Genomic DNA, 144,179 nt, shown 5'->3' on the forward strand with positions numbered 1-144,179 from the left:
AAAGTGAATCCCAACTGATTGTCAGTGATAGTGAATACTGTATGTTTCCACCAATTACAATACCGTACACAGTCCCCCTCAGAGTTAATCAAAACTGGCATTGTAAACCTGTCCGGAGATTGGACGAGCCGCCCAGCTCGGTTGCCATGTCATTGGATGGAGGAACCACAGGTGTGTTAACGCGCTCAGAGCTGTGTTGTGACGGCGGGGCATGGTAGCAGACTCTTCAACATCTTGGTGGGCCAGTTTAAGGCCTTCTACTGAAATACGTCCAAGTTTATCTGTCTTACTAATGAAAGTATTTTCTCTCTGTTCCAAAATGTGGAATGGGCCATCGTAAGGGGGCCTCAGCAGATGTTGGTGTGCATAATGGAGGACAAAAACAAATGAGATGAAATGCAGGTCAACAGGAATCCAAGAGTGCTGGACACCATGAGGGGAGGACGGAATAGGAACAAAGGGATTGAATCTACTGAGGAGGGTGGAATGCTGTTGAGAGGATGGCCAGGCAGTCACGGTGTCAGGAATAAAATCACCTGGCACTTGTAATGGCTGCCCATATACCAATTCAGCTGGGGACGACTGAAACTTCTCTTTGAGGGCTGTTCTGAACCCCAGCAGGACCCACGGGAGATGATCAGCCCAACACTCATCCACTGGGGAAGCCCTCAGAGCAGCCTTTGAGGAGTGGTGAAACTGCTCGGAAAGGCCATTGGACTGCATGTGATTCACCAGAGTGTGATGTACCTGATGCACCATCAATAACTCACACTGAGACGTAAGGCGAGATATCGGCTTTTATTGACTGGAAGAAGGAACCAGGAGTGAGTGTCCATCATACTATGTCCTGGAGACTGAGGCCGAGCGTCAGGCCTCAGATCGCCTTTATACAGGGGCCTGTGGGAGGAGCCACAGGAGCAGTCAGCAGGGGGCGTGTCCAGACAGGCACATATTTCACCACAGTACCCTCACCCCGAGATTCTGGGTCATTGCAGCCCAGTGGTTTGATCTGAATTTGGGACAGAGGTCAGAGGAATTGTCAGACGGTGTACCAAACCGAGCTGACAAAAGCCTGAGCCACATCAGTGGCCGCTGTCGATGCTGGAGAGACGACCCCTGTCTGCCTCGTGGTACGATCCACCATGATAAGGAGGGATGTAAAACCACGGGATGGGGAAAGAGGACCAACAAGGTCCACATTGACATGGTCAAATGTTGCTCAGGAAAATCAGATGATGCCAATGGCAATTGAACATGACGGTTAATTTTTGCCCACTGGCATTCCCTACAAGCTGCAGTCATGTACGTCATTCCTAATGTCATGCCACACAAACGTCAGTGCAACCAGTTTCTGTGAGGCCCTCCAGCCCGTACACCAGAGGCCATGTAGGGAGTCAAAAACAGTTTGTCTCTAGTTTGTGGGCACAGTGGGGCGAGGGTGACTGGTTGAGATATTGCACAGGAGAGAAACCCCAGTTTCTCCGAACCTAAGGTCAGCAAACCGCAGGCCTGTGACTAATATTCGGTAAGTCTGGGCCTCTGGGAGAGTAGTTTGGTTGGCTGCCATGCTGGCATAGTCAACCCCTATGTGTATGGCCTCTGTGGCTGGCCGCGAGAGGCAATCAGCCATGGCATTAATTTTCCCGTCGATACGTGGTACATCAGTTGTGAACTGTGAGATGTAGTCCAGTTGGTGTTGCTGACTTGCAGACCAAGAGTCTAACATTTTGGCCATTGCATCCACGAGGGGTTTGTGGTGCATAAACGCTGTGAAATGGCGACCCTCTAGAAGAAAATGAAGATGGCAGACAGCCAGATGGAGCCTGAGAGGCTCATGGTCAAACATCCTGTAATTCCTTTCGGGCGGGAAGGAGATGCTGACTGAAGAAGGGGAGCGGCTGCCACACGCCTCCGCCCAACTGTTCGCGTCCAGCACACACAGCATAGTCTGAATTGGAGTGGGGAAACCCATGGGGACACTGTACAGATAGCATTGAATTGAACTCTGAACTCTGACACCCCGACCTGTGATAGTGTTGTGTTACTGTGGCACCCCACTCCAATCCAACACTGCAAAAGTTGTTGATCATTGCAATTCCTCAGCATCAGGAAACAGCAACGAGAATCAGTTCCTCAAACCTGATCCAGCATCCATGGGATCACATCGGATTTGATTTTAACTGGAACTCTACAAGTGGCATAACTGGGGCAGAAAGCACAAAACCATTTCCCCACGGTGGAGGTGTCCACCACTACGGATCACACACACAGTGGCCATTTAATTTGCTACACTTGTATACCTGCTCCTTAATGTAAATATCTAATCCACCAATCATGTGACAGCAACTCAATGCATAAAAGCTTGCAGACACGGTCAAAAGGTTCAGAAGAGCATCTCCAAATGCACAACACATTGAATGTGAAGTGGGTCTGCTACAGCAGCAGAAGACCGTGAACATACATTTCGTGGCCACTCTATTGTGTACAGGAGGTAACTCATAAAGTGGCCACTGAGTGTAGGTGATCGGACAAAAAAATATAAACAAGATGGATCCAACACAACATCACCCCTTGCTGTCCCCGGAGGCAAAATGCAGGCAGCAAATTTTCTCCACCACCCCCACCCCCACACATGGATGTTGATGCATATCGGTAGTTTCCTGCGCGATAAAGAACTTTTAGCAGCTAACAGTGTGAGAGTGGCACCTCTGGGCCCGGATGCAGTCATTTTCCAGCCAGCCCTCCCAGCAGCAGCTCTTTGAAGGGTAGGAGCAGTCAGCAGGAGATGTGGGTGGTGTTAAAGTGGTTTTCACAGTACTCTAATGCTCTCTCTCCCAATTCACACTGCATCCTGTGTTCTCACTGCCCAGGGCTGGTCTAAACATCAGCCCAAGCCTTGAGCACAATTTCTGTAAATTTCTTGCTTATCTCTTCAACGTCCTTCTCACAATGGTTTTAGAGTAGCAGAGACAAAATTAATGTTTACTGTATGTTGTTTGGACTGGGTGGTGACCATAACCTTCATTTGTTGAAGGATGTTAATTGTGTTTTCTTGATAAGCCCTCAGTGTTATGGTCACTATAACTGCAGAGGACCAAATGTCAGTGAAACAAATAAAACTCATTCAGGACTTCCATCTGGAAGCTCCTCCCACAGTCTGAATCGTTCCAGCAGCTGGAACTCATGACTGAAACCCAGCAGGTCACGTATGATCTATGGAGGGGAATAGACAGTCGATATTTTGAATTGAGACCCTCTTCTGGACAGGAAAGCAAAGGGGCATCCGCAAGAAGTGGGGGATGGGAGGGGAAGAGAAACAAGCTGGCAGGTGATAGGTGAGACCAGGTGAAGGGGAAGGTGAGTAGGTGGGATGAAGTAAGAAGGTGGGTGGGGGAATAGATGGAAGAGTTAAAGGACTGAAGAAGATGAAGGAATCTGATTGGAAAGGTCAGAGGACCATGGAAGAAAGGGATGGACAGAGGGGGATGAGAGGGAAATGACGGGGAGTCGAGAAGAAAATGGGTAAGAGGGTAACCATTTCTACAGATGTACTGTGGAAAGTATTTTAACTGGGTTCATCCCCATCTAGTATGGGGGTGGGGTAGCTATTGCACAGGATCAAAATAAGCTGCAGGAAGTTTTAAACTCAGTCAGCCCCAACATGAACAATGGCTGCCATGACATCTTCCAGGAGAGATGCCTCAAAAAGGTGGCATCCATCATCATGGTCCCAGGGTCATGCCTTGTTCTCATTGCTACCATCAGGAAGTAGGCACACACTCAACAATTCAGTCATACCCTCTGTCATCTGATTTCTGAATGGCCATTGAACCATGAACATTACCTCACTACTATTTTATTTTTATTTTTGCACTACTTGTTTAAATTAACTATTCAATTATATATACATATATACTTACTGTAATTCATGTTTTATTCTATTACTGTTGTAACACATTGTTCTGCTGCGGCAAAGACAACAAATTTCACGACATATGCCGGTGATATTAAACCTGATTCTGATTTGAAACATCAGCTGTTTAATCCCGTGCAATATGCTGCCTGATTTTCTAAATTCCTCCAGCATGCTTTGTGTCTTTGCTCAAGATATCCAGCATTTGCTGAATCTCTTGTGTTTACTTGTTCTCACTTGTTCCGCTAAGGTGAACCTCCACCCTTGAGTGACAGATACATTCCTGTGGCTGCTAATTAATGAGTCCACCCTGCTCACACTGATTTATTCACTGGGACAGAGAGAGTTGACTTGGTGCACAGATCCTGTACAGGTATTTGGAATTGATTGATATTTGGGTCACAAATCCACGATGCCCAACTTCACACAAGAGATTGTGCAGATGCTGAAAATGCAGTCAAACACACAGAAATTGCAGGAGAAACTCAGCATCTTTGGAGGGTAGTAAGGAGTTAACATTTTGGGCTGAGACTTTCATCAGGATTCTTGCCTTTAGTCGTTTTCAGGAAGGGAGTTTCATTTCCTTCTCCATTGCGGAGTCAGTGTGATGGTGAGATTATACAGAGTATAAAACCCAGAGCTCACAGTGACAGCTGACACTAGAAAGGGCAAGTCGTGCAGAGAATGGGTCTCGGCAACATGAGCAGCTGCCTGCCTCTTCTGGGTAAGTGTTCATTCTGCAATTTTTCTCTTTCTGTCCCTGGTCTACTTTTTTCCCTCCCCTCTACACTCCTCTCCCTCCCTGCCTTCCCCTCCCCATTAACTTTCCTCATCATATTTCTGTTGCTTCTCTATTCCTTTCCATGTCGAATTCTACAACACTACCCCCTTTTTTCAGCATGGTTGCAAAAATCTATCCAACCTTCTCTTAAATATATTTACTGAGGTAATCACTGCTTCATTGGGCAGAGAATTCCCCCCTCTGGGAAAAGCATTTCTTCTCATCTCCATCCTAAATCTACTCCCTTAAAACTTGAGGCTACGTACCCTAGTGCTAGTCCCACCTATAAGTGGAAACATCTCTCCTGCCTCTATTTCATCTATACTTTAAAAATTTTATATGTTTCTATGGGATCTCCTCTCATTCTTCTGAATTCCAGTGAGTATAGGCCCAGGCGATTCGAGTGGATACAAAGTTGACTTGTTCATAGGAGACAGAAAGTAGTGGTAGAGGGCTGTTATTCTGACTGGAGGTCTGTGACAGGTGGTATTCCACAGGGATCAATGCTTGGTGCTCAGCTGTTTGTGATATATAGAAATGACTTTAAAGAAAATGTGGATGAGTGGGTTCGTAATTTTGCAGATCATTCTAAAAAAGATTGGTGTTGTTATGGACAGTATACAAGATTGCCAAAGACTACAGCAGAATATAAATGAAAGTTCAAATTTAAATCCAAATAAAATTTATTATAGATGTACATAAATGTTACCATAAACAACCCTGAGATTATTTTCTTATGGGCATTAGCAGTAAATACAAAGAAACACAATACTATCGGTGAAAAAATGCATAAACAAGACAGATAAACAACCAATGTGCAAAAGCCAACAGATTGTTAATCAGCAGCAGATATGGACAGGATGATGTCAGGTGCAGTTTAATCCGGCCAAGTGTGAGGTATTGCATGTTGGCACAATCAAAGATAGAGAGACAGTACACAGTTAATGACAGAACCCGTAACAATGCTGATATTCAGAAGGATCTTGGGGTCCAAGTCCATTGTTCCCTGAAAGAGTCTGCACAAGTTAATGGGGTGGTAATGAAGGCAAATGGCATACTTGCCTTGCCTTTGAGGAATTGAGTTTAAGATTAAGGAAATTATAACATGGAGTCTTGATCTGACAAACAACCTAATTTGACCTTGTGCTTTCTTGTCTGCTGGCCAGTGCATGATATTTTTTAACTTTATTCTGCAGTCTGTTGTTGTTTTCCTTCCTACTACCTCAGTGCACCGTCGAAATGAAATGATCTGTGGGGATGACATACATAACAAAGTTTTTTTTGTTGGATCTCAATGTAACATTAATAAATCAACTGGTCAGTTTACCAGCTTTATAAAGTTCTGGTTAGGCGGCAACTGGAGTATTGCATTCAGTTCTTGCCGCTCTAGTCTGGGACTGATATGAGGCTTTGGAGAGGGTGCTGAAGAGATTTTCTGTGCTGCTGCCTGGAATGGAGGGATTGTATGGCAGGGAGAGGGTGCACAAACTCTGGTTATTTTCTTTGGAGTGGCAGAGGCTGAGGGAAGGACAGATAGAAATTGCTAAGGTTAGCAGGCCATAGATAGAGCAGACAGCTGGTACGTTTCTCCAGGGTTGAAATGTCTGATACTGGAGAGTGTGATTTTAATGGGGTGCTGCATTGAAATGAGATGTCCGAGGCATGTTTATAAGACAAAGTAGGTGGTTACCTGGAATATCGTAGGTATATGAATAAGCAGAGGTGGATACGGGCATTGTTTTGGCAGAAAGGAAGAGTTTAGTTTAGTTACTGGTTTCATTAGTTCAGTAGAATACTGAAGGGCCTGTTCTCTGGTCCTTGGACAATTGAATGAGTCCAGAGTCCAGTAAAGGTGCTCTTGGCCCACCCTTTGAGCATCTTCTCCTGGTTGAAGTGGGAGAGGAAATCAGTGGACCAACTCTCTGAGGATGTTGGACCAGATCTCAGACAAAATGGATGTTACCCTGAATGGACCAGCCATGAATTCACAGTATTGTTGCGGGTGGATCACACGGGCCAGCACATGGCCCAGTGGGTGAATGATCTCTGGGCAAAGATGCTGCCATTGGTGCTGAGGGAGGAGACTAGATTCGAGCTTCTGGGGAAGTGAGAGTCAACAGACCCAGGTTCAGTATTGACCTCAGGTACTGCCTGTGGACTTCACAATGTTCTTCCTGGAAATGTTCCTCTGGGTGCTCCAGTTGCCTCTGACATCCCAAGGATATTCAGGGTTAATTCTCACTAGAAACAGTGTAGGTAAAGAGCAAAATAACCAAAGGGGAGCTGATGGGCATTTGAGGGAGAATGTTGCCAGGAAACAGGGAAATAAGAAGGGAAACAGGACAGATGGGATTGCTGTGCTGGAGCTGGTATGGAATAGATGGGCTGAATGGTTTTGGGTGCCACACAAGTCACTAACATGGCAATAACCACCATGTGTCACGAGAGGGGCATCCACCCAGTCACCTGGTTTACCCAAGTGCTTGCTTCCTGAAAGCCCCAAGGATCTCAGTTCATCCTGTCCTGCCCTGGAGACTGACTTCTTGAAAGCTGACAATTGTCAATTCCACCAATGTTAGAGAGTATCTGAGCCAATGTTTGCAAGGTTGTCCCACAAACTGTGTGTGAATCCTGGCTGGATTGATTAGGCGAGAACATTTCTGTTAAAGGTACAGGCCAAGTCTCCTATTCCCTCTGGATCCTTGACTGTGGACAGGGCAGGAAAATGGTCAGAGATGGACGACCAGCTATAATTATCATACTGACAGCACAGGCTTGAAGGGTTGAATGGTCTCATCCTATCTTCTGTGCTTCTATGTGGAGGAGGGGCTGTCATTGAGTATATCTTCATGATCTGGTGATGAAGCCTCCACCATTTCCCCACCAGTTAGTAGCACGAGTCTCAGTTCAAATTATCTGGGACCTTGCATATGAGTCTTAGTGCATTATGAGCTGCAGGTCTGTCAGTGGACTCTTCAAACCTCAGTACTTTTGTCCCGGGACAGGCTCATTCACAGCTTGAGTCCGAGTCTCAATCAGTGCCCCGGTCCAGGAATTCCACGCCAGGCCTCAGCCTCGCGTCTGCCATCTGACATCCATTTGATTAGATGTGGTGGAGATAGCTTTACTCTGAATGTAGCTCATGTTGTCTCTACCCGCAATATATTTATGGGACAATGTGAAGGGAGCTTCATTCTGTATTTACCCCATGTTGCCCCTGCCTCAGATGTGCTTGTGGTACATTGCAGAGGGAGATTTACCATGTATTTAACCCATGATGTCCCTGCTCAGGAAATGTGTTACTCTGTATTTAACCCACATAGTCACTGCTCTGGAAGTATTCGATGGGATAGTGTTGAGCAGTGGTTCCTAACCCTTTTTTATGTCATGGAACCTGATCTTTTACCGAGGGATCCATGGACCCCAGGTTGTGAACTCCTGGTATAGAGAGATATTTAAATTGTATTTAACCCTCTCCTCCCCTGTCTCTCTGTATTTGCTTTGTGACACGGAGTGGATGAGCAAATCCCCGCCCTCAATTAGTTGGAGTTTCTCAGCAAATCCATTTGATCCTTAATCTGAGTAAAAGTCAGGAATGAGTATTGTTCCAACTCTAACAATTGCTGGGTGAGTGGAATGTGCTGCAGCGGTGCTGGTTCAAAACTGATAGTACATTTATTATCAAAGTATGTAGACATTATAGAACCTTGAGATTTATCTCTAACAGGCAGCCACGAAACAAAGAAACCCAAGAACAAACAACACACACACACACACACACACACACACACACACATATATATATATATATATATAAAATATAAAAAGACTGTCTAACACCAATATGCAGAAAATAAAAACCACGTCATGCCCATAAAAAATAAAAGCATAAAATCACCCATAAAGAGAAGACAATGTGCAATGAAAAACAGACATCATACAGACAGTGACCACAAGCTAATAGCGTTTCTGAACTGAAAGAGAGTCCCAGAGTCCAGCGCAGAGCTGAGTAAACGTTGTAGAGCAGCAATCAGAACCGGCTCATACCTCGCTTCAGGCCTGAGCTTTTCAATCTGTCCCGGTGCTGAAGTCTCCGTCCGAACAAGTTCTGCCATACGGTTACACAGACCTTGCCATCTTGATTAAGCCTGTAAATCTGCATCCGCACATCGTGTTCAATGGTGATGATATGTTCTGGTGCCTGAAACCCCGTGGCTTCGATTCGGCCTATTCCCGACCTTTCACACTCTTCCACTCTCTTGTTGACGGGTCCGCCACCTCGCCTCTCCTCAGTTCTGCCACATCGAGTTGCCTCCAATTCCAAAGGGAAATGATAGACAATTACTCGAGATGATTGTAGTATGTGTCATCATAACTCCCTTGGAATTCATTTTCTTGCAGCCATTTTCTGCAACATAAACAAATGTGATAAAATTTATGAACAACTATAAATAACAAAGAATGACGAAGAACTGAGTGCAAAGGAATTCAAATCATGCAAATAACAAAAAAGTAAATACATAATACAGAGAACATGAGATGTAGAGTTCCTGAAAGTGAGTCAATAGGTTGTGGAATCCGTTCATCATTAAGTTAAGTTATCCCTGGTAGTGTCGTGGTTTCTTGTGCCACACAAATGATTAGGAGATGCATAAGATTCTTCAAGAAGGGTTAAACTTTAATTTTCAAATCAAAGCTGAGACAGTCATTGAGCTAGTCGCTGATTGCCCACCAATCCCTGGCCACAGCATTTTTTATATCAATCTCCTGGTCCAGTTTCACACGTACCACATGTCCCATTGATTTAATCATGTTCTAATCTACCTCTTAGCTACCTCTCATTAACATTCTTAATATTTCATTCTCCTGCTAAATTGGGTACATGCTTAGCAAATAGCAAGTTTCAAAGCTGACTACATCTCTTTAGCTACCTTTAACACACCATTGTCTTCTACATTCCTAGGATTTCATTTTGGATACATGCAAGCAAGCTGACTACATAGTTTTGTTTACACAGCAAAAATACAAATTTTATACTCCATAATATTTTTATACTCAAATATTATCTCCCTTTGAGACCCAGAGGGACTCACACAGAGAAAGAAGACTAAGAGTCCATGCACAAAAGCCCCAATAAACTCAAGCACTTATTTCCAAATCTTGGGTTAAACTATAATTTTCTGCGCCAAGATCTCAAAGCATTCTCTCCCTGTTACCCTGGGCCGCTGAGCCAAAAACCTGTCCCTCTGTACCTGAGACAGGGAAAAAGACTCAGAAGCCCTTACAATCTACTCCCACACTGTCGTTTTGCTCTTGTTCATCCTGCAGGTGTGTCAGCTGTAACGATACATTTTCGGTGTTTCTTTCTCCACTAAGCGTGCTTCAGTAATTGCCACGAGCATCGGAAATTGTTTGGTTGCAGCACGCACTACAAGAGATTTGAGACAAGGAAGAAAACAGCACAGCACAAGCGCACAGCTCAACAATACAATACTGACAGTTATTGCTATTTTAGTCAGCCATGCTCCCCATCCTCCAAGTCTACTTTCTAACCAATCAAAAAACTGATGTCCGAACCCTGCATTCTGTTTGACCTCCGTTCGCAGATTCTTTAATTTATTCATTGCTCTGGTGAAAGACCCTTCTGGGCTAGTATTGTTCGGTATGAAAGTACAGCATTGTTCTCCAAACATTACACACACACCCCCTTTTTCTGCCAAAAGCCAATCCAGTACCTGTCTGTTTTGCCACGCTACCCGGCTAGTTGCCTCTAGCTGTTGCCCTAAGGCCTCCAGTGCATCATCGGTGTAGTTGATGAACCTCTGTTGATTGTAGTATATATAGTTTATCCATTCAACATTTTTGCTTACCCCTATCACAGGTATGTTAGCTTCCCAGCGAGCATCTCATGCGGTGTCAGGCATGTTATTCAATTAGTTTGCATGCGGTAACTCATCAATGCTAACGGTAAAGCATCAACCCAATTAAGCTTAGTGTCTGCTCAAATTTTGTTTAGTTTGGCTTTCAGGGTTTCATTAATTCTCTCTACCATGCCCTGCGACTGAGGGTGGTATACACATCCAAATCTTTGCTTTATCCTCAACGCTTGTAGTACCAGTTTGACCACTTTCTGGATAAAAGCTGAACCATTGTCTGAGCTAACTTCTGTAGGTATTCCAAATCTTGGGATCACTTCATTTGTCAGAAATTTTACCACTGTCTTTGCCCCTTGATCTCTTGAAGGTACCACCTCCACCCATCTGCTAAATCGATCAATTACTACCAGCATGTATCTTTTCCCTCTCACTGTCTTTATCATGTCTACGTAATCGATCACTAGATGTTTAAATGGTCCTTCAGGTACAGGAATGTGACCTATTGGGGTTGTAATTCCCTTTCGAACATTATTCTGTGCGCATACCTCGCACTGTGACAAGACAAAGTCCACTGAAGCCTGTAAATAAGGTGACCAAAAACCATCCTTCTTTATTTTCTTTATCACTTCCCCCCTTGCACAATGCTCCATCCCATGCGCTTCTGAAATCAGAATCGTCAGTAGAGGGGTGGGCGCTACCAACAAACTGTCTTCCGTGCTCCACAAGCCTTCCGGGTTCTGCTTGGCCCCCCTTTTTCTCCACATTGTTTGTTCTTCCAAAGTTGCCTTACCTTGTATTTCAATTAGGAGGTTTCATTATGGCTTTTATTAAGTCTAGAATTTGCTGACAATGTTGTATGGGATCTCCATAACTTTTTTAAAAACCTCTCTGCTTCCACACTGCCCCGAACAAATGGCGTACTCCATGAGCATATGCCGAATCAGTATAGATGTCTACTTTCTCACCTTCCATCATTTCACACGCAGCTGTCAGGGCTTTGATTTCTGCTAGTTGGGCGGAACATGGTTGGGGACAGGACTCCATCCTAATACTCTTATAGCTCGACTGATCCTGCTGTACTACTGAGAACCCTGCATGATTTCCATCATAGTCCCTAAAACAAGAGCCATCTATGGACAGAACCTTTTTATCTGCATCCTCTAGTGGTTCTGACCGTAAATCTGCTCTCAATTTGGCAAATGCCATCGTCTTCCCTACACAATCATGGGGTTCTCCTTCATAGTCTAAAGGGACAAAATCGGCTATATTACTGGTAGTGCATCTCTGTATAGTTATATCGCCCTCCTTTGGATATCATCAGCCCTGGTTATGTTCAGTATTGGGGTGTTGTTTTCCAGGAGAGAAGGAGTAAAAATGATGGAACAAAAGTGTAACTTCTTCATTTCCTTTCTTCTAGTTATCTTGTGCTGTGGTTTGCTCCGAGGCATTCTGTCCCAAGTTCACATGTGTCAACCAGGTTATCGATTTGATCCATCACGAAACAAATGTTTGGGTGAGTTTTAAATCCCCTCAGGTGACTGAGTTTGGTTGAGGTTTAAGTTGATGATACAGTCCAATTAATGGTGTCAATGAATGTACACTCAGTGCCCACTTTATTAGGTACACATGTACACCTGCTCATTAATGCAAATGTCCAATCGACCAATCATGTGGCAGCGACTCAATGCACAAATGCATGCAGACACGGTCAAAGGGTTCAACTGTTGTTCAGACCAAATGTCAGGATGGGGTAGAAATGTGATGTAAGTGACTTCGGCAGTGGAATGATTGTTGGTGCCAGACGGGGTGGTTTGAGTATCTCAGAAACTGCTGATCTCCCGGGATTTTCACACACAAGACTCTAGAGCATCCAGTGAATGGCAGTTCTGTGAACGAAAACACCTTGTAATGAGAAAGTGTTATGTTTTGTAACTCTGAAACATTAAACTAATTGAAAGCAAAACCACAGACACAGCCAGGGATAATTCATGTACATTTTGTTTCATTTAAAAGAACCAGAACACTTAATCAAAGAACATATTTCAATATTACTCAAATTACTCAGAACCATGGGTAACTCATGAATTTTGATTTTACTTTAGTGAGACATGCAAATATGATGTGGTAGCATGATGACGTATGCCATTCACATTAATTTTTAAAAATAACCCAGAATTAATTATTTAAGTGAACAAAAATACAATCAAAGAATATATTTACAAAAATCTCAAATATTTCTGAGATATTAAATACACATCAGAAAGATCAGAAATAAATTTATTTTCCACTCTATATCTCTGAATAAAATATTTATTTATTTCGAGATATCGAGTGGAACAGGCCCTTCTGGTCCAATGAGCCACACTGCAGCAACCCACCTATTTAACCCTAGCCTGATCACAGGACATTTTACAATAACCAATTAGCCTACCAACCAGTACGACTTTGGACATTGGGAGGAAACCACAACACTTGGAGGAAATCCACACACTCCTGGGGAGAATGTACAAGCTCCTCCCAGACAGTGTCGTAATTGATCTCTGAACTTCGGAATGCCCTGAATTGTAATAACGTTGGGCTAAGCGCTGGCTACCGTGGCACCTCGATGTTATTTTCAAAATTCCATCAACTACAGATAGAATCCACTTGTAATGGAGAAAAATGTTTACGATTGTAAAGAATTTTCCCTCTTTACACAGATATCAATGAATGTGAAACGACTCCATGTGGACTTCGCAAAAAGTGTTGGAACATAATTGGTTCTTACAGGTGTCAATGCAAGGATGGGTACAATACAATCAATCAGGACTGTGAAGGTGAGGCCTTTAAGTAACTATGAAATCAAGAATACATTTCAAGACCTGAATTACTAGTTGTGAATGTGTTAGAGACTATGAATTAAACAAAATTATGCGAGGTATATTGTAGATAGGAAAAATGTGAACAGGCTTTTTCCATAGAGGTTGGGTCTATCTACAGCTAGAGATCATGGGCTAAAGGTGAAAGGTGAAAAGTTTCAGGGAACATGAGGGGAAACTTCTTCACTCAGAGGGTTGTGAGAGTGTGGAATGAGCTGTCAGCACAAGAGGTGCATATGAACCGGATTTCAACATTTAAGAGTAGTTTGGATAGGTAAATGGAAGGTACGGGGTTGGAGGGCTATGGGCCCAGGTACCGGTCGTTGGGAGTAGGCCATTTAAAAGGTTTGGCACCTAGTAGATGGGTCGAAGGGCACCCTTCTGTGCTGTACAGTTTGGGGTGTCAGAGTTTGGAGTCAAATTCCAGTGCCCTCTATAAGGAGTTTGTACAGAAGTCTGGGCAAGGTAGTGGAGATGAAATTTAACTCTGATAAGCATAAGTAGTCGGACCCTAGAGAGTATTGAAGGGTGAAGGTGTAATATTAAGAATTTAGCATCTCGCAGGCCGCTTGTGACCCTGGCTATTTTTTAAAGGTCATAGTAGCTATGATCTTGAGAAAAAGAGTATAAATGCACAAATGCTTGATAAGCATAAATAGTAAGACCCGAGAGAGTATTGAAGGGTGAAGTGACCTTAATGTGTAGTCGAGCAATCCCTGAAGTGTTTCTCTGTCAGTGCAGATATCGACGAATGTAATTCCTCTCCGTGTGCCCGTGAAGCAACTTGTCAGAACACAGATGGTTCATTCCAGTGCATCTGCAGCACCGGTTTTCAGTCGACTGAGAAGGCTGGCTCCAATGGAAGGAGGAGCTGTGAAGGTAAGGACCATAAATAACCGTGACATAGAATAAAGATCAAATTGGCAATCTCCAGGATGGCCAAGGTCAAAGTCAAAGTTCAGTTTATTGTAATACGCACAAATGTGTGTATGCACTAGTGCAATGTCAAACTTACTGAATGGCCTAATTCTGCTCCTATGTCTTTTGATCTTTTGGTTTTCCCGCAGCAGCATCACAGGCACATAGCATCTTATAAACATCATTCACAACTCTCTGATTAATTGGTGCATTGGCTAATCGGAGAGCTGCTTCTTTGGGAGAACTCTGAAAGAACAAAAACTAATTGTGAACATTGCCAGTATTCCCTCTGGTTACCTGGGACACTATATGCCATTTAATTGGGGCAGGACACAGACATGGCTCCAGCAGATTCAAAATCAAATTCCAGCTGACTGTCACTGACATATGTCATGAAATTTGTACAGTACAGTGCAATGTGTAAAATATAAGTTGAAGTCAGAAATATATATTAGAAAATTAAATATACTTGAGCAATAGTAGCGAGGTAACATTCATGGGTTCATTGTCTGTTCAGAAATCTGATGGCAGAGAGGAAGAAGGTATTCCTAAAAAGTTGAATGTTGTCTTCAGGCTTCTGTACCTCCTGAATGATGACAGTAGGAGAAGAGGCATGTCCTGGGTGACCTGGTTCCTTAATGATGGATGCCACCTTTTTGAAGCTGCACATTTTCAAGATGTCCTACATGGTATTGAGGTTAAAGCCCACTAGAACCGGCTGCATTTCAAACACTTGGCATGTTTGTCTGGGGCTGTGCAGTGGCCCCTCCATACTTGATGGTGATGCAGCCAGTCAGAATGCTCTCACTCGTACATCTGTAGCATTCTAACTGTTAGCTCCATCCACGTGTCTTTCTACCACAATCCTCAAGGCTTCATGTCAGAAAAAAATCAATGAAATATTTGTTCTGACAAAGGTTGGCTCAGTACTAAACAACATGCCTGTCTTTTGCTCCATCCAGACCCTCCGAGTCCACTTGTAACATAGAGAAAATAGTGCTTAGCATTGTGGGGATTTTGTCTGTTCACACAGATATTGACGAGTGTGAATCCTCACCCTGTGACAAACATGCAACTTGTAACAACACAGTGGGTTCGTACCAGTGTCACTGCATTGCAGGGTTTCAGGCAACTCCTGTGACCGTCAACCTTGCATCAGGAAAAGTTTGTGAAGGGAAAGACTTAATATAACCATGAAATAGAGAATCAATGCCAAGTAGGGGTTGTCATTGACAATCCTACACATTACTGGGGGTGAAGAGGAATATCACAGGCACTGCTCTGTACAAGTCCCTCAGTAGAATTATTGTGATGGCTGTGGAGTTCACGACCTGCTGAGTTCCTCCAACGTTTTATGGGTGTCTGCCATTTTGTTCTGTTTGCTTTGACAGTTCTGATAATCAGTGTTTGTGAAATGAATTTATTGACCAGTCACGTTCCTTTCCAAAAAGCTGATGGTGTAATGCATTGTCAGGGAGCAAGTCTGTTCAGAGTTGGCATCTGTAGCAAACATGGTGGTTACGACCTCAGTCCTGGATCCCAGACTCTCACATGGACCAACAACACCCCATCAGAGCTGGTTCAGTGAGGAGCTGAGAAATCCATGGGGACATGACTATGATCGTGAGATGGAGGAAAAATTCAGAGATGGACCATGTAAAGATGAGAACAACTTTGAAATTGGCAGCGAATATGATAAACTTTGTTTGTTCTTTATGGGCATTGAAAGCAGCATTAATGCAGTCCCTGACAGACTGGAGAAAGTGTTGAGGGAGGTTGTCTTGTCTGGACTGAAGTAAGGTCTCTTCCTCATGTCCCACCAAAGGTCCAGGATTCCTTCAATGACCACAGTGACACCTTTTTCCTGGAGGAAGTGAAACACGATGAAGAGCGAGCAAATGATGTTTATGATTGTGAAGTACTTTGTCTGTTCACATAGATATCGATGAGTGTGAATCCTCTCCGTGTCACCATCATGCATCTTGTCACAACACAATGGGTTCCTACCAGTGCAACTGTGTTGCAGGGTTTAAGGCATCTAATGCGACTGCCAGCCTCACTGCAGGGAAGGTTTGTGAAGGTATGGAATTTCTGTCACTGTCAAAATTGAGAATAAATCAAAATGAAGTGTTGGTGTCAAATTGTCAGGGTCCAGTCTGGAACCGCGTTCCGGGTTTTGATCAGGTCCAGGGGCTCCGGACTCCGGATTCTGCAGTTGTCCCTCCCGTCACCCGTGATCTAGTTGGGACCCTCCTGGCTCAAGGAGACACACCTGTAACTCAATGAGCTGCAGGTGTTTATAAGGGGCCTTGGGACTGGGACCAGGTGGGTGGTCGTTTTGTTCTGTTTCCTGTTTTTCCACCAGCTCTGAACTCGTCTCTGCATTCTGTTATCCTGCCCGGGCTCAGACCTATTCTTCATCATGCTTCTCTGCCCAGACCAGTACTGCCAGGTTGGTCTGCTCTCCCACCTTTCTTCCCATGCGCTGGTCCCGCTTCTCCGCTTGGTTTTGTTTTTTTGCGCAGTCGCGCTGTCTGCCGGTCGTTTCCGAATTTCCCATTGTCATGGCTGTTGTGTTGGTCAACCTGGACCTATGCCCGTTCCTACCCCTTTCCCCAGTCGGGCAGGTCTGGCCGACCTGCCTCAGCCCAGCAGTGGTTCTGCCAGCTCCTACCCCTTGCCTCCGTCGGGCGGCTCCGGCCGATGGGCCGTGGCCAGGCGGGCATTCTGCCCGTTCCTATCCCTTGCCTCCGTCAGGTGCGTTTGGCCGACCCACCATGGCCCGGTGGGAGTTCTGCCCGTTCCTATCCCTTGCCTCTGTCAGGTGCGTTTGGCCAACCCACCGTGGCCCGGCGGGAGTTCTGCCCGTTCCTATCCCTTGCCTCCTTCGGGCAGATCCGTCCGACCCACAGTGGTCCGGCGGGGGTTTTGCCCACTCCTTCTCCTCTGCCCGAACTCTGGGATAGTGCCCTGCACCCGCGTAGGGGTCCGCGTCGTGCCCAGGCCTCCAGAGTTTCCGCCTGGGAGGCGGCCCTACCCGGGGTACATGCGGCCCGCCAAGGGAGGGCTCTCCGCCAGCCTATCACCACCTAGACCTGCCTGAACCCCGAGGACCTGCCTGCCTGAACCCCAAGGACCTGCCTGTCTGCCTGAACCCCGGGGACCTGCCTGTCTGCCTGAACCCGGGGACCTGTCTGTCTGCCTGAACCCCGGGGACCTGTCTGCCTGAACCCAGGGACCTGTCTGCCTGAACCCGGGGACCTGTCTGTCCGCCTGAATCCCGGGGACCTGTCTGCCTGAACCCCGGGGACCTGTCTGCCTGAACCCGGGGACCTGTCTGCCTGAACCCTGGGGACCTGTCTGCCTGAACCTCGGGGATCTGTCTGCCTGAACCCTGGGGACCTGTCTGCCTGAACCCGGGGACCTGTCTCTCTGCCTGAACCCCGGGGACTTGCCTGCCTGAACCCCGGGGACCTGTCTGCCTGAACCCGGGGACCTGTCTGCCTGACTGGAGCTTCAGGAGCCCGCTCCGCTCTGCCTGTCTGAACACCGGGGACCTGTCTGCCTGACTGGAGCTTCGGGAGCCCGCTCCGCTCTGCCTGTCTGAACCCGGGGACCTGTCTGTCTGCCTGAACCTCGGGGACCTGCCTGTCTGCCTGAACCCGGGGACCTGTCTGTCTGCCTGAACCCCGAGGACCTGTCTGCCTGAACCCGGGGACCTGTCTGCCTGCCTGAACCCCGAGAACCTGTCTGCCTGAACCCGGGGACCTGTCTGCCTGAACCCCGGGGACCTGTCTGCCTGAACCCGGGGACCTGTCTGCCTGCCTGAACCCCGAGGACCTGCCTGTCTGAACCCGGGGACCTGTCTGCCTGAACCCGGGGACCTGTCTGCCTGCCTGAACCCGGGGACCTGTCTGCCTGAACCTCGGGGATCTGTCTGCCTGAACCCCGGGGACCTGCCTGTCTGAACCCGGGGAACTGTCTGTCTGCCTGAACCTTGGGGATCTGTCTGCCTGAACCCCGGGGACCTGTCTGTCAGCCTGAACCCCGGGGACCTGTCTGCCTGAACCAGGGGACCTGTCTGTCTGAACCCAGGGACCTGTCTGTCTGCCTGAACCCCGGGGACCTGCCTGTCTGCCTGAACCCCGGGGACCTGTCTGCCTGAACCCGGGGACCTGTCTGCCTGAACCAGGGGACCTGTCTGTCTGAACCCAGGGACCTGTCTGTCTGCCTGAACCCCGGGGACCTGCCTGTCTGCCTGAACCCCGGGGACCTGTCTGCCTGACTGGAGCTTCAGGAGCCCACTCCGCTCTGCCTGTCTGAACCCGGGGACCTGTCTGTCTGCCTGAACCCAGGGACTTGCCTGCCTGAACCCCAGGACCTGTCTGTCTGCCTGAACCCGGGGACCTGTCTGCCTGAACCCCAAGGACCTGTCTGCCTGAAACCCGGGGACCTGTCTGCCTGAACCCGGGGACCTGTCTGCCTGAACCCGGGTACCTGTCTGCCTGCCTGAACCCGGGGACCTGTCTGTCTTCCTGAACCCAGGGGACCTGCCTGCCTGAACCCCGGGGACCTGTCTGTCTGCCTGAACCCGGGGACCTGCCTGTCTGCCTGAACCCGGGGACCTGTCTGTCTGCCTGAACCCCGGGGACCTGTCTGCCTGAACCTGAACACCGGGGACCTGTCTGCCTGACTGGAGCTTCGGGAGCACGCTCCGCTCTGCCTGCCTGAACCCGGGGACCTGTCTGTCTGCCTGAACCTCGGGGACCTGCCTGTCTACCTGAACCCCGGGGACCTGACTGTCTGAACCTGAACACCGGGGACCTGTCTGTCTGCCTGAACCCCGGGGACCTGTCTGCCTGAACCTGAACACCGGGGACCTGTCTGCCTGACTGGAGCTTCGGGAGCACGCTCCGCTCTGCCTGCCTGAACCCGGGGACCTGTCTGTCTGCCTGAACCTCGGGGACCTGCCTGTCTGCCTGAACCCGGGGACCTGTCTGTCTGCCTGAACCCCGAGGACCTGTCTGCCTGAACCCGGGGACCTGTCTGCCTGAACCCGGGGACCTGTCTGCCTGAACCCGGGGACCTGTCTGCCTGCCTGAACCCCGAGGACCTGTCTGTCTGAACCCGGGGACCTGTCTGCCTGAACCCGGGGACCTGTCTGCCTGCCTGAACCCCGAGGACCTGCCTGTCTGAACCCTGGGGACCTGCCTGCCTGAACCCGGGGACCTGTCTGCCTGAACCCCGGGGACCTCTGTCTGCCTGAACCCCGGGGACCTGTCTGTCTGCCTGAACCCCGGGGACCTGTCTGCCTGCCTGTACCCCGGGGACCTGTCTGCCTGCCTGAACCCGGGGACCTGTCTGCCTGATCCTCGGGGATCTGTCTGCCTGAACCCCGGGGACCTGTCTGTCTGCCTGAACCCCGGGGAACTGTCTGCCTGAACCAGGGGACCTGTCTGTCTGAACACAGGGACCTGTCTGTCTGCCTGAACCCCGGGGACCTGCCTGTCTGCCTGAACCCCGGGGACCTGTCTGCCTGAACCCGGGGACCTGTCTGTCTGCCTGAACCCCGGGGACCTGTCTGTCTAAACCCCGGGGACCTGCCTGCCTGAACCCGGGGACCTGCCTGCCTGAACCCCGGGGACCTGTCTGCCTGAACCCGGGGACCTGTCTGCCTGAACCCTGGGGACCTGTCTGCCTGAACCCCGGGGACCTGTCTGTCTGCCTGAAACCCGGGGACCTGTCTGTCTGCCTGAACCACGGGGACCTGTCTGCCTGAACCCTGGGGACCTGTCTGCCTGAACCCCGGGGACTTGTCTGCCTGCCTGAACCCGGGGACCTGTCTGCCTGAACCCCGGGGACCTGTCTGTCTGAACCCCAAAGACCTGTCTGCCTGAACCCGGGGACCTGTCTGCCTGAACCCTGGGGACCTGTCTGTCTGCCTGAACCCCGGGGACCTGTCTGCCTGAACCCCGGGGACCTGTCTGCCTGAACCCCGGGGACCTGTCTGCCTGCCTGAACCCGGGGACCTGTCTGCCTGAACCCGGGGACCTGTCTGTCTGCCTGAACCCCGGGGACCTGCCTGCCTGAACCCCGGGGACCTGTCTGCCTGAACCCCGGGGACATTTCTTGCCTGAACCCCGGGGACCTGTCTGCCTGCCTGAACCCGGGGACCTGTCTGCCTGAACCCCGGGACCTGTCTGTCTGTCTGAACCCTGGGGACCTGTCTGCCTGAACCCCAGGGACCTGTCTGTCTGCCTGAACCCCGGGGACCTGTCTGTCTGCCTGAACCCCAGGGACCTGCCTGTCTGCCTGAACCCCGGGGACCTGCCTGCCTGAACCCCGGGGACCTGTCTGCCTGAACCCGGGGACCTGCCTGCCAGAACCCGGGGACCTGTCTGCCTGCCTGAACCCCGGGGACCTGTCTGCCTGAACCCGGGGACCTGCCTGCCTGAACCCGGGGACCTGTCTGCCTGCCTGAACCCCGGGGACCTGTCTGCCTGAACCCGGGGACCTGTCTGCCTGAACCCGGGGACCTGTCTGTCTGCCTGAACCCCGGGGACCTGTCTGCCTGAACCCGGGGACCTGCCTGCCTGAACCCGGGGACCTGTCTGTCTGCCTGAACCCCGGGGACCTGTCTGCCTGAACCCCGGGGACCTGACTGCCTGAACCCGGGGACCTGTCTGTCTGCCTGAACCCCGAGGACCTGCCTGTCTGAACCCGGGGACCTGTCTGTCTGCCTGAACCCCGAGGACCTGCCTGCTTGAACCCAGGGACCTGTCTGCCTGCCTGAACCCCGAGGACCTGCCTGTCTAAACCCTGGGGACCTGCCTGCCTGAACCCGAGGACCTGTCTGCCTGAACGCCGGGGACCTATCTGTCTGCCTGAACCCCGGGGACCTGTCTGTCTGCCTGAACCCCGGGGACCTGTCTGCCTGCCTGTACCCCGGGGACCTGTCTGCCTGCCTGAACCCGGGGACCTGTCTGCCTGATCCTCGGGGATCTGTCTGACTGAACCCCGGGGACCTGTCTGTCTGCCTGAACCCCGGGGAACTGTCTGCCTGAACCAGGGGACCTGTCTGTCTGAACACAGGGACCTGTCTGTCTGCCTGAACACCGGGGACCTGCCTGTCTGCCTGAACCCCGGGGACCTGTCTGCCTGAACCCGGGGACCTGTCTGCCTGAACCCCGGGGACCTGCCTGTCTGCCTGAACCCCGGGAACCTGTCTGCCTGACTGGAGCTTCGGGAGCCCGCTCCGCTCTGCCTGCCTGAACACGGGAACCTGTCTGCCTGCCTGAACCCCGGGACCTGTCTGTCTGCCTGAACCCCGGGGACCTGTCTGTCTGCCTGAACCCCGAGGACCTGTCTGCCTGAACCAGGGGACCTGTCTGCCTGAACCACGGGACCTGTCTGTCTGCCTGAACCCGGAGACCTGTCTGCCTGAACTCCGGGACCTGTCTGTCTGCCTGAACCCCAGGGACCTGCCTGTCTGCCTGAACCCCGGGGACCTGCCTGCCTGAACCCCGGGGACCTGTCTGCCTGAACCCCAGGGACCTGTCTGTCTGCCTGAACCCCGGGGACCTGTCTGTCTGCCTGAACCCCAGGGACCTGCCTGTCTGCCTGAACCCCGGGGACCTGCCTGCCTGAACCCCGGGGACCTGTCTGCCTGAACCCGGGGACCTGCCTGCCTGAACCCGGGGACCTGTCTGCCTGCCTGAACCCCGGGGACCTGTCTGCCTGAACCCGGGGACCTGCCTGCCTGAACCCGGGGACCTGTCTGCCTGCCTGAACCCCGGGGACCTGTCTGCCTGAACCCGGGGACCTGTCTGCCTGAACCCGGGGACCTGTCTGTCTGCCTGAACCCCGGGGACCTGTCTGCCTGAACCCGGGGACCTGCCTGCCTGAACCCGGGGACCTGTCTGTCTGCCTGAACCCCGGGGACCTGTCTGCCTGAACCCCGGGGACCTGACTGCCTGAACCCGGGGACCTGTCTGTCTGCCTGAACCCCGAGGACCTGCCTGTCTGAACCCGGGGACCTGTCTGTCTGCCTGAACCCCGAGGACCTGCCTGCTTGAACCCAGGGACCTGTCTGCCTGCCTGAACCCCGAGGACCTGCCTGTCTAAACCCTGGGGACCTGCCTGCCTGAACCCGAGGACCTGTCTGCCTGAACGCCGGGGACCTATCTGTCTGCCTGAACCCCGGGGACCTGTCTGTCTGCCTGAACCCCGGGGACCTGTCTGCCTGCCTGTACCCCGGGGACCTGTCTGCCTGCCTGAACCCGGGGACCTGTCTGCCTGATCCTCGGGGATCTGTCTGACTGAACCCCAAAGACCTGTCTGCCTGAACCCGGGGACCTGTCTGCCTGAACCCTGGGGACCTGTCTGTCTGCCTGAACCCCGGGGACCTGTCTGCCTGAACCCCGGGGACCTGTCTGCCTGAACCCCGGGGACCTGTCTGCCTGCCTGAACCCGGGGACCTGTCTGCCTGAACCCGGGGACCTGTCTGCCTGCCTGAACCCCGGGGACCTGTCTGCCTGAACCCGGGGACCTGTCTGCCTGAACCCGGGGACCTGTCTGTCTGCCTGAACCCCGGGGACCTGTCTGCCTGAACCCGGGGACCTGCCTGCCTGAACCCGGGGACCTGTCTGTCTACCTGAACCCCGGGGACCTGTCTGCCTGAACCCCGGGGACCTGACTGCCTGAACCCGGGGACCTGTCTGTCTGCCTGAACCCCGAGGACCTGCCTGTCTGAACCCGGGGACCTGTCTGTCTGCCTGAACCCCGAGGACCTGCCTGCTTGAACCCAGGGACCTGTCTGCCTGCCTGAACCCCGAGGACCTGCCTGTCTAAACCCTGGGGACCTGCCTGCCTGAACCCGAGGACCTGTCTGCCTGAACGCCGGGGACCTATCTGTCTGCCTGAACCCCGGGGACCTGTCTGTCTGCCTGAACCCCGGGGACCTGTCTGCCTGCCTGTACCCCGGGGACCTGTCTGCCTGCCTGAACCCGGGGACCTGTCTGCCTGATCCTCGGGGATCTGTCTGACTGAACCCCGGGGACCTGTCTGTCTGCCTGAACCCCGGGGAACTGTCTGCCTGAACCAGGGGACCTGTCTGTCTGAACACAGGGACCTGTCTGTCTGCCTGAACACCGGGGACCTGCCTGTCTGCCTGAACCCCGGGGACCTGTCTGCCTGAACCCGGGGACCTGTCTGCCTGAACCCCGGGGACCTGCCTGTCTGCCTGAACCCCGGGAACCTGTCTGCCTGACTGGAGCTTCGGGAGCCCGCTCCGCTCTGCCTGCCTGAACACGGGAACCTGTCTGCCTGCCTGAACCCCGGGACCTGTCTGTCTGCCTGAACCCCGGGGACCTGTCTGTCTGCCTGAACCCCGAGGACCTGTCTGCCTGAACCAGGGGACCTGTCTGCCTGAACCACGGGACCTGTCTGTCTGCCTGAACCCGGAGACCTGTCTGCCTGAACTCCGGGACCTGTCTGTCTGCCTGAACCCCAGGGACCTGCCTGTCTGCCTGAACCCCGGGGACCTGCCTGCCTGAACCCCGGGGACCTGTCTGCCTGAACCCCAGGGACCTGTCTGTCTGCCTGAACCCCGGGGACCTGTCTGTCTGCCTGAACCCCAGGGACCTGCCTGTCTGCCTGAACCCCGGGGACCTGCCTGCCTGAACCCCGGGGACCTGTCTGCCTGAACCCGGGGACCTGCCTGCCTGAACCCGGGGACCTGTCTGCCTGCCTGAACCCCGGGGACCTGTCTGCCTGAACCCGGGGACCTGCCTGCCTGAACCCGGGGACCTGTCTGCCTGCCTGAACCCCGGGGACCTGTCTGCCTGAACCCGGGGACCTGTCTGCCTGAACCCGGGGACCTGTCTGTCTGCCTGAACCCCGGGGACCTGTCTGCCTGAACCCGGGGACCTGCCTGCCTGAACCCGGGGACCTGTCTGTCTGCCTGAACCCCGGGGACCTGTCTGCCTGAACCCCGGGGACCTGACTGCCTGAACCCGGGGACCTGTCTGTCTGCCTGAACCCCGAGGACCTGCCTGTCTGAACCCGGGGACCTGTCTGTCTGCCTGAACCCCGAGGACCTGCCTGCTTGAACCCAGGGACCTGTCTGCCTGCCTGAACCCCGAGGACCTGCCTGTCTAAACCCTGGGGACCTGCCTGCCTGAACCCGAGGACCTGTCTGCCTGAACGCCGGGGACCTATCTGTCTGCCTGAACCCCGGGGACCTGTCTGTCTGCCTGAACCCCGGGGACCTGTCTGCCTGCCTGTACCCCGGGGACCTGTCTGCCTGCCTGAACCCGGGGACCTGTCTGCCTGATCCTCGGGGATCTGTCTGACTGAACCCCAAAGACCTGTCTGCCTGAACCCGGGGACCTGTCTGCCTGAACCCTGGGGACCTGTCTGTCTGCCTGAACCCCGGGGACCTGTCTGCCTGAACCCCGGGGACCTGTCTGCCTGAACCCCGGGGACCTGTCTGCCTGCCTGAACCCGGGGACCTGTCTGCCTGAACCCGGGGACCTGTCTGCCTGCCTGAACCCCGGGGACCTGTCTGCCTGAACCCGGGGACCTGTCTGCCTGAACCCGGGGACCTGTCTGTCTGCCTGAACCCCGGGGACCTGTCTGCCTGAACCCGGGGACCTGCCTGCCTGAACCCGGGGACCTGTCTGTCTACCTGAACCCCGGGGACCTGTCTGCCTGAACCCCGGGGACCTGACTGCCTGAACCCGGGGACCTGTCTGTCTGCCTGAACCCCGAGGACCTGCCTGTCTGAACCCGGGGACCTGTCTGTCTGCCTGAACCCCGAGGACCTGCCTGCTTGAACCCAGGGACCTGTCTGCCTGCCTGAACCCCGAGGACCTGCCTGTCTAAACCCTGGGGACCTGCCTGCCTGAACCCGAGGACCTGTCTGCCTGAACGCCGGGGACCTATCTGTCTGCCTGAACCCCGGGGACCTGTCTGTCTGCCTGAACCCCGGGGACCTGTCTGCCTGCCTGTACCCCGGGGACCTGTCTGCCTGCCTGAACCCGGGGACCTGTCTGCCTGATCCTCGGGGATCTGTCTGACTGAACCCCGGGGACCTGTCTGTCTGCCTGAACCCCGGGGAACTGTCTGCCTGAACCAGGGGACCTGTCTGTCTGAACACAGGGACCTGTCTGTCTGCCTGAACCCCGGGGACCTGCCTGTCTGCCTGAACCCCGGGGACCTGTCTGCCTGAACCCGGGGACCTGTCTGCCTGAACCCCGGGGACCTGCCTGTCTGCCTGAACCCCGGGAACCTGTCTGCCTGACTGGAGCTTCGGGAGCCCGCTCCGCTCTGCCTGCCTGAACACGGGAACCTGTCTGCCTGCCTGAACCCCGGGACCTGTCTGTCTGCCTGAACCCCGGGGACCTGTCTGTCTGCCTGAACCCCGAGGACCTGTCTGCCTGAACCAGGGGACCTGTCTGCCTGAACCACGGGACCTGTCTGTCTGCCTGAACCCGGAGACCTGTCTGCCTGAACTCCGGGACCTGTCTGTCTGCCTGAACCCCGGGGACCTGTCTGCCTGAACCCCGGGGACCTGCCTGTCTGCCTGAACCCCGGGGACCTGCCTGTGTGCCTGAACCCCGGGGACCTGTCTGCCTGAACCCTGGGGACCTGTCTGTCTGCCTGAACCCCGGGGACCTGTCTGCCTGAACCCTGGGACCTGTCTGCCTGAACCCCGGGGACCTGTCTGTCTGCCTGAACTTCGGGGACCTGCCTGTCTGCCTGAACCCGGGGACCTGTCTGTCTGCCTGAACCCCGAGGACCTGTCTGCCTGAACCCGGGGACCTGTCTGCCTGCCTGAACCCCGAGAACCTGTCTGCCTGAACCCGGGGACCTGTCTGCCTGAACCCCGGGGACCTGTCTGCCTGAACCCGGGGACCTGTCTGCCTGCCTGAACCCCGAGGACCTGCCTGTCTGAACCCGGGGACCTGTCTGCCTGAACCCGGGGACCTGTCTGCCTGCCTGAACCCGGGGACCTGTCTGCCTGAACCTCGGGGATCTGTCTGCCTGAACCCCGGGGACCTGCCTGTCTGAACCCGGGGAACTGTCTGTCTGCCTGAACCTTGGGGATCTGTCTGCCTGAACCCCGGGGACCTGTCTGTCAGCCTGAACCCCGGGGACCTGTCTGCCTGAACCAGGGGACCTGTCTGTCTGAACCCAGGGACCTGTCTGTCTGCCTGAACCCCGGGGACCTGCCTGTCTGCCTGAACCCCGGGGACCTGTCTGCCTGAACCCGGGGACCTGTCCGCCTGAACCAGGGGACCTGTCTGTCTGAACCCAGGGACCTGTCTGTCTGCCTGAACCCCGGGGACCTGCCTGTCTGCCTGAACCCCGGGGACCTGTCTGCCTGACTGGAGCTTCAGGAGCCCACTCCGCTCTGCCTGTCTGAACCCGGGGACCTGTCTGTCTGCCTGAACCCAGGGACTTGCCTGCCTGAACCCCAGGACCTGTCTGTCTGCCTGAACCCGGGGACCTGTCTGCCTGAACCCCAAGGACCTGTCTGCCTGAAACCCGGGGACCTGTCTGCCTGAACCCGGGGACCTGTCTGCCTGAACCCGGGTACCTGTCTGCCTGCCTGAACCCGGGGACCTGTCTGTCTTCCTGAACCCAGGGGACCTGCCTGCCTGAACCCCGGGGACCTGTCTGTCTGCCTGAACCCGGGGACCTGCCTGTCTGCCTGAACCCGGGGACCTGTCTGTCTGCCTGAACCCCGGGGACCTGTCTGCCTGAACCTGAACACCGGGGACCTGTCTGCCTGACTGGAGCTTCGGGAGCACGCTCCGCTCTGCCTGCCTGAACCCGGGGACCTGTCTGTCTGCCTGAACCTCGGGGACCTGCCTGTCTACCTGAACCCCGGGGACCTGACTGTCTGAACCTGAACACCGGGGACCTGTCTGTCTGCCTGAACCCCGGGGACCTGTCTGCCTGAACCTGAACACCGGGGACCTGTCTGCCTGACTGGAGCTTCGGGAGCACGCTCCGCTCTGCCTGCCTGAACCCGGGGACCTGTCTGTCTGCCTGAACCTCGGGGACCTGCCTGTCTGCCTGAACCCGGGGACCTGTCTGTCTGCCTGAACCCCGAGGACCTGTCTGCCTGAACCCGGGGACCTGTCTGCCTGAACCCGGGGACCTGTCTGCCTGAACCCGGGGACCTGTCTGCCTGCCTGAACCCCGAGGACCTGTCTGTCTGAACCCGGGGACCTGTCTGCCTGAACCCGGGGACCTGTCTGCCTGCCTGAACCCCGAGGACCTGCCTGTCTGAACCCTGGGGACCTGCCTGCCTGAACCCGGGGACCTGTCTGCCTGAACCCCGGGGACCTCTGTCTGCCTGAACCCCGGGGACCTGTCTGTCTGCCTGAACCCCGGGGACCTGTCTGCCTGCCTGTACCCCGGGGACCTGTCTGCCTGCCTGAACCCGGGGACCTGTCTGCCTGATCCTCGGGGATCTGTCTGCCTGAACCCCGGGGACCTGTCTGTCTGCCTGAACCCCGGGGAACTGTCTGCCTGAACCAGGGGACCTGTCTGTCTGAACACAGGGACCTGTCTGTCTGCCTGAACCCCGGGGACCTGCCTGTCTGCCTGAACCCCGGGGACCTGTCTGCCTGAACCCGGGGACCTGTCTGTCTGCCTGAACCCCGGGGACCTGTCTGTCTAAACCCCGGGGACCTGCCTGCCTGAACCCGGGGACCTGTCTGCCTGAACCCCGGGGACCTGTCTGCCTGAACCCGGGGACCTGTCTGCCTGAACCCTGGGGACCTGTCTGCCTGAACCCCGGGGACCTGTCTGTCTGCCTGAACCCCGGGGACCTGTCTGTCTGCCTGAACCACGGGGACCTGTCTGCCTGAACCCTGGGGACCTGTCTGCCTGAACCCCGGGGACTTGTCTGCCTGCCTGAACCCGGGGACCTGTCTGCCTGAACCCCGGGGACCTGTCTGTCTGAACCCCAAAGACCTGTCTGCCTGAACCCGGGGACCTGTCTGCCTGAACCCTGGGGACCTGTCTGTCTGCCTGAACCCCGGGGACCTGTCTGCCTGAACCCCGGGGACCTGTCTGCCTGAACCCCGGGGACCTGTCTGCCTGCCTGAACCCGGGGACCTGTCTGCCTGAACCCGGGGACCTGTCTGTCTGCCTGAACCCCGGGGACCTGCCTGCCTGAACCCCGGGGACCTGTCTGCCTGAACCCCGGGGACATTTCTTGCCTGAACCCCGGGGACCTGTCTGCCTGCCTGAACCCGGGGACCTGTCTGCCTGAACCCCGGGACCTGTCTGTCTGTCTGAACCCTGGGGACCTGTCTGCCTGAACCCCAGGGACCTGTCTGTCTGCCTGAACCCCGGGGACCTGTCTGTCTGCCTGAACCCCAGGGACCTGCCTGTCTGCCTGAACCCCGGGGACCTGCCTGCCTGAACCCCGGGGACCTGTCTGCCTGAACCCGGGGACCTGCCTGCCTGAACCCGGGGACCTGTCTGCCTGCCTGAACCCCGGGGACCTGTCTGCCTGAACCCGGGGACCTGCCTGCCTGAACCCGGGGACCTGTCTGCCTGCCTGAACCCCGGGGACCTGTCTGCCTGAACCCGGGGACCTGTCTGCCTGAACCCGGGGACCTGTCTGTCTGCCTGAACCCCGGGGACCTGTCTGCCTGAACCCGGGGACCTGCCTGCCTGAACCCGGGGACCTGTCTGTCTACCTGAACCCCGGGGACCTGTCTGCCTGAACCCCGGGGACCTGACTGCCTGAACCCGGGGACCTGTCTGTCTGCCTGAACCCCGAGGACCTGCCTGTCTGAACCCGGGGACCTGTCTGTCTGCCTGAACCCCGAGGACCTGCCTGCTTGAACCCAGGGACCTGTCTGCCTGCCTGAACCCCGAGGACCTGCCTGTCTAAACCCTGGGGACCTGCCTGCCTGAACCCGAGGACCTGTCTGCCTGAACGCCGGGGACCTATCTGTCTGCCTGAACCCCGGGGACCTGTCTGTCTGCCTGAACCCCGGGGACCTGTCTGCCTGCCTGTACCCCGGGGACCTGTCTGCCTGCCTGAACCCGGGGACCTGTCTGCCTGATCCTCGGGGATCTGTCTGACTGAACCCCGGGGACCTGTCTGTCTGCCTGAACCCCGGGGAACTGTCTGCCTGAACCAGGGGACCTGTCTGTCTGAACACAGGGACCTGTCTGTCTGCCTGAACACCGGGGACCTGCCTGTCTGCCTGAACCCCGGGGACCTGTCTGCCTGAACCCGGGGACCTGTCTGCCTGAACCCCGGGGACCTGCCTGTCTGCCTGAACCCCGGGAACCTGTCTGCCTGACTGGAGCTTCGGGAGCCCGCTCCGCTCTGCCTGCCTGAACACGGGAACCTGTCTGCCTGCCTGAACCCCGGGACCTGTCTGTCTGCCTGAACCCCGGGGACCTGTCTGTCTGCCTGAACCCCGAGGACCTGTCTGCCTGAACCAGGGGACCTGTCTGCCTGAACCACGGGACCTGTCTGTCTGCCTGAACCCGGAGACCTGTCTGCCTGAACTCCGGGACCTGTCTGTCTGCCTGAACCCCGGGGACCTGTCTGCCTGAACCCCGGGGACCTGCCTGTCTGCCTGAACCCCGGGGACCTGCCTGTGTGCCTGAACCCCGGGGACCTGTCTGCCTGAACCCTGGGGACCTGTCTGTCTGCCTGAACCCCGGGGACCTGTCTGCCTGAACCCTGGGACCTGTCTGCCTGAACCCCGGGGACCTGTCTGTCTGCCTGAACCACGAGGACCTGTCTGCCTGAACCCAGAGGACCTGTCTGCCTGAACCCCAAGGACCTGTCTGCCTGAACCCGGGGACCTGTCTGCTTGAACACTGGGGACCTGTCTGCCTGCCTGAACCCGGGGACCTGTCTGCCTGAACCCCGGGGACCTGTCTGCCTGAACCCTGGGGACCGGTCTGCCTGAACCCCGGGGACCTGTCTGTCTGCTTGAACCCCGGAGACCTGTCTGCCTGAACCCTGTGGACCTATCTGCCTGAACCCCGGGGACCTGTCTGCCTGCCAGAACCCGGGGACCTGTCTGCCTGAACCCCGAGGACCTGTCTGCCTGAACCCCAAGGACCTGTCTGCCTGAACCCCAAGGACCTGTCTGCCTGAACCCGGGGACTTGTCTGCCTGAACCCTGGGGACCTGTCTGCCTGCCTGAACCTGGGGACCTGTCTGCCTGCCTGAACCCCGGGGACCTGTCTGCCTGAACCCGGGGACCTGCCTGCCTGAACCCGGGGACCTGTCTGCCTGAACCCGGGGACCTGTCTGCCTGCCTGAACCCCGAGGACCTGTCTGTCTGAACCCGGGGACCTGTCTGCCTGAACCCGGGGACCTGTCTGCCTGCCTGAACCCCGAGGACCTGCCTGTCTGAACCCTGGGGACCTGCCTGCCTGAACCCGGGGACCTGTCTGCCTGAACCCCGGGGACCTCTGTCTGCCTGAACCCCGGGGACCTGTCTGTCTGCCTGAACCCCGGGGACCTGTCTGCCTGCCTGTACCCCGGGGACCTGTCTGCCTGCCTGAACCCGGGGACCTGTCTGCCTGATCCTCGGGGATCTGTCTGCCTGAACCCCGGGGACCTGTCTGTCTGCCTGAACCCCGGGGAACTGTCTGCCTGAACCAGGGGACCTGTCTGTCTGAACACAGGGACCTGTCTGTCTGCCTGAACCCCGGGGACCTGCCTGTCTGCCTGAACCCCGGGGACCTGTCTGCCTGAACCCGGGGACCTGTCTGTCTGATCCTCGGGGATCTGTCTGACTGAACCCCGGGGACCTGTCTGTCTGCCTGAACCCCGGGGAACTGTCTGCCTGAACCAGGGGACCTGTCTGTCTGAACACAGGGACCTGTCTGTCTGCCTGAACCCCGGGGACCTGCCTGTCTGCCTGAACCCCGGGGACCTGTCTGCCTGAACCACGGGACCTGTCTGTCTGCCTGAACCCGGAGACCTGTCTGCCTGAACTCCGGGACCTGTCTGTCTGCCTGAACCCCGGGGACCTGTCTGCCTGAACCCCGGGGACCTGCCTGTCTGCCTGAACCCCGGGGACCTGCCTGTGTGCCTGAACCCCGGGGACCTGTCTGCCTGAACCCTGGGGACCTGTCTGTCTGCCTGAACCCCGGGGACCTGTCTGCCTGAACCCTGGGACCTGTCTGCCTTAACCCCGGGGACCTGTCTGTCTGCCTGAACCACGAGGACCTGTCTGCCTGAACCCAGAGGACCTGTCTGCCTGAACCCCAAGGACCTGTCTGCCTGAACCCGGGGACCTGTCTGCTTGAACACTGGGGACCTGTCTGCCTGCCTGAACCCGGGGACCTGTCTGCCTGAACCCCGGGGACCTGTCTGCCTGAACCCTGGGGACCGGTCTGCCTGAACCCCGGGGACCTGTCTGTCTGCCTGAACCCCGGAGACCTGTCTGCCTGAACCCTGGGGACCTATCTGCCTGAACCCCGGGGACCTGTCTGCCTGCCAGAACCCGGGGACCTGTCTGCCTGAACCCCGAGGACCTGTCTGCCTGAACCCCAAGGACCTGTCTGCCTGAACCCCAAGGACCTGTCTGCCTGAACCCAGGGACTTGTCTGCCTGAACCCTGGGGACCTGTCTGCCTGCCTGAACCTGGGGACCTGTCTGCCTGAACCCCGGGACCTGTCTGTCTGCCTGAACCCCGGGGACCTGTCTGCCTGAACCCCGGGGACCTGCCTGTCTGCCTGAACCCCGGGGACCTGTCTGCCTGAACCCTGGGACCTGTCTGCCTGAACCCCGGGGACCTGTCTGTCTGCCTGAACCCCGAGGACCTGTCTGCCTGAACACCGAGGACCTGTCTGCCTGAACCCCAAGGACCTGTCTGCCTGAACCCGGGGACCTGTCTGCCTGAACCCTGGGGACCTGTCTGCCTGAACCCTTGGGACCTGTCTGCCTGAACCCCGGGGACTTGTCTGTCTGCCTGAACCCCGGGGACCTGTCTGCCTGAACCCTGGGGACCTGTCTGCCTGAACCCCGGGGACCTGTCTGCCTGCCTGAACCCGGGGACCTGTCTGCCTGAACCCCGAGGACCTGTCTGCCTGAACCCCAAGGACCTGTCTGCCTGAACCCGGGGACCTGCCTGCCTGAACCCAGGGACCTGTCTGACTGAACCCCGGGACCTGTCTGTCTGCCTGAACCCCGGGGACCTGTCTGCCTGAACCCTGGGGACCTGCCTGTCAGCCTGAACCCCGGGGACGTGTCTGCCTGAACCCTGGGGACTTGTCTGCCTGCCTGAACCCGGGGACCTGTCTGCCTGAACCCCGGCGACCTGTGTGCCTGAACCCTGGGGACCTGTCTGCCTGAACCCCGGGGACCTGTCTGTCTGCCTGAACCCCGGGGACCTGTCTGCCTGAACCCTGGGGACCTGTCTGCCTGCCTGAACCTGGGGACCTGTCTGCCTGAACCCCGGGGACCTGTCTGCCTGAACCCCGGGGACCTGCCTCGCTGCCTGAACCCCGGGGACCTGTCTGCCTATACCCTGGGACCTGTCTGCCTGAACCCCGGGGACCTGTATGCCTGAACCCCGGGGACCTGTCTGTATGCCTGAACCCCGGGGACCTGTCTGCCTGAACCCTGGGACCTGTCTGCCTGAACCCCGGGGACCTGTCTGTATGCCTGAACCCCGGGGACCTGTCTGCCTGAACCCTGGGACCTGTCTGCCTGAACCCCGGGGACCTGTCTGTCTGCCTGAACCCCGAGGACCTGTCTGCCTGAATCCCGAGGACCTGTCTGCCTGAAACCCAAGGACCTGTCTGCCTGAACCCGGGGACCTGTCTGCCTGAACCCTGGGGACCTGTCTGCCTGCCTGAACCCGGGGACCTGTCTGCCTGAACCAGGGGACCTGTCTGCCTGAACCCTGGGGACCTGTCTGCCTGAACCCCGGGGACCTGTCTGTCTGCCTGAAACCCGGGGACCTGTCTGCCTGAACCCTGGGGACCTGTCTGCCTGAACCCCGGGGACCTGTCTGCCTGCCTGAACCCGGGGACCTGTCTGCCTGAACCCCGAGGACCTGTCTGCCTGAACCCCAAAGACCTGTCTGCCTGAACCCGGGGACCTGCCTGCCTGAACCCAGGGACCTGTCTGCCTGAACCCCGGGACCTGTCTGTCTGCCTGAACCCCGGGGACCTGTCTGCCTGAACCCCGGGGACCTGCCTGTCTGCCTGAACCCCGGGGACCTGCCAGTCAGCCTGAACCCCGGGGACCTGTCTGCCTGAACCCTGGGGACCTGTCTGCCTGAACCCCGGGGACCTGTCTGTCTGCCTGAACCCCGAGGACCTGTCTGCCTGAACCAGGGGACCTGCCTGCCTGAACCCCGGGACCTTTCTGTCTGCCTGAACCCCGGGACCTGTCTGTCTGCCTGAACCCCGAGGACCTGTCTGCCTGAACCAGGGGACCTGTCTGCCTGAACCCCGGGGACCTGTCTGCCTGAACCCTGGGGACCTGTCTGCCTGAACCCCGGGGACCTGTCTGTCTGCCTGAACCCCGGGGGCCTGTCTGCCTGAACCCTGGGGACCTGTCTGCCTGAACCCCGGGGACCTGTCTGCCTGCCTGAACCCGGGGACCTGTCTGCCTGAACCCCGAGGACCTGTCTGCCTGAACCCCGGGGGCCTGTCTGCCTGAACCCTGGGGACCTGTCTGCCTGAACCCCGGGGACCTGTCTGCCTGCCTGAACCCGGGGACCTGTCTGCCTGAACCCCGAGGACCTGTCTGCCTGAACCCGGGGGACCTGTCTGCCTGAACCCGGGGACCTGCCTGCCTGAACCCAGGGACCTGTCTGCCTGAACCCCGGGACCTGTCTGTCTGCCTGAACCCCGGGGACCTGCCTGTCTGCCTGAACCCCGGGGATCTGCCTGTCAGCCTGAACCCCGGGGACCTGTCTGCCTGAACCCCGGGGACCTGTCTGTCTGCCTGAACCCCGAGGACCTGTCTGCCTGAACCAGGGGACCTGCCTGCCTGAACCCCGGGACCTTTCTGTCTGCCTGAACCCCGGGGACCTGTCTGTCTGCCTGAACCCCGAGGACCTGTCTGCCTGAACCAGGGGACCTGTCTGCCTGAACCCCGGGGACCTGTCTGCCTGAACCCTGGGGACCTGTCCGCCTGAACCCCGGGGACCTGTCTGTCTGCCTGAACCCCGGGGGCCTGTCTGCCTGAACCCTGGGGACCTGTCTGCCTGAACCCCGGGGACCTGTCTGCCTGCCTGAACCCGGGGACCTGTTGGCCTGAACCCCGAGGACCTGTCTGCCTGAACCCCAAGGACCTGTCTGCCTGAACCCGAGGACCTGTCTGCCTGAACCCCGGGGACCTGTCTGTCTGCCTGAACCCCGGGGAACTGTCTGCCTGAACCAGGGGACCTGTCTGTCTGAACACAGGGACCTGTTTGTCTGCCTGAACCCCGGGGACCTGCCTGTCTGCCTGAACGCCGGGGACCTGTCTGCCTGAACCCGGGGACCTGTCTGCCTGAACCCCGGGCACCTGCCTGTCTGCCTGAACCCCGGGGACCTGTCTGCCTGAACCCTTGGGACCTGTCTGCCTGAACCCCGGGGACCTGTCTGTCTGCCTGAACCCCTGGGGCCTGTCTGCCTGAACCCTGGGGACCTGTCTGCCTGAACCCCGGGGACCTGTCTGCCTGAACCCGGGGGACCTGTCTGCCTGAACCCGGGGACCTGCCTGCCTGAACCCAGGGACCTGTCTGCCTGAACCCCGGGACCTGTCTGTCTGCCTGAACCCCGGGGACCTGCCTGTCTGCCTGAACCCCGGGGATCTGCCTGTCAGCCTGAACCCCGGGGACCTGTCTGCCTGAACCCCGGGGACCTGTCTGTCTGCCTGAACCCCGAGGACCTGTCTGCCTGAACCAGGGGACCTGCCTGCCTGAACCCCGGGACCTTTCTGTCTGCCTGAACCCCGGGGACCTGTCTGTCTGCCTGAACCCCGAGGACCTGTCTGCCTGAACCAGGGGACCTGTCTGCCTGAACCCCGGGGACCTGTCTGCCTGAACCCTGGGGACCTGTCCGCCTGAACCCCGGGGACCTGTCTGTCTGCCTGAACCCCGGGGGCCTGTCTGCCTGAACCCTGGGGACCTGTCTGCCTGAACCCCGGGGACCTGTCTGCCTGCCTGAACCCGGGGACCTGTTGGCCTGAACCCCGAGGACCTGTCTGCCTGAACCCCAAGGACCTGTCTGCCTGAACCCGAGGACCTGTCTGCCTGAACCCCGGGGACCTGTCTGTCTGCCTGAACCCCGGGGAACTGTCTGCCTGAACCAGGGGACCTGTCTGTCTGAACACAGGGACCTGTTTGTCTGCCTGAACCCCGGGGACCTGCCTGTCTGCCTGAACGCCGGGGACCTGTCTGCCTGAACCCGGGGACCTGTCTGCCTGAACCCCGGGCACCTGCCTGTCTGCCTGAACCCCGGGGACCTGTCTGCCTGAACCCTTGGGACCTGTCTGCCTGAACCCCGGGGACCTGTCTGTCTGCCTGAACCCCTGGGGCCTGTCTGCCTGAACCCTGGGGACCTGTCTGCCTGAACCCCGGGGACCTGTCTGCCTGCCTGAACCCGGGGACCTGTTGGCCTGAACCCCGAGGACCTGTCTGCCTGAACCCCAAGGACCTGTCTGCCTGAACCCGAGGACCTGTCTGCCTGAACCCCGGGGACCTGTCTGTCTGCCTGAACCCCGGGGAACTGTCTGCCTGAACCAGGGGACCTGTCTGTCTGAACACAGGGACCTGTCTGTCTGCCTGAACCCCGGGGACCTGCCTGTCTGCCTGAACCCCGGGGACCTGTCTGCCTGAACCCGGGGACCTGTCTGCCTGAACCCCGGGCACCTGCCTGTCTGCCTGAACCCCGGGAACCTGTCTGCCTGACTGGAGCTTCAGGAGCCCGCTCCGCTCTGCCTGCCTGAACATGGGAACCTGTCTGCCTGCCTGAACCCAGGGACCTGTCTGTCTGCCTGAACCCAGGGACTTGCCTGCCTGAACCCCGGGACCTGTCTGTCTGCCTGAACCCCGGGGACCTGTCTGTCTAAACCCCGGGGACCTGCCTGCCTGAACCCGGGGACCTGTCTGCCTGAACCCCGGGGACCTGTCTGCCTGAACTCGGGGACCTGTCTGTCTGCCTGAACCCCGGGGACCTGTCTGTCTGCCTGAACCACGGGGACCTGTCTGCCTGAACCCTGGGGACCTGTCTGCCTGAACCCCGGGGACTTGTCTGCCTGCCTGAACCCGGGGACCTGTCTGCCTGAACCCCGGGGACCTGTCTGTCTGAACCCCAAAGACCTGTCTGCCTGAACCCGGGGACCTGTCTGCCTGAACCCCAGGGACCTGTCTGTCTGCCTGAACCCCGGGGACCTGTCTGTCTGAACCCCGGGGACCTGTCTGCCTGCCTGAACCCGGGGACCTGTCTGCCTGAACCCGGGGACCTGTCTGTCTGCCTGAACCCCGGGGACCTGCCTGCCTGAACCCCGGGGACCTGTCTGCCTGAACCCCGGGGACCTTTCTTGCCTGAACCCCGGGGACCTGTCTGCCTGCCTGAACCCCGGGGACCTGTCTGCCTGAACCCCGGGGACCTGTCTGCCTGAACCCCGGGGACCTGTCTGCCTGCCTGAACCCGGGGACCTGTCTGCCTGAACCCGGGGACCTGTCTGTCTGCCTGAACCCCGGGGACCTGCCTGCCTGAACCCCGGGGACCTGTCTGCCTGAACCCCGGGGACCTTTCTTGCCTGAACCCCGGGGACCTGTCTGCCTGCCTGAACCCGGGGACCTGTCTGCCTGAACCCCGGGACCTGTCTGTCTGTGTGAACCCTGGAGACCTGTCTGCCTAAACCCCAGGGACCTGTCTGTCTGCCTGAACCCCGGGGACCTGTCTGTCTGCCTGAACCCCAGGGACCTGCCTGTCTGCCTGAACCCCGGGGACCTGCCTGCCTGAACCCCGGGGACCTGTCTGCCTGAACCCGGGGACCTGCCTGCCTGAATCCGGGGACCTGTCTGCCTGCCTGAACCCCGGGGACCTGTCTGCCTGAACCCGGGGACCTGCCTGCCTGAACCCGGGGACCTGTCTGCCTGCCTGAACCCCGGGGACCTGTCTGCCTGAACCCGGGACCTGTCTGCCTGAACCTGGGGACCTGTCTGTCTGCCTGAACCCCGGGGACCTGTCTGCCTGAACCCGGGGACCTGCCTGCCTGAACCCGGGGACCTGTCTGTCTGCCTGAACCCCGGGGACCTGTCTGCCTGAACCCCGGGGACCTGTCTACCTGAACCCGGGGACCTGCCTGCCAGAACCCGGGGACCTGTCTGCCTGAACCCCGGGGACCTGTCTGTCTGCCTGAACCACGGGGAACTGTCTGCCTGAACCAGGGGACCTGTCTGTCTGAACACAGGGACCTGTTTGTCTGCCTGAACCCCGGGGACCTGCCTGTCTGCCTGAACGCCGGGGACCTGTCTGCCTGAACCCGGGGACCTGTCTGCCTGAACCCCGGGCACCTGCCTGTCTGCCTGAACCCCGGGGACCTGTCTGCCTGAACCCTTGGGACCTGTCTGCCTGAACCCCGGGGACCTGTCTGTCTGCCTGAACCCCTGGGGCCTGTCTGCCTGAACCCTGGGGACCTGTCTGCCTGAACCCCGGGGACCTGTCTGTCTGAACACAGGGACCTGTTTGTCTGCCTGAACCCCGGGGACCTGCCTGTCTGCCTGAACGCCGGGGACCTGTCTGCCTGAACCCGGGGACCTGTCTGCCTGAACCCCGGGCACCTGCCTGTCTGCCTGAACCCCGGGGACCTGTCTGCCTGAACCCTTGGGACCTGTCTGCCTGAACCCCGGGGACCTGTCTGTCTGCCTGAACCCCTGGGGCCTGTCTGCCTGAACCCTGGGGACCTGTCTGCCTGAACCCCGGGGACCTGTCTGCCTGCCTGAACCCGGGGACCTGTTGGCCTGAACCCCGAGGACCTGTCTGCCTGAACCCCAAGGACCTGTCTGCCTGAACCCGAGGACCTGTCTGCCTGAACCCCGGGGACCTGTCTGTCTGCCTGAACCCCGGGGAACTGTCTGCCTGAACCAGGGGACCTGTCTGTCTGAACACAGGGACCTGTCTGTCTGCCTGAACCCCGGGGACCTGCCTGTCTGCCTGAACCCCGGGGACCTGTCTGCCTGAACCCGGGGACCTGTCTGCCTGAACCCCGGGCACCTGCCTGTCTGCCTGAACCCCGGGAACCTGTCTGCCTGACTGGAGCTTCAGGAGCCCGCTCCGCTCTGCCTGCCTGAACATGGGAACCTGTCTGCCTGCCTGAACCCAGGGACCTGTCTGTCTGCCTGAACCCAGGGACTTGCCTGCCTGAACCCCGGGACCTGTCTGTCTGCCTGAACCCCGGGGACCTGTCTGTCTAAACCCCGGGGACCTGCCTGCCTGAACCCGGGGACCTGTCTGCCTGAACCCCGGGGACCTGTCTGCCTGAACTCGGGGACCTGTCTGTCTGCCTGAACCCCGGGGACCTGTCTGTCTGCCTGAACCACGGGGACCTGTCTGCCTGAACCCTGGGGACCTGTCTGCCTGAACCCCGGGGACTTGTCTGCCTGCCTGAACCCGGGGACCTGTCTGCCTGAACCCCGGGGACCTGTCTGTCTGAACCCCAAAGACCTGTCTGCCTGAACCCGGGGACCTGTCTGCCTGAACCCCAGGGACCTGTCTGTCTGCCTGAACCCCGGGGACCTGTCTGTCTGAACCCCGGGGACCTGTCTGCCTGCCTGAACCCGGGGACCTGTCTGCCTGAACCCGGGGACCTGTCTGTCTGCCTGAACCCCGGGGACCTGCCTGCCTGAACCCCGGGGACCTGTCTGCCTGAACCCCGGGGACCTTTCTTGCCTGAACCCCGGGGACCTGTCTGCCTGCCTGAACCCCGGGGACCTGTCTGCCTGAACCCCGGGGACCTGTCTGCCTGAACCCCGGGGACCTGTCTGCCTGCCTGAACCCGGGGACCTGTCTGCCTGAACCCGGGGACCTGTCTGTCTGCCTGAACCCCGGGGACCTGCCTGCCTGAACCCCGGGGACCTGTCTGCCTGAACCCCGGGGACCTTTCTTGCCTGAACCCCGGGGACCTGTCTGCCTGCCTGAACCCGGGGACCTGTCTGCCTGAACCCCGGGACCTGTCTGTCTGTGTGAACCCTGGAGACCTGTCTGCCTGAACCCCAGGGACCTGTCTGTCTGCCTGAACCCCGGGGACCTGTCTGTCTGCCTGAACCCCAGGGACCTGCCTGTCTGCCTGAACCCCGGGGACCTGCCTGCCTGAACCCCGGGGACCTGTCTGCCTGAACCCGGGGACCTGCCTGCCTGAATCCGGGGACCTGTCTGCCTGCCTGAACCCCGGGGACCTGTCTGCCTGAACCCGGGGACCTGCCTGCCTGAACCCGGGGACCTGTCTGCCTGCCTGAACCCCGGGGACCTGTCTGCCTGAACCCGGGACCTGTCTGCCTGAACCTGGGGACCTGTCTGTCTGCCTGAACCCCGGGGACCTGTCTGCCTGAACCCGGGGACCTGCCTGCCTGAACCCGGGGACCTGTCTGTCTGCCTGAACCCCGGGGACCTGTCTGCCTGAACCCCGGGGACCTGTCTACCTGAACCCGGGGACCTGTCTGTCTGCCTGAACCCCGAGGACCTGCCTGTCTGAACCCGGGGACCTGTCTGTCTGCCTGAACCCCGAGGACCTGCCTGCTTGAACCCAGGGACCTGTCTGCCTGCCTGAACCCCGAGGACCTGCCTGTCTAAACCCCGGGGACCTGCCTGCCTGAACCCGAGGACCTGTCTGCCTGAACGCCGGGGACCTATCTGTCTGCCTGAACCCCGGGGACCTGTCTGTCTGCCTGAACCCCGGGGACCTGTCTGCCTGCCTGTACCCCGGGGACCTGTCTGCCTGCCTGAACCCGGGGACCTGTCTGCCTGATCCTCGGGGATCTGTCTGCCTGAACCCCGGGGACCTGTCTGTCTGCCTGAACCCCGGGGAACTGTCTGCCTGAACCAGGGGACCTGTCTGTCTGAACACAGGGACCTGTCTATCTGCCTGAACCCCGGGGACCTGCCTGTCTGCCTGAACCCCGGGGACCTGTCTGCCTGAACCCGGGGACCTGTCTGCCTGAACCCCGGGGACCTGCCTGTCTGCCTGAACCCCGGGAACCTGTCTGCCTGACTGGAGCTTCGGGAGCCCGCTCCGCTCTGCCTGCCTGAACACGGGAACCTGTCTGCCTGCCTGAACCCCGGGACCTGTCTGTCTGCCTGAACCCCGGGGACCTGTCTGTCTGCCTGAACCCCGAGGACCTGTCTGCCTGAACCAGGGGACCTGTCTGCCTGAACCACAGGACCTGTCTGTCTGCCTGAACCCTGGGGACCTGTCTGCCTGAACCCTGGGGACCTGTCTGCCTGAACTTCGGGGACCTGTCTGTCTGCCTGAACCCCGGGGACCTGTCTGCCTGAACCCTGGGGACCTGTCTGCCTGAACCCCGAGGACCTGTCTGCCTGAACCCCAAGGACCTGTCTGCCTGAACCCGGAGACCTGTCTGCCTGAACCCTGGGGACCTGTCTGCCTGCCTGAACCCGGAGACCTGTCTGCCTGAACCCCGGGACCTGTCTGTCTGCCTGAACCCCGGGGACCTGTCTGCCTGAACCCCGGGGACCTGCCTGTCTGCCTGAACCCCGGGGACCTGCCTGTGTGCCTGAACCCCGGGGACCTGTCTGCCTGAACCCTGGGGACCTGTCTGCCTGAACCCCGGGGACCTGTCTGTCTGCCTGAACCCCGGGGACCTGTCTGCCTGAACCCTGGGACCTGTCTGCCTGAACCCCGGGGACCTGTCTGTCTGCCTGAACCACGAGGACCTGTCTGCCTGAACCCCGAGGACCTGTCTGCCTGAACCCCAAGGACCTGTCTGCCTGAACCCGGGGACCTGTCTGCCTGAACACTGGGGACCTGTCTGCCTGCCTGAACCCGGGGACCTGTCTGCCTGAACCCCGGGGACCTGTCTGCCTGAACCCTGGGGACCTGTCTGCCTGAACCCCGGGGACCTGTCTGTCTGCCTGAACCCCGGGGACCTGTCTGCCTGAACCCTGGGGACCTGTCTGCCTGAACCCCGGGGTCCTGTCTGCCTGCCAGAACCCGGGGACCTGTCTGCCTGAACCCCGAGGACCTGTCTGCCTGAACCCCAAGGACCTGTCTGCCTGAACCCGGGGACTTGTCTGCCTGAACCCTGGGGACCTGTCTGCCTGCCTGAACCTGGGGACCTGTCTGCCTGAACCCGGGGACTTGTCTGCCTGAACCCTGGGGACCTGTCTGCCTGCCTGAACCTGGGGACCTGTCTGCCTGAACCCCGGGACCTGTCTGTCTGCCTGAACCCCGGGGACCTGTCTGCCTGAACCCCGGGGACCTGCCTGTCTGCCTGAACCCCGGGGACCTGTCTGCCTGAACCCTGGGACCTGTCTGCCTGAACCCCGGGGACCTGTCTGTCTGCCTGAACCCCGAGGACCTGTCTGCCTGAACCCCGAGGACCTGTCTGCCTGAACCCCAAGGACCTGTCTGCCTGAACCCGGGGACCTGTCTGCCTGAACCCTGGGGACCTGTCTGCCTGCCTGAACCCGGGGACCTGTCTGCCTGAACCCTGGGGACCTGTCTGCCTGAACCCTTGGGACCTGTCTGCCTAAACCCCGGGGACCTGTCTGTCTGCCTGAACCCCGGGGACCTGTCTGCCTGAACCCTGGGGACCTGTCTGCCTGAACCCCGGGGACCTGTCTGCCTGCCTGAACCCGGGGACCTGTCTGCCTGAACCCCGAGGACCTGTCTGCCTGAACCCCGAGGACCTGTCTGCCTGAACCCCAAGGACCTGTCTGCCTGAACCCGGGGACCTGCCTGCCTGAACCCAGGGACCTGTCTGCCTGAACCCCGGGACCTGTCTGTCTGCCTGAACCCCGGGGACCTGTCTGCCTGAACCCCGGGGACCTGCCTGTCAGCCTGAACCCCGGGGACGTGTCTGCCTGAACCCTGGGGACCTGTCTGCCTGCCTGAACCCGGGGACCTGTCTGCCTGAACCCCGGCGACCTGTGTGCCTGAACCCTGGGGACCTGTCTGCCTGAACCCCGGGGACCTGTCTGTCTGCCTGAACCCCGGGGACCTGTCTGCCTGAACCCTGGGGACCTGTCTGCCTGCCTGAACCTGGGGACCTGTCTGCCTGAACCCCGGGACCTGTCTGTCTGCCTGAACCCCGAGGACCTGTCTGCCTGAACCCCGGGGACCTGCCTGTCTGCCCGAAACCCGGGGACCTGCCTCTCTGCCTGAACCCCGGGGACCTGTCTGCCTGAACACTGGGGACCTGTATGCCTGAACCCCGGGGACATGTCTGTCTGCCTAAACCCCGGGGACCTGTCTGCCTGTACCCTGGGACCTGTCTGCCAGAACCCCGGGGACCTGTATGCCTGAACCCCGGGGACCTGTCTGTATGCCTGAACCCAGGGGACCTGTCTGCCTGAACCCTGGGACCTGTCTGCCTGAACCCCGGGGACCTGTCTGTCTGCCTGAACCCTGAGGACCTGTCTGCCTGAACCTCAAGGACCTGTCTGCCTGAACCCGGGGACCTGTCTGCCTGAACCCTGGGGACCTGTCTGCCTGCCTGAACCCGGGGACCTGTCTGCCTGAACCAGGGGACCTGTCTGCCTGAACCCTGGGGACCTGTCTGCCTGAACCCCGGGGACCTGTCTGTCTGCCTGAACCCCGGGGACCTGTCTGCCTGAACCCTGGGGACCTGTCTGCCTGAACCCCGGGGACCTGTCTGCCTGCCTGAACCCGGGGACCTGTCTGCCTGAACCCCGAGGACCTGTCTGCCTGAACCCCAAGGACCTGTCTGCCTGAACCCGGGGACCTGCCTGCCTGAACCCAGGGACCTGTCTGCCTGAACCCCGGGACCTGTCTGTCTGCCTGAACCCCGGGGACCTGTCTGCCTGAACCCCGGGGACCTGCCTGTCTGCCTGAACCCCGGGGACCTGCCTGTCAGCCTGAACCCCGGGGACCTGTCTGCCTGAACCCCGGGACCTGTCTGTCTGCCTGAACCCCGGGGACCTGTCTGCCTGAACCCTGGGGACCTGTATGCCTGAACCCCGGGGACCTGTCTGTCTGCCTGAACCCCGTGGACCTGTCTGCCTGTACCCTGGGACCTGTCTGCCTGAACCCCGGGGACCTGTATGCCTGAACCCCGGGGACCTGTCTGTATGCCTGAACCCCGGGGACCTGTCTGCCTGAACCCTGGGACCTGTCTGCCTGAACCCCGGGGACCTGTCTGTCTGCCTGAACCCCGAGGACCTGTCTGCCTGAATCCCGAGGACCTGTCTGCCTGAACCCCAAGGACCTGTCTGCCTGAACCCCAAGGACCTGTCTGCCTGAACCCGGGGACCTGTCTGCCTGAACCCTGGGGACCTGTCTGCCTGCCTGAACCCGGGGACCTGTCTGCCTGAACCAGGGGACCTGTCTGCCTGAACCCTGGGGACCTGTCTGCCTGAACCCCGGGGACCTGTCTGTCTGCCTGAACCCCGGGGACCTGTCTGTCTGCCTGAACCCCGGGGACCTGTCTGCCTGAACCCTGGGGACCTGTCTGCCTGAACCCGGGGATCTGTCTGCCTGAACCCCGAGGACCTGTCTGCCTGAACCCCAAGGACCTGTCTGCCTGAACCCGGGGACCTGCCTGCCTGAACCCAGGGACCTGTCTGCCTGAACCCCGGGACCTGTCTGTCTGCCTGAACCCCGGGGACCTGTCTGCCTGAACCCCGGGGACCTGCCTGTCTGCCTGAACCCTGGGGACCTGTCTGCCTGCCTGAACCCGGGGACCTGTCTGCCTGAACCAGGGGACCTGTCTGCCTGAACCCTGGGGACCTGTCTGCCTGAACCACGGGGACCTGTCTGTCTGCCTGAACCCCGGGGACCTGTCTGCCTGAACCCTGGGGACCTGTCTGCCTGAACCCCGGGGACCTGTCTGCCTGCCTGAACCCGGGGACCTGTCTGCCTGAACCCCGAGGACCTGTCTGCCTGAACCCCAAGGACCTGTCTGCCTGAACCCGGGGACCTGCCTGCCTGAACCCAGGGACCTGTCTGCCTGAACCCCGGGACCTGTCTGTCTGCCTGAACCCCGGGGACCTGTCTGCCTGAACCCCGGGGACCTGCCTGTCTGCCTGAACCCCGGGGACCTGCCTGTCAGCCTGAACCCCGGGGACCTGTCTGCCTGAACCCCGGGACCTGTCTGTCTGCCTGAACCCGGGGGACCTGTCTGCCTGAACCCCGGGGACCTGCCTGTCTGCCTGAAACCCGCGGACCTGCCTCTCTGCCTGAACCCCGGGGACCTGTCTGCCTGAACCCTGGGGACCTGTATGCCTGAACCCCGGGGACCTGTCTGTCTGCCTGAACCCCGTGGACCTGTCTGCCTGTACCCTGGGACCTGTCTGCCTGAACCCCGGGGACCTGTATGCCTGAACCCCGGGGACCTGTCTGTATGCCTGAACCCCGGGGACCTGTCTGCCTGAACCCTGGGACCTGTCTGCCTGAACCCCGGGGACCTGTCTGTCTGCCTGAACCCCGAGGACCTGTCTGCCTGAATCCCGAGGACCTGTCTGCCTGAACCCCAAGGACCTGTCTGCCTGAACCCGGGGACCTGTCTGCCTGAACCCTGGGGACCTGTCTGCCTGCCTGAACCCGGGGACCTGTCTGCCTGAACCAGGGGACCTGTCTGCCTGAACCCTGGGGACCTGTCTGCCTGAACCCCGGGGACCTGTCTGTCTGCCTGAACCCCGGGGACCTGTCTGTCTGCCTGAACCCCGGGGACCTGTCTGCCTGAACCCTGGGGACCTGTCTGCCTGAACCCGGGGACCTGTCTGCCTGAACCCCGAGGACCTGTCTGCCTGAACCCCAAGGACCTGTCTGCCTGAACCCGGGGACCTGCCTGCCTGAACCCAGGGACCTGTCTGCCTGAACCCCGGGACCTGTCTGTCTGCCTGAACCCCGGGGACCTGTCTGCCTGAACCCCGGGGACCTGTCTGCCTGAACCCCGGGGACCTGTCTGTCTGCCTGAACCCCGAGTACCTGTCTGCCTGAACCAGGGGACCTGCCTGCCTGAACCCCGGGACCATTCTGTCTGCCTGAACCCCGGGGACCTGTCTGTCTGCCTGAACCCCGAGGACCTGTCTGCCTGAACCCCAAAGACCTGTCTGCCTGAACCCGGGGACCTGCCTGCCTGAACCCAGGGACCTGTCTGCCTGAACCCCGGGACCTGTCTGTCTGCCTGAACCCCGGGGACCTGTCTGCCTGAACCCCGGGGACCTGCCTGTCTGCCTGAACCCCGGGGACCTGCCAGTCAGCCTGAACCCCGGGGACCTGTCTGCCTGAACCCTGGGGACCTGTCTGCCTGAACCCCGGGGACCTGTCTGTCTGCCTGAACCCCGAGGACCTGTCTGCCTGAACCAGGGGACCTGCCTGCCTGAACCCCGGGACCTTTCTGTCTGCCTGAACCTCGGGACCTGTCTGTCTGCCTGAACCCCGAGGACCTGTCTGCCTGAACCAGGGGACCTGTCTGCCTGAACCCCGGGGACCTGTCTGCCTGAACCCTGGGGACCTGTCTGCCTGAACCCCGGGGACCTGTCTGTCTGCCTGAACCCCGGGGGCCTGTCTGCCTGAACCCTGGGGACCTGTCTGCCTGAACCCCGGGGACATGTCTGCCTGCCTGAACCCGGGGACCTGTCTGCCTGAACCCCGAGGACCTGTCTGCCTGAACCCCGGGGGCCTGTCTGCCTGAACCCTGGGGACCTGTCTGCCTGAACCCCGGGGACCTGTCTGCCAGCCTGAACCCGGGGACCTGTCTGCCTGAACCCCGAGGACCTGTCTGCCTGAACCCCAAGGACCTGTCTGCCTGAACCCGGGGACCTGCCTGCCTGAACCCAGGGACCTGTCTGCCTGAACCCCGGGGACCTGTCTGCCTGAACCCCGGGGACCTGCCTGTCTGCCTGAACCCCGGGGATCTGCCTGTCAGCCTGAACCCCGGGGACCTGTCTGCCTGAACCCTGGGGACCTGTCTGCCTGAACCCCGGGGACCTGTCTGTCTGCCTGAACCCCGAGGACCTGTCTGCCTGAACCAGGGGACCTGCCTGCCTGAACCCCGGGACCTTTCTGTCTGCCTGAACGCCGGGGACCTGTCTGTCTGCCTGAACCCCGAGGACCTGTCTGCCTGAACCCCGGGCACCTGCCTGTCTGCCTGAACCCCGGGGACCTGTCTGCCTGAACCCTGGGGACCTGTCTGCCTGAACCCCGGGGACCTGTCTGTCTGCCTGAACCCCGGGGGCCTGTCTGCCTGAACCCTGGGGACCTGTCTGCCTGAACCCCGGGGACCTGTCTGCCTGCCTGAACCCGGGGACCTGTTGGCCTGAACCCCGAGGACCTGTCTGCCTGAACCCCAAGGACCTGTCTGCCTGAACCCGAGGACCTGTCTGCCTGAACCCCGGGGAACTGTCTGCCTGAACCCTGGGGACCTGTCTGCCTGAACCCCGGGGACCTGTCTGTCTGCCTGAACCCCGGGGACCTGTCTGTCTGCCTGAACCCCGGGGACCTGTCTGCCTGAACCCTGGGGACCTGTCTGCCTGAACCCGGGGACCTGTCTGCCTGAACCCCGAGGACCTGTCTGCCTGAACCCCAAGGACCTGTCTGCCTGAACCCCGGGGACCTGTCTGCCTGCCTGAACCCGGGGACCTGTTGGCCTGAACCCCGAGGACCTGTCTGCCTGAACCCCAAGGACCTGTCTGCCTGAACCCGAGGACCTGTCTGCCTGAACCCCGGGGAACTGTCTGCCTGAACCCTGGGGACCTGTCTGCCTGAACCCCGGGGACCTGTCTGTCTGCCTGAACCCCGGGGACCTGTCTGTCTGCCTGAACCCCGGGGACCTGTCTGCCTGAACCCTGGGGACCTGTCTGCCTGAACCCGGGGACCTGTCTGCCTGAACCCCGAGGACCTGTCTGCCTGAACCCCAAGGACCTGTCTGCCTGAACCCCAAGGACCTGTCTGCCTGAACCCCGGGACCTGTCTGTCTGCCTGAACCCCGGGGACCTGTCTGCCTGAACCCCGGGGACCTGCCTGTCTGCCTGAACCCTGGGGACCTGTCTGCCTGCCTGAACCCGGGGACCTGTCTGCCTGAACCAGGGGACCTGTCTGCCTGAACCCTGGGGACCTGTCTGCCTGAACCACGGGGACCTGTCTGTCTGCCTGAACCCCGGGGACCTGTCTGCCTGAACCCTGGGGACCTGTCTGCCTGAACCCCGGGGACCTGTCTGCCTGCCTGAACCCGGGGACCTGTCTGCCTGAACCCCGAGGACCTGTCTGCCTGAACCCCAAGGACCTGTCTGCCTGAACCCGGGGACCTGCCTGCCTGAACCCAGGGACCTGTCTGCCTGAACCCCGGGACCTGTCTGTCTGCCTGAACCCCGGGGACCTGTCTGCCTGAACCCCGGGGACCTGCCTGTCTGCCTGAACCCCGGGGACCTGCCTGTCAGCCTGAACCCCGGGGACCTGTCTGCCTGAACCCCGGGACCTGTCTGTCTGCCTGAACCCGGGGGACCTGTCTGCCTGAACCCCGGGGACCTGCCTGTCTGCCTGAAACCCGCGGACCTGCCTCTCTGCCTGAACCCCGGGGACCTGTCTGCCTGAACCCTGGGGACCTGTATGCCTGAACCCCGGGGACCTGTCTGTCTGCCTGAACCCCGTGGACCTGTCTGCCTGTACCCTGGGACCTGTCTGCCTGAACCCCGGGGACCTGTATGCCTGAACCCCGGGGACCTGTCTGTATGCCTGAACCCCGGGGACCTGTCTGCCTGAACCCTGGGACCTGTCTGCCTGAACCCCGGGGACCTGTCTGTCTGCCTGAACCCCGAGGACCTGTCTGCCTGAATCCCGAGGACCTGTCTGCCTGAACCCCAAGGACCTGTCTGCCTGAACCCGGGGACCTGTCTGCCTGAACCCTGGGGACCTGTCTGCCTGCCTGAACCCGGGGACCTGTCTGCCTGAACCAGGGGACCTGTCTGCCTGAACCCTGGGGACCTGTCTGCCTGAACCCCGGGGACCTGTCTGTCTGCCTGAACCCCGGGGACCTGTCTGTCTGCCTGAACCCCGGGGACCTGTCTGCCTGAACCCTGGGGACCTGTCTGCCTGAACCCGGGGACCTGTCTGCCTGAACCCCGAGGACCTGTCTGCCTGAACCCCAAGGACCTGTCTGCCTGAACCCGGGGACCTGTCTGCCTGAACCCCGGGACCTGTCTGTCTGCCTGAACCCCGGGACCTGTCTGTCTGCCTGAACCCCGGGGACCTGTCTGCCTGAACCCCGGGGACCTGCCTGTCTGCCTGAACCCCGGGGACCTGCCTGTCAGCCTGAACCCCGGGGACCTGTCTGCCTGAACCCTGGGGACCTGTCTGCCTGAACCCCGGGGACCTGTCTGTCTGCCTGAACCCCGAGTACCTGTCTGCCTGAACCAGGGGACCTGCCTGCCTGAACCCCGGGACCTTTCTGTCTGCCTGAACCCCGGGGACCTGTCTGTCTGCCTGAACCCCGAGGACCTGTCTGCCTGAACCCCAAAGACCTGTCTGCCTGAACCCGGGGACCTGCCTGCCTGAACCCAGGGACCTGTCTGCCTGAACCCCGGGACCTGTCTGTCTGCCTGAACCCCGGGGACCTGTCTGCCTGAACCCCGGGGACCTGCCTGTCTGCCTGAACCCCGGGGACCTGCCAGTCAGCCTGAACCCCGGGGACCTGTCTGCCTGAACCCTGGGGACCTGTCTGCCTGAACCCCGGGGACCTGTCTGTCTGCCTGAACCCCGAGGACCTGTCTGCCTGAACCAGGGGACCTGCCTGCCTGAACCCCGGGACCTTTCTGTCTGCCTGAACCTCGGGACCTGTCTGTCTGCCTGAACCCCGAGGACCTGTCTGCCTGAACCAGGGGACCTGTCTGCCTGAACCCCGGGGACCTGTCTGCCTGAACCCTGGGGACCTGTCTGCCTGAACCCCGGGGACCTGTCTGTCTGCCTGAACCCCGGGGGCCTGTCTGCCTGAACCCTGGGGACCTGTCTGCCTGAACCCCGGGGACATGTCTGCCTGCCTGAACCCGGGGACCTGTCTGCCTGAACCCCGAGGACCTGTCTGCCTGAACCCCGGGGGCCTGTCTGCCTGAACCCTGGGGACCTGTCTGCCTGAACCCCGGGGACCTGTCTGCCAGCCTGAACCCGGGGACCTGTCTGCCTGAACCCCGAGGACCTGTCTGCCTGAACCCCAAGGACCTGTCTGCCTGAACCCGGGGACCTGCCTGCCTGAACCCAGGGACCTGTCTGCCTGAACCCCGGGGACCTGTCTGCCTGAACCCCGGGGACCTGCCTGTCTGCCTGAACCCCGGGGATCTGCCTGTCAGCCTGAACCCCGGGGACCTGTCTGCCTGAACCCTGGGGACCTGTCTGCCTGAACCCCGGGGACCTGTCTGTCTGCCTGAACCCCGAGGACCTGTCTGCCTGAACCAGGGGACCTGCCTGCCTGAACCCCGGGACCTTTCTGTCTGCCTGAACGCCGGGGACCTGTCTGTCTGCCTGAACCCCGAGGACCTGTCTGCCTGAACCCCGGGCACCTGCCTGTCTGCCTGAACCCCGGGGACCTGTCTGCCTGAACCCTGGGGACCTGTCTGCCTGAACCCCGGGGACCTGTCTGTCTGCCTGAACCCCGGGGGCCTGTCTGCCTGAACCCTGGGGACCTGTCTGCCTGAACCCCGGGGACCTGTCTGCCTGCCTGAACCCGGGGACCTGTTGGCCTGAACCCCGAGGACCTGTCTGCCTGAACCCCAAGGACCTGTCTGCCTGAACCCGAGGACCTGTCTGCCTGAACCCCGGGGAACTGTCTGCCTGAACCAGGGGACCTGTCTGTCTGAACACAGGGACCTGTCTGTCTGCCTGAACCCCGGGGACCTGCCTGTCTGCCTGAACCCCAGGGACCTGTCTGCCTGAACCTGGGGACCTGTCTGCCTGAACCCCGGGCACCTGCCTGTCTGCCTGAACCCCGGGAACCTGTCTGCCTGACTGGAGCTTCGGGAGCCCGCTCCGCTCTGCCTGCCTGAACACGGGAACCTGTCTGCCTGCCTGAACCCCGGGACCTGTCTGTCTGCCTGAACCCCGGGGATCTGTCTGTCTGCCTGAACCCCGAGGACCTGTCTGCCTGAACCAGGGGACCTGTCTGCCTGAACCACGGGACGTGTCTGTCTGCCTGAACCCCGGGGACCTGTCTGACTGAACCCTGGGGACCTGTCTGCCTGAACCCCGGGGACCTGTCTGTCTGCCTGAACCCCGGGGACCTGTCTGCCTGAACCCTGGGGACCTGTCTGCCTGAACCCCGGGGACCTGTCTGCCTGCCTGAACCCGGGGACCTGTCTGCCTGAACCCCGAGGACCTGTCTGCCTGAACCCCAAGGACCTGTCTGCCTGAACCCGGGGACCTGTCTGCCTGAACCCTGGGGACCTGTCTGCCTGCCTGAACCCGGAGACCTGTCTGCCTGAACCCCGGGACCTGTCTGTCTGCCTGAACCCCGGGGACCTGTCTGCCTGAACCCCGGGGTCCTGCCTGTCTGCCTGAACCCCGGGGACCTGCCTGTCTGCCTGAACCCCGGGGACCTGCCTGTGTGCCTGAACCCCGGGGACCTGTCTGCCTGAACCCTGGGGACCTGTCTGCCTGAACCCCGGGGACCTGTCTGTCTGCCTGAACCCCGGGGACCTGTCTGCCTGAACCCTAGGACCTGTCTGCCTGAACCCCAGGGACCTGTCTGTCTGCCTGAACCATGAGGACCTGTCTGCCTGAACCCCGAGGACCTGTCTGCCTGAACCCCGGGGACCTGTCTGTCTGCCTGAACCCCGGGGACCTGTCTGCCTGAACCCTGGGGACCTGTCTGCCTGAACCCCGGGGACCTGTCTGCCTGCCAGAACCCGGGGACCTGTCTGCCTGAACCCCAAGGACCTGTCTGCCTGAACCCCAAGGACCTGTCTGCCTGAACCCGGGGACCTGTCTGCCTGAACCCTGGGGACCTGTCTGCCTGCCTGAACCTGGGGACCTGTCTGCCTGAACCCCGGGACCTGTCTGTCTGCCTGAACCCCGGGGACCTGTCTGCCTGAACCCCGGGGACCTGCCTGTCTGCCTGAACCCCGGGGACCTGTCTGCCTGAACCCTGGGACCTGTCTGCCTGAACCCCAGTGACCTGTCTGTCTGCCTGAACCCCGAGGACCTGTCTGCCTGAACCCCGAGGACCTGTCTGCCTGAACCCCAAGGACCTGTCTGCCTGAACCCGGGGACCTGTCTGCCTGAACCCTGGGGACCTGTCTGCCTGCCTGAACCCGGGGACCTGTCTGCCTGAACCCTGGGAACCTGTCTGCCTGAACCATTGGGACCTGTCTGCCTGAACCCCGGGGACCTGTCTGTCTGCCTGAACCCCGGGGACCTGTCTGCCAAAACCCTGGGGACCTGTCTGCCTGAACCCCGGGGACCTGTCTGCCTGCCTGAACCCGGGGACCTGTCTGCCTGAACCCCGAGGACCTGTCTGCCTGAACCCCAAGGACCTGTCTGCCTGAACCCGGGGACCTGCCTGCCTGAACCCAGGGACCTGTCTGCCTGAACCCCGGGACCTGTCTGTCTGCCTGAACCCCGGGGACCTGTCTGCCTGAACCCCGGGGACCTGCCTGTCAGCCTGAACCCCGGGGACGTGTCTGCCTGAACCCTGGGGACCTGTCTGCCTGCCTGAACCCGGGGACCTGTCTGCCTGAACCCCGGCGACCTGTGTGCCTGAACCCTGGGGACCTGTCTGCCTGAACCCCGGGGACCTGTCTGTCTGCCTGAACCCCGGGGACCTGTCTGCCTGAACCCTGGGGACCTGTCTGCCTGCGTGAACCTGGGGACCTGTCTGCCTGAACCCCGGGACCTGTCTGTCTGCCTGAACCCCGGGGACCTGTCTGCCTGAACCCCGGGGACCTGCCTGTCTGCCTGAAACCCGGGGACCTGCCTGTCTGCCTGAACCCCGGGGACCTGTCTGCCTGAACCCTGGGGACCTGTATGCCTGAACCCCGGGGACCTGTCTGTCTGCCTGAACCCCGGGGACCTGTCTGCCTGTACCCTGGGACCTGTCTGCCTGAACCCCGGGGACCTGTATGCCTGAACCCCGGGGACCTGTCTGTATGCCTGAACCCCGGGGACCTGTCTGCCTGAACCCTGGGACCTGTCTGCCTGAACCCCGGGGACCTGTCTGTCTGCCTGAACCCCGAGGACCTGTCTGCCTGAATCCTGAGGACCTGTCTGCCTGAACCCCAAGGACCTGTCTGCCTGAACCCGGGGACCTGTCTGCCTGAACCCTGGGGACCTGTCTGCCTGAACCCCGGGGACCTGTCTGTCTGCCTGAACCCCGGGGACCTGTCTGCCTGAACCCCGGGGACCTGTCTGCCTGCCTGAACCCGGGGACCTGTCTGCCTGAACCCCGAGGACCTGTCTGCCTGAACCCCAAGGACCTGTCTGCCTGAACCCGGGGACCTGCCAGCCTGAACCCAGGGACCTGTCTGCCTGAACCCCGGGACCTGTCTGTCTGCCTGAACCCCGGGGACCTGTCTGCCTGAACCCCGGGGACCTGCCTGTCTGCCTGAACCCCGGGGACCTGCCTGTCAGCCTGAACCCCGGGGACCTGTCTGCCTGAACCCTGGGGACCTGTCTGCCTGAACCCCGGGGACCTGTCTGTCTGCCTGAACCCCGAGGACCTGTCTGCCTGAACCAGGGGACCTGTCTGCCTGAACCCCGGGGACCTGTCTGTCTGCCTGAACCCCGAGGACCTGTCTGCCTGAACCAGGGGACCTGTCTGCCTGAACCCCGGGGACCTGTCTGCCTGAACCCTGGGGACCTGTCTGCCTGAACCCCGGGGACCTGTCTGTCTGCCTGAACCCCGGGGGCCTGTCTGACTGAACCCTGGGGACCTGTCTGCCTGAACCCCGGGGACCTGTCTGCCTGCCTGAACCCGGGGACCTGTTGGCCTGAACCCCGAGGACCTGTCTGCCTGAACCCCAAGGACCTGTCTGCCTGAACCCTGGGGACCTGTCTGCCTGCCTGAACCCGGGGACCTGTCTGCCTGAACCCCAGGACCTGTCTGTCTGCCTGATCCCCGGGGACCTGTCTGCCTGAACCCCGGGGACCTGCCTGTCTGCCTGAACCCCGGGGACCTGCCTGTCTGCCTGAACCCCGGGGACCTGTCTGCCTGAACCCTGGGGACCTGTCTGCCTGAACCCCGGGGACCTGTCTGTCTGCCTGAACCCCGGGGACCTGTCTGCCTGAACCCTGGGACCTGTCTGCCTGAACCCCGGGGACCTGTCTGTCTCCCTGAACCCCGAGGACCTGTCTCCCTGAACCCCAAGGACCTGTCTGTCTGCCTGAACCCCAAGGACCTGTCTGCCTGAACCCCGGGGACCTGTCTGTCTGCCTGAACCCCGGGGACCTGTCTGCCTGAACCCCGGGGACCTGCCTGTCTGCCTGAATACCGGGGACCTGCCTGTCTGCCTGAACCCCGGGGACCTGTCTGCCTGAACCCTGGGGACCTGTCTGCCTGAACCCCGGGGACCTGTCTGTCTGCCTGAACCCCGGGGACCTGTCTGCCTGAACCCTGGGACCTGTCTGCCTGAACCCCGGGGACCTGTCTGTCTGCCTGAACCCCGAGGACCTGTCTCCCTGAACCCCAAGGACCTGTCTGTCTGCCTGAACCCCAAGGACCTGTCTGCCTGAACCCCGGGGACCTGTCTGTCTGCCTGAACCCCGGGGACCTGTCTGCCTGAACCCTGGGGACCTGTCTGCCTGAACCCCGGGGACCTGTCTACCTGAACCCTGGGGACCTGTCTGCCTGAACCCCGGGGACCTGTCTGCCTGCCTGAACCCGGGGACCTGTCTGCCTGTACCCCGGGGACCTGTCTGTCTGCCTGAACCCCGAGGACCTGTCTGCCTGAACCCCGAGGACCTGTCTGCCTGAACCCGAAGACCTGTCTGCCTGAACCCTGAGGAACTGTCTGTCTGAACCCGGGGACCTGTCTTTCTTCCTGAACCCCGGGGACCTGTCTGTCTGCCTGAACCCCGGGGACCTGTCTGTCTGCCTGAACCCCGGGGACCTGTCTGCCTGAACCCCGGGGACCTGCCTGTCTGCCTGAAACCCGGGGACCTGCCTGTCTGCCTGAACCCCGGGGACCTGTCTACCTGAACCCTGGGGACCTGTCTGCCTGAACCCCGGGGACCTGTCTGCCTGCCTGAACCCGGGGACCTGTCTGCCTGAACCCCGGGGACCTGTCTGCCTGCCTGAACCCGGGGACCTGTCTGCCTGTACCCCGGGGACCTGTCTGTCTGCCTGAACCCCGAGGACCTGTCTGCCTGAACCCTGGGGACCTGTCTGCCTGAACCCCGGGGACCTGTCTGTCTGCCTGAACCCCGGGGACCTGTCTGCCTGAACCCTGGGGACCTGTCTGCCTGCGTGAACCTGGGGACCTGTCTGCCTGAACCCCGGGACCTGTCTGTCTGCCTGAACCCCGGGGACCTGTCTGCCTGAACCCCGGGGACCTGCCTGTCTGCCTGAAACCCGGGGACCTGCCTGTCTGCCTGAACCCCGGGGACCTGTCTGCCTGAACCCTGGGGACCTGTATGCCTGAACCCCGGGGACCTGTCTGTCTGCCTGAACCCCGGGGACCTGTCTGCCTGTACCCTGGGACCTGTCTGCCTGAACCCCGGGGACCTGTATGCCTGAACCCCGGGGACCTGTCTGTATGCCTGAACCCCGGGGACCTGTCTGCCTGAACCCTGGGACCTGTCTGCCTGAACCCCGGGGACCTGTCTGTCTGCCTGAACCCCGAGGACCTGTCTGCCTGAATCCTGAGGACCTGTCTGCCTGAACCCCAAGGACCTGTCTGCCTGAACCCGGGGACCTGTCTGCCTGAACCCTGGGGACCTGTCTGCCTGAACCCCGGGGACCTGTCTGTCTGCCTGAACCCCGGGGACCTGTCTGCCTGAACCCCGGGGACCTGTCTGCCTGAACCCCGGGGACCTGTCTGCCTGCCTGAACCCGGGGACCTGTCTGCCTGAACCCCGAGGACCTGTCTGCCTGAACCCCAAGGACCTGTCTGCCTGAACCCGGGGACCTGCCTGCCTGAACCCAGGGACCTGTCTGCCTGAACCCCAGGACCTGTCTGTCTGCCTGAACCCCGGGGACCTGTCTGCCTGAACCCCGGGGACCTGCCTGTCTGCCTGAACCCCGGGGACCTGCCTGTCAGCCTGAACCCCGGGGACCTGTCTGCCTGAACCCTGGGGACCTGTCTGCCTGAACCCCGGGGACCTGTCTGTCTGCCTGAACCCCGAGGACCTGTCTGCCTGAACCAGGGGACCTGTCTGCCTGAACCCCGGGGACCTGTCTGTCTGCCTGAACCCCGAGGACCTGTCTGCCTGAACCAGGGGACCTGTCTGCCTGAACCCCGGGGACCTGTCTGCCTGAACCCTGGGGACCTGTCTGCCTGAACCCCGGGGACCTGTCTGTCTGCCTGAACCCCGGGGGCCTGTCTGACTGAACCCTGGGGACCTGTCTGCCTGAACCCCGGGGACCTGTCTGCCTGCCTGAACCCGGGGACCTGTTGGCCTGAACCCCGAGGACCTGTCTGCCTGAACCCCAAGGACCTGTCTGCCTGAACCCGGGGACCTGTCTGCCTGAACCCTGGGGACCTGTCTGCCTGCCTGAACCCGGGGACCTGTCTGCCTGAACCCCAGGACCTGTCTGTCTGCCTGATCCCCGGGGACCTGTCTGCCTGAACCCCGGGGACCTGCCTGTCTGCCTGAACCCCGGGGACCTGCCTGTCTGCCTGAACCCCGGGGACCTGTCTGCCTGAACCCTGGGGACCTGTCTGCCTGAACCCCGGGGACCTGTCTGTCTGCCTGAACCCCGGGGACCTGTCTGCCTGAACCCTGGGACCTGTCTGCCTGAACCCCGGGGACCTGTCTGTCTGCCTGAACCCCGAGGACCTGTCTCCCTGAACCCCAAGGACCTGTCTGTCTGCCTGAACCCCAAGGACCTGTCTGCCTGAACCCCGGGGACCTGTCTGTCTGCCTGAACCCCGGGGACCTGTCTGCCTGAACCCTGGGGACCTGTCTGCCTGAACCCCGGGGACCTGTCTACCTGAACCCTGGGGACCTGTCTGCCTGAACCCCGGGGACCTGTCTGCCTGCCTGAACCCGGGGACCTGTCTGCCTGTACCCCGGGGACCTGTCTGTCTGCCTGAACCCCGAGGACCTGTCTGCCTGAACCCCGAGGACCTGTCTGCCTGAACCCGAAGACCTGTCTGCCTGAACCCTGAGGAACTGTCTGTCTGAACCCGGGGACCTGTCTTTCTTCCTGAACCCCGGGGACCTGTCTGTCTGCCTGAACCCCGGGGACCTGTCTGCCTGAACCCGGGGACCTGTCTGCCTGAACCCCGGGACCTGTCTGTCTGCCTGAACCCCGGGGACCTGCCTGTCTGCCTGAACCCTGGGGACCTGTCTGCCTGAACCCTGGGGACCTGTCTGCCTGAACCCCGGGGACCTGTCTACCTGAACCCTGGGGACCTGTCTGCCTGAACCCCGGGGACCCGTCTGCCTGCCTGAACCCGGGGACCTGTCTGCCTGTACCCCGGGGACCTGTCTGTCTGCCTGAACCCCGAGGACCTGTCTGCCTGAACCCCGAGGACCTGTCTGCCTGAACCCGAAGACCTGTCTGCCTGAACCCTGAGGACCTGTCTGCCTGAACCCCAAGGACCTGTCTGCCTGAACCCCGGGGACCTGTCTGTCTGCCTGAACCCCGGGGACCTGTCTGCCTGAACCCAGGGACTTGCCTGCCTGAACCCTGGGGACCTGTCTGTCTGCCTGAACCCCGGGGACCTGCCTGCCTGAACCCCGGGGACCTGTCTGTCTGCCTGAACCCGGGGACCTGTCTGTCTGCCTTTACCCCGAAAACCTGTCTGCCTGAACCCGGGGACCTGTCTGCCTGAACCCGGGGACTTGTCTGCCTGAACCCTGGGGACCTGTCTGTCTGCCTGAACCCCGGGACCTGTCTGTCTGCCTGAACCCCGGGGACCTGTCTGCCTGAACCCTGGGGACCTGTCTGCCTGAACCCCGGGGACCTGTCTGTCTGCCTGAACCCCGGGGACCTGTCTGCCTGAACCCTGGGGACCTGTCTGTCTGCCTGAACCCCGGGGACCTGCCTGCCTGAACCCCGGGGACCTGTCTGTCTGCCTGAACCCGGGGACCTGTCTGTCTGCCTGAACCCCGAAAACCTGTCTGCCTGAACCCGGGGACCTGTCTGCCTGAACCTGGGGACTTGTCTTCCTGAACCCTGGGGACCTGTCTGTCTGCCTGAACCCCGGGACCTGTCTGTCTGCCTGAACCCCGGGGACCTGTCTGCCTGAACCCTGGGGACCTGTCTGCCTGAACCCCGGGGACCTGTCTGTCTGCCTGAACCCCGGGGACCTGTCTGCCTGAACCCTGGGGACCTGTCTGCCTGAACCCCGGGGACCTGTCTGCCTGCCTGAACCCGGGGACCTGTCTGCCTGAACCCCGGGGACCTGTCTTTCTGCCTGAACCCCAAGGACCTGTCTGCCTGAACCCTGGGGACCTGCCTGTCTGAACCCGGGGACCTGTCTGTCTGCTTGAACCCCGGGGAATTGTCTGCCTGAACCCCAAGGACCTGTCTGCTTGAACCCCGGGGACCTGTCTGTCTGCCTGAACCCCGGGGACCTGTCTGCCTGAACCCCGGGGACCTGCCTGCCTGAACCCGGGGACCTGTCTGCCTGAACCCCGGGGACCTGTCTGCCTGAATCCTGGGAGCCTGCTTACCTGACTTCGAACTCCGGGAGCCGCTCCGCTCCGCCTGCCTGTACTCTATCTGCCTGAACCCCAGCTACCGTTAAGTGCCATGGCATCCCCATCCTGTCCTCCCCCTAGTACTTCAGTGCCTGTGTCCTGCGTTTGGGTCCATCCGGCCCCTCATGTCACAAATATTCTCCAGATTTGTTTTGAAGATATTCTTGGAATAAATTAATAATCTGATAGGGACTGCACTATGCAAATCCCACAGATAAATTACGTGTGTTGGTAAATGGCATGCTTTTCGTTATTTTATCATTGTTTCCAAGTATTTTCAGGTACAGGGACAAGAATTCACTGATGAGGCAGATCCTTTGGAAACCAGAATCCAACATGCAACACAACCTTTAGGACCACATCCAAACTGCTTGGCAGATTGAGCCACCATGTGTATTACTGATCACGTCCTGCATCCTAGATTCTCACACAGACCAACATCAATGTTTCTGTAATCCACTGCATCACCAGAGAAGGCGGGTCTACTGCTGACCTTCTCCATTGGGATCTTCAGGTGATGACAGATGGCTTCTCAATCCAATGAGCTACTAACCAACTCAGCCTTAAGCAGATGGGAAGCCACTGATTCGGTTCAATCTTGGGTTGTCTGTTCTTTTACCCCGTCCACCTGTCTTTCTGTGTGAATCTTTAAGACCTTTTACAAGGAAACAAATAAATCGTATGTTCCAACAAGTGTGTTATCTATGTTTAGGCAACATGAGAATGCTTTGCTTCATTTAGACCCATGAGTCCATGTGTAACAGTGAGGAAACAGTATTTATCATTGTGAAGGAATTTGTCTGTTTACACAGATATTGATGAGTGTGAATCCTTGGCCTGTAACAAACACACAACTTTGAACCAAATAGTGCGCTCCTGCCAGTGCAACTGCACTGCAGGTTTTCAGGCATTGCCTGAGACCACCTGCCTCACTGCAGGGAAGATTTGTGAAGGTAAGGACTTAATATTAACCGTGAAATGGAGAAGCAGCCCCAGGTAGAGGTTATCACTGACAGTTCTACAGGTTCGTCCTGCAGATTCCAGGGAGGAAAGAGGAAAATCACGGGCACTGGTCTGTGTACGTCCCACAGGAGACTCACTGTGATGACTTTTGAATTCAAAACCTGTTGAGTTCCTTCAGTGTTTTGTGTCTGCCTGTGCTCTTATTTTGTTCCTTTTGACACAACCGCTAATCAGCTCTGAATATTTTAGTTTGTCAAATGAATGTAATGGCAATGAACTAAGATTCGAATGTGACTAAAACTGGTTTTGGCACACTCATGCTAAAGTCAATGGAGCCATGAGCTTTTTGTTTTAACTTCCCTGCTCCCTTCAGTGAAAATCAGCTCCAGACCTTCCACATAGTTATTGACAGGCCCATGGGATGGAGATCAGGGTAGCAATCATCTCATCTTTTAGCAACTAACTGAATATTTGGTTCTTTGAGTCAACTCCCAAACTCCATTTCGTAGAATCATTGACAGACTTCTACAGATGTGTTCTTGAGTGTAGATTGACTGGCTGCATCACAACTTGGTATGGTAACACCAATGCCCTTGAACAAAAAAATGTTACTAAAAGTAGAGCGTACAGCCCAATCCATCATGGGTAAAGCACCCTCACCACTGATCACATCTGCTGCAGAAAAGCAGCATCGATCATCAGGAGCCCCCATCAACTAGGGCATGCTCTCTTCTCACTGCTGCCATCAGTAAGAAGGTTTAAGAGCCTTAGGGCTCACCCCACAGGGTTCAGGAACAGCTGCTACTGCTCAACAAGCAAGCTCTTGCACCAGAGAAGAGAACTTGCACAAAGAAGAAGCAATGAAAGGGTCATCATACAAGGAACGTTTGATGGCTCTGTGTCTCTACTCGTTGGAATTCAGAAGGAAGGGGGGGCGGGGAATCTCATTAATACCTTTCGAAAGTTGAAAGGCCTAGACCGGGGGTCGGCAACCTGTGGCTCCCGAGCCATTTGTGGCTCTTTCACCTCTGTGCTGCGGCTCCCTGTGGCTTTGGGAAATAATTGGTCAGTATTTAATTAAAATGTATTTTATGTTAGTTTGTTAGCTTTTGAAATGTAATTTTAAATTTGAAGATTATGGTGATCTTGTACAATCTAAGTGTGGCGACATCCGAAACGGCTCACAATTAGCCAGCATTCCGGCTAAGGGAGATAGCCTACGGGGGTTTGTGAGTACGCGTCTTTTGCAGCATCTGCGTCCATGGGGGCTGGGTTGAGAGAGGCTTAAAAGCAAGGCTGTTTAGTTCGAATAAAGCTATCTTTGACTGCAGTTTACTGACACCGCTACAACGTGTTTTTATCGCTGGCTGTCCAGACGGAAGGTGCTGAAACGCTTTGTCGCGTGTCTGGAAGAAGTGAAAACTTTCCTGGGCAGCAAAGGGCTCACCTTTCCTGAGCTGGAACAGCCAGAGTGGCTGGAAAAGCTACACTTCATGGTAGACATGACAGCGCACCTGAACACGCTGAACACAGCTCTTCAGGGGTAAGGACGTACAGCCCTGCACATGTTGGAGGATGTTTTGGCATTCGAGCGCAAGTTGACAGTGCTTGCCAGAGATTTACAGAAAGGCACTTTGTCTCACTTCCCCAATTTGAGAGAGTTCAAACAAGGTCACGACATGATAATTTCGGAGTATTTACATTCTGCAATCATCGCAATGCAAACATCGTTTGGGAAACGCTTCTGTGAGTTCAGAGAGGAAAAAAACACATTATCCTTCCCGGTCACTCCCTTAAGCATCGATCCTTCCCTACTGAATACGACTGCATTGGCAGGTGTGAGTCAACCTGATCTTGAGATGGAACTGGCCGACATAGCCGACAAAGACATATGGGTGTCCAAGTTTAGACGCTTGACAGCAGACCTTGAAGATGTTGCCCGTTCTTGCTCAGAAACACAAATGGAGTGATATTGAAAACCTTCCAAAACCGGACAAACTTGTGTTCGAAACATGGAATGCTATGCCCGACATTTATGTAAACATTAAAAAGTATGCGCTTTGAGTCCTGTCGATCTTTGGATCCACATATGTAAGTGAGCAGGTGTTCTCCAACATGAACTTTATTAAAAACAAACATCGCGCACACCTCACAGATGACAGCTTGCGATCCTGTGTAAAGATGAAGGTGACGTCATACAGCCCTGATGTGCAGACGCTGTGCGCTGAGGTCCAGGAGCAGAAATCCCATTAACCAAGTATGATAAATATTTTAATTGCCTATTATTTTATGTGTATTCATATTTTTTCATTGTTCAGTGAAATAGTCCTTTTAGTTTTCAGGCTGACAGCTGGCTGATGTTATTTTTGGTTTGCTGCTGGCGGAAAATTTAAGTTCGGCGTTTTTCATAAATACAAGAAGGACTCAAATAGACATTGAGTATTTTACTTTAAAGTAACCTTCAACCCAACGTCTTTTTTTCGGAGTTCAAAATGTTTTTGTTGCATGCAGAAATGTAATTTCGTTTTCTCTGCAGGAGTTCATCAATTTCATAAATGCAACACATTATAGTTTGTTTATACATAGCATAAAGGCAAAAAAAACGTTGTATGCAGTGTTATTTCATTTTAAATGTCAAACGGGTTTTGCGGCTCCCAGTGTTTTCTTTTCTGTGGGAAACGGGTCCAAGTGGCTCTTTCAGTGGTAAAGGTTGCTGACCCCTGGCCTAGACAGAGTAGATTTGGTAAGAATGTTCCCCATGATGGGAGAGTCTAGGACAAGAAATCACAGCCTCAGGATGGAAGGGCGCCCTTTCAAAACAGAGATGTGCAGAAATTTCCTTTGCCAAAGGATGGTAAATTTGTGGAATTTGTTGCCACATGCAACTGTGAAGGCCGGGTCATTGGGTGTATTTAAAACAGAGATTGATAGGTTCATGATTAGCCAAAGCATCAAATGTTACAGGGTGAAGGACAGGAACAGGGGTTGAAGAGGATTTAGAAAGAAGGATCAGCCATGATTGAATAGCAGAGCAAACTTGATGGGCCAGATGGCCTAATTCTGCTCCTATGTCTTATGGTCTAACTTCACTCAACTTCAAGTGCCCCATCACTGAAATGCTCCAACAAGCAATGGACTCACTTTCAAAGACACTTCATCTCATGCCCTCGATATTTTTTGCTCATTTATTATTATTATTATTATTATTATTATTATTATTATTATTATTATTATTATTATTATTATTATTATTATTATTATTATTATTATTATTATTATTATTTCTTTTTTATTAGCACAGTTTGTTGTCTCCTGCACTCTGGTTGACTGCCCTAGTTGGGCATCTTTCATTGATTCTGTTTTGGTTATTATTCTATAAACATATTGAGAATGCCCACAAGGAAATGAATCTTAGGGTTGTATATGCTGATGTATCTGCACTTTGATAATAAAATTTAATTTGTAATTTGAACTGATATGCTGCCTCAACCCATAAGGTCCCTCCCCAAGGACAGTCACTCTGTCCTTTCTTCCAGCGAGGAGTTCTGCTCTGTGTTCAAGTAACAGGGTGCTGAGTTACCCATCCGGACCCACAGAGCCCAAGTGTATCGGGGAACAATCCATGAAATATACTCAGGTGGCTGTGGAGCTCAAGTCATTGGGTCTGTTAAAATGTACATTGATTTGTGATAGATTAGCAAGTACATCAAAGGTTGCAGGGGGAGGCAGGATAATGGGGTTGATAGGGATAATAAATCAGCCATGACGGAATGGTGGAGCAGACTAGATGAGCCTATGCTTATGGTCTTATGGCTTAAATACTGTAAACTCTGAAGCTGGAGCTCCCAAATGAGAGACAATAGACAATAGGTGCAGAAGTAGACCATTTGGCCCTTCGAGCCTACATCGCCATTCTGAGATCATGGCTGATCATCTACTATCAATACCCGGTTCCTGCCTTGTCCCCAAATCCCTTGATTCCCCTATCCATAGGATACCTATCTAGCTCCTTCTTGAAAGCATCCAGAGAATTGGCCTCCACTGCCTTCTGAGGCAGTGCATTCCAGACCCCCACAACTCTCTGGGAGAAGGAGTTTTTCCTTAACTCTGTCCTAAATGACCTACCCCTTATTCTCAAACCATGCCCTCTGGTACTGGACTCTCCCAGCATCTGGAACATATTTCCTGCCTCTATCTTGTCCAATCCCTTAATAATCTTATATGTTGCAATCAGATCCCCTCTCAATCTCCTTAATTCCAGCGTGTACAAGCCCAGTCTCTCTAACCTTTCTGCGCAAGACAGCCCGGACATCCCAGGAATTAACCTCGTGAATCTACGCTGCACCTCCTCTACAGCCAGGATGTCCTTCCTTAACCCTGGAGACCAAAACTGTACACAATACTCCAGGTGTGGTCTCACCAGGGTCCTGTAGAATTGTAAAAGAATATCCTTGCTCTTGTACTCAGTTCCCTTTGTAATAAAGGCCAACATGTCATTAGCCTTCTTCAATGCCTACTGCACTTGCTCATTCACCTTCAGTGACTGATGAACAAGGACTCCTAGATCTCTTTGTATTTCTCCCTTACCTAACTCTACACCTCTAACACATAATAATATGCCTTCCTGTTCTTACTCCCAAAGTGGATAGCCTCACACTTATTCACATTAAACGCCATCTGCCAAGTATCTGCCCATTCACCCAGCCTATCCAAGTCACCCTGAATTCTCCTAACATCCTCATCACATGTCACACTGCCACCCAACTTAGTATCATCAGCAAATTTGCTGATGTTATTTTCTATGCCTTCATCCAAATCGTTAATGTAAATGGTAAACAGCTGTGGTCCCAATACCGAGCCCTGTGGCACCCCACTAGTCACCACCTGCCATGAGAAACACCCATTCACCGCTACCCTTTGCTTTCTATCTGCCAAACAGTTTTCTATCCATTTCAATATCTTGCCCCCCAATGCAATGAGCTCTGATTTTACCCACCAATCTCCTATGTGGAACCATCAAATGCCTTGTGGAGAAGGTCAGAGGATCAGTCAGCATCTGTGGAGAGAGAAACTGGGAAAGTGAGAAAATGAGGCAGGAAAGTGTGTCCCTGATATAGTGGAGACACCGAATATGTGAAGGAGACATAATGCCAGGTAATGGATGAATGCCTGCAGTTATAGAGAAAGTAAAATAAAAATGAGGATGCTGGTGATCTGAAACCAGGGATGTTGCTGGAATCTCGCAGCATTCTGTTTCTCACCCACTGATGCTTCTTGTCCCGCTGAGAATTTCCAATACTGTACTTCCAATGCAGAATCAGGGATGGAATGTGCAATCAACTGAAATTTAAATGTGACTAAACCTGGTCCTGCCACAGTTATATTAAAGATGAGTGGTACACAGAGAGTCCTCTATCCTCCCCTGCTCCTGTCCAATGAAAAGCAGCTCCAGTACAGAAGGCAATATCAATATGCCCATGGTATGGAGAGCAGGGTGGTAACCATCCTGGCTTCGAACAGGTGACTGACCATTTGGTCCCTTGAGTGAATTCCTGCTGCTCCTTAACTACATTCACCTGATTTTCTTTCTCAAACCATAAGGTCTCTTCCCAAGAATATTCACTCAATCCTTTGTTGCAGCGGTGGTCTTCTCTGGATTAACAACACAGTGCTGAGTTACTCCATCCCGACCCACAGAGCCCGGGTATAAAAGGGAGCAATCCATGTTTACTATTGAGAGAGATTTTCCCTGTTCACACAGATATCGATGAATGCAAGTCCTCACCTTGTCACGAACATGCAACTTGTATCAACGTAGTGGGATCCTACCAGTGCAACTGCAATGCAGGGTTTCAGGCATTACCTGCGACCGCCAACCTCACAGCAGGGAAAGTTTGTGAAGGTAAGGACTTTGTATCAGCATGAAAATGGAGAATAAATCACATCTGATTGGGGATACCAGTCCTGCATAATTTTCCTGCAGAGTCCCACAACTAAAGTAGAATGTAATGTGGAGTTTCTGTCTTTCATTCTCTTTTGCTTTTGCTGTGCATCTGGCTCTGAAGATTGTGGATTGAAGACCCACTGCCAAGAATGGAAAGCTGCTTTGCGGGAGTGGTCTCAGCAGCAGAATTATTTGGCTTGTACTGAGCTTGTAAAAAGGCAGAATCTAACTGGAATTCTAGAAGTGTGTGTGTGTGAAAGTGAGTCTCTATAAGAATACGTCTGAGATTTGGTGTCATGATGAGTGTGATTATGAATAAATGTCAGGATTTTTGATACATTTCCAAGTTTTGCACATATATCCTGTTAATTTGGCTGCTGTTCTTCATGAGATATATGACTGTGGTGCCAACATTGTTGAAATATTACCTGAAGACAATGTGAGATCCCAGATTGAACTTGACCTTCACCTGAAATGTTGCATCTGTACAGTTTAGACTGAAAGATCAGGTACACAATGCACAGCAGACTCTAACAGATACAGAACCCATGTAGGAGATTGATACAGAACCTGGATATGTGCACAGTTCATGTTCACACGCAGACACTCACTACACAGAACTAAAGCACATGTAGAGCAGAAACATTCACGCAAATGCACTCATACACACACACGCATATTAAAGGAAAACGTGCATATGCATAACAGACCTGAAACACGTGCAGCAGAGAGAGACAGACAGACAGTCACACAAATACGTGCTTGCACAGACGCATACCACACAGGCATATGCACGTGTACAGGCGCACATTCACACACACACACATACACCATTTCAAGTGCTGATTTTAGCCTGTGATTGGGTAGCTAAGCAACACTTAACCATCACACCTGCTCCTCTTCTGCCTTTACAGATGAAGACTGACTGCCAGCCTTGCTTTCTGCATCCATTTTAAAACCATCTGTACAATATATATGATATGTTTTAATTGGAATAAACTCTTTATTTACTAATTTGTGCATGTTTGATAGTCACTGTACTGTTGTTGTTCAAAATTCATAAAATAAAAGAAATAATTTAAACTTATTCCACTAACAGTGCAATGTGTAACAATTAAAAGTGAATGAGATTTTGAACTGTAGGAAGAGGGTTCTACATGGATTATCACGTGGTGAGAGGAATGACCCCCTGTCGTACCAGAGTGATGGATGTGGCAACAAGAGCCAGAGATGTTATGTCTATCCTCGATTGACCTGAAGAGCCATGAGATGTGTTCTTGGCACAGCACATGAGAACAGCCTTCTCCCTCCTAACTCTCCATCAAACCCCATCGTCATGACATCCTCAGTCTGATTAATTTCTCTTCACTGCACCTATGGTGCCTCTAACCCCAACCTCATCCTTCATAGATTCCTCCTCCTCCCACGGCCCTCCACCATCCTCTCTGCTCTGGGTGGAGTGGGAAACGGTGGAGACAACAAAGTGAAAATCTACCTCCTTTGGGACCTGGATCTTGGTGAGTTTATTGTTGTTCTCTGTGCCTCCAGTTACAATAAATCCATAAATAAGCAGTACAAGAGAATAGTGAGGTACTGTTCATGGATTTATAGACCGTTCAGAAATCAGATGGTGGAGAAGAAGAAACATTTCCTCAAATGTAGGTGTGGGTCTTCATTTTGAAGACGTGGTGCTTTAAAAAGGGAGAGTCCATCATTCAGGACCCTCACCATCTGGGACATGCCCTTTTCTCATTTCTACCATCAGGAAGGAGGCACTGAGGCCCTACACCCACCTATTTAAGAATAACTTCTTCTCCTCTGCCATCAGATTTATGAATGGTCCATGAATTCTACCTCACTATTCCTGTTCTGTTCTATTTATTATTTTTGTAACATATAGTAATTTTTATGACAAAACAATTCATTTCATCATAGACATCATGATCACAGAGAGAACTTGTAAACTCCTTACAGATAGAGTCAAGAACTGAACCCTGATCTTCTCATCACTCGTGCTGTAAAGTGTTATGCTATCTATGTTAATGTGCTGCCCTTGAAACATCACCATGCCATGCTATTTCTCCAGGGATTGACCTAGACGTCAATCTCTGGGTATATCCTGAAACTTCAGATGTCTCTGTGTATCATTTCTTTAATGGCCCTGATGTTTGACACTTACCACCCTCTGAAATGACCCAGCAAGTGACTCAGTTGCAACTTTACTGTAAACAGAGGAAGAGTAAAATGGGGTGAACCACCCAGCATCAACCTGGACTCTGGATCGGAACCCAGTCAGGTTGTTCCAAGCCTGGACAAACTTGAAACATTCTCCGCACAAATATCCAGTGACGGGGACAGGAAGAGCCGTTTCCCAGACTGAGGGAATGTGATTGCTCTGTACACATCACCTGATGGACAGATACAGAGCCGATCGTCAGGAAAAATCATTTCACACAGAGACAGCAACCGACTCCTTTCATTGACTGTCAGGTGGGGAGTCTGCTGTCCACACCTTCATGTGGTGTGAGTTCAGGGAGGAGAAGGACAACTTCTGCTGGGCTTGTGAGGAATACAAGGACATCAAGATGACACCAAGGATGGGAAAGGATCAGGAAATTTTCTGGTTATTTTCTCCAGCAATAGTTCTGCAGGAAACCTCTGAGGAATTATTCTGAGCTTCTAATTTCACCAATGGGTTCACACTTACATTTTTCCTTCCAGGCACCTGGATCTGAGGAATTATGAAGAAAGGTAAGGGAATGTGAAGCATCCAGCAACAAAGAGAATGTCTCTCTCTCTCTGCCTCTGATGATAATTCTTTCATCAATGCTTCCCAGCAAAGTCTTGTTCAATCTTCCTGAAAATTCCACCTGAAGGATATGATTTGTGCAGAGCTTTCTTGGGTTGAGTTCACTTAATGTACCCAGAGAAGATAATCTGTCTCAACACCCACAGAACTGAGAGAAAAAATAAATACCAGTTCTTCACTGTCTGCTGGCTCTGAGATAAAAGGATGATTCAAGTGTGTTAGCTCTCCAGGTCTAATAGCTACCAGTACTTGTTAGCCATGACACAGGTAGTTATCTTGCCTCTTTTCTGAAGATTCATCTACAATGATGTGTCCATCATTGGTCAGGAGTGTGCTTATATGTAGAGAGTGTTTTCGACATAGGTCAAGAGTGTGTTGATGTGGTTATCTATTGGGTCTGATCCATCATAGTTCATGGTGTGGATGTAGGGTGATGTGATTGGTGGAAATGTACATAATTCACAGCCACCGCCATTCAGTTCAGGTTCACTTTTAGAGGCTGTTCTGACGTGAGGACGCAATGATGTAAAGGACTTTCACTGCGCTTTGTGTTTTGTTTTTGGTGCTCAATAAGTGAATTACTATGTTTTTTCTTAAACATAAAATGCACAGTTGCACTGAACTGATAAACTAGCCGAACTAACCTAATCCCTTCTTTTATTTATTATTATTGAGATACGGCGTAGAATAGGCCAATCTGGCCATTCGAGATGCACTGCCCAGCAATTCCCCGATTTAAACCGAGCCTAATCACATGATAATTTATAATGAACAATTAACCTACCAACTGGTATGACTTTGGACTGTGGGAGGAAACTGGAGCACCAGGAGGAAATGAACATGCTCACGGGAGGAATGTACAAAACCGTCACAGGCAGCAGCGGGAATTGAACCTGCGTCACCTGTACTGAAAACACTTTTCACTCTTCAGGCAGCCACGAAACAAAGAAACCCATGAACAAACTACACATATATATATAAAAGAAGATTGTCTAACAGTCTAACACCCAATATGCAGAAAATAAAATCCACATCATGCCCATAAAAAATAAAAGTATAAAATCACCCATGAAGAGAAGACAATGTGCAATGAAAAACAAACACCATACAGACAGTGACCACAAACTAATAGTGTTTCTGAACTGAAAGAGAGTCCCAGAGTCCAGCGCAGAGCTGAGTAAACGCTGTAGAGCAGCATTCAGAACCGGCTCATACCTCGCTTCAGGACTGAGCTTTCCAATCTGTCCCGGTGCTGAAGTCTCCGTCCGAACAACAAGTTCTGCCATACGGTTACACGGACTTTGCCATCTTGATTCAGCCTGTAAATCTGCGTCGTCACATCGTGTTCAATGGTGTTGATATGTTCTGGTGCCTGAACCCCGTGGCTTCGATTCGGCCTATTCACGACTTTTCACACTCTTCCACTCTCTTGTTGACGGGTCCGCCACCTCGCCTCTCCTCAGTTCTGCCACATCGAGTTGCTTCCAATTCCAAAGGGAAGTGATAGACAATTACTAGAGGTGATTGTAGTATGTGTCATCATAACTCCCTTGGAATTCATTTTCTTGCAACCATTTTCTGCAACATAAACAAATGCGATAGAATTTATGAAAAACTATAACAAAGAATGACAAAGAACTGAGTGCAAATGAATTCAAATCATGCAAATAACAAAAAAGTAAATATATAATACAGAGAACATGAGAAGTAGAGTTCCTGAAAGTGAGTCAATAGGTTGTGGAATCAGTTCATCATTGAGGAGAGTGAAGTTATCCCTGGTAGTTTAGGAGCCTGATGGTTGCTGGGTAATAACTGCACCTGAACCTGGTGTTGTGGGATCTAAGGCTCCTGTATCTCACCATCCAGGACTTCCCCTCTTCTCAATAGTCCCATCAACAAAGCAGTACAGAGCCTGAAGACCCACACTCAATGTTTTCCAAACAGCTGCCATCAGTCCTGTCATCAGATTTCGGAAATGTCCATGAACTCACAAGTTCTATCTCATAACACCTTGTTTGGGTATTAGTTAGTATTTATCACTTCAATGTTCAACGAAAATTTATTGTCATAGTATATGTAAGTTACCGTGTACTATCCTGAGATTTATTTTATGAAAGCATTTACAAGAAAATAAATAAATGCTGAAAAAATTTCATAAAACTCTACATAAACAAAGACTGACGAACAACCAATGTGCAAAAGAGCACAAATTGGTTGTCAGGCCACCAGATTCAGGAACAGTCATTACCTTATAACCATCAGCCTCCTGACCCAGTGTAGATAACTTCAACAGGTGATGTGGAGTCATGTGAGCTTTGGACACCAGTGTCAGAAGTCAATACCAGTGGCTGGATTTTGGTCACTGAGAACAAAGCACTGACACTCCTGTGTTCAACACCATCAATCCAAAAGACTGGTTTTACCCATCTCAGGAGGTGGGGCTATTAACTCTCTCTCCCTCCCATGGTTGTCATTAGCCCTGGCTACGTTCAGTATTGGGGTGTTGTGTTCCAGGAGAGAAGGAGTAAAAATGATGGAATAGAAGTCTAACTGCTTCATTTTCTTTCTTCTAGTTATCTTCCGAGACATTCTGTCCCAAGAACACAAGTGTCAACCAGGTTATCGATTTGATCCATCACAAAACAAATGTGTGGGTGAGTTTTAAATTCCCTCAGGTGACTGAGTTTGGTTGAGGTTTAAGTTGACGATACAGTCCAATTAATGGTTTCAATGAACGTACACTCAGGGCCCACTTTATTAGGTACACATGTACACCTGCTCATTAATGCAAATGTCCAATCGACCAATCATGTGGCAGCGATTCAATGCACAAAAGCATGCAGACACGGTCAAAGGGTTCAACTGTTGTTCAGACCCAATGTCAGAATGGGGTAGAAATGTGATGTAAGTGACTTCGGCAGTGGAATAATTGTTGGTGCCAGACTGGGTGGTTTGAGTATCTCAGAAACTGCTGATCTCCCGGGATTTTCACACACAAGACTCTAGAGAATGGCAGTTCTGTGAACGAAAACACCTTGTAATGAGAAAGTGTTATGTTTTGTAACTCTGAAACATAAAACTAATTAAAAGCAAAACCATAGAGACACAGCCAGGGATAAATCATGTTCATTTTGTTTCACTTAAAAGAACTAGAACACTTAATCAAAGAATATATTTACAATATTACTCAAATTACTCAGAGCCATGGGTAACTCATGTGTGTTTAATTTTGTTTTTACTTTAGTGAGACATGCAAGTATGATGTGGTAGGATGATGACGTATGCCATTCACATTAATTTTTAAAAATAACCCAGAATTAATTATTCAAGTGAACAAAAATACTTAATCAAAGAATATGTTTACAAAAATCTCAAATATTTCTGAGATATTAAATACACATCAGAAAGATCAGAAATAATTTAATTTATTTTCCACTCTATATCTCTAAATAAAATATTTATTTATTTCGAGATATCGAGTGGAACAGGCCCATCTGGTTCAATGAGCCACACTGTAGCAACCCACCTATTTAACCCTAGCCTAATCACAGGACATTTTACAATAACCAATTAGCCTATTAGCCTACCAACCAGTACGGCTTTGGACACTGGGAGGAAACCACAACACTTGGAGGAAATCCACACACTCCTGGGGAGAATGTACAAGCTCCTCCCAGACAGTGTCAGAATTGATCTCTGAACTTCGGAATGCACTGAATTGTAATAATGTTGGGCTAAGCTCTCGCTACCATGGCACCCCGATGTTATTTTCTAAATTCCATCAACTACACATAGAATCCACTTGTAATGAAGAGAAAAATGTTTACGATTGTAAAAAATGTTTCCTCTTTACACAGATATCAATGAATGTGAAATGATTTCATGTGGACCTCGCAAAAAGTGTTGGAACACAATTGGCTATTTCAAGTGTCAATGCAAGGATGGGTACAATACAATCAATCAGGACTGTGAAGGTGAGGCCTTTAAGTAACTATGAAATCAAGAATACATTTCAAGATCTGAATTACTAGTTGTGAATGTGTTAGAGACTATGAATTAAACAAAATTATTGGGGGTATATTGTCGATAGGAAAAATGTGAACAGGCTTTTTCCACTGAGGTTGGGTCTGTCTGCAGCAGGAGGTCATGGGCTAAAGGTGAAAGGTGAAAAGTTTCAGGGGACATGAGGGGAAACTTCTTCACTCAGAGGGTTGTGAGAGTGTGGAATGAGCTGTCAGCACAAGAGGTGCATATGAACTGGATTTCAACATTTAAGAGAAGTTTGGATAGGTAAATGGAAGGTACGGGGATGGAGGGCTATGGGCCCAGGTACCGGTCGTTGGGAGTAAGCCGTTTAAAAGATTTGGCAACTATTAGATGGGTTGAAGGGCACCCTTCTGTGCTGTACAGTTTGGGGTGTCAGAGTTTGGAGTCAAATTCCAGTGCCCTCTTTTAGTTTTTTTTAAATCTTTTTATTAATTTTTAAGCAAACATAAATGAAACATGAATACAGAGAGTTTGAGAATACATAGTTAATAGTTTAAGTAGACATTCAAATATATGATTATCAATATATAATAACCTCCCAAACTCATAGTATTTATGAACAAAAGAAATGAAAAAATAAAAAAAACAAAAAAAGGAAAAAAAAACACTAACCAACATGGGCCATTGCATAATGTCAAATATATACAATAGTGCCAATAACTCTGAACCTCCATCCAAATAATTAAGGATAATAAAAGTGAGGTTTAGGAAAAGACAATTTAACTCATATGAAAATGTTTAATAAATGGTCTCCAAGTTTCTTCAAATTTAACTGAAGGATCAAAGACAACACTTCCAATTTTTTCTAAGCTCAAACAAGAGACAGTTAGAGAAAACCACTGAAATATAGTTGGGGGATTAATTTCTTTCCAATTCAATAAAATAGATCTTCTAGCCATTAATGTAACAAATGCAATCATTTGTCGAGATGAGGGGGATAATTGACTATTATATGCCATTGGTAAACTGAAAATTGCAGTAATAGGATGCGGTTGAAAATTGATATTCAGAACTATTGAAATAATACTGAAAAGATCTTTCCAGTAATTTTGCAAACAAGGGCAAGACAAAAACATATGGGTCAATGAAGCAACATCAGAATGTCATCTGTCACAGGTTGGATTAACATAAGAATAAAATCGAGCAAGTTTATCCTTAGACATATGAGCTCTATGTACAACCTTAAATTGTATTAGGGCATGTTTAGCACAAATAGAAGACGAATTGACCAATAGTAAAATTTTCTCCCATTGCTCAGTGGGTATAAGACAATGAAGTTCTTTTTCCCATTCGTTCTTAATTTTTTCTGATACTTCTGGCTGTATTTTCACGATCATATTATAAATGACAGCTACTACGCCCTTCTGACAAGGATTCAGAGCTAAAATCCTTTCCGTAATGTCTGATGGATATAGTTTCGGAGAAGACTGTAACTCATTATTCAAAAAATTTCTAACTTGCAAATATCTAAAAAAATGAGTTTTAGGTAAATTATATTTAATAGATAGCTGTTCAAAGGACATAAAGCTATCATCTAAAAGTAGATCACGAAAACATGTTATACCTTTTGTTTTCCATAAAACAAAAGTTTGATCCATAAAAGAGGGCTGAAAAAAAACAGTTAGATATTATAGGACTTGATAAGATGAACTTATTCAAACCAAAAAATTTACGAAATTGAAACCAAATTTGCAATGTATGCTTGACTATAGGATGAGTTATTTGTTTATTCAATTTAGATAAAGAAAAAGGAAGTGAAAATCCAAAAATTGAAAACAATGAAAAGTCTTGTACAGATTTACGTTCCAAATTTACCCATTTTAGGCGAGCTGCTATTGTCGATTCTTGTGTCCAAAATATTAAATATCGTATATTAACTGCCCAATAATAAAATCTCAAGTTTGGCAAAGCCAAACCGCCCTCCTTCTTAGGCTTCTGTAAATATTTTTTGCTAAGTCTAGGATTTTTATTCTGCCACAGATAGGAAGATATTTTGGAGTCAATAATATCAAAAAAAGATTTAGGAATAAAAATTGGTAATGCTTGAAATAAATATAAGAATTTGGGTAATACCATCATCTTAATAGCATTAATTCGACCAACCAATGACAAAGATAATGGAGACCACCTGGTAGCAAGTTGCTTAATTTGGTCAATTAAAGGTAAGAAATTAACATTAAATACATTTTATGTTTTTTGGTAATTTTAATACCCAAATAAGTAAAATAATCTGTGACAACTTTAAATGGTAAATGTTTATAAATTGGAACTTGCATATTTAATGGAAATAAATTGCTCTTATTAAAATTCAATTTATAACCAGAAAGGTTACTAAATTGAGCAAGCAAGGACGAAATAGCAGGAATAGATCTCTCAGGGTCGGATATGTATAATAACAAATCATCAGCATATAATGATAACTTATACGTCCCTTCCGCATGAGTAATACCCAAAATATTAGGTGATTCATGAATGGCTATAGCTAAAGGTTCCAAAACAATGTCAAATAGTAAAGGACTTAAAGGACAGCCTTGCCTTGTACCACAGAATAACTGAAAAAAAGGAGATTTTGATTATTGGTAAAGACCGAAGCCAAGGGTTTATAGTATATTAATTTAATCCATGATATAAATTTCAAACTAAAATTAAAATGCTGCAACATATTAAATAAATATGGCCATTCAACTCTGTCAAATGCTTTCTCAGCATCTAAAGGAATGACGCACTCTGGTATTTTGGGTGAAGGAGTATAAATAATATTAATTAATTGTCTAATGTTAAAAGATGAGTAGTGCTTTTTAATAAATCCAGTCTGATCTTCAGAAATAATTTGAAGTAATATATTTTCTAATCTAGTAGCCAAAATTTTACTAAAAATCTTAAAATCCATATTCAGCAAGGATATAGACTGATAGGATGCACATTCAGAAGGGTCTTTATCTTTTTAGAATTAAAGAAATAAGAGGCTTCATAAAAAGATTGTGGCAATTTGCCTATAATTAACACATCTTTAAGAATTTTACAAAGCCAAGGAGAAAGTATAGAGGAAAAGGATTTTAAAAATTCTACAGTATAACCATCTGGACCAGGAGCTTTACCAGAATTCATTGAAGAAATAGCCTTTTTTTCTTTCAGTTTCCGTAATAGGTGTATCTAGGAATACACTATCCTCTGCTGTTAATTTTGGAATATTCAATTTTCATAAAAATTCATCTATTATAGAAGAATCCTCAACAAATTCTGATTGATATAAGGAATTATAAAAATCTTGAAAAGCTTTATTTATCTTTCAGTGCCCTCTGTAAGGAGTTTGTACAGAAGTCTGGGCAGGGTAGTGGAGATGAAATTTAACTCTGATAAGCATAAGTAGTCGGACCCTAGAGAGTATTGAAGGGTGAAGGTGTAATATTAAGAATTTAGCATCTCGCAGGCCGCTTGTGACCCTGGCTATTTTATAAAGGTCATAGCAGCTATGAGCTTGAGAAAAAGAGTATAAATGCACAAATGCTTGATAAGCATAAACAGTAGGACCCGAGAGAGTATTGAAGGGTGAAGGGACCTTAATTTGTAGTCGAGCAATCCCTGAAGTGTTTCTCTGTCAGTGCAGATATCGACGAATGTAATTCCTCTCCGTGTGCCCGTGAAGCAACTTGTCAGAACACAGATGGTTCATTCCAGTGCATCTGCAGCACCGGTTTTCAGTCGACTGAGAAGGCTGGCTCCAATGGAAGGAGGAGCTGTGAAGGTAAGGACCGTAAATAACCGTGACATAGAATAAAGATCAAATTGGCAATCTCCAGGATGGCCAAGGTCAAAGTCAAAGTTCAGGTAATTGTAATATGCACAAATGTGTGTATGCAGTAGTGCAATTTCAAACTTACTGAATGGCCTAATTCTGCTCCTATGTCTTTTGATCTTTTGGTCTTACCACAGCAGCATCACAGGCACATAGCATCATATAAACGTCATTCACAACACTCTGATTAATTGGTGCATTGGCTAATCGGAGAGCTGCTTCTTTGGGAGAACTCTGAAACAACAAAAACTAATTGTGAACATTGCCAGTATTCCCTCTGGTTACCTGGGACACTATATGCCATTTAATTGGGGCAGGACACAGCCATTAATACATGGCTCCAACAGAAGCAAAATAAAATTCCAGCTGACAATCACTGACATATGTCATAAAATTTGTACAGTACAGTGCAATGTATAAAATATAAGTTGAAGTCAGAAATATATATTAGAAAATTAAATACACGAGCAATAGTAGCAAGGTAACATTCATGGGTTCATTGTCTGTTCAGAAATCTGATGACAGAGGAGAAGAAGGTATTCCTAAAAAGTTGAATGTTGTCTTCAGGCTTCTGTACCTCCTGAATGATGACAGTTGGAGAAGAGGGCATGTCCTGGGTGATGGGGTTCCTTAATGATGGATGCCACCTTTTTGAAGCAGCACGTTTTCAAGATGTCCTAAATGGTATTGAGGTTAAAGCCCACAGGAACCGGCTGCATTTCCAACGCTTGGCATGTTTGTCTGCTGCTGTGCAGTGGCCCCTCCATACTGGATGGTGATGCAGCCAGTCAGAATGCTCTCACTCGTACATCTGTAGCAATCTAACTGTTAGCTCCATCCACGTGTCTTTCTACCACAATCCTCAAGGCTCCTTGTCAGAAAAAAATCAATGAAATATTTGTTCTGACAAGGGTTGGCTCAGTACTAAACAACATGCCTGTCTTTTGCTCCACCAGACCCTTCGAGTCCACTTGTAGCATAGAGAAAATATTATCAAATAGTAGAAAATAGTATCTAATATCACTCACTTGGAGCATGTTCAGTGAGGGTCTGAGTAACTCATGGGGACACGGATGTGATTCTGAGTGGGAGAGGAAGAGTCAGCGATGGACAATGTACAGATGAGAGCATCTTTGAGATTGCCATCTAAAATGATAACGTTTCTCCGATCTGTATGATCGTAGGAAGCAGCATCAATGCAATTGTTGATGGACTGGAGAAAGCTGAGGGAGATGGTCTGGACAGGATTGAAGCAAGGCCTCTTCCACTTGTCCCACCAATGTTCAGGTGTAGCTTGGCTCATCTGAATTTCTATAACCACACCGATGCCCACGAGAAAGTGAGAGATGAGTAGATATATCAATGAGAGTGATGCCTGTCTGTATCAGCCACCCACAACTTCTAACAACACAGTAGGTTCCCACCCGTTTAAGTCCCACATTGGTGGGGTTACTTCTCCTGGTCATGGTCACTGTCTCCACTCAGCTAAAGGTCTTATCTATTGAAATGGTGGCATTGTTTCTGCCTCCACTTGCCTTTTGCTGCCCTCTGCTATTGCATGAGATCTGATGATTGAATAACAAGTCAGTTTGCTCTCCTTGCTGGGAATTGTAGCTCTCGCTGTGCGTCTGGCTCTGGAGATTGTATGTTTAAGACCCACTGCCAAGAATGGAAAGGTACTTTGCGGGAGTGGTCTCAGCAGCAGAATTATTTGGCTTGTACTGAGCTTGTGAAAAGGCAGAATCTAACTGGAATTCTAGAAGTGTGTGTGTGTGCGAAAGTGAGTCTGTATAAGAATATGTCTGAGATTTGGTGTCATGATGAGTGTGATTATGAATAAATGTCAGGATTTTTGCTACATTTCCAAGTTTTGCACATGTATCCTATTAATTTGGCTGCTGTTCCTCATGAGATATATGACTGTGGTGCCAACATTGTTGAAATATTACCTGAAGACAATGTGAGATCCCAGATGTGAACTTGACCTTCACCTGACATGTTGCATCTGTACAGTTTAGACTGAAAGATCAGGTACACAATGCACAGCAGACTCTAACAGATACAGAACCCATGTAGGAGATTGATACAGAACCTGGATATGTGCACAGTTCATGTTCACACGCAGACACTCACTACACAGAACTAAAGCACATGTAGAGCAGAAACGTACACACAAATGCACTCATACACACACACGCATATTAAAGGCAAACACGCACACGCATAACCGACCTGAAACACGTGCAGCAGAGACAGACAGACAGACATACACACAAATACGTGCTTGCACAGACACATACCACACAGGAATATGCACGTGTACAGGCACAAGTTCACACACACACATACACCATTTCAAGTGCTGATTTTAGCCTGTGATTGGGTAGCTAAGCAACACTTAACCATCACGCGTGCTCCTCTTCTGCCTTTACAGATGAAAACTGACTGCCAGCCTTGCTTTCTGCATCCATTTTAAAACCATCTGTACAATATATATGATATGTTTTAATTGGAATAAAGCTCTTTATTTACTAATTTGTGCATGTTTGATAGTCACTGTACTGTTGATCAAAATTTATAAAATAAAAGAAATAATTAAAACTTATTCCACTAACAGTGCAATGTGTAACAATTAAAAGTGAATGAGATTTTGAACTGTAGGAAGAGGGTTCTACATGGATTATCACGTGGTGAGAGGAATGACCCCCTGTTGTACCAGAGTGATGGATGAGGCAACAAGAGCCAGAGATGTTACGTCAATCCTCGATTGAGCTGAAGAGCCATGAGATGTGTTCTTGGCACAGCACATGAGAACAGCCTTCTCCCTCCTAACTCTCCATCAAACCCCATCGTCATGACATCCTCAGTCTGATTAATTTCTCTTCACTGCACCTATGGTGCCTCTAACCCCAACCTCATCCTTCATAGATTCCTCCTCCTCCCACGGCCCTCCACCATCCTCTCTGCTCTGGGTGGAGTGGGAAACGGTGGAGACAACAAAGTGAAAATCTACCTCCTTTGGGACCTGGATCTTGGTGAGTTTATTGTTGTTCTCTGGGCCTTCAGTTACAATAAATCCATAAATAAGCAGTACAAGAGAATAGTGAGGTACTGTTCATGGATTCATAGACCATTCAGAAATCAGATGGTGGAGAAGAAGAAACATTTCCTCAAATGTAGGTCTGGGTCTTCATTTTGAAGCCGTGGTGCTTTAAGAAGGGAGAGTCCATCATTCAGGATTCTCACCATCTGGGACATGTCCTTTTCTCATTTCTACCATCAGGAAGGAGGTACAGGAGCCTGAGGCCCTACACCCACCTATTTAAGTATAACTTCTTCTCCTCCACCATCAAATTTATGAATTGTCCATCAATTCTACCTCCGTATTCCTCTTCTGCTCTATTTATTATTTTTATAACATATAGTAATTTTTCTGACAAAACAGTTCATTTCATCATAGAGATCATGATCACAGAGAGAACTTGTAAACTCCTTACAGCTAGAGTCAAGAACTGAACCCTGATCATCTGATCACTCGTGCTGTAAAGTGTTATGCTAACTATGTTACTGTGCCGCCCTCGAAACATCACCTTGCCATCCCATTCCTCCAAGGACTGACCTAGACATCAATCTCTGGGCGTATCCTGAAACTAAAGATCTCTCCGTGCATCATTTCTTTTAGAGGCCCTGATGTTTGACACTTACCACCCTCTGAAATGACCCAGCAAGTGACCCAGTTGCAACTTTACTGTAAACAGAGGAAGAGTAAAATGGGGTGAATCACCCAGCATCAACCTGGACTCTGGATCGCAACCCAGTCAGGTTGTTCCAAGCCTGGCCAAACTTGAAACATTCTCCGCACAAATATCCAGTGACGGGGACAGGAAGAGCCGTTTCCCAGACTGAGGGAATGTGATTGCTCTGTACACATCACCTGATGGACAGATACAGAGCCGATCGTCAGGAAAAATCATTTCACACAGAGACAGCAACCGACTCCTTTCATTGACTGTCAGGTGGGGAGTCTGCTGTCCACTACTTCATGTGGTGTGAGTTCAGGGAGGAGAAGGACAACTTCTGCTGGGCTTGTGAGGAATACAAGGACATCAAGATGACACTGAGAATGGGAAAGGATCAGGAAATTTTCTGGTTATTTTCTCCAGCAATAGTTCTGGAGTAAATCTCCGAGGAATCATTCTGAACTTCTAATTTCACCAATGGGTTCACACTCACATTTTTCCCTCCAGGCACCTGGATCTGAAGAATTATGAGGAAAGGTAAGGGAATGTGAAGCATCCAGCGACAAAGAGAATGTCCTCTCTCTCTCTGCCTCTGATGATGATTCTTTCATCAATGCTTCCCAGCAAAGTCTTGTTCAAGCTTCCTGAGAATTCCACCTGATGGATATAATTTGTGCAGAGCTTTCTTGGGTTGAGTACACTTAACGTAGCCAGAGAAGATAATCTGTCTCAGCGCCCACAGAACCGAGAGAAAAAATAAATACCAGTTCTTCACTGTCTAGTGCATCTGATCAAAAGGAGGTAAAAGGATGATTCTAGCTCAAGTGTCTTAGCTGTCCAGGTCTAATAGCTACCAGTACTTGTTAGCCATGACACAGGTAGTGATCTTGCCTCTTTTCTGAAGATTCATCTACAATGATGTGTTCATCATTGGTCAGGTGTGTGCTTATAAGTTGAGAGTGTTTTTGTCATAGAGCAAGCATGTGTCAATGTGCTTATCTACTGGGTCTGTGTCCATCATAGTTCATGGTGTGGATGTAGGGTGATGTGATTGGTGGAAATGTACATAATTCCCAGCCACCGCCATTCAGTTCAGGTTCACTTTAAGAGGTTGTTCTGATGTGAGGACGCAATGATGTTAAGGACTTTTACTGCGCTTTGTGTTTAGTTTTTGGTGCTCAATAAGTGAATGGGGTTGCACGGGATTCCTTATCAAATGCCTTGCTGTAATCCATATACACTATATCTACAGCCCTACCCTCATCAACATGTGTAGTCACATCCTCAAAAAATTCAATTCGGTTCGTAAGGCATGACCTGCCTTTGACAAAGGCATGCTGACTATTCCTAATCATATTATACAACTCTAAATGTTCATAAATCCTGCCTCTCACGATCTTTTCCATCAACTTGCCAACAACTGAAGTAAGACTCACTGGTCTATAAATTCCTGGTCTATCCCACTCGCTTTGTTGAATAAGGGAACAAAATCCTCACCTCTCCAATTCTCTGGAACCTCTCCCTCCCCATTGATGATGCAAAGCTTATCGCCAGAGGCTCAGCAGTCTCCTCCCTTGCTTCCCACAGTAGCCGTGGGTGCATCTCATTCGGTCCCGGTGACTTATCCAACTTGATGCTTTCCAAAAGCAGATCCAATATCTTTATATCTATCTGCTCAAGCTTTTCAGCCCAGTGCAATTCATCCCTACAATCATAAGATCCTTCTCCATAGTGAATACTGAAGCAAAGTATTCATTAAGTACCTCTGTTATCTCCTCTAGATCCATACACACTTTTCTACTGTCACACTTGATTGGTCCTTTTCTCTCTTGTCTTATCCCCTTGCTCTTCACATACTTGTAGAATGCCTTGGGGTTCTCCTTAATCCTGTCTGCCAAGTGCTTCTCATGGCCCCTTCTGGCTCTCCTAAATTGCTTCTTAAGCTCTTTCCTGCTAGCCTTGTAATCTTCTAGTAAGTTGGTAAGATTTTCTTTTCTTCTTGACTAGATTTACACAGCCTTTGTATACCATGGTTCCTGTACCCTACCATTTTGTCCCTGCCTCAATGAAACAGAAATTTCCCTGGAACATTTTCCACATTTCTGCCATACATTTCCTTGAGAAGATCTGTTCCCAATTAATACTTCCAAGTTCCTGCCTGATATCCTCATATTTCCCCTTACTCCAATTCAATACTTTCCTATCTTGTCTGTTCCCATCACCCTCCAATGCTATGGTAAAGGAGATAGAATTGTGATCGTTATCTCCAAAATTCTCTCCCACTGAGAGTTCTGACACCTGACCAGGTTCATTTAGAAATACCAGATCAAGTACAGCCTCTCCTCTTGTACACTTATGTACATATTGGGTCAAGAAACCTTCCTGAACACACGTAACAAACTCCACACCATCTAAACCCCTTGCTCTTGTTACACGGAGTGACTGGGGGTGAACCCAAGTGCTGGACACAGACACGCAGACTGGGTTGTGAGGTGCTTGCACAGTCACGAATGTGGAACAGACAACCAGGAGGAATCTTGACATGGAGCTCTGATATAGAGTCTTGGCACGGAGACGGGGTTTTCATGGAATAACTTGAAACTGGAGCTGAGCTTAGAACTAATGGTTCTAAGTGGTCGGGAAATGAAGTTATCACACGGGAATAGACCAACGAACTGGCAACCTATGGTTGTGATGCCAGAGTTCTTATCCTGCAGTCTCTGATGGAAACCAGGGGTGCTGTGATTAAGTGAACTAGCAGCAACTGAAAATCTAACGACTGGAATTAAGGCATAATCAAGGAGATAAGAGCGAGACGGGGCAGCCAGATGGGACCATGACAGCTCTAGAGAGATGCCGATCAGTATTTGGGAAATTAAAATCTCCCATCAGGGCAACCCTGTTATTATTACTCCTTTCCAGAATCTGTCTCCCTGTTGGCTCCTCGATGTCCTTGTTACTATCGGGTGGTCTATAAAAAACAGCTAGTAATTATTGACCCCTTCCTCTTCATAATTTTCACCCACAGAGATTCTGTAGACAATCCCTCCATGATTTCCTACTTTTCTACAGCTGTGACACTATCACTGATCAACAATGCCATGCCTCCACCTCTTTTGCCTCCCTTCCTATTCTCTCTGAATCATTTAAAGCCTGGCACTTGAAGTAACCATTCTTGCCCCTGAGCCATCCAAGTCTTTGTAATGGCCACATCAGAATTCCAAGTACTGATCCACACTCTAAGGATCACACCTGGTCCCTCAACACCAGCTCCATAGCAAAGAAATCCCAGCAGCCTCTCCACTTTCTGTGAAGGCTAAAAGTCCATCTCCCCCCCCCCCCCCCATTCTCATCACATTCTACAGAGGTTGTATTGAGAGCATCCTGAGCAGCTGCATCACTGCCTGGTTCAGAAATTGCACCGTCTCGGATCGCAAGACCTTGCAGCGGATGGCGAGGTCAGCTGAGAAGATCACTGGGGTCTCTCTTCCCACCATTACAGACATTTACACCACACACTGCATCCACAAAGCAAACTGCATTATGAAGGACCCCACGCACCCCTCATTCAAACTCTTCTCCCTCCTGCCATCTAGGAAAAGGCACCAAAGCATTTGGGCTCTCACAGCCAGATTTGTAACAGTTTTTCCCCCCAAGCCATCAGACTCCTCAATACCCAGAGTCTGGACTGACACCAACTTACTGCCCTCTACTGTGCCTATTGTCTTGTTTATTGTTTATTGTAATGCCCGCACCATTTTTTGCACTTTATGCAGTCCTGGGTAGGTCTGTAGTGTAGTTTCTTGTGTTGTTTTACATAGTTCAGTGTAGTTTTTGTATTGTTTCATGTAGCACCATGGTCCTGAAAAACATTGTCTCGTTTTCACTGTGTACTGCACCAGCAATTATGGTCGAAATGACAATAAATAGTGACTGGACTTGACTTGATGGTCATCTTCTGTGGGTCCTGCTGGGGCTCAGAATAGCTCCAAAAGAGGTCCTGCAATTGACCATGGCTGAATTGGTATACAGGCAGGCGTTCTGAGTGCCAGGTGATTTTATTCCTGATGCCACGACCACCTGGTCGGCCTGTCAGCAGCGTTCCTCTCCACCCTCAGTAAATTAAATTCCTCACATATTCCTACCCCTCTCATGGTATACAGCACTCTTGGATTCCTGTTGACCTACGTTACTCATTTGTTTCATCCGACATGACAACCCCTTAAAATGGCTCATTCGTGTTTTGGAACTGAGAGAAAAGAATTTATCAAAGATGAGAGGGGTAAATAGGAATGCATTTTGATAGATCACCTTAAACTGGCCCACCAAAGTTTGCAGGATACCGCTATCACACCCTTGCTTTACAATATGACTATGAGCATGTCAACACAACCAGAGGCCTCTGCTGTTCCTCCACCCATGGAACATAGGACCTGTGTCAGGCGGCTCACCCGAGCTCCGGTCAGGCTCATAATTCCAGTCTCAGTGAATTCTGGGCAGTGCCTGTGTAGGGTAACGTAATTGGCAGATATGCACATAATTCACAACCACCAATGATATTCATTTGAAAAGGCTGTTCTGTTATTATGATGTAATTATGGAAATGTATTTTACTGCTGTTTGCGTTCGGTTTTTGGTGTTTAATAAACTTGATAGAGGTACTTAAAATTATGAGGGGACTAGATAGAGTTGACGTGGATAGGCTTTTTCCATCCAGAGTAGGGGAGATTCAAGTATGAGGACATGAGTTGAGAGTTAAGGTACAAAAGTTTAGGGGTAATATGAGGGGGAACTCCTTTACTCAGAGAGTTGTAGCTGTGTGGAATGAGCTTCCAGTAGAAGTGGTAGAGGCAGGTTCGATTTTGTCATTAAAAAAAAAATTGGATAGGTATATGGACAGGAATGGAATGGAGGGTTATGGGCTGAGTGCAGGTCGGTGGGACTAGGTGAGGGTAAGCGTTTGGCATGGACTAGAAGAACCGAGGTGCCCTGTTTCCGTGTTGCAGTTTTTAGATGGTTATATGTCATGGTACACATTGGTACCAATGACGTAGGAAGAAAGAGTGAGGGTGTCCTGAAGAATGAATACAGAGAGCTTGGGTAAGAAGTTAAAAAGCAGGACCTCGAGGGTGGTAATCTCAGGATTGCTACCTGTGCCACGTGCCAGTAAGGGTAAGAATAGGATGCTCTGGATGATGAACACATGGCTGAGGAACTGCTGTAGGGGGCAGGGTTTCAAATTTCAGGATGATTGTGTCCTCTTCTGGGGCAGGTGGGACTTGTAGAAGAGAGACGGGTTACACCTGAACTACAGGGGTCTAATATCCTTGTAGGGAAGTTTGCTAGTGCTATTGGGGGAGGGTTTAAACTAGATTTGCAGGGGGATGGGAACCAGAATGTCGGAGTAGATGGTGGAGCGGGGGTGAAAATAAATGATGTTAAAGGCTCATGCAAAGTCACAAATAGAAGGGTTGTGTGTGGTGGTAATAATCTTCACAAGCATGTCTATTTCAATGCGAGGAGTATTGTGGGGCAGGCTGATGAGCTGAGGGCATGGATTGACACATGGAATTATGACAATTATAGCCATTAGCAAAACTTGGCTACGGGGTGGCGGGGGCAGGACTGGCAACTTAATGTTCCAGGGTTCCGATGTTTCAGACATGATATAAGCAGAGGGATGAAGGGTGGCTTTGCTAGTCAGGGAAAATATTACAGCAGCGCTTCGGCAGGACAGATTAAAGGGCTTGTCTACCGAGGCCATGGGGTGGAGCTAAGAAACAGGAAAGGTATGACCACATTAATGGGGTTGTATTATAGACCACCTAATAATTAGCAAGAATTGGAGGAGCACATCTGCAGAGAGATAGCAGACAAATGCAGGAAACATAAAGTTGTGATAGTAGGGGATTTTAATTTTCCACATATTGGGTGGGATTCCCATACTGTTAAAGGTCTAGATGGGATAGAGTTTGTAAAATGTGTTCAGGAAAGTTTTCTAAATCAATATATAGAGTTACCGACTAGAAAGGATGCAATATTAGGTCTACTAGGAAACGAGTTAGGACAGGTAACGGGAGTGTGTATAGGGGAACGCTGTGGTTCCAGTGATCATAACACCATTAGTTTCAAGTTCATCATGGATAAAGATAGATCTGGTCCTTGGGTTGAGGTTCTAATCTGGAAAAAGGCCAAATTTGAAGAAATAAGAAAGGATCTAAAAAGCATGGATTGGGACAGGTTGTTCTCTGGCAAGGATGTCGTTGGTAAGTGGGAGACCTTCAATGGAGAAATTTTGAGAGTGCAGAGTTTGTATGTTCCTGTCAGGATTAAAGGCAAAGTGCGTAAGAATAAGGAACCTTGGTTCTCTGGGGATAATGGAACACTGATAAAGAAGAAAAAAAGAGTTATGTGACATGTATCGGAAACAGGGGGCAAATAAGGTACTTGAGGACTATAAAAAGTGCAGAAAAATAATTAAGAAAGAAATCAGGAGGGCTAAAAGAAGACATAAAGTAGCTTTGGCAGTCAAGGTGAAGGATAATCCAAATATACAGGTATATTAAGAGCAAAAGGACAGTAACGAATAAAATTGGTGCTCTTGAAGTGCAGAGTGATTGGGTATGTAATGAACCAAAGCAAGTGGGGCAGATCTTATATAGATTTTTTGCGTCTGTATTTACTGAGGAAATTGGCATGGAGTCAATGGAAATAAGACAAACAAGTAGTGAGGTCATACAGATTGAAGAGGGGGAGGTGTTTGCTATTTTGAGGCAAATCAGAGTAGATAAATCCCCAGGACCTGACAGGGTATTCCCTCGGACCTTGAAGGAGATTAGTGTTGAAATTGTAGGGTCCCTGGCAGATATATTTAAAATGTCGGTATCTATGGGTGAGGTGCCAGAGGACTGGAGGATAGCTCATGTTGTTCCGTTGTTTAAAAAAGGCTCTGAAAGTAATCCAGGAAATTATAGGCTGGTAAGTTTGACGTTGGTAGTAGGTAAATTATTGGAAGGTGTACTAAGAGATAGGATCTACAAGTATTTGGATAGACAGGGACTTATTAGGGAGAGTTTTTTGAGGAGGTTACCAGGAAAGTGGATGAAGGGAAGGCAGTGGATATTGGCTACATGGACTTCAGTGAGGCCTTTGACAAGGTCCCGCATGGGAGGTTAATTATGAAGATTCAGTCACTAGGTATACATGGCAGGGTAGTAAATTGGATTAGACATTGGCTCAATGGGAGAAGTCAGAGAGTGGTAGTGGAGAATTGCTTCTCTGAGTGGAGGCCTGTGACTAGTGGTGTGCCACAGGGAATAGTGCTGGGTCCATTGTTATTTGTCATCTATATCAATGATCTGGATGATCATGTGGTAAGTTGGATCAGCAAATTTGCTGATGATACGAAGATTGGAGGTGTAGTGGACAGTGAGGAAGATTTTCAAAGCTTGCAGAGGGATTTGAACCAGCTGGAAAAATGGACTAAAAAATAGCAGATGGAGTTTAATACAGACAGGTGTGAGGTGTTGCACTTTGGTAGGGAAAACCATGGTAGAACATACAAGGTCAATGGTCGGGCACTGAGGAGTGTGGTAGAACAGAGGAATCTGGGAATACAGATACAAAATTCCCTAAAAGTGGCGTCACTAGTAGATAGGGAAGTTAAGAGAGCTTTTGGTACATTGGCCTTCATAAATCAAAGCATTGAGTATGAGAGTTGGAATGTTATGGTGCATTTGTATAAAGCATTGGTGAGGCCAAATTTGGAGTATTGTGTGCAGTTTTGGTCACTGAATTACAGGAAGGATATTAATAAGGTTGAAAGAGTGCAGAGGAGGTTTACAAGAATGTTGCCGGGACTTGAAAAACTGAGTTACAGAGAAAGGCTGAATAGGTTAGGACTTTATTCCCTGGAGTGTAGAAGAATGATAGGAAATTTGACAGAGGTATATAAAATTATGATGGATATAGATAGAGTGAAACCAAGCAGGCTTTTTCCACTGAGGCTACGGGAGAAAAAAACAGAGGACATGGGTTACAGGTGAAGGGGGAAAAGTTTAAAGGGAACATGGGGGGGGGGCTTCTTTACACAGAGAGTAGTGGGAGTATGGAATTAGCTGCCAGATGAAGTGGTAAACTTTTAACATTTCAGAAAAACTTGGACAGGTTCATGGTATAGAGGTGTATGGAGGGATATGGTCCAGGTGCAGGTCAGTGGGACGAGGCAGAAACATGGTTCAGCACAGCCAAGAAGGGCCAAAAGGCCTGTTCCTGTGCTGTAATGTTCTATGGTTCTATGTTGGGCTGGAGCCATGATGGGTCAGAGATGTGTAATATATTGGAGGTGGGACCATCATTATTCAGTGAGTTATATGTTGGTTTGATTTCTACATTGGTCTGTGTTTGATTATGTGTCAGGGTGGGTCCATCACTGAGGTTATCATTTTGTGGCTCTCTTTGGTCAAACTCCACACTGACCTTGTTCTGAGGTTAAGATTGACCCTGGGACAGTGGCACCTTGAGTCAGCCGCTCTGTACCACACACATTTTCAGCACCTCCTGAGTGACAATATTTCAATATTTCAGACCTGTTTCCATAGCAGGATCTGAGTGAATTTAACTAACATTGAGATGAACTGAGATGGGAGCATTGGCATGGGAGGTCAGCATTGTGCTCGTCGGGCTACCCATGCTAAATAGGTCAAAGGGTAGAGGCCAGATGAAGAGTTGTCCACCGGTTCTCCATGTTCAGGGGTTAAGCTCTGCACTAACCACCCTGACTGGTAAAAAAACAATTCTTACAGAAACATAAGTGAGGAAACTTACACAGACAGATGGAGGAACTTCATTGCTGCCCTAAATGCCAGCGGTGTAACGGGCAGAAAGTACTATAGGAACAGTACAGTACAGGAACAGGCCATTCAGCCCACAATGTTGTACTGAACTGATAAACTAGCCCAACTAACCTAATCCCTTCTTTTATTTATTATTATTGAGATACAGCGTAGAATAGGCCAATCTGGCCTTCAAGATGCACTGCCCGGCAATTCCCCGATTTAATCCGAGCCTAATCACATGATAATTTACAATGACCAATTAACCTACCAACTGGTATGACTTTGGACTGTGGGAGGAAACTGGAGCACCAGGAGGAAATGAACGCGTTCATGGGAGGAATGTACAAAATCCTTACAGGCAGCAGCGGGAATTGAACCTGGGTCACCTGTACTGAAAAGTGTTGTGCTAACCATTACACTACTGTGCCACCCCTGTCTACACAACGTCCATCCATCCTCGACACATTCATATGCCTAATAAGAGCTCTGAAACACCTCTATCGTACAGTATATGCCTCCACCATCACCTCTGGCATCACCCACAACTCTCTGTGTAAAAAACCTTTCCCATATATCTCCTCTGAACTTGGTATCAGCCAAAAGTGTAAATGTCAACTGTTTACACATTTCCATAGATGCTGCCTGGCCTGCTGAGTTCCTCCAGCATTTTGTGTGTGTTGCTATCACTGTTACCATCAGGTGGAAGGTACAGAAGGCTGAAGGCACGCACTCAGCGATTCAGGCCTTCTACTGAAATATGTCCAAGTTTATCCATCTTACTAATGATGAAAGTATTTTCTCTCTGTTCCAAAATGTGGAATGGGCCATCGTAAGGGGACCTCAGCAGATGTTGGTGTGCGTCATGGAGGACAAAAGCAAATGAGATGGAATGCAGGCCAACAGGAAACCAGGTGTGCTGTACACCCTGATGAGAGGCAGGAATAGGTACAAAGGAATTGAATTTACTGAGGAGGGTGGAATGCTGTTGAGAGGCTGGCCAGGCAGTCACGGTGTCAGGAATAAAATCACCTGGCACTTGTAATGTCTGCCCGTATACCAATTCGGCTGTGGATGACTGCAACTTCTCTTTGAGGGCTGTTCTGAACCCCAGCAGGACCCACGGGAGATGATCAGCCCAACACTCATCCACTGGGGAAGCCCTCAGAGCAGCCTTTGAGGAGTGGTGAAACTGCTCGGAAAGGCCATTGGACTGCATGTGATTCACCAGAGTGTGATGTACCCTCACCCCGAGATTCTGGGTCATTGCAGCCCAGTGGTTTGATCTGAATTGGGGATAGAGGTCAGAGGAAATGTCAGACGGTGTACCAAACCGAGCTGACAAAAGCCTGAGCCACGTTGGTGGCCGTTGTCGATGCTGGACAGACGACCCCTGTCTACCTTGTTATGATCCACCATGGTAAGGAGGGATGTAAAACCACGGGATGGGGAAAGAGGAACAACAAGGTCCACATTGACATGGTCAAATGTTGCTCAGGAAAATCAGATGATGCCAATGGCAATTGAACATGACGGTTATTTTTTGCCGACTGGCATTCCCTACAGTCTGTAGTCTGATCACGTGCGTCCTTTCTAAGCCTGTACCACGCAAACTTTAGTGCAAACAGTTTCTATGAGGCCATGTATGGAGTCAAAAACAGTTTGTCTCTAGTTTGTGGGCACTGTGGGGCGAGGGTGACTGGCTGAGATGTTGTGCAGGAGAGAAACCCCAGCTTCTCCGAACCTAAGGTCAGCAAACCACAGGCCCATGACTGATATTCGGTAAGTCTGGGCCTCTGGGTCAGTAGTTTGGTCGGCTGCCATGCTGGCATAGTCAACCCCTATGTGTATGGCCTCTGTGGCTGGCCGCGAGAGGCAATCAGCCACGGCATTAATTTTCCCGTTGATATGTGGTACATCGGTTGTGAACTCTGAGATGTAGTCCAGCTGGTGTTGCTGAATTGCAGACCAAGAGTCTAACATTTTGGCCATCGCATCCACGAGGGGTTAGTAGTGCATAAACGCTGTGAAATGGCGACCCTCTAGAAGAAAATGAAAATGGCAGACAGCCAGATGGAGCCTGAGAGGCTCATGGTCAAACATCCTGTAATTCCTTTCGGGCGGGAAGGAGATGCTGACTGAAGAAGGGGAGCGGCTGCCACACACCTCCGCCCAACTGTTCGCGTCCAGCACACACAGCATAGTCTGAATTGGAGTGGGGAAACCCATGGGGACACTGTACAGATAGCATTGAATTGAACTCTGAACTCTGACACCCCGACCTGTGATAGTGTTGTGTTACTGTGGCACCCCACTCCAATCCAACACTGCAAAAGTTGTTGATCATTGCAATTCCTCAGCATCAGGAAACAGCAACGAGAATCAGTTCCTCAAACCTGATCCAGCATCCATGGGATCACATCGGATTTGATTTTAACTGGAACTCTACAAGTGGCATAACTGGGGCAGAAAGCACAAAACCATTTCCCCACGGTGGAGGTGTCCACCACTACGGATCACACACTCAGTGGCCATTTAATTCGCTACACTTGTATACCTGCTCCTTAATGTAAATATCTAATCCACCAATCATGTGACAGCAACTCAATGCATAAAAGCTTGCAGACACGGTCAAAAGGTTCAGAAGAGCATCTCCAAATGCACAACACATTGAATGTGAAGTGGGTCTGCTACAGCAGCAGAAGACCATGAACATACATTTTGTGGCCACTCTATTGTGTACAGGAGGTAACTCATAAAGTGGCCACTGAGTGTAGGTGATTGGACAAAAAAATATAAACAAGATGGATCCAACACAACATCGCTCCTTGCTGTCCCCGGAGGCAAAATGCAGGCTGCAAATTTTCTCCGCCACCCCCACCCCCACACATGGATGTTGATGCATATCGGTAGTTTCCTGCGCGATAACAAACTTTTAGCAGCTAACAGTGTGAGAGTGGCACCTCTGGGCCCGGATGCAGTCATTTTTCAGCCAGCCCTCCCAGCAGCAGCTCTTTGAAGGGTAGGAGCAGTCAGCAGGAGATGTGGGTGGTGTTAAAGTGGTTTCCAAGGTACTCTAATGGTCTCTCTCCCCATTCACACCGTATCCTGTGTTCTCACTGTCCAGGGCTGGTCTAAACCTCAGCTCAAGCCTTGAGCCCAGTTTCTGTAAATTTCTTGCTTATCTCTTCAACATCCTTCTCACAATGGTTTTAGAGTAGCAGAGACAAAATTAATCGTTTACTGTATGTCGTTTGGACTGGGTGGTGACCATAACCTTCATTTGTGAAGGATGTTAATTGTGTTTTCTTGATAAGCCCTCAGTGTTATGGTCACTATAACTGCAGAAGACCAAATGTCAGTGAAACAAATAAAACTCATTCAGGACTTCCATCTGGAAGCTTCTCCCACAGTCTGAATCGTTCCAGCAGCTGGAACTCATGACTGAAACCCAGCAGGTCACGTATCATCTATGGAGGGGAATAGACAGTCGATATTTAGAGTTGAGACCCACTTCCAGATGGGAAAGAAAAGGGGCATTAGCAGGAAGGTGGGGAGGGGAGGGGAAGGGAAACAAGTTGGCAGGTGATAGGTGAGACCAGGTGAAGGGGAAGGTGAGTAGGAGGGATGAAGTAAGAAGGTGGGTGGGGGAATAGGTGGAAGAGGTAAAGGGCTGAAGAAGATGAAGGAATCTGATTGGAGAGGACAGAGGACCATGGAAGAAAGGGATGCACAGAGGGAAATGAGCGGGATGTGATGGGGAGGTGAGATGAATAAGGGAAAGAGGGTAACCACAGGACTGGAAAAAGAGTGAAAAGGGAAGGGGGAATTATATGAAGTTACCTTTCTCCCTCCTCTTGATTCCCCTCCCTCCTCTATTTTTCCATTCTGGTTACTCTCTTGCCCCTTCTCCTCATCTGCTCATCTCTCCCTCTTGTTCCTGTCCTTCCCTTTCTTCCATTGTTTTGCCTTTACCCATTCTTTACCTCTTCCAATAATCACCCCACCACCCCCCAAATGCTCTGCTGGAGCTGGTGGGGGATGGATGGGCTGAATGGCTTCTGGCTGGCACATAAGTCACTAACATGGCATGAGAGAGGCATACGTCCGGTCACCTGGTTTACCCAAGTGCTTTCTTCCAGAAAGCCCCGAGGATCTCGAAGTTTATCCTGTCCTGCCCTGGAGACTGATTTCTTGAAAGCTGACAATTGTCAATTCCACCAATGTTAGGGAGTATCTGAGCCAATGTTTGGAAGGTTGTCCCACAAACTGTGTGTGGATCCTGACTGGATTGATTAGGCGAGAACATTTCTGTTAAAGGTACGGGCCTAGTCTCTTATTCCCTCTGGATCCTTGACTGGGGACAGAACAGGAAAATGGTCAGAGATGGAGAACCAGCTATAATTATCATACTGACAGCACAGGCTTGAAGGGTTGAATGGTCTCATCCTATCTTCTGTGCTTCTATGTGCAGTGGGGGCTGTCATCAAGTATATCTTCATGATCTGGTGATGAAGCCTCCACCATTTCTCCACCAGTTAGAAGCACGAGCCTCAGTTCAAATTATCTGGGACCTTGCATATGAGTCTCAGTACATTATGAGCTGCAGGTCTGTCAGTGGACTCTTCAAACCTCAGTACTTTTGTCCCGGGACAGGCTCATTCACAGCTTGAGTCCGAGTCTCAATCTGTGCCCCTGTCCAGGAATTCCACACCAGACCTCAGCCTCGCGTCTGCCATCTGACATCCATTTGATTAGATGTGGTGGAGATAGCTTTACTCTGAATGTAGCTCATGTTGTCCCTGCCGGCAATATATTTACGGGACAATGTGAAGGGAGCTTCAATCTGTGTTTACTCCATGATGTCCCTGCCTCAGATGTGCTTGTGGTACATTGCAGAGGGAGATTTACCATGTATTTAACCCATGATATCCCTGCTCAGGACATGTGTTACTCTGTATTTAACCCATATAGTCTCTGCTCTGGAAGTATTCGATGGGATATTGTTGAGCAGTGGTTCCTAACCCTTTTTTATGTTATGGAACCTGACCTTTTACCGAGGGATCCATGGACCCCAGGTTGTGAACTCCTGGTTCAGGGAGATAGTTAAATTGTATTTAACCCTCCCCTGTCCTGTGTCTCTACATTTGCTTTGTGACACAGAGTGGATGAGCAAATCCCCGCCCTCAATTAGTTGGAGTTTCTCAGCAAATCCATTTGATCCTTAATCTGAGTAAATGTCAGGAATGAGTATTATAACAACTCTAACAATTGCTGGGTGAGTGGAATGTACTGCAGGGGTGCTGGTTCAAAACTCATAGTACATTTATTATCAAAGTATGTAGACATTATAGAACCTTGAGATTTATCTCTAACAGGCAGCCACGAAACAAATAAACCCAAGAACAAATGACATATATATATATATATATATATATATAAAAAAGAAGACTGTCTAACACCCAATATGCAGAGAATAGAAACCACGTCATGCCCATAAAAAGTAAAAGTATAAAATCACCCATAAAGAGAAGACAATGTGCAATGAAAAACAAACACCATACAGACAGTGACCACAAGCTAATAGCGTTTCTGAACTGAAAGAGAGTCCCAGAGTCCAGCGCAGAGCTGAGTAAACGCTGTAGAGCAGCAATCAGAACCGGCTCATACCTCGCTTCAGGCCTGAGCTTTTCAATCTGTCCCGGTGCTGAAGTCTCCGTCCGAACAAGTTCTGCCATACGGTTACACGGACTTTGCCATCTTGATTCAGCCTGTAAATCTGCATCCACACATCGTGTTCAATGGTGTTGATATGCTCTGGTGCCTGAACCCCGTGGCTTCGATTCGGCCTAATCACAACCTTTTACATTCTTCCACTCTCTTGTTGACGGGTCCGCCACATCGCCTCTCCTCAGTTCTGCCACATCGAGTTGCCTCCAATTCCAAAGGGAAGTTATAGACAATTACTAGAGATGATTGTAGTATGTGTCATCATAACTCCCTTGGAATTCATTTTCTTGCAACCATTTTCTGCAACATAAACAAATGCGATAGAATTTATGAAAAACTATAAATAACAAAGAATGACAAAGAACTGAGTGCAAATGAATTCAAATCATGCAAATAACAAAAAAGTAAATATATAATACAGAGAACATGAGAAGTAGAGTTCCTGAAAGTGAGTCAATAGGTTGTGGAATCAGTTCATCATTGAGGAGAGTGAAGTTATCCCTGGTAGTTTAGGAGCCTGATGGTTGCTGGGTAATAACTGTTCCTGAACCTGGTGTTGTGGGATCTAAGGCTCCTGTATCTCACCATCCAGGACTTCCCCTCTTCTCAATAGTCCCATCAACAAAGCAGTACAGAGCCTGAAGACCCACACTCAATGTTTTCCAAACAGCTGCCATCAGTCCTGTCATCAGATTTCGGAAATGTCCATGAACTCACAAGTTCTATCTCATAACACCTTGTTTGGGTATTAGTTAATATTTATCACTTCAAAGTTCAAAGTAAATTTATTATCATAGTATATGTAAGTTACCATGCACTATCCTGAGATTTGTTTTATGAAAACATTTACAAGAAAATAAAGAAATACTGAAACATTTACATAAAACTCTACATAAACAAAGACTGACAAACGACCAATGTGCAAAAGAGCACAAATTGGTTGTCAGGCCACCAGGTTCAGGAACAGTCATTACCCTATAACCATCAGCCTCCTGACCCAGTGTAGATAACTTCAACAGGTGATGTGGAGTCATGTGAGCTTTGGACACCCGTGTCAGAAGTCAACACCGGTGGCTGGATTTTGGTCACTGAGAACAAGGCACTGACACTCCTGTGTTCAACGCCATCAATCCAAAAGACTGGTTTTACCCATCTCAGGAGGTGGGGCTATTAACTCTCTCTCCCTCCCACGGTTGTCATCAGCCCTGGCTGCATTCAATATTGGGGTGTTGTGTTCCAGGAGAGAGGAAGTAAAAATGATGGAACAAAAGTCTAACTGCTTCATTTTCTTTCTTCTAGTTATCTTCCGAGACATTCTGTCCCAAGAACACAAGTGTCAACCAGGCCATCGATTTGATCCATCACTAAACAAATGTTTTGGTGAGTTTTAAATTCCCTCAGGTGACTGAGTTTGGTTGAGGTTTAAGTTGATGATACAGTCCAATTAATGGTTTCAATGAACATACACTCAGTGCCCACTTTATTAGGTACACATGTACACCTGCTCATTAATGCAAATGTCCAATCGACCAATCATGTGGCAGCGACTCAATGCACAAAAGCATGCAGACACGGTCAAAGGGTTCAACTGTTGTTCAGACCAAATGTCAGGATGGGGTAGAAATGTGATGTAAGTGACCGGCGGTGGAATGATTGTTGGTGCCAGACAGGGTGGTTTGAGTATCTCAGAAACTACTGATCTCGTGGATTCTCACACACAAGACTCTAGAGCATCCAGTGATTGGCAGTTCTGTGAGTGAAAACACCTTGTAATGAGAAAGTGTTATGTTTTGTAACTCTGAAACATAAAACTAATTAAAAGCAAAACCACAGAGACACAGCCAGGGATAACTCATGTACATTTTGTTTCATTTAAAAGAACCATAACACTTAATCAAAGAATATATTTACAAAAATCTCAAATATTTCTGAGATATTAAATACACATCAGAAAGATCAGAAATAATTTAATTTATTTTCCACTCTATATCTCTGAATAAAATATTTATTTATTTCGAGATATCGAGTGGAACAGGCCCTTCTGGTCCAATGAGCCACACTGTAGCAACCCACCTATTTAACCCTAGCCTGATCGCAGGACATTTTACAATAACCAATTAGCCTACCAACCAGTACGACTTTGGACACTGGGAGGAAACCACAACACTTGGAGGAAATCCACACATTCCTGGGGAGAATGTACAAGCTACTCCCAGACAGTGTCGGAATTGATCTCTGAACTTCAGAATGCACTGAATTGTAATAATGTTGGGCTAAGCGCTCGCTACCGTGGCACCCCGATGTTATTTTCTAAGTTCCATCAACTGCAGATAGAATCCACTTGTAATGGAGAGCAAAATGTTTACGATTGTAAAGAACTTTTCCTCTTTACACAGATATCAATGAATGTGAAACGATTTCATGTGGACCTCGCAAAAAATGTTGGAACTCAATTGGTTCTTACAAGTGTCAATGCAAGGATGGGTACAATACAATCAATCAGGACTGTGAAGGTGAGGACTTTAAGTAATTATGAAATCAACAATACATTTCAAGATCTGAATTACTAGTTGTGAATGTGTCAGAGACTATGAATTAAACAAAATTATGATGGGTATATTGTAGATAGGAAAAATGTGAACAGGCTTTTTCCATTGAGGTTGGGTCTGTCTACAGCAAGAGGTCATGGGCTAAAGGTGAAAGGTGAAAAGTTTCAGGGGACATGAGGGGAAACTTCTTCACTCAGAGGGTTGTGAGAGTGTGGAATGAGCTGTCAGCACAAGCGGTGCATATGAACTGGTTTCAACATTTAAGAGAAGTTTGGATAGGTAAATGGAAGGTACAGGGATGGAGGGCTATGGGCCCAGGTACCGGACGATGGGAATAGGTCGTTTAAAAGGTTTGGCACCTACTAGATGGGTCGAAGGGCATCCTACTGTGCTGTACAGTTTGGGGTGTCAGAGTTTGGAGTCAAATTCCAGTGCCCTCTGTAAGGAGTTTGTACAGAAGTCTGGGCAGGGTAGTGGAGATGAAATTTAACTCTGATAAGCATAAGTAGTCAGACCCTAGAGAGTATTGAAGGGTGAAGGTGTAATATTAAGAATTTAGCATCTTGCAGGCCGCTTGTGACCCTGGCTATTTTTTAAAGGTCATAGCAGCTATGAGCTTGAGATAAAGAGTATAAATGCACAAATGCTTGATAAGCATAAACAGTAGGACCCGAGAGAGTATTGAAGGGTGAAGGGACCTTAATGTGTAGTCGAGCAATTCCTGAAGTGTTTCTCTGTCAGTGCAGATATCGACGAATGTAATTCCTCTCCGTGTGCCCGTGAAGCAACTTGTCAGAACACAGATGGTTCATTCCAGTGCATCTGCAGCACCGGTTTTCAGTCGACTGAGAAGGCTGGCTCCAATGGAAGGAGGAGCTGTGAAGGTAATGACCATAAATAACCGTGACATAGAATAAAGATCAAATTGCCAATCTCCAGGGTGGCCAAGGTCAAATTCAAAGTTCAGTTTGTTGTAATATGCACTAATGTGTGTATGCACTAGTGCAATGTCAAACTTACTGAATGGCCTAATTCTACTCCTATATCTTTTGATCTTTTGGTCTTCCCGCAGCAGCATCACAGGCACATAGCATCTTATAAACGTCATTCACAACTCTCTGATTAATTGGTGCATTGGCTAATCGGAGAGCTGCTTCTTTGGGAGAACTCTGAAAGAACAAAAACTAATTGTGAACATTGCCAGTATTCCCTCTGGTTACCTGGGACACTATATGCCATTTAATTGGGGCAGGACACAGCCATTAATACATGGCTCCAACAGAATCAAAATCAAATTCCAGCTGACTGTCACTGACATATGTCATGAAATTTGTACAGTACAGTGCAATGTATAAAATATAAGTTGGAGTCAGAAATATATATTAGAAAATTAAATACACTTGAGCAATAGTAGCGAGGTAGCATTCATGGGTTCATTGTCTGTTCAGAAATCTGATGGCAGAGGAGAAGAAGGTATTCCTAAAAAGTTGAAAGTTGTCTTCAGGCTTCTGTACCTCCTGAATGATGGCAGCAGGAGAAAAGGGCATGTCCTGGGTGACAGGGTTCCTTAATGGTGGATGCCACCTTTTTGAAGCTGCACATTTTCAAGACGTCCTAAATGGTATTGAGGTTAAAGCCCATCTTGACATGTTTGTCTGGTGCTGTGCAGTGGCCCCTCCATACTGGATGGTGATGCAGCCAGTCAGAATGCTCTCACTTGTACATCTGTAGCATTCTAACTGTTAGCTCCATCCACATGTCTTTCTACCACAATCCTCAAGGCTTCTTGTCAGAAAAAAATCAATGAAATATTTGTTCTAACAAGGGTTGGCTCAGTACTAAACAACATGCCTGTCTTTTGTTCCATCCAGACACTTCGAGTCCACTTGTAACATAGAGAAAATAGTGCTTACCGTTGTGGGGATTTTGTCTGTTCACACAGATATTGATAAGTGTGAATCCTCGCCCTGTGACCAACTTGCACCTTGTAACAACACAGTGGGTTCGTACCAGTGCCACTGCATTGCAGGGTTTCCTGCGACCATCAACCTGGCATCAGGAAAAGTTTGTGAAGGGAAAGACTTAATATAACCATGAAATGGAGAATCAATGCCAATTAGGGGTTGTCATTGACAATCCTACACATTACTGGGAGTGAAGAAGAATATCACAGGCACTGCTCTGTACAAGACCCTCAGTAGAATTATTGTGATGGCTCTGGAGTTCACGACCTGCTGAGTTCCTCCAACATTTTATGTGTGTCTGCCATTTTGTTCTGTTTGCTTTGACAATTCCGATAATCAGTGTTTGTGAAATGAATTTATTGACCAGTCACGTTCCTTTCCAAAAAGCTGATGGTGTAATGCATTGTCAGGGAGCAAGTCTGTTCAAAGTTGGCATTTGTAGCAGACATGGTGGTTATGATCTCAGTCCTGGATCCCAGACTCTCACATGGACCAACAACACCCCATCAGAGCTGGTTCAGTGAGGAGCTGAGAAATCCATGGGGACATGACTATGATCGTGAGATGGAGGAAAAATTCAGAGATGGACCATGTAAAGATGAGAGCAGCTTTGAAATTGGCAGCAAATATGATAAAGTTTGTTCATTCTTTATGGGTATTGAAAGCAGCATTAATGCAGTCCCTGACGGACTGGAGAAAGTGTTGAGGGAGGTTGTCTTGTCTGGACTGAAGTAAGGTCTCTTGCTCATGTTCAACATGACAGATGGCTTCTCAATCCAATGAGCTACTTACCATCTCAGCCTTAAGCAGATGGGAAGCCAATGGTTCACTGATTCGGTTCAATCTTGGGTTGTCTGTTCTTTTACCCCAACCACCGGTCTTTCTGTGTGAATCTTTAAGGCCTTTGACAAGAAAACCAATAAATCGTTTGTTCCAACAAGTGTGTTGTCTATGTTTAAGCAACATGAGAATGCTTTGCTCCATGAGTCCATGTGTAACAAGGAGAAAACAGTATTTACCATTGTGAAGGAATTTGTCTGTTATCACTGACAATTCTACAGGTTTGTCCTGCAGATCCCAGAGAGGAAAGAAGAAAATCACGGGCACTGCTCTGTGCACGTCCCACAGGAGACTCACTGTGATGACTTTTGCGTTCATAACCTGTTGAGTTCCTCCAGCGTTTTGTGTCTGCCTCTGTTTTTATTTTGTTTCGTTTGACACAACTGATAATCAGCTCTGAATATTTTAGTTTGTCAAATGAATGTAATGGCAATAAACTAGAATTCGAAAGTGACTAAAACTGGTTTTGGTGCTCTCATGCTAAAGTCAATGGAGCTATGAGGTTTTTGTTTTACCTTCCCTGCTCCCTTCAGTGAAAAACAGCTCCAGACCTTCCACATAGTTATTGACAGGCCCATGGGATGGAGATCAGTGTAGCAATCATCTCATCTTTTAGCAACTAACTGAACATTTGGTTCCTTGAGTCAACTCCCAAACTCCATTTCGTAGAATCATTGACAGACTTCTACAGATGTGTTCTTGAGAGTAGATTGACTGGCTGCATCACAGCTTGGTATGGAAACACCAATGCCCTTGAACAGAAAAATGTTACTAAAAATAGAGCGTACAGCCCAATCCATCATGGGTAAAGCACCCTCACCACTGATCACATCTGCTGCAGAAAAGCAGCATAGATCATCAGGAGCCCCCATCAACTAGGACATGCTCTCTTCTCACTGCTGCCATCAGTAAGAAGGTTTAAGAGCCTTAGGGCTCACCCCACAGAAACTGCTCAACAAGCAGGCTCTTGCACCAAAGAAGAGAACTTGCACAAAGAAGAAGGAAATGATACGAGGAACGTTTGATGGCTCTGTGTCTCTACTCGTTGGAATTCAGAAGGATGAGGGGGGAATCTCATTAATATCTTTCAAAAGTTGAAAGGCCTATACAGAGTGGATGTGGTAAGAATGTTCCCCATGGTGGGAGAGTCTAGGACAAGAAAGCACAGCCTCAGGACGGAGGGACGCCCTTTCAAAACAGAGATGTGCAGGAATTTCCTTTGCCAAAGGTTGGTGAATTTGTGGAATTTGTTGCCACATGCAACTGTGAAGGCCAGGTCATTGGGTGTACTTAAGGCAGACATTGATAGGTTCGTGATTAGACAAAGCATCAAATGTTACAGGGTGAAGGACAGGAACAGGGGTTGAAGAGGATTTAGAAAGAAGGATCAGCCATGATTGAATAGCAGAGCAAACTTGATTGGCCAGATGGCCTGATTCTGCTCCTATGTCTTATGGTCTAACTTCACTCAACTTCAAGTGCCCCATCACTGACATGCTCCAACAAGCAATGGACTCACTTTCAAAGACACTTCATCTCATGCCCTCGATATTTTTTGCTCATTTATTATTATTATTATTATTATTATTATTATTATTTCTTTTTTATTAGCACAGTTTGTTGTCTCCTGCACTCTGGTTGACTGCCCTAGTTGGGCATCTTTCATTGATTCTGTTTTGGTTATTATTCTATAAACATATTGAGAATGCCCACAAGGAAATGAATCTTAGGGTTGTATATGCTGATGTATCTGCACTTTGATAATAAAATTTAATTTGTAATTTGAACTGATATGCTGCCTCAACCCATAAGGTCCCTCCCCAAGGACAGTCACTCTGTCCTTTCTTCCAGCGAGGAGTTCTGCTCTGTGTTCAAGTAACAGGGTGCTGAGTTACCCATCCGGACCCACAGAGCCCAAGTGTATCGGGGAACAATCCATGAAATATACTCAGGTGGCTGTGGAGCTCAAGTCATTGGGTCTGTTAAAATGTACATTGATTTGTGATAGATTAGCAAGTACATCAAAGGTTGCAGGGGGAGGCAGGATAATGGGGTTGATAGGGATAATAAATCAGCCATGACGGAATGGTGGAGCAGACTTGATGAGCCTATGCTTATGGCGTAAATACTGTAAACTCTGAAGCTGGTGCTCCCAAATGAAAGAGTGGAGAAGGCCAAAGGATCAGTCAGTATCTGTGGAGAGAGAAACTGGAAAGGTGAGAAAATGAGGCAGGAAAGTGTGTCCCTGATAGAGTGGAGACACCGACTATGTGAAGGAGACAGAATGCATCCAGGTAATGGATGAATGCCTGCAGTTAGAGAGAAAGTAAAATAAAAATGAGGATGCTGGTGATCTGAAACCAGGGATGTTGCTGGAATCTGGCAGCATTCTGTTTCTTACCCACGGATGCTTCTTGTCCCGCTGAGTATTTCAAATGCTGTACTTCCAATGCAGATTCAGGGATGGAGTGGGCAATTAACTGAAATTTAAATGTGACTAAACCTGGTCCTGCCACAGTTATATTAAAGATGAGTGGTGCACAGAGTCCTCTATCCTCCCCTGCTCCCGCCCAAGGAAAAGCAGCTCCAGTACAGAAGGGAATATCAATAGGCCCATGGTATGGAGAGCAGGGTGGTAACCATCCTGGCTTCTAACAGGTGACTGACCATTTGGTCCCTTGAGTGAATTCCTGCTGCTCCTTAACTCTATTCACCTGATTTTCTTTCTCAGACCATAAGGACCCTTTCCAAGAATAGTCACTCAATCCTATGTTCCAGCGGAGGTCTTCTCTGGATTAACAACACAATGCTGAGTTACTCCATCCCGACCCACAGAGCCCAGGTATAAAAGGGAGCAATCCATGTTTACTATTGAGAGAGATTTTCCCTGTTCACACAGATATCGATGAATGCAAGTCCTCACCTTGTCACGAACATGCAACTTGTATCAACGTAGTGGGATCCTACCAGTGCAACTGCAACACAGGGTTTCAGGCAGTACCTGCGACCGCCAACCTCACGGCAGGGAAAGTTTGTGAAGGTAAGGACTTTGTATCAACAGGAAAATGGAGAATACATCCCACTGACTGAGGATACCAGTCCTGCACAATTTTCCTGCAGACTCCCACAACTAAAGTAAAATGTAATGTGGCAGCTCTAGCTGGTATCATGATTACTAATCCAATCCTGGTTCCCAACCTCTCACACATCTAATATCACTCACTTGGAGCAGGTTCAGTGAGGGTCTGAGTAACGTATGGGGACACGGATGTGATTCTGAGTGGGAGAGGAAGAGTCAGCGATGGACAATGTAAAGATGAGAGCATCTTTGAGATTGCCATCTAAAATGATAATGTTTCTCCGTTCTGTATGATTGTAGGAAGCAGCATCAATGCAATTGTTGATGGACTAGAGAAAGCTGAGGGAGATGGGCTGGACAGGATTGAAACAAGGCCTCTTCCACTTGTCCCACCAATGTTCAGGTGTAGCTGAACACCGATGCCCACGAGAAAGTGAGAGATGAGTAGATATATCAATGAGAGTGATGCCTGTCTGTATCAGCCACCCACAACTTCTAATAACACAGTAGGTTCCCACGTGTTTAAGTCCCACATTGGTGGGGTTACTTCTCCTGGTCATGGTCACTGTCTCCACTCAGCTAAAGGTCTTATCTATTGAAATGGTGGCATTGTTTCTGCCTCCACTTGCCTTTTGCTGCCCTCTGCTGTTGCATGAGATCTGATGATTGAATACAAGTCAGTTTGCTCTCCTTGCTGGGAATGGTGTTTGCAGGGTCTCGGCAAGGTATCTTGGCCTTGCCCCAACCTCTGCCCACCACACACGAGTAGGTACCAGCTTTCCAACAGACCATTGTGGGCCGACAGAGACAATGAAGACTGTAATGTTCTCGCACAGGTGTAAAAGAACTCTGAACTAAACACCAAGCATAAACCAGTCAATGAGGCGGTCCCAGTAAGATTAACCATTTACTGTTCACTCTTCCACATTAACGTATGGTGAAAACTGTTGATAAAACAATACAAAATATATACAGTATTGGTTTCCTTCTTGACATCACATTTACATCATAAATACTTGCAAAAGTAAAACTACAACAACTATATTACATTAAAGTGCAACATACAGTCAGAATCGACCTATGCCTTCGACTGGCTTTAAATACACTTCAGCACAAACTATCTGCAACTCTTTAAATAACAAAAAACATAAACTTTATCAACTGTCATTACTTTTAACAGAATCAGCATTAACAAATTTAATTCAACATATCGATTGTCTCATGAACTTACGGCGTTGCTTCTCTAATGTTTCTAGTGTGTAGAAAGAAAACTTTTCTCACGTTGGTCCTGCACACACAAGCCCCCTCCTTCCCGTTTCTCCAAACCGGTATTTTCCCACAGGACGCGGCAAAACCGTGCGTGACGTCATCGCATGCTGCGATATATCACAGACAATGAATTTACTTTAAATAACCTTAACTTGAACTAGAAAACAATAAGAAATGAATCACTAAGGCAAAAATATAATAAGCTAAACAAATGCCTTAAAGGCAACACACTCCCCGCCTGACCTTTGTAAGGTCACAATGAACATAATGCAAAACTTCAGTCCCTAAAGTAGAATGACTTCTGCAACTGGCCTTTGTTAAGTTTTCACATCACCTTGGTCAGAAGTTTTCAACTCAACCTTCCTGACATGTCCATCCCTACTAGGGAATGTAGCAGTGATTCTGGCCATTGGCCAGCAGTTGCAGGCGATTTGCTTGTTCCTGAGCAGGACTAAATCTCCAACTTGAAGATTCCTGCAAGGTTCTGTTCACTTTTGTCTGTGTTGCAACAAAGGTAGATATTCATGTCTCCAACGAGACCAGAACCAATTTGCCAGAGCCTGAACCTGTCTCCATTGCTTTGTGTACAAATCCTTATCAGAGAAGTCCCCTGGTGGAGGGGGAGCTCCTGCCTTCTGCGTAAGGAGCATTGATGGCGAGAGTGTGAAGGGGCTTTCCGGGTCAGAAGAAACAGATAGGAGTGGTCGTGCATTTATAATGGCTGTAACCTCTGCCATTAGTGTGCACAGTACCTCGTGGGTTAGTGTGGTGCGTTGCTGCAGAAACATTGAATCAAGAATTCTTCTGGTGATACCAATCATCCGCTCCCATGCACCTCCCATGTGAGAGGCGTGTGGTGTGTTAAACTCCTAGTTGCATCCCTGTTGACTGAGGTACCTTTGCACCGTTTTGTCCATCCCCAGCTCCTTGGACGCTCCAACAAAGTTCATGCCGCAATCAGACCTTAACTGTTTTGCAGGGCCTCTTAGCGCAAAGAAGCGCCTGAGAGCGTTAATGCAGCTGGATGTATCCAAAGATTCGATGACCTCAATGTGTACTGCTCTTGAACTCATGCAGCTGAACATGATGGCCCACCGCTTGCTCTCTGCTTGTCCTCCTCTGGTGTGTCTTGTAGTGATAGTCCAGGGACCAAATACATCGAGCCCCACATATGTAAAAGGAGGGCAGGCTTCGAGGCGTTCTGGTGGGAGGTCCGCCATACGTTGAGCTTCCATCTTCCCTTGCAGTTTCCTGCAGGTTACACATTTGTGAAGTAATGAATTACGATCCATAGTCCTGCTGCCCTTATTGCTCCTTCCGTCAGGTGACGGCCCTGATGCTTTACCTGTTCATGGTGATGGCAAGTGAGCAGTAAGGACACATGGCTGTCTTTGGGCAGGATTACTGGACTCCTTTCTGCGGCTGGAAGTTGGGAGTGTATTAACCAGCCTCCAATGCAAATTATATCATTCTTCAGGATCGGGTTGAATTTCCTCAAAGGGCTGTCCTTTGGTATTGGTTTATTAGCTTGGAGAGCCGAAAACCCCCTTGCAAAAGCTGCTCTTTGAGTTGCTTTAAAGATAACGTCCTTGCCTGGGCCCATTCATCCGCAGTGCAAGGTAAGTTACGTTTGTGCCATAAGAAACGGAGGAAATTGCGATGGTCCTCCTGTACTAAGAAGCAATGGAACATCTTCTGGATGTCCGCTAAGATTGCGACCTTCTCCTTCTGGAAGCGCATCAGGACCCCGAGAAGGGTATTGTTAAGATCGGGGCCTGTAAGGAGCACATCATTAAGGGAAATACCAGCGCACTGAGCACTGGAGTCAAAGACCACCCTGATCTGATTGGGCTTTTGTGGGTGGTAAACCCCAAACGTTGGGAGGTACCAGCACTCCTCGCCTTCCCTCAGTGGCGGTGCTACTTCAGCATGTCATTTAGTGAAGATCTTCTCCATAAATGCTACGTAATGTTGCTGCATTTCAGGTTTCCTTTTCAAGGTTTTTTGCAAGGACGTTAACCGCTTGACTGCCCACTCTTTTTTGTTTGGCAAGCGCTGGTGTGTTTCTCTGAAAGGTAGTGGGGCAACCCAATTATTTGCTTCATCTCTGAAGACCTTGGTGTCCATTATTTTTAAGAAAATGGCATCTTGTGCTGATGGAGCAAGTTTATTATCATGCTCAGTTTGAGCGAAGACTGACTGACCCAGCGTCTTGTCGGTTACTTTATATTTGTTAAAGCTTTGTCGTGCTTCCTTGATACACATGAAACTTGTGCAGGGTTGAAAAATTGAATGGCGGCCACTCTCTAACACATTGGTCTTGAGTGTGTTAACTTTCGGTTTGTGTACATTGCCAAGGCACACCTCTCCTATCACCACCCAGCCCAGATCCAGGCGTTGCACAAAGGGGGCGTCATGTGGTCCATTGACCTGCTGCCTAACCTTGTGCACCTGGAGAACATCTCTTCCTAATAGCAGGAGTATTTCTGCTTTTGGGTCCAGTTCTGGGATGTGCTTGGCAATGTGGTGATGTGGTTGGTGTAGCACTGCACTTGGCGTCAAGATCTCAGTGTGGTTATTCAAAATTTCATTGCACTCTAAGAGTGGAGGGAGACAGATGCCAATTTGACCATCCAGGGACTCGAGCTGGAAGCCTTCTGCCTTCCTTCCATAAGTTTCCTCGCTGCCTGAGCAAGTGCTAAGGTAGTATGGGAACTGATTACTCTCAATGTTGAACAAGTCAAAGAACTCTGGTCTGACTAGTGAGTGATTGCTCTGATCGTCCAGAATTACATAGGCTTTGATGGCCTTGTCTTTGGCTTCCTTAGGGTACACCTTAGTGAGGCAGATCTTTGAACAAGAACGGCTTGACTGAGCTTGACCGCAAACTTCTGTACAGCTCGAGCTGACAACAGTTGTCCTGGAGTGAGCCTCTCCCTCCCCGCCGTCCTGTTGTGAGGGTGAAGGAGCTTTGTCGGTTTGCGGTAACGGGCCAGGATGCATGGCCCCATCATGATTAGCGCTATTACTTTCCGGGCACTTCACGGAGATCGTACACTCTCTAGCAAGGTGAGAGGTAGAGGGACAGCATTTAAAACATATTTTTTTCTCCTTGAGAAGGGCCATCCTCTCTTCAAGGGGTTTTTTTCTAAACATTCTGCATTTTTTGAGTGGGTGGGGTTAGTTGCGCAATGGACAATTCTTGCTAGGGTCATTGTTAGTTGTAAAGGCTTCAGTTTTACACACTGAAACAGGTTTATTAATGTTGAAATTATTCGAAGTGGATTTAACTGGCTTGGTGTAAATTGTACTGCTACCTGGACTCATGAAGCTAGAGTCATTTTGCTTCTTCGCCACCTTGCACACAAACCTAATGAAATACTCAAAGGGAGGAAGTCGACCATCGTTCTCTTCCTTGTACTCTGAGCCAACAGACATCCACCTTTCCTGCAGCCCAAATGGAAGTTTGTCCATGATTGATCTAATCCCATATGAAGTATCTAGGTATGATAGACCAGTTAAATAGCCATCTTCTTAGGCACCTTGAATCTCCATGAGTAGATCTCTGAGCTCTCTTAACTTAGTGAGGTCCTTGGCTGACACCATAGGAAAATTTTCCAGACGTCGAAATAGTGCCGGTTCAATAACTTCAGGGGCCGCATAGCACTCCCGAAGTCTCTCCCATGCTTTGCGTAAGGCTAGCTTGGGGTTGTTAATGTACACTGAACGTATGCGTCTCATCTGTTCACATGATTCTTTTCCCAGCCATTTCGCCATAAGATCCAACTCTTGGGTTGCTCCGAGCTGGACTCCGTGGATAGCACTGGCGAATGAGGAGTACCATGCACGGTAGTTTTCAGGTTTGTCATCAAACTGATATAGTCCTGAAGTGACGAGATCTCGTCGTGCGAAATACTGTGCCATGGGTTCAACTGCAAGTGGCATGCGGCCTGGGGGAATATGTTGGCGGGCATATGACTGAGGGTGTACACTTGTTATGGAATTTGCTGTTCTGAATTCAGCCTTTGCCTCTCCTCTCGCCAAATCTGGTAAGTTTGGTGTCAAGAAGTATTTGTCATCAGCCCTTTCATTCTTGAATTCGTAGCGGAGTTGCAAGGGTAAATTGTCTTCCTCGGATGGATGTGATGCAATTGGGCCTCTCTGAGACACCCTGTGAGATGGGATGTTAGCATATAAGTATGGAGAGAAAGAACGAATCTTCAAGCCCATTTGAGATCGGACATAGTCGCTTGTGCGTTCCAAACTGGTCCTTACTGAAGTAGATTTTACGTCATCTAGAACATGCATTTCTTCAGCACTTTCCATTATCTCTGCTTTCACCCTGGCAGCTTTGGCTTCTCAGTGTAACATCAGCACTTCTAACTCTGACCCTATCCTTACCTTTTCCAACTGGTTTTCAGCTTCTCTGGCAGCTGCTTCCTTTAGGTTTTCGGCTTCTCTGGCAGCCGCTTCCTTTTTCAATTTTGCTTCTTGTTCGGCGTACAACGCTCGCACCTTGGCGGCTTCTGCCTTAGCTCTTGCACGGGCAGCCTTACTTGTTGATGCCTTACTGCCCCTTTTGCTGGATGGCAACGACTTGATGCTGGATCGTGATGCCATTGTAGCACTTAAAACACCTGGTAATGCCGCCTTTTCACTGTAGTGTTCTCACACATGTGTAAAAGAACTCTGAACTAAACACCAAGCATAAACCAGTCAATGAGGCATTCCCAGTAAGATTAACTGTTTACTGTTCACTCTTCCACATTAACGTATGGTGAAAACTGTTGATAAAACAATACAAAATATATACAGTATTTGTTTCCTTCTTGACATCACATTTACATCATAAATACTTGCAAAAGTAAAACTACAACAACTATATTACATTAAAGTGCAACATACAGTCAGAATCTACCTACGCCATTGACTGGCTTTAAATACACTTCAGCACAAACTATCTGCAACTCTTTAAATAACAAAAAACATAAACTTTATCAACCATCATTATTTTTTAACAGAATCAGCATTAACGTTTTAAATTCAACATATCGATTATCTTATGAACTTACGGCGTTGCTTCTCTAATGTTTCTAGTGCGTAGAAAGAAAACTTTTCTCACGCTGATCCTGCACACATAAGCCCCCTCCTTCCCGTTTCTCCAAACCGGTATTTTCCCACAGGACGCAGCGAATCCGGGTGTGACGTCATCGCATGCCGCGATATATCATAGACAACAAATTTACTTTAAACAACCTTAAATTTAACTAGAAAGCGATAACAAATGAATTACTAAAGTGAAAATATAATAAACAAAACAAATGCCTTAAAGGCAACACAAACACACTGTGGTTCTTGTTCCCTTTCAAGCCCTCCTGCTGACCATAAATCCAAAAGAGCTTTGACTCCTCTGGCAGAAACCCCAGGGCAGTGAATAGAAGAATTTTACCTCCTTAAAGTTGGTCTTAACTCAATTTTGTATGGAGCAAGACAAATAATAGCAATCTCATTATGTTTTAACTAGGCTTATAAAGTAATACAATCAGAGGCATTCAAGACCCAATGACAAGATTCTTCTCAGCGGAGTTTCTCTCTTTCATTCTCTTTTGCTCTCGCTGTGCGTCTGGCTCTGAAGATTGTATGTTTAAGACCCACTGCCAAGAATGGAAAGCTACTTTGCGGGAGTGGTCTCACCAGCAGAATTATTTGGCTTGTACTGAGCTTGTAAAAAGGCAGAATCTAACTGGAATTCTAGAAGTGTGTGTGTGTGCGAAAGTGAGTCTGTATAAGAATATGTCTGAGATTTGGTGTCATGATGAGTGTGATTATGAATAAATGTCAGGAGTTTTGCTACATTTCCAAGTTTTGCACATGTATCCTGTTAATTTGGCTGTTGTTCTTCATGAGATATATGACTGTGGTGCCAACATTGTTGAAATATTACCTGAAGACAATGTGAGATCCCAGATTTGAACTTGACCTTCACCTGACATGTTGCATCTGTACGGTTTAGACATAAAGATCAGGTACACGATGTACAGCAGACTCTAACAGATACAGAACCCATGTAGGAGATTGATACAGAACCTGGATATGTGCACAGTTCATGTTCACACGCAGACACTCACTACACAGAACTAAAGCACATGTAGAGCAGAAACATACACACAAATGCACATGTACACACACACGCGTATTAATTGCAAATGCACACACGCATAACAGACCTGAAACACGTGTAGCAGAGACAGACAGACAGACACACACTCACACAAATACGTGCTTGCACAGACGCATACCACACAGGCATATGCACGTGTACAGGCACACATTCACACACACACACACATACACCACTTCAAGTGCTGATTTTAGCCTGTGATTGGGCAGCTAAGCAACACTTAACCATCACACCTGCTCCTCTTCTGCCTTTACAGATGAAGACTGACTGCCAGCCTTGCTTTCTGCATCCATTTTAAAACCATCTGTATAATACATATGATATGTTTTAATTGGAATAAAGCTCTTTATTTACTAATTTGTGCATGTTTGATAGTCACTGTACTGTTGATCAAAATTCATAAAATAAAAGAAATAATTAAAAATTATTGCACTAACAGTGCAATGTGTAACAATTAAAAGTGAATGAGATTTTGAACTGTAGGAAGAGGGTTCTACATGGATTATCATGTGGTGAGAGGAATGACCCCCTGTCGTACCAGAGTGATGGATGAGGCAACAAGAGCCAGAGATGTTACGTCTATCCTCGATTGACCTGAAGAGCCATGAGATGTGTTCTTGGCACAGCACATGAGAACAGCCTTCTCCCTCCTAACTCTCCATCAAACCCCATCGTCATGACATCCTCAGTCTGATTAATTTCTCTTCACTGCACCTATGGTGCCTCTAACCCCAACCTCATCCTTCATAGATTCCTCCTCCTCCCAGGGCCCTCCACCATCGTCTCTGCTCTGGGTGGAGTGGGAAACGGTGGAGACCACAAAGTGAAAGTCCCCCCTTTGGGACCTGGATCTTGGTGAGTTTATTGGTGTTCTCTGGGCCTCCAGTTACAATAAATCCATAAATAAGCAGTGCAAGAGAATAGTGAGGTACTGTTCATGGATTCATAGACCATTCAGAAATCAGATGGTGGAGAAGAAGAAACATTTCCTCAAATGTAGGTCTGGGTCTTCATTCTGAAGCTGTGGTGCTTTAAGAAGGGAGAGTCCATCATTCAGGATTCTCACCATCTGGGACATGTCCTTTTCTCATTTCTACCAACAGGAAGGAGGTACAGGAGCCTGAGGCCCTACACCCACCTATTTAAGAATAACTTCTTCTCCTCCACCATCAAATTTATGAATTGTCCATCAATTCTACCTCAGTATTCCTCTTCTGCTCTATTTATTATTTTTATAACATATTGTAGTGGTGTGCTACATGCAGCGCTAAAATTAGGACACGGAGTCGGTAACTGCAGTCGAAGGAAAAACTTTATTCGAAATCTTCAGCCTCACTTTTAAGCCTCCCTCAACCTGCCCCCCGTGGCGCAGAAGCTCCAAAGCTCTGTGCTCGCAAACCCCCGTAGACTATCTAATTGTGAGCCGGTTCGGATGTGCCAGGAAATGGGTCGCCACATAACCCCCCCCCCAGAACTGGCGATACACCCCCCAATGTGCACAGTCTGGGCCGGAACCTGCTTGGGAGGTCGGCCTCTGCGCCGAGGTGCCGGAAACTCGGCCGGTTGCGCCAGGTCCACATGGGCCGGTTTGAGTCGGTCCACCGTGAAAACCTTCTCTTTCCCCCCAACGTCCAGCACGAACGTGCACCCGTTGTTCCGGAGCACCATAAACGGCCCCTCGTATGGCCGCTGCAGCGGTGGCCGATGCCCGCCCCTTCGTACAAACACAAACTTACAGTTCTGCAGGTCTTTAGGTACGCAGGTCGGGTTCTGCCCGTACTGTGAAGTGGGTATGGGGGCCAGGTTACCGAGCTTCCCGCGTAGTCTGCCCAGGACTGCTGCGGGATCCTCCTCTTGCCCCCGTGAGGCTGGTAGGAACTCCCCGGGGACGACCAGGGGCGCGCCGTATACCAACTCGGCCGACGAGGCATGCAGGTTGTCCTTGGGCGCTGTGCGGATGCCGAGTAGGACCCAGGGAAGCTCGTCCGCCCAGTTGGCTCCTCGCAGGCGGGCCATGAGGGCCGACTTCAGGTGATGGTGGAAACGCTCCACAAGCCCGTTCGACTGTGGGTGGTAGGCAGTTGTGTGGTGCAGCTGAGTCCCCAAAAGGCTGGCCATAGCTGACCACAGGCTGGAGGTGAACTGGGCGCCTCTGTCGGAGGTAATGTGGGCCGGTACACCAAAGCGAGATATCCAGGTGGTGATCAGGGCTCGGGCGCAAGATTCGGAGGTGGTGTCGGTGAGCGGGACCGCCTCTGGCCATCTCGTGAACCGGGCCACGATAGTCAGGAGGTGCTGCGCTCTGCGCGACACTGGCAGGGGGCGCACGATATCCACATGAATGTGGTCAAAACGCCGGTGGGTGGGATGGAACTGCTGCGGTGGGGCTTTGGTGTGCCACTGCACCTTGGCCGTCTGGCAGTGCATGCATGTTTTGGCCCATTCACTGACCTGTTTGCAGAGTCCATGCCATACGAACCTGCTGGAAACCATCCGGACAGTCGTCCGGATGGAAGGATGCACCAAGTTATGAATGGAGTCGAAAACACGGCGCCGCCAGTCTGTCGGGACGACGGGATGGGGCTGGCCGGTGGCGACGTCACAGAGTAGGGTCCTCTCACCCGGGCCCACGGGGAAGTCCTGGAGACTGTGGTTCTGTAACTCGGAATCTCCTCATCTGCCTGCTGTGCCTCTGCCAATGCCTCAAAGTCTACCCCTTGGGAAAGGGCATGAACAGTAGGGCGAAGGTAAGTGGTTTGTGGTCCGTGAACGCGGTGAAGTGCCGACCTTCTAGGAAGTACCTGAAATGCCGGATTGCCAGGTAGAGCGCCAACAGTTCCCGGTCGAAAGCACTGTACTTGAGCTCGGGTGGCCGCAGGTGTTTGCTGAAAAACACCAAGGGTTGCCAGTGACCTGCGATGAGTTGCTCCAGCACCCCACTGACTGCCATGTTAGATGCGTCCACTGTGAGGGTGGTAGGGGCGTCCATTCTGGGATGTACTAGCATTGCGGCATTCGCCAAAGCTTCCTTCGTTTGAACGAAAGCGGCGGCGGACTCCTCGTCCCAGGTAATGTCCTTGCTCGGACCCAACATCAGGGCGAACAGGGGGTCCATGATCCGGGCAGCTGAAGGGAAGAAGCGGTGGTAGAAATTGACCATACCTACGAATTCCTGAAGGCCTTTGATCGTGGTGGGTCGGGGAAAGTGGCGGACCGCATCTACCTTAGCGGGCAGAGGGGTTGCTCCGTCTTTAGTAATTCTGTGGCCCAGGAAGTCAATGGTATCAAGTCCGAACTGGCATTTGGCGGGGCTGATTGTAAGACCGTACTCACTCAGTCGGGCGCAGAGTTGACGGAGGTGGGACAGATGCTCCTGACAACTGCTGCTGGCTATGAGGATGTCGTCCAAATAGATGAACGCGAAGTCCAGGTCCCGTCCCACCGCGTCCATTAGCCACTGGAACGTCTGTGCGGCATTCTTCAGGCTGAACGGCATGCAGAGGAACTCGAAAAGGCCAAATGGGGTGATGAGAGCCGTTTTGGGGACGTCGTCAGGATGCATCGGGATTTGATGGTACCCTCAGACGAGGTCTACCTTGGAGAAGATCCGTGCGCCGTGCAGGTTTGCTGCAAAGTCCTGAATGTGCGGCACAGGGTAGCGGTCCGGTGTGGTAGCCTCGTTCAGCCTGCGGTAGTCGCCGCACGGTCTCCAGCCTCCCGTCGCTTTGGGCACCATGTGCAGGGGGGAGGCCCATGGGCTGTTGGACCGTCGGATGATCTCCAATCCCTCCATCCTCTGGAACTCCTCCTTCGCCAGTCGGAGCTTATCTGGGGGAAGCCGCCGAGCGCGGGCGTGGAGGGGTGGTCCCTGGGTTGGGATGTGGTGCTGTACGCCGTATCGGGGCATGGCCGCTGTGAACTGCAGTGCCAGAACCGATGGGAAATCCGCCAGGACCCTGGTGAAGTCGTTGTCGGACAGTGTGATGGAGCCGAGGTGAGGGGCTGGCAACTGGGCTGCACCCAGGGAGAACGTCTGAAAGGTCTCGGCGTGTACCAGTCTCTTCCTGGACAGGTCGACCAGTAGGCTGTGAGCCTGCAAAAAATCCGCACCCAGAAGCGGTTGGGCTACGGTGGCCAGTGTAAAGTTCCACGTGAACTGGCTGGAGCCGAACTGTAGCTGCACCTGACGGGTGCCATAGGTCCTTACTGTGCTGCCATTCATGGCCCTCAGGGGGGGACCCGGTGCCCTGCTGCGGGTGTCGTCACTCGTCGGAGGTAAAACGCTGATCTCGGCACCAGTATCGACCAAAAACCGGCGTCCCGACCTTCTATCCCACACATACAGGAGGGTATCCCGATGGCCAGCCGCCATAGCCATCAGTGGCGGCTGTCCCTGGCGTTTCCCGGGAACTTGCAGGGCAGGTGACAACGGCGGGCTTCTGTGCTCCACCGCTGGTGGTAGAAGCACCAGTGTTCATTGGGCCGGGGGTTGGCGGGCTCTGCAGCCGGGCCTGGACTGCTTTGCTGCCGGGAGCGTGGCTGGGAGATCCGTGCGATGGACGCCCCGCTCACCTTTTTGGCGTTCCACAGCAAGTCCGCCCGGGCTGCCACCTTCCGGGGGTCACTGAAATCCGTGTCGGACAACAGCAGGCGTATGTCCTCGGGCAGCTGCTCCAGGAATGCCTGCTCAAACATGAGGGAGGGCTTGTGTCCTCCGGCCAGAGACAACATCTCATTCATTAAAGCCGATGGAGGTCTGTCGCCCAAGCCATCCAGGTGCAGTAAACGGGCAGCCCGCTCACGCCGTGAGAGTCCAAAAGTCCTGAGGAGCAGGGCTTTGAAGTCCGTGTACTTGCCGTCTGCCGGGGGCGACTGTACGAACTCCGCGGCCTGGGCCGCTGTGTCCTGGTCGAGGGAGCTCACCACATAGTAGTAGCGGGTGTCTTCTGAGGTGATCTGGCGAACGTGGAATTGGGCTTCGGCTTGCTGGAACCATAGGTTCGGTCGCTGTGTCCAGAAACCCAGCAGTTTCAACGAAACCGCATGAACAGAGGCGCCGTCGGTCATTTCTGGTCCAAAACTCGTTTGGACCGTCGGGGTCATCAATTTTAGCGGTGTGCTACATGCAGTGCTAAAATTAGGACACGGAGTCGGTAACTGCAGTCGAAGGAAAAACTTTATTCGAAATCTTCAGCCTCACTTTTAAGCCTCCCTCAACCTGCCCCCCGAGGCGCAGAGGCTCCAAAGCTCTGTGCTCGCAAACCCCCGTAGGCTAGCTAATTGTGAGCCGGTTCGGATGTGCCAGGAAATGGGTCGCCACAATATAGTGATTTTTATGACAAAACAGTTCCTCTTCTCCTGTTGTCCATTCCTGTCCCTACAGTCTCGTCCCATCTTTTCCTCCAGTTCAACAGCAGCCAGCAATTTCCAGTTACCTTGGATAAAGGTAAAGATATAGATTAGCTTTATTAATCACATGTACTTCAAAACATAAAATGAAATCAAACATGTGCTTGGGTAGCTCACAAACATTGCTACACATCTGGCACCAGTGTAGCATGTCCACAGCTTACCAACCCTGACCCGAATGTCTTTTTCGAATGTGGGATGGAAATCGGACCACCTGGATGAAAACCACATGATCACAGGGAGAACTTGTAAACTCCTTACAGATAGTGTCAGGAACTGAACCCTGATCTTCTGATCACTCGTACTGTAAGCTGTTATACTAACTACATTACTGTGCTGCCCTCAAAACATCACCATGCCATCCCATTCCTCCAGGGACTGGCCTAGACATCAATCTCTGGGTGTATCCTGAAACTAAAGATCTCTCCGTGCATCATTTCTTTTAGAGGCCCTGATGTTTGTCAATTACCACCGTCTGAAATGACCCAGCAAGTGACTCAGTTGCAACTTTACTGTAAACAGAGGAAGAGTAAAATGGAGTGAAGCACCCAGCATCAACCTGGACTCTGGATCGGAACCCAGTCAGGTTGTTCCAAGCCTGGCCAAACTTGCAACATTCTCTGCGCAAATATCCAGGGACAGGGACAGGGAGAGCTGTCTCCCAGACTGAGGGAATGTGATTGCTCTGTACACATCACCTGATGGACAGATACAGAGCTGACTGTCAGGAAAAATCATTTCACATAAAGGCTGCAACCAACTCCTTTCATTGTCTCTCAGTTGGGGAGTCTGCTGTCCACTCCTTCATGTGGTATGAGTTTAGGGAGGAGAAGGACAACTTCTGCTGGGCTTGTGAGGAATACAAGGACATAGAGATGACACCGAGGATGGGAAAGGATCAGGAACTTTTCCGGTTATTTTCTCCAGCAATAGTTTTGCAGGAAACCTCTGAGAGATTATTCTGAGATTCTAATTTCACCAATGGGTTCACACTCACATTTTTCCCTCCAGGCACCTGGATCTGAAGAATTATGAGGAAAGGTAAGGGAATGTGAAGCATCCAGCGACAAAGAGAATGTCTCTCTCTCTCTCTGCCTCTGATGATAATTCTTTCATCCCTACAATGTGTTGTTCAAGCTTCCTGAGAATTCCACCTGAAGGATATAATTTGTGCAGAGCTTTCTTGGGCTGAGTTCACTTAATGTAGCCAGAGAAGATAATCTGTCTCAGCACCCACAGAACTGAGAGAAAAAATAAATACCCGTTCTTCACTGTCTGCTGGCTCTGAGGTAAAAGGATGATTCTGGCTCAAGTGTATTAGCTCTCCAGGTCTAATAGCTACCAGTACTTGTTAGCCATGACAGGTAGTCATCTTGCCTCTTTTCTAGAGGTACTGTAGATTCCCAGGTGGGTATGTGCCCATCAATGGTAAGATGTGTGGTTATATGTTGAGAGCATTTTCATCATAGGTCAGGAGTGTGTCAATGTGGTTATCTATTGGGTCTGTGTCCATCATAGTTCATGGTGTGGATGTAGGGTGATGTGATTGGTGGAAATGTACATAATTCACAGCCACTGCCATTCATTTCAGGTTCACTTTAAGAAGCTGTTCTAACATGTTGACGTAATGATGTAAAGGACTTTTACTGTGCTTTGTGTTCAGTTTTTGATGCTCAATAAATGAATTACTGTGTTTTTTCAAAAAACATAAAATGCCTCTGTCACTTTCTATGTGAAACCCTACATTGGAGGCCCTGATGCTCTAGGACGATTCCAGAGTAATTGAACATGTCGGACAATGCAGTTACTTTGAAACCACCAGAGCTTACCCCTGACTGCTCCTCTGTACCTACTTCCAAGCATCTTAAAAATGTGCCCTTTCATGTTAGACTTTTTAGTCCTGGTAAAAAGCTTCTGACTATCCACATGATCAATGCCTCTTATCATCTTATACACCTCTATCAGTTCACCTCTCATTCTCCGTAGCTCCAAGGAGAAAAGGCTGAGTTCCTTCAACCTATTCTCATAAGGCATGCCCTCCAAACCAGGTACCATCCTTGTAAATCTCCTCTGAACCTTTTCTATGGTTTCCACATCCTTTCTATAGTGAGGCGACCAAAACTGAACACAAGTTCTCCAAGTGGTCTAACCAGAGTCCTATGTAGCTGCAACATTTCCTCTCGGCTCCTAAACTCAATCCCACGATTGATGAAGGCCAATGAACCATATGCCCGCATGCCTTCTTAACCACAGAGTCAACCTGCGCAGCAGCTTTGAGTGTCCTGTGGACTCGGACAGCAAGATCCCTTTGATCCTCCACACTGCCAAGAGTCTTACCATTAATACTATATTCTGTCATCCTATTTGATCTACCAAAGTGAACCACCTCACACTTATCTGGGTTGAACTGCATCTGCCATTTTTCAACCCAGTTTTGCATCCTATTAATGTCCCACTCTAACCTCTGACAGCCCTCCAAACTATCCACAACACCTCCAACCTTTCTGTCATCAGCAAATTTACTAGCCCCTCCCTCCACTTCCTCATCCAGATCATTTATAAAAATCACAAAGAGTAGGGATCAAAGAACAGATGCCTGAGGCACACCACTGGTCATTGGCCTCCATGTAGAATATGACCCATCTACCACTCTTTGCCTTCTGTGGGCAAACCAATTCTGGATCCACAAAGCAATGTACCCTTGCATCCCATGCCTCCTTACTTTCTCAATAAGCCTTGCATGGGGTTCCTTATCAAATGCGTTGCTGAAATCCATATACACTACATCTACAATCCTACCTTCATCAATGTGTGTAGTCACATCCTCAAAAAATTCGGTCAGGTTCTTAAGGCATGACCTGCCTTTGACAAAGCCATGCTGACTATTCCTAATCATATTATACATCACCAAATGTTCATAAATCCTGCCTCTCACGATCTTTTCCATCAACTTGCCAACAACTGAATTAAGACTCAGTGGTCTATAATTTCCTGGGCTATCCCTCTCCCTTTGTTGAATAAGGGAACAACATCCGCAACCCTCCAATCTTCCGGAACCTCTCCTATCCCCATTGATTGTAACCCCCTGGCTAGACTCAGGTTCACTCAGCTCACTTCTGTCTAGGCTCTAGGGGGAGTAGCCTTCAGACCCGCAAAACGGGATAATCAGCTTGTGTGGATGCTGTGTGATATCCCCAACCCCGCCAATAAACAGACAGTACATCATATGCGATTAAATTATTTCACTTTATATAGAGATTACTAAAACTAAGTGATTAATAATGATACAGTATACATGAAGGAAAAGAAAATAAAGAAAAGGCGCCAAACTTATCAAAGTCCAAACCATTTTGTGCACAACCGTTGGAGCTCAATTAAAGAAGTCTTCTGACCACCCTTCGATCCCCTCAGACCTCCTCAACTCGATGCTCAGGACCACCCGAAGTGATCTCCTGGCCTCGGACCCCCTCTCGGGGTCCGTTCCTTCACCCAGCTTACAGCATCACGTCCTCTCTCTCTCACCCTCTCGTGTTGACTTCCCAAAATGCCTGCCAACAATCAGCTTACAGACCCAGAAGTAAGAATAACATTAATCCCAATTGGTTAACAAACTAATACAGTTCACAATATCAGTAATTTTAACCCAAACAACTGTGAGAGAAAGCACTTAGCATAATAAAGAAGCATTCCTACTTTTGACAAAACAAAGAAGCCATTTTGATTAACATATGTAGCAACATAAAGAAGAAACCCCAATACAGAAAGCAACTCCCCACAAAGAAGAAATCCCCTTACAAAGATCAAAGATCATCGCCAGAGGCTCAGCAATCTCCACCCTTGCCTCCCACAGTAGCCTGGGGTACATCTCGTCCGGTCCCGGTGACTTATCCAACTTGATGCTTTCCAAAAGCAGATCCAATATCTTTTTTTTGTAATTTATTTTCTTTTATTGAAGTTCATCATCAAACAAACATTTCCATAAGATTTATTTCAGACATTGTACATATATATCATATAATCATATATGTCACAAATCTCCACATAGTATTTATCTGAGGTACACACTTATAGAAAAGAGTGGAAAGAAAAAACAAGCAAAAGGAAAAAAACTATGTACAAGTAGGGAGTTAATATCTATATGCTCAAGCTTTTCAGCCCCCTGCAATTCATCCCTACAATCGCTAAGATCCTTCTCCATAGTGAATACTGAAGTAAAGTATTCATTAAGTACCTCTGCTATCTCCTCCAATTCCATACACACTTTTCCACTGTCACACTTGATTGGTCCCATCCTCTCTAGTCTTATCCCCTTGCTCTTCACATACTTGTAGAATGCCTTGGGGTTCTCCTTAATCCTGTCTGCCAAGTGCTTCTCACGGCCCCTTCTGGCTCTCCTAATTTCCTTCTTAAGCTCTTTCCTGCTAGCCTTATAATCTTCTAGTAAGCTGGTAAGATTTTCTTTTCTTCTTGACTAGATTTACACAGCCTTTGTGCACCATGGTTCCTGTACCCTACCACTTTTCCCTGTCTCATTCGAACGGGAATTTCCCTGGAACATTTTCCAGATTTCTACCATACATATCCCTGAGAAGATCTGTTCCCAATTAATGCTTCAAAGTTCCTGCCTGATATCCTCATATTTCCCCTTACTCCAATTAAATGCTTTCCTAACTTGTCTGTTCCTATCCCTCTCCAATGCTATGGTAAAGGAGATAGAATTGTGATCATTATCTCCAAAATGCTCTCCCACTGAGATATCTGACACCTGACCAGGTTCCTTTCCAAATACCAGATCAAGTACAGCCTCTCCTCTTGTACACTTATGTACATATTGTGTCAAGAAACCTTCCTGAACACACGTAACAAACTCTACACCATTTAAACCCCTTGCTCTTGTTACATGGAGCGACTGGGGATGAGCCCAAGTGCTAGACACAGACACGCAGACTGGGTTGTGAGGTGCTTGCACTGTCACGAATGTGGAACAGATAACCAGGAGGAATCTTGACATGGAGCTCTGATATAGGGTCTTGGCACGGAGACGGGGTTTTCATGGAATAACTTGAAACTGGAGCTGAGCTTAGAACTAATGGTTCTAAGTGGTCGGGAAATGAAGTTATCACACGGGAATAGACCAACGAACTGGCGACCTATGGTTGTGATGCCAGAGTTCTTATCCTGCAGTCTCTGATGGAAACCAGGGGTGCTGTGATTAAGTGAACTAGCAGCAACTGAAAATCTAACGACTGGAATTAAGGCATAATCAAGGAGATAAGAGCGAGACGGGGCAGCCAGATGGGACCATGACAGCTCTAGAGAGATGCCGATCAGTATTTGGGTAATTAAAATCTCCCATCAGGGCAACCCTGTTATTATTACTCCTTTCCTTTCCAGAATCCATCTCCCTATTGGCTCCTCGATGTCCTTGTTACTATTGAATGGTCTATAAAAACAGCTAGTAGAATTATTGACCCCTTCCTGTTCATAACTTTCACCCACAGGGATTCTATAGACAATCCCTCCATGACTTCCTACTTTTCTGCAGCTGTGACACTATCACTGATCAACAATGCCATGCCTCCACCTCTTTTGCCTCCCTTCCTATTCTTTCTGAATCATTTAAAGCCTGGCACTTGAAGTAACCATTCTTGCCCCTGAGCCATCCAAGTCTTTGTAATGGCCACAACATCAGAATTCCAAGTACTGATCCACGTTCTAAGCAGATTTCATAGTGTTCGTTGACCAAATATGTCAAACCCTTTTTCTGCACGACAGCAAGACTCCCTGGCCTACATATCAGAGTTCACTACTGATATCCAACATATCAACAGGAAAAATAATGCTTCTCATGGCCCGCCATTGAGACCATACACATGGGGGTAGATTATGTTGGATTGGCAGCCGACCAAACTATTAACCCAGAAGCCCAGCCTCACTGAACAGCAGCCATGGGCCTATGGTTAGCTGAGATTAATTTTGGCGAAGCTGGAGTTTCTCTCTTGTGCCATATCTCAACTGGTAACCTTTGTCCCAGAGGGCCCACAAAATGAAGGCAGGCTGTTTTTGACTCCATACTCGGCCTCTCGAATCCGGGCCAGAAGGCATCAGAGAAACTGGTTGTACTAAAGTTTGTGTGGCACAGCCTCAGAAAGGACTGCATGATTGGACTTCAGCCTGTGTGGAATGTGTGAAATGAATCATCATGTCCAGGCGCCACTGGCACTTTCTGAGGTCCCTGAGCACGGTTTGACCTTGTCAATGTGGACCTTGTGGTGCATTTCCCTCCTTCTGTGTTTTCACACGCCTCCGTAGCATGGTGTTCTGTACCACCAGGTGGCCAGAGGCCATCCCGCTAACATTGACAATGGCCTCTGACATGGCTTGGACCTGGGTTCAAGGGTGCAGTGCACACCCTGCATGTCTTTAAGAAAAAGCCAAACTAATCAAGCTAATTAATTAGGTGCCGCTCAGGGTGATTTCAGTATCTCAGAAACTGCTGATCTCCTGGGGTTTTTATGCACAACAGACTCGAGAGTTTACAAAGAATGGTGCCAAAAAAAACATTCAGCAAGTGTATATAAGAAGATGTTTTCACTCACAGAACAGCCACTCACTTGCATCAGTGACTAGTCACATCAGTAAGTGCATCGATGATGTCACTGTGTCCAAGACCATCACTACACGCTCTAACCCGAAGACAGGGATGCTCGCGGATGTGCGTGTGGTGCTGAGGACCTGTGACTCCGCCTTCAGAACGGGTGACAAGGCAGTCCTAACAACAGTGAGGGCCAAAATGTCCCGGGCCATCAGGGGGGCAAGGAATGCACATGCCCAGTGCATCCACAGCCACTTCCAGGACAGCAGCGCGTGTGGAAGGGCATTCAGGACATCACCAACTACAGGACAACATCTCCTGACTGGATGGGTGATGCCTCCCTTCCAGATGCGCTGAATAACTTCTATGCCCGTTTTGAGGCGGAAAATGATGTGACGTCGAGGAAGTCCACCCCTCCTCCAAATGACCAGGTGCTGTGTCTCACCTTGGCTGATGTGAGGAGATCCCTGTGCAGGGTCAACCCACAGTAGGCTGCTGGACCAGACAATATTCCTGGTAGGGTGCTTAGAGGATGTGCAGACCAGCTAGCAGATGTTCTCACTGACATCTTCAACATCTCCCTGAGCAGCGCCACCGATCCAACGTGCTTCATTGCTGCCACCATCGTCCCCGTGTTGGAGAAGTCTTCAGTGTCCTGACTCAATGACTACCGTCCCGTTCCACTCACATCCATCATCATGAAGTGTTTCGAGAGGCTTGTCATGAGGCACATCAAGACCCTGTTGCCCCCTTCACTGCTCCCCCTGCACTTCACGTACCGTTCCAACTGTTCAACAGACGATGCCATTGCCACCTCCCTCAATCTGGCCCTCACCCACCTGGACAAAAAAGACACGTACGTTCGAATGCTGTTCATAGACTTCAGTTCAGCATTCAACACAATCGTCCTTCAGAAACTGATTGGAAAGCTCAGCCTACTGGGCCTGAACACCTCCCACTGTAACTGGATACTAGACTTCTTGACTGGGAGACCTCAGTCAGTCCAGATCGGGAGCAGCATCTCCAACACCATCAAGCTGAACACAGGGGCCCCCAGGGCTGTGTTCTCAGTCCACTGCTGTTCACTCTGCTGACCCACGACTGTGCTGCAACACACAGCTCGAACCACATCATCAAGTTCGCCGATTACACGACCATGGTGGGTCTCATCAGCAAGAACAACGAGTCAGCTTACAGAGAAGAGGTGCAGCGGCTAACGGACTGGTGTAGAGCCAACATGTCTTTGAATGTGAACAAAACAGAAGAGACAGTTGTTGACTTCAAGAGGGCACAAAGCAAACACTCTCAGCTGAACATCGGCTCCTTGGTAGAGATTGTTAAGATTACCAAATTTCTTGGCAGAGAATTGCACCTGGTCCCTCAACACCAGCTCCATAGCAAAGAAATCCCAGCAGCGTCTCTACTTTCTGCTAAGGCTGAGAAAAGTACATCCCCCCCCCCCCATCCTCACCACATTCTACAGAGGTTGTATTGAGAGCATCCAGAGCAGCTGCATCACTGCCTGGTTCAAAAATTGCACCATCTCCGATCGGAAGACCCTGCAGTGGATAGTGAGGTCAGATGAGAAGATCACTGGGTTCTCTCTTCCCACCATTACGGACATTTACACCACACGCTGCATGCACAAAGCAAAGAGCATTATGAAGGACCCCACGCACCCCTCATACAAACTCTTCTCCATCATGCCATCTAGGAAAAGGCACCGAAGCATTTGGGCTCTCACGACCAGACTTTGTAACAGTTTTCCCCCCCCCCCCCAAGCCATCAGACTCCTCAATACCCAGAGTCTGGACTAACACCAACTTACTGCCCTCTACTGTGCCTATTGTCTTTTTTATTGTTTATTGTAATGCCTGCACCATTTTTTTGCACTTTATGCAGTCCTGGGTTGGTCTGTAGTGTAGTTTTTTGTGTTGTTTTACGTAGTTCAGTGTAGTTTTTGTATTGTTTCTTGTAGCAACATGGTCCTGAAAAACGTTGTCTTGTTTTCACTGTGTACTGCACCAGCAGTTATGGTCGAAATGACAATAAAAAGTGACTTGACTTGTCCTGATTTTGAATCTGATCTGGTCCCAACCGGGCAGCAGCAGTGTCTGCGTGGAATAAAGGCCTGGTAATCTCCTTCTGTATCTTGCCACTAGACCCTATGGACAATTACACTATCCATAGGGTCTCTCGCTGGCACTCAAGAGCAAGTTCTTCTGTATTATTTCATTTCGAAAATTGCATGGTCTGGACAGAGTAGATGTGGAAAGGATGTTTCCCATCGTGGGGGAGTCTAGGACAAGGGTGCACAGCCTCAGGATAGAGGGGTTCCATTAAAAACAGAGATGCAAATAAATTTCTTTATCCAGTGGGTGGAGAATTTGTGGAATGTATTACCACAGGCAGCTGTGGAGGCCAGGTCACTGGGTGTATTAAAGGCAGAACTTGATAGGTTCTTGATTGGACATGGGATCAAAGGTTCTGGGGAGAAGACTGTGGAATGGGGCTGGTTGGGGGGAAGGATCAGCCATAATTGAATGGTGGAGCAGACTCGATGGGCCAAATAGCCTAATACTGCTCCTATGTCTTATGGTCTTGTAGATCATTGGTCAAGTGTGCAATTATTTGTTGGGGGTGTGTCCATCATAGGTCAGCATTGTGGTTATATGGTGGAGTGTGTCCATAATCGGTCAGGGTGTGTCTGTATGTTGGGGTGTGGCCATCATTGGTCAGGGGAGCGACTGTTTATTGGGGGCTGGCCCATCATTGGTCAGGACTTGGTTAAATGTTGGAGGTGTCCATCATTGGTCAGTAGTGTGGTTACGTTTTGGGTGAGACCTTCATTGGTCAGGGTAGTGGCTACATTTTGGCTACATTGGTGAGAGGTGTGGTTATATGTTGGTGTGTCCATCATTGTTCTGAGGTGTGTTGGGTGTGACTAGCATTTGTCAGGTAGTGATTTTGTGTTGTGGCTGAGTCCATAATTCATCATGGAGATGTATGTTGTGTGTGGCTCCATCATCTGGGTAGATGTGGTTATATGTTGCAGTGGGTCTATCATTAATCAAGTTAGTTAAGTTTGGTGAGAGTCCATCATTGTTCTGTGTAAGGTTGTGTTTCCATTAATGGTCAGTGTGTGCTAATATGTGGGAGTGCGTCCATCATTAGTCAGGGTGTGTTTATCAATCGCAGTCATTCATATATTCACTGGGGTGTGGTTATGCGTTGGAGGAGTGCCCGTTATTGGTCAGCATGTGGTTATATGCTGCAGTTTCTCCACTATTGGTCAGGTGTGTTGTTACACACTTACTGGTGATTTTATTAGATACAAGAGTGGAAGAAGGTGTTGTCTTCTGCTGTTACTGTTACCTTCTTTTCAGCTTGAACCAGTTTGGTCATTCTCCTTTGTTCTCTCTGGTTAACGGGGATTTTGTCCACAGAAGTACTGCTCACTGGAGTCTTTTTGTTTGTTTCCGTGCGTCATTTTCTGTAAAATCTACAGACTGCTGTGTATGAAAATTCCTGGACATCATCATTTTCTGAGATATTCAAACCAACCCATCTGCACCAACAGTCAGGGTGCTGTATATTTTGGAGGAGGAAAAATGATTGGTCAGGTGTGTGGCGTGTTTCCATCAATTGCCAGGCTGTTATATGTTGGGCTGGAGTTGTGATCGGTCAGAGGTGTAATATGTTGGAGGTGGGACCATCATTCTGCAGTGGGTTATATGTTGGTTTATTTTCTACATTGGTCTGTGTTTGATTATGTGTCAGGGTGGGTCCATCACTGAGGTTATCATTTTGTGGCTGTCTTTGGTCAAACTCCACACTGACCGAGTTCTGAGGTTATGATTGAACCTGGGACAGTGGCACCATAAGGCGGCCACTCTGTACCACACACATTTTCAGCACCTCCTGAGTGACAATATTTCAGACCTGTTTCCATAGCAGGATCTGAGTGAATTTCACTAACATTGAGGTAAACTGAGATGGGAACATTGGCATGGGAAGTCAGCAGGTGAATAGGTTGGAAGAAAGTAGGGGAAGGAAAGGGTGGAGGTGGAGACTTCCTCCAACTAATTATCATCATTGATGATTGTTATCACTGACAATCACACATATCCTGTAGTCACAGGGCTATTTAACGGTCCCCTAGTACAATATGGATTAACTCGATCTCACAATCTCTCTCTGCTCTGCACTTTCTCTGTAACTATAAAACTTTGATTAATTTATGAATTTTATTTAGACATACAGTGTGGAAGAGCCCATTCCAACCATTTGAGTTGCACCACCCAGAAATCCCATGATTTGACCCAAGTGTAATGGCCTATTAACCTAAATTTTTGGACAAACTCCACACTGAATTTCACTAACATTGAGATGAACTGAGATGGGAGCATTTCACTTTTGAAGGCCTCCCACTGAGCAAGCAAACCTTTGCCCGAAAACAGCCTGTCCCAATCCACACCTTTCAGATCCTTTCTGATACCATCAAAACAGGCCTTTGCCCAATTTAGAATCTCAACCCCGGATCAGAGCTTTCCTTCTCCATTTCTGCCGTGAAACTAAGGTCATTGTGATCACTTGATGCAAAGTGTTCCTCTACACAATCTTCTGTCACCTGTACTGTCTCCTTCCCTAACAGGAGATCTAGCATTGCACCCCCTCTAGTTAGGACTATGTATTGATGAAGGAGACTCTCCTGTACACATTTGGCAAACATTATCCTATCCTGCCTGGCATCTCTACTGTCCTAGCTGAGCAGATGTAAAGCAAGGAAGGGTAAGTAACACTTCACCTACAGCTTTTTTTTGCCTTCTCTTCACTGAAGCCTTGATGAGCTAAAGCCTCACCACTCTAACTCTATCCACTTGAACTGTGGCCACTGCACTTTCCCCTGCCCTACTTGAATTTGTACTTGCTCCTCAATCGCAAGCTCTGATTGGCCCCTGGTCAAAGATCAAATAGGCTGCCCGAGCATCGGACCTGGATGAAATCCCCTCCTCGCAAACGTCTGACATCCGGACTGGTTGCTGGTGAGAGTTCAAGCACACTGGGGTTTCCGTGCCAGGCGGTGATGCAGCCAGCCAATATACTCTCCACGACCCATCTATAGAAGTCTGCCGAAGTCAGAGAGCGGTGAATCAGTGGTGGAAGTTGTTACCACAGGTAGCTGTGGAGGACAAGTCATTGTGTGTATTGTTAGATTGTTAGGTTGCTAAGGGCTATTAATGGTAATGGGGAGAAGGTGGAAGAATGGACTTAAAAATCAAGTCACTATTGAATTGCAGAGCAGATTGAGTTGGCCAAATGGCATAATTCTGCTCTTACATCCTATGGTTTATACAGCTGTACCTCTTGGATAAACTTCTTTACCTATCAATTGAACAATATGTGGAAACTCTCAGAATTGGGGATTAATGGAATTGAAGAAATTAGAGGAAAGATGGATAAAGGAACAAAATGATGGGCTGATAATGGGAGTGGATTGTCAGAAAGAGAAACACTGCCACATGCTCGACAGTCTGTCTCTGTGTGTGCATTCTGTATAAACAAATGTAAACCTCTACAGGTTCTTACAATATTTCTAAGTTAGACATTTTTACAAGAAGAAAATGTTATAGAAGCTATAATACGATCAGAAAACTATAAAAGAAAAATTCCTTTCATTACTTTAGTCGGTGAGCATTCATGTATTGGAATTAATGGCAAAAAGTGCTGCAGTATCAATAAAGCTCAGCTGGTGGCGCCAGTTAGCCACATTGACACAAGAGGTCCTGCACCATGCTGGAGATGGAGAGTGATACACACAATGTGCTGGAGGAGCTCGGCAGGTCAGGCAGCATCTATGCGTCGGAATAAATAGTTGATGTTTCGGGCTGAGCCTCCGTCAAGACTGGATAGGAAGGGGATAAAAGTAAAATTTACTGTCAAAGTACATACATGTCACCACATACGTCCCCGAGATTATTTTTCCTGTGGGCACACTCAGGAAGAGGGGGAAGGGTGAAGTGAAGAGCTGGGAAGTTGATTGTAGGAAGAGATAAAGAAATGAAGAAGGGGCTATCTGATAGGAGAGGTCAGAAGACCATGGAGGAAAGGGAAGGGGAAGGAGCACCAGAGGGAGGAGATCGACAGGTCAGGAGATGAGGTGAGAGAGGGAAATGGGAATGGGTAATGGTGAAGGAGAAGGGGAAGCAATTACCAGAAGCTGGAGAAATTGATATTCATGCCATCAGGTTGGAGGCTACCCAGAGAGAATATAAGGTGTTGCTCCACCAACATGAGTGTGGCCTCATTGTGCCAGTAGAGGAGGCCATGTTCTGACATGCTGGAATGGGAATGGGAAGTAGAATTGAAATGGGTGACGACCGGTTCGACACATTTTCTGTTGCACAATGCATCAAAGTGGAGTTTATTATCATCTGTGCAATTCATGTATGGACGAGTGCAATGAAAAACTGACTTGCATTAATATCACAGGCACATAGCATCAGTTACATATCACTCACACGAGAAACACAAATTAACATTAATTATCAAACTATGCAAGAAAGAAAAGAAACAGAATCAGGTTTATTATCACTCACTTATGCTGTGAAATTTGTTGTTTAGGGTAACATTATAGAGCATCAGATTAAACAATTACAAGATGTTACAATTAGGAGTTTAGAGAAAATGTTTACTGCAGCACTAGGGAGTCATGGTGTTGTCGTGGTGAGGGAGAGATTAGGGTTTTGCTGGTAAGTTCATGCAGTGAATGATCAAAAATGTCAAAGTGTGGCGACCCATTTCCTGGCACATCCGAACCGGCTCACAATTAGATAGCCTACGGGGGTTTGCGAACACAGAGCTTTGGAGCCTCTGCGCCACGGGGGGCAGGTTGAGGGAGGCTTAAAAGTGAGGCTGAGGATTTCGAATAAAGTTTTTCCTTCGACTGCAGTTACCGACTCAGTGTCGTAATTTTAGCGCTGCGTGTAGCACACCGCTACAATTGGTGACCCCGACGGTCCAAACGATTTTTGGACCAGAAATGACCGACGCTGCCTCTGTTCATGCGGTTTTGTTGAAACTGCCAGGTTTCTGGACACAGCGACCGAACCTATGGTTCCAGCAAGCCGAAGCCCAATTCCACGTTCGCCAGATCACCTCAGAAGACACCCGCTACTACTACGTGGTGAGCTCCCTCGACCAGGACACAGCGGCCCAGGTCGCGGAGTTCGTACAGTCGCCTCCGGCAGATGGCAAGTACACGGAATTCAAAGCCCTGCTCCTCAGGACTTTCGGACTCTCACGGCGCGAGCGGGCTGCCCGTTTACTGCACCTGGATGGCTTGGGCGACAGACCTCCATTGGCTTTAATGAATGAGATGTTGTCTCTGGCCGACGGACACACATGCCTCATGTTTGAGCAGGCATTCCTGGAGCAGCTGCCCGAGGACATACGCCTGCTGCTGTCCGACACGGATTTCAGTGACCCCCGGAAGGTGGCAGCCCGGGCGGACTTGCTGTGGAACGCCAAAAAGGTGAGCGGGGCGTCCATCGCACAGATCTCCCAGCCACGCTCCCGGCAGCAAAGCAGTCCAGGCCCGGCCGCAGAGCCCGCCAACCCCCGGCCCAATGAACACTGGTGCTTCTACCACCAGCGGTGGGGCGCAGAAGCCCGCCGTTGTCGCCCGCCCTGCAAGTTCCCGGGAAACGCCAGGGCCAGCCGCCGCTGATGGCTACGGCGGCTGGCCATCGGGATAGCCTCCTGTATGTGTGGGATAGAAGGTCGGGACGCCGGTTTTTGGTCGATACTGGGGCTGAGATCAGTGTTTTACCCCCGACGAGTTACGATACCCGCAGCAGGGCACCGTGAGGGCCGTGAATGGCAGCACAGTAAGGACCTACGGCACCCGCCAGGTGCAGCTACAGTTCGGCTCCAGCCAGTTCACGTGGGACTTTTCACTGGCCGCCGTAGCCCAACCGCTTCTGGGTGCGGATTTTTTGCGGGCTCACAGCCTGCTGGTCGACCTGCCCAGGAAGAGACTGGTACACGCCGAGACCTTTCAGACGTTCTCCCTGGGTGCAGCCCAGTTGCCAGCCCCTCACCTCGGCTCCATCACGCTGTCCGACAACGACTTCACCAGGGTCCTGGCGGATTTCCCATCGGTTCTGGCACCGCAGTTCACAGCGGCCATGCCCAGACACGGCGAACAGCACCACATCCCGACCCAGGGACCACCCCTCCACGCCCGCGCTCGGCGGCTTCCCCCGGACAAGCTCCGACTGGTGAAGGAGGAGTTCCAGAGGATGGAGGAATTGAGGATCATCCGGCGGTCCGACAGCCCATGGGCCTCCCACCTGCACATGGTGCCCAAAGCGATGGGAGGCTGGAGACCGTGCGGCAACTACCGCAGGCTGAACGAGGCTACCACACCAGACCGCTACCCTGTGCCGCACATTCAAAATTTGCGGCAAACCTGCACGGCGCACGGATCTTCTCCAAGGTAGACCTCGTCCGAGGGTACCATCAAATCCCCATGCATCCTGACGACGTCCCCAAAACGGCTCTCATCACCCCGTTTGGCCTTTTCGAGTTCCTCCGCATGCCGTTCGGTCTGAAGAATGCCGCACAGACGTTCCAGCGGTTAATGGACGCGGTGGGACGGGACCTGGACTTCGCGTTCATCTATTTGGACGACATCCTCATAGCCAGCAGCAGTCGTCAGGAGCATCTGTCCCACCTCCGTCAACTCTGCGCCCGACTGAGTGAGTACGGTCTTACAATCAACCCCGCCAAATGCCAGTTCGGACTCGATACCATTGACTTCCTGGGCCACAGGATTACTAAAGACAGGGCAACCCCTCTGCCCGCTAAGGTAGATGCGGTCCGCCTCTTTCCTCGACCCACCACGGTCAAAGGCCTTCAGGAATTCGTAGGTATGGTCAATTTCTACCACCACTTCCTCCCTTCAGCTGCCCGGATCATGCGCCCCCTGTTCGCCCTGATGTCGGGTCCGAGCAAGGACATTACCTGGGACGAGGAGTCCGCCACCGCTTTCGTTCAAACGAAGGAAGCTTTGGCGAACGCCGCAATGCTAGTACATCCCAGAATGGACACCACTACCGCCCTCACAGTGGACGCATCTAACACGGCAGTCGGTGGGGTGCTGGAGCAACTCATCGCAGGTCGCTGGCAACCCCTGGCGTTTTTCAGCAAACACCTGCGACCACCCGAGCTCAAGTACAGTGCTTTTGACCGGGAACTGTTGGCGCTCTACCTGGCAATCCGGCATTTCAGGTACTTCCTAGAAGGTCGGCCCTTCACCGCGTTCACGGACCACAAACCGCTTACCTTTGCGTTTACAAAAGCGTCCGACCCCTGGTCGTGCCGCCAGCAACGCCACCTGTCCTACATCTCTGAATACACGACGGATGTCCGGCACGTCTCGGGTAAGGACAATGTCGTGGCGGATGCGCTCTCTCGCCCTACCGTTCATGCCCTTTCCCAAGGGGTAGACTTTGAGGCACTGGCAGAGGCACAGCAGGCAGATGAGGAGATTCCGAGTTACAGAACCGCAGTCTCCGGTTTGCAGCTCCAGGATCTCCCCGTAGGCCCGGGTGTGAGGACCCTACTCTGTGACGTCGCCACCGGCCAGCCCCGTCCCGTCGTCCCGACAGCCTGGCGGCGCCGCGTTTTCGACTCCAGTTATAACTTGGCGCATCCCTCCATCCGGACAACTGTCCGGATGGGTTCCAGCAGGTTCGTTTGGCACGGACTCCGCAAACAGGTCAGTGAATGGGCCAAAACGTGCATGCACTGCCAGACGGCCAAGGTGCAGCGGCACACCAAAGCCCCACCGCAGCAGTTCCATCCCGCCCACCGGCGTTTCGACCACATTCATGTGGATATCGTGGGCCCCCTGCCAGTGTCGCGCGGAGCGCGGCACCTCCTGACTATCGTGGACCGGTTCACAAGATGGCCAGAGGCGGTCCCACTCACCGACACCACCTCCGAATCTTGCGCCCGAGCCCTGATCACCACCTGGATATCTCGCTTTGGTGTACCAGCCCACATTACCTCCGACAGAGGCGCCCAGTTCACCTCCAGCCTGTGGTCAGCTATGGCCAGCCTTTTGGGGACTCAGCTGCACCACACAACTGCCTACCACCCACAGTCGAACGGGCTAGTGGAGCGTTTCCACCGTCATCTGAAGTCGGCCCTCATGGCCTGCCTGCGAGGAGCCAACTGGGCGGACGAGCTTCCCTGGGTCCTACTCGGCATCCGCACAGCGCCCAAGGACGACCTGCACGCCTCGTCGGCTGAGTTGGTATACGGCGCGCCCCTGGTCGTCCCTGGGGAGTTCCTACCAGCCCCATGGGGGCAAGAGGAGGATCCCGCAGCAGTCCTGGGCAGACTACGTGAGAAGCTCGGTAACCTGGCCCCCATACCCACTTCACAGCACGGGCGGCACCCGACCTGCGTACCCAAAGACCTGCAGAACTGTAAGTTTGTGTTTGTACGAAGGGGCGGGCATCGGCCGCCGCTGCAGCGGCCATACGAGGGGCCGTTTATGGTGCTCCGGAACAATGGGTGCACGTTCGTGCTGGACGTTGGTGGGAAAGAGAAGGTTTTCACGGTGGACCGACTCAAACCGGCCCATGTGGACCTGGCGCAACCGGCTGAGTTTCCGGCACCTCGGCGCCGACCTCCCAAGCAGGTTCTGGCCCAGACTGTGGACATTGGGGGGTGTATCGCCGGTTCTGGGGGGGGGGGGTTATGTGGCGACACATTTCCTGGCACATCCGAACCGGCTCACAATTAGATAGCCTACGGGGGTTTGCGAGCACAGAGCTTTGGAGCCTCTGCGCCATGGGGGGGGGGGGGGCAGGTTGAGGGAGGCTTAAAAGTGAGGCTGAGGATTTCGAATAAAGTTTTTCCTTCAACTGCAGTTACCGACTCAGTGCCGTAATTTTAGCACTGCATGTAGCACACAGCTACAAAAGTAATTTTATTATTAAAGTATGTGTATGTTACTATACACTACCCTGAGATTCACTTTCACAGGCATTTACAGGAAAATAAATACAATGGAATTTATTTAAAAAATTATTCTTATATATAGACAAACAACCAATGTGCTAAAGCGGATAAATTGTAGAAATAAAAATAATACCGAGAACGTAAGTTGCTGAGTTCTGAAAAGTGGGTCTGTAGGTTGTGGAATCAGTTCAGAGTTGAGGTGAGTGAAGTTATCCACACCAATTCAGGAGCCTGATAGTTGTAGGGGTAAGAACTGTTCCTGAACCTGATGGTGTGGGACATTTAGCTACTGTACCTTCTGCCTGATGTAGTAATGAGAAGAGAGCCTGGCCAGGATGGTGGGGGTCCTTGTTGATGGATGCTGCTTTCTTGTGGCAGAACTCCATGGTGGCGATGTCTTTACCACTGACGGACTGGGCGAGATCTACGAGGGGCAGTAACAAACTCAAACTCCTCACACACAGTTCCTGAGGTAAGGATCAAACCTGGATCACTGGAGATGTGAGGCAGAAGCTTTTCCAGCCACAGTAACGTGTGATGTCGGGGGACAGTCAACACTGGGAGCCACTTGTCTCATAGAGAAAGGGTGATCCAAAAATCACTTACAAATGGATAAACGTTACAGATGAAGATCATCAAATTCTGATCATCTGATAATGTCTTCATCTCAGTTTTGGTTTCTCCCATTCAAACCTGTTCTCACAGTGTGGAACACAAGAGCCCGTGGAATTTCAATTCCCACCTCCCAGTTCAAGCCCACTGAGCAATCCTGTCCCAGTTCTGATCAGCTGGGTCAGAAGAATAAAGAGCAGGCACAGGACATCTGACCCTTCAGATCTGCTTCTCTGTTCATCCACATCATGGCTCATCCTCTACTTTCACACTATTTCTGTTGTGTCCGATAGCAACATCCTCCAAGAGCACCACAGCCTGGTTGTGGTTTGGAGGCTTGTGTGCCTCAGTGATTCTGAGAGCAATGTTGGCTGGAATCAGGACATTGTGCTCGTAGGGCTACCCGTGCTAAACAGGTCAAAGGGTAGAGGCCAGATGAAGAGTTGTCCACTGGTTCTCCATGTTCGGGGGTTAAGCTCTGGACTAACCACCCTGACTGGTAAAAAAACAATTGTTACAGAAACAGCAATGAAGAAACCTTCTACACAGACAGATGGAGGAACTTCATTGCTGCCCTAAATGCCAGCGGTGTAACGGGCAGAAAGTACTATAGGGACAGTACAGTACAGGAACAGGCCATTCAGCCCACAATGTTGTACTGAACTGATAAACTAGCCCAACTAACCTAATCCCTTCTTTTATTTATTATTATTGAGATACAGCGTAGGATAGGCCAATCCAGCCCTTCGAGGCCCAGCAACTCCCCAATTAAACCTGAGTCTAATCACATGAAAATTTACAATGACCAATTAACCTACCAACTGGTACGACTTTGGACTGTGGGAGGAAACTGGAGCACCAAGAGGAAATGAATGTGCTCACGGGAGGAATGTACAAGCTCCTTACAGGCAGCAGCGGGAATTGAACCTGGGTCACCTGTACTGAAAACTGTTGTGCTAACCACTACACTACTGTGCCACCCCTGCCTATCCCTCCATCCTCAGCATATTCATTTGCCTATTTGAGAGCTTCTGAAACACCTCTATTGTACAGTATACGCCTCCAGCACCACCTCCGGCATCACCCACAACTCTCTGTGTAAAAAACCTTTCCCATATATCTCCTCTGAACTTACTCATCATAATACAGGCTCTCTGGCAATAAGAATTGGTAAGTTTTAATGAGATTCCTACAATTTATCTGAACCCTAAAGAACACAGCTCTAATCTGTTTAAAGCAACACACACAAAATGCTGGAGGAACTCAGCAGACCAGCCAGAACCATCAGGACTAGAAACAAAGGCAAGAATTCAGAATGAGAAGTTGGGGGAGGGGAAGGTCTCGGTCCGAAACGTCAACTGTTTACTCGTTTCCAGAGACGCTTCCTGGCCTGCTGAGTTCCTCCTGCATTTTGTGTGTTGCTTTGGATTTCCAGCAACTGCAGATTTTCTCTTGTTTCTTATCTATTTAATCTTTACTCTGTGTGTGTGTGTGTGTCCGTCCCTGCACAATTCTTCAAGCTGTCCTTTATTCAGAATCAGAATTAGGTTTAATATCACTGGCCTATGTCATGCAATTTGTTGTTTTTCAGCAGTATTACAGTGCAATACATTAAAAACTGTAAATTACAATAATCAATCTGAACAAAGATACTGAGGTGGTGTTCATGGGCTGGTTGCCTGTTCAGAAATTCAAAGCAGAGAAGACGAAGCTGTTCCTGAGCGCTGGGGTCCCCAATGATAAATGCCGCCTTCTTGAGGCATCATCTTTTGAAGTTGTCCTCGATACTGGGGAGGATAGTGCTGACAGTGACAGTGATGAAATGCTTTGAGAGGTTGGTCATGACTAGACTGAACTCCTGCCTCAGCAAGGACCTGGACATTTCAATTTGCCTATCGCCACAATAGGACAATGGCAGACGCTGTCTCAATGGCTCTCCACACGGCTTTGTACCACCTGACAAACACCAATGCCATGATGCTGTTCATCGATTATAGCTCAGCATTTTATGCTGTTATTCCCACAATCCTTATTGAGATATTATAGAACTTGGACCTCTGTAGCTCCCTCTGCAATTGGATCCTCAACTTCCTAACCAGAAAACCACAGTCTGTGCGGATTGGTGATAACATCTCTTCCTCACTGACGATCAACACTGGTGCACATCTGGGCTGTGCGCTTAGCCCACTGCTCCACTCTCTATGCATGCATGACTCTGTGGCTAGGCATAGCTCAAATACCCATCTATAAATTTGCTGATGACACAACGTCGTTGGTAGAATCTCAGGTGGTGACAAGAAGATGGGATAAGTGCCAACTAGTGGAATGGTGCTGCAGCAACAACCTGGCACTCAATGTCAGTAAGACAAAGGAGCACATACCAATCCACATCGAGGGAACAGAAGTGGAGAGTGTGAGGAGTTTCAAGTTCCTGGGTGTCAGACCAGACCTAACCTGGTCCCAACATATCGATGTAGTTATAAAGAAGGCAAGACAACAGTTATACTTCATTAGGAGTTTGAAGAGATCTGGCATGTCAACAAATACATTTAAAAACTTTCATAGATGTATCATGGAGAGCATTCTAACAGGCTGCATCACTGTCTGGTATTGGGGGTGGGCTATGTCACAGGACCAAAAGAAGCTGCAGAGGGTTATAAATTTAGTCGGCTCCATCTTGAGTACTAGCCTACAAAACACCCCGGACATCTTCAAGGTGCGGTGTCTCAGAAGAAGGGCAGCGTCCATTATTAAGGACCTCCAGCACTTAGGGCATGCACTTTTCTCACTGTTACCATCAGATAGGAGGTGCAGAAGCCTGAAGGCACACACTCAGTGATTCAGGAATGGTTTCTTCCCCACTAACTCACTTATTTTAATATACAGTATTTTTGCTTCTTGCACTTTTTTAAGCTATTCAATTTACGTATACTGTAATTGATTTACTTATTTATTATTATTTTTTTTAATTTTATTTATTACTTTTTCTCTTCTATATTATGTATTGCATTGATCTGCTGCTGCTATGTTAACAAATTTCACAACACATGCGGTGATAATAAACCTGATTCTGATTCTGATGATAGACCTGGCTGAGAATGAAACTTCTGCAGCTTTTTCCATGCTGGACAGTGTCCCCCCAAACCAGACAGTGATGCAACCAGTTCAAAATCTCTTATATCCCTTTATACCCGGTTCACCCCCTTGCGCTGTTGAAGGACGTGAGGGTGGGGGTAGACAGGATATCCACAGGAGCTTTGTGACATTTGGCAACCAGACTTTGTTCTGCAACAATCCACTTCCCTGAAATATTCCTCATTAAAACACAGGTTTTACTGTCTACGTCCCTGAAACCATTCCACCGACACCAACAACAACACCGGTTGCACAGGACCATACACCAGTGAATCAGGCCTGTCCATTACATTGTGATCAAGACCTTAGCCATGAGCCTCAGTAAAATTTGTAAATGCTGGAAATACTTTGGCACCTTCAAATAGATTAGAACATAGAACAATACCACATAGTACAGGCCCTTCATCCCACAATGTTGTGCTGACCCTTTAACCTACTCTAAGGTCAAACTAATTGGTGTGTTGAGCATCGCAAGGGGGCCTCGGAATGGGCCATTGTAAGGAGGTCTCAGAAGATGTTGGTGTGCGTCATGGAGGACAAAAACAAATGAGATGAAATGCAGGTCAACAGGAATCCAAGAGTGCTGGACACCATGAGGGGAGGAAGGAATAGGAACAAAGGGATTGAATCTACTGAGGAGGGTGGAATGCTGTTGAGAGGCTGGCCAGGCAGTCACGGTGTCAGGAATAAAATCACCTGGCACTTGTAATGGCTGCCCATATACCAATTCAGCTGTGGACGACTGAAACTCCTCTTTGAGGGCTGTTCTGAACCCCAGCAGGACCCACGGGAGATGATCAGCCCAACACTCATCCACTGGGGAAGCCCTCAGAGCAGCCTTTGAGGAGTGGTGAAACTGCTCGGAAAGGCCATTGGACTGCATGTGATTCACCAGAGTGTGATGTACCCTCACCCCGAGATTCTGGGTCATTGCAGCCCAGAGGATTGATATGAATTGGGGACAGAGGTCAGAGGAAATATCAGACATTTACCAAACTGAGCAACCCAGGGGCCGACAAAAGCCTGAGCCACGTGTGTGGCCGTTGTCGATGCTGGAGAGCCGACCCCTATCTGCCTCATGTTATGATCCACCATGGTAAGGAGGGATGTAAAACCACAGGATGGAGAAAGAGGACCAACAAGGTCCACATTGACATGGTCAAATGTTGCTCAGGAAAATCAGACGATGCCAATGACACTTGAACATGATGGTTATTTTTTGCCGACTGGCATTCCCTACAGGCTGCAGTCCAATCATGTACGTCCTTCCTAATGCCATTCCACACAAACTGAGAGGCCATGTATGGAGTCAAAAACAGTCCATCTCCAGTCTGTGGGCACAGTGGGGTGAGGGTGACTGGTGAGATATTGCTCAGGAGAGAAGCCCCAGCTTCCCCGAACCTAATGTCAGCAAACCGCAGGCCTGTGACTGTTGTTTGGTAAGCCTGGGCCTCTGGGTCAGTAATTTGGTCGGCTGCCATGCTGGCATAGACAACCCCTATGTGTATGGCCTCAGTGCTTGGCCGCGAGAGGCAATCAGTTGTGACATTATTTCCCCCCTTATATCTTGTATCAGTTGAGAACACTGATAGGTAGGCCTGAAGACATTGCTACTATACAGATCAAAGGTCTGATATTTTGATTATCGTGTGCCCAAGCTGTTTGTGGTCAATGAATGCTGTGAAATGGCGACCCTCTAGAAGGAAATGAAAATGGCAGTCAGCCAAATGGAGCCTGAGAGACTCGTGGTCAAACATCCTGTAATTCCTTCAGTGGGGGAGGAGTTGCTGACTGAAGAAGGTGAACTAGGGGGCACAGCCTTAAAGTTGTGGGGTGACCTTTTAGAAAATAGGTAAGCAAGAATTTTTAATCTTTTGAGTAGTGAATCTGTGGAATGCTCTGCTGGAAACTGCAGTGGACAGGGGCAAGTCTGTGAGTATATTTAAGGCAGAGATTGATTGTTTCCTGATCGGTCAGGGCATCAAGTGATATGGTGAGAAGGCAGATATATGGGGTTGAGTAGGATCTGGGATCAGCCATGATGGCATGGCGGAGCAGACTCAATAGGCTGAATGGCCTAATTCTGCTCCCATGTCCTATGGTCTAAGAAGACCATAAGGCAACAGTAAATCAAATAACTATGCAACACTGTTCTACAGAAGAGCATCTCGGAATGTACAACACATTGAATGTGAAGTGGGTCTGCCACTGCAGCAGAAGACCATGAACACACATTTCGTGACCACTTTATTGGATACAGGAAGGAACTAATAAAGTGGCCACTGAGTGTAGGTGATCGGACAAAAACTATAAACAAGATCGATCCAACACATCATCGCTCCTTGCTGTCCCGGGAGGCAAAACGCAGGCTGCAAATTTTCTCCACCACCCCCACCCCCCATATGTGGTTGTTGTAGCATTTTTGTAATTTCTTGCGTGATAACAAACTTTTAGCAGCTAACAGTGTGAGAGTGGCACCTCCGGGCCCGGATGCAGTCATTTTCCAGCCAGCCCTCCCAGCAGCAGCTCTTTGAAGGGTAGGAGCAGTCAGAGGGAGATGTGGGTGGTGTTAAAGTGGTTTCCACGATACTCTAATGCTCTCTCTCCCCATTCACACCGCATCCTGTGTTCTCACTGCCCAGGGCTGATCTAGACATCAGCCCAAGCTTTGAGCCCAGTTTCTGTAATCACTTACAGTATGTCATTTGGACTGGGCGGTGACAGTAACCTTCATTTGTTAAAGGATGTTGATTGTGTTTTCTTGATAAGCCCTCAATGTTATGGTCACTATAACTGCTGAAGACCAAATGTTAGTAAAACCATAAGACCATAAGACAAAGGAGCAGAAGTAGGCCTTATGGCCCATCGAGTCTGCTCTGCCATTTCATCATGAGCTGATCCGATCTCCCCTTTAGTCCCATTCCTCCGCCTTCTCACCAGAACCTTTGATGCCCTGACTACTCAGATACCTATCAATCTCTGCCTTAGATACACCCAATGACTTGGCCTTCACTGCTGCCCGTGGCAACAAATTCCATAGATTCACCACCCTCTGGCTACAAATTTTTTTTCGCATCTCTGTTCTGAATGGGCGCCCTGCAATCCTCAAGTCACGTCCTCTCATACTGGACTCCCAAACCATGGAAACAACTTTGCCACCTCCACTCTGTCCATGCCTTTCAACATTCAAAATGTTTCCATGAGGTCCCCCCTCATTCTTCTAAACTCCAAGGAATACAGTCCAAGAGCGGTCAAACATTCCTCATATGTTAATGATTCCTGGAATCATTCTAGTGAATCTGCTCTGAACCCTCTCCAATGTCAGCAAATCCTTTCTTATATAAGGAGCCCAAAACAGCATGCAGTATTCCGTGAGGTCTTACCAGTGCCTTATAGAGCCTCAACATCACATCCCTGCTCCTATACTCTATTCCTCTAGAAATGAATGCCAACATTGCATTCACCTTCTTCACCACCGACTCAACCTGAAGGTTAACTTAAGGGTATCCTGCACGAGGATTCCCAAGTCTCGTTGCATCTCAGAACTTTGAATTCTCTCCCCATTTAAATAATAATCTGCCCATTTATTTCATCTACCAAAGTGCATGACCATTCACTTTCCGACATTGTAATTCATTTGCCACTTCTTTGCCCATTCCCCCAATCTATCCAAGTCTCTCTGCAGACTCTCTGTTTCCTCAGCACTACCAGCCTCTCCACCTATCTTTGTATCATCAGCAAATTTAGCCACAAAGCCATCTATTCCATAATCCAAATCGTTGATATACAACGTAAAAAGAAGCGGCCCCAACACGGACCCTGTGGAACACCACTGGTAACCGGCAGCCAACCAGAATGGGATCCCTTTATTCCCGTCAATCAACTAACAGTCTATCCATGTATGTAACTTTCCCATAATTCCATGGGCTCTTATCTTGTTTAGCAGCCGCATGTGTGGCACCTTGTCAAAGGCCTTCTGAAAATCCAAATACACAGCATCCACTTCATCTCCCTTGTATAGCCTACTTGTAATTTCCTCAAAAAATTGCACTAGGTTTGTCAGGCAGGATTTTCCTTTAAGGAAACCATCCTGAGTTCTGCCTATCTTGTCATATGCCTCCAGGTACTCCGTAACCTCATTCTTGACAATCGACTCCAACAACTTCCCAACCACTGATGTCAGCTAACAGGTCTATAATTTCCTTTTTGCTTCCTTGCCCCCTTCTTAAATAGCGGAGTGACAGTTTCAATCTTCCAGTCCTCCAAACCAGGCCAGAATCTATCGACTTTTGAAAGATCATTGCTAATGCCTCGGCAATTTCCACTGCTGCTTCCTTCAGAACATGAGGGTGCATTCCATCTGGTCCAGGAGATTTATCTACCCTTAGACTATTCAGCTTCCTGAGTACTTTCTCTGTCGTAATTGTGACTGTGCATATTTCTCTTCCCCGACTCCCTTGAATGTCCAGTATATTGCTGATGTCTTCCTCAGTGAAGACTGATGCAAAATACTCGTTCAGTTCTTCCGCCATCTCCTTATCTCCTGTTACAATTTCTCCAGCATCATTTTCTATCAGTCCTGTATCTACTCTCACCTGTCTTTTACTCTTTATATACTGGAAAAAGCTTTTAGTATCCTCTTTGATATTATTTGCCAGCTTCCTTTCATAGTTCATCTTTTCCTTCTTAATGACCTTGTCATGGTCCCTTCTGGCACCTGGCTGTCTTACTCATGAATTGGGCCTTTAACACCTCGTTTAGTTCCCAATCTATTCCCAGGTTCCAATAATTATGAATACCTGCATTCCACCAATAGCATAAGAGTCCTGTAACCACTACTAAAAGGTCCAGTTCGTTGGTAGATGAATTGACAATAAACTGGACTGGTCAAAGAAAACTGAGGCTGTCTCCAAGAAGGGTCAGAGCCGTCTCTAATTCTTGAGGAGACTGAGGTCCTTTAACATCTGCCGGACAATGCTGAGGATGTTCTACGAGTCTGTGGTGGCCAGTACTATCATGTTTGCTGTTGTGTGCTGGGGCAGCAGGCTGAGTGTAGCAGACACCAACAGAATCAACAAACTCACTCATAAGGCCAGTGATGTGGGGGTGGAGCTGGACTCTCTGACGGTGGTGTCTGATAAGAGGATGCTGTCCAAGTTGCATGCCATCTTGGACAATGTCTCCCATCCATTCCATAATGTACTGGTCAGGCACAGGAGTACATTCAACCAGAGACTCATTCCACCGAGATGGTACATCTCAGGGATGAATGCTTAGCCCACTGGTCTACTCTCACTACATCCATGACTGTGTAGCTGGGAATACCTCAAATACCATCTATAAATGTGCTGACGATAGAACTATTGTTGGCAGAATTTCAGATGTTGACAAGAAGACAAGGAGTAAGATTTAACAGCAACTTGAGTGGTGTCACAGCAGCAACCTTGCACTCAATCTCAGTAATATCAAAGAGCTGATTGTGGACACGAGAAAGGGTAAAATGAGGGAACACACACAAGTTGTCATTGAGGGATCAGAAATGGGAAGAGTGAATAATTTAAAGTTCCTGGGTGTCAATGACTCTGAGGATCTGTCCTGGACCCAACCTACCAACGCAGCTACAAAGAAGGAAGGGCAGTGGCTATATTCATTGGAGTTTGAGGAGATTTGGTCTGTCACCAAAGATATTTGGCCCCTTATTGAAATGATAGTTGGGACACAACCTCATGATGCCTAACAAATATGAATCTTTTCAGTTTTACACAAGAGCTTCTGCAGATGTTGAAAATCCAGTCTAACACATAGAAAAGGCATAAGGAACTCTGCAGGTCAGGCAGCATCTATGTCGGGGAATAATGAGTTGACATTTTGTGCTGAGACTTTCATCAGGACTCTTGCCTTTAGACGTTTTCAGGAAGAGAGTTTCATTTCCTTCTTCAGTGTGATGGTGAGATTATACGAAGTATAAAACCCAGAGCTCACAGTGACAGCTGACACTAGAAAGGGCGAGGTGTGCAGAGAATGGGTCTCGGCAACTTGAGTAGCTGCCTGCCTCTTCTGGGTAAGTTAATTCTGGAATATTTCTCATTTTATCCCTGGTCCACTCTTTTCCCTCCCCTCTATTTCACTTTTCTCTCTACTGTCTCTCACTTCTATTTCCCCTTTCCCTTCTGTCTCCCTCTCCTCTTCTTCCCCTCTCCCTTAACTTTCCTCATCCTATTTCTGTTCCTTGTCCATTCTTTTCCATTTCTAATTCTACAATAGTACCCGCTTTTCTCAGCAGGTTTGATGGAAAAGCTGTGATTAGGGTAGAGAAAGTGGAGGGCAGTACGCTCAAATTGCATGAGGTTCAAATAAGAGAGAGGAGTACTAAAGTTGAGACAGCTAATGACTAGTCTTCAGTTAGAGATAAAAAGATCCAGAGTAATAAGAACTCATGTTCTCAATATCTTATTTATTTATTTGTTTGTTTGATTAATCTATTTGTTTATTGTTTTGTATTTGCAGAGCATTTTTTCTTTTGCACGTTGGTTGTTTGTCCATCAGGTAGAGAGGTGACCTGATAGAGGTGTATAAGATGATGAGAGGTATTGATCACGTAGATCGCCAGAGGCTTTTTTCCCCAGGGCTGAAATGGCTAATGTGGGGGACATAGTTTTAAGGTGCTTAGAAGTAGGTACAGGGGTCTGTCAGAGGCTAGTTCTTCACACAGAGAGTGGTGGGTGCATGGAATACACCGCTAGTGATGGTGGTAGAGGTGGATACAATAGGGTCGTTTAAGAGAATCTTAGATAGGTACATGGAGCTTAGGAAATAGGGGTTCATGTGGTAAGGATTTTCTAGGGAGTTTCTGTAGTAGGTTACATAGTCAGCACTACATTGTGGGCCAAAAAGCCTGTAATGTGCTAGAGATTTCTATGTTCTTCGTAGGCAGATCCAGAAGATTAAGGCACACGGGATTGATAAAGAGTTTGTAAATTGGATTCAAAGTTGACTTAATTATAGAAGACAGAAGGTAGTGGTAGAGGGCTGTTATTCCGACTGGACGTCTGTGACCAGTGGTATTCCACAAGGATCAATGCTTGGAGCTCAGTTGTTTGTGCCTCATAGAACTGACTTTAGTGAACACATGGACGGGATAGTGATTGCCAAAGGATACAGCAAAATATAAATCAATGTTCAAAGTTCAAATCCAAAGTAAATTTATTATCAATGTACATATGTCTCACCACATACAATCCTGTGATTCATTTTCTTATGGGCATTAACAGTGAATACAAAGAAACACACAAAAC

General features: G+C 50.9%; 1 protein-coding gene across 3 annotated transcripts; it reads left to right on the forward strand.

The window, feature by feature from the left end:
* Positions 1–4,553: 4,553 nt before the first annotated feature.
* On the forward strand, positions 4,554–110,487 carry LOC132406386 (latent-transforming growth factor beta-binding protein 4-like). Of its 3 annotated transcripts, XM_059991989.1 has the most exons (14): positions 4,554–4,637; positions 11,988–12,083; positions 13,270–13,386; positions 14,170–14,307; positions 16,286–16,426; positions 65,076–65,216; positions 70,641–70,721; positions 71,925–72,041; positions 75,722–75,859; positions 95,514–95,594; positions 96,611–96,727; positions 97,510–97,647; positions 102,467–102,607; positions 109,440–110,487. In XM_059991989.1, the coding sequence occupies exons 1-14, from the start codon at positions 4,598–4,600 to the stop codon at positions 109,445–109,447; spliced, it is 1,494 nt and encodes a 497-aa protein (XP_059847972.1). In that variant the 5' UTR covers positions 4,554–4,597; the 3' UTR covers positions 109,448–110,487. The 3 variants fall into 3 exon arrangements, with proteins under 3 accessions (XP_059847972.1, XP_059847973.1, XP_059847974.1); XM_059991990.1 differs by lacking the exon at positions 16,286–16,426; XM_059991991.1 differs by lacking the exons at positions 16,286–16,426; positions 65,076–65,216.
* Positions 110,488–144,179: the final 33,692 nt, after the last annotated feature.

The sequence above is a fragment of the Hypanus sabinus genome, chromosome 16 (assembly GCF_030144855.1).
Source record: "Hypanus sabinus isolate sHypSab1 chromosome 16, sHypSab1.hap1, whole genome shotgun sequence".
NCBI lineage: Eukaryota > Metazoa > Chordata > Chondrichthyes > Myliobatiformes > Dasyatidae > Hypanus > Hypanus sabinus.

Coding starts and splice junctions, on each gene's coding strand:
- LOC132406386 (XM_059991989.1), top strand. CDS start 4,598: ATGGGTCTCGGCAACATGAGCAGCTGCCTGCCTCTTCTGG. Junction 12,084..13,269: donor ATCACGAAACAAATGTTTGG/GTGAGTTTTAAA, acceptor CTCTTTACACAG/ATATCAATGAATGTGAAACG. Junction 75,860..95,513: donor TGGAAGGAGGAGCTGTGAAG/GTAAGGACCGTA, acceptor TCTTTCTTCTAG/TTATCTTCCGAGACATTCTG.